This window comes from Cajanus cajan, chromosome 2 (assembly GCF_000230855.2).
Source record: "Cajanus cajan strain Asha chromosome 2, NIPB_CcT2T_4, whole genome shotgun sequence".
Taxonomy (NCBI): Eukaryota; Viridiplantae; Streptophyta; class Magnoliopsida; order Fabales; family Fabaceae; genus Cajanus; species Cajanus cajan.
In genome coordinates, this window is record NC_138518.1 from 53,731,245 (window position 1) to 53,875,423 (window position 144,179).

At 34.6% G+C, this 144,179-nt stretch overlaps 1 protein-coding gene and 1 pseudogene across 5 annotated transcripts in view; both read right to left on the reverse strand.

Moving 5' to 3' along the window:
• Positions 1-3,826: 3,826 nt before the first annotated feature.
• Positions 3,827-70,321, reverse strand: LOC109811248 (callose synthase 7). Of its 4 annotated transcripts, XM_020374930.3 has the most exons (43): positions 69,631-70,321; positions 68,903-69,003; positions 68,612-68,724; positions 68,439-68,526; positions 68,240-68,350; positions 67,959-68,120; positions 59,004-59,090; positions 58,771-58,862; positions 58,268-58,391; positions 56,737-56,868; positions 56,572-56,648; positions 56,345-56,438; positions 47,583-47,711; positions 47,344-47,461; positions 45,307-45,584; positions 45,121-45,173; positions 39,289-39,349; positions 38,455-38,539; positions 38,329-38,378; positions 38,127-38,213; positions 30,422-30,526; positions 30,059-30,153; positions 29,885-29,966; positions 29,629-29,789; positions 29,411-29,537; positions 29,209-29,303; positions 29,015-29,111; positions 28,770-28,921; positions 25,123-25,232; positions 23,896-24,003; positions 23,737-23,805; positions 23,451-23,637; positions 23,242-23,353; positions 21,634-21,756; positions 21,429-21,547; positions 21,246-21,317; positions 8,165-8,277; positions 7,792-8,021; positions 5,329-6,126; positions 5,183-5,233; positions 4,731-4,916; positions 4,267-4,523; positions 3,827-4,149 (listed from the first exon to the last, which is right to left on the reverse strand). In XM_020374930.3, exons 1-42 carry the CDS (start codon positions 69,839-69,841, stop codon positions 4,287-4,289), a joined length of 5,682 nt encoding a protein of 1,893 aa, XP_020230519.2. In that variant the 5' UTR covers positions 69,842-70,321; the 3' UTR covers positions 3,827-4,149; positions 4,267-4,286. The 4 variants fall into 4 exon arrangements, with proteins under 4 accessions (XP_020230519.2, XP_082924564.1, XP_020230520.2 ...); XM_083068438.1 differs by lacking the exon at positions 56,737-56,868; XM_020374931.3 differs by lacking the exon at positions 25,123-25,232 and having other exon boundaries at positions 23,896-23,984; positions 69,631-70,320.
• A 30,434-nt stretch (positions 70,322-100,755) lies between these two features.
• The window catches only part of LOC109811250 (callose synthase 7-like), a 51,893-nt pseudogene continuing 8,469 nt past the window's right edge, over positions 100,756-144,179 (reverse strand). The window contains exons 13-43 of the transcript XR_014431570.1: positions 138,667-138,795; positions 138,422-138,539; positions 126,844-127,175; positions 126,656-126,708; positions 123,107-123,167; positions 122,278-122,362; positions 122,146-122,195; positions 121,953-122,039; positions 120,255-120,359; positions 119,893-119,987; positions 119,719-119,800; positions 119,462-119,622; positions 119,245-119,368; positions 119,043-119,137; positions 118,849-118,945; positions 118,598-118,759; positions 117,692-117,794; positions 116,706-116,816; positions 116,546-116,614; positions 116,260-116,446; positions 116,051-116,162; positions 108,745-108,867; positions 108,534-108,652; positions 108,327-108,410; positions 107,729-107,841; positions 107,354-107,583; positions 101,990-102,787; positions 101,840-101,890; positions 101,574-101,759; positions 101,108-101,364; positions 100,756-100,989 (exon numbers count right to left, since the gene is read on the reverse strand). The product of XR_014431570.1 is annotated as a callose synthase 7-like (transcript). The remainder of the gene's footprint in view (positions 100,990-101,107; positions 101,365-101,573; positions 101,760-101,839; positions 101,891-101,989; positions 102,788-107,353; positions 107,584-107,728; positions 107,842-108,326; positions 108,411-108,533; positions 108,653-108,744; positions 108,868-116,050; positions 116,163-116,259; positions 116,447-116,545; positions 116,615-116,705; positions 116,817-117,691; positions 117,795-118,597; positions 118,760-118,848; positions 118,946-119,042; positions 119,138-119,244; positions 119,369-119,461; positions 119,623-119,718; positions 119,801-119,892; positions 119,988-120,254; positions 120,360-121,952; positions 122,040-122,145; positions 122,196-122,277; positions 122,363-123,106; positions 123,168-126,655; positions 126,709-126,843; positions 127,176-138,421; positions 138,540-138,666; positions 138,796-144,179) is intronic.

Sequence of the window (144,179 nt, forward strand, 5' to 3'; positions counted from 1 at the left end):
AAATTGAATATTTTAGAGTTAATATGATTTATTAATTTATAATAATATTAAATAACATCTTTTAAAAATTATTTGTTGATTAATTTTATTGAGCTACTTGTTACAATATCAAACTTACATAATTTGAATTTGCTATCGGCTACTCACAACTCTTGTTATTCCTTTTCTTTTCATATTTTTTTTCTAAGGTCTCCTCATCCCCAAACCACCAACTCATTCACCAAACTTCAAAGACTCTCTCGCATGCTCCACCACTGAGTTCCCCTCTTGCCGTCCAAATCTGTCGTCATAGAGGTTGAAATTGGTCAAGGTGACAAATTGTGCCTCCTTCACTCTCACCAAACACTTTACCTCACCATGAATCAACTTGTTGGGCATTAGAGGTTTCTGACACACACATATGCATATAAAGTTTATATCTATTCTTTTTTAAACGAAGTGAGACTTTGCTTATATCAAATAATCCTCTCCTCAAACAAAGGAGTATGATTTAGCCCCCTTGCTATGGTTTACCCATTGAACTTGATCATATATACTCTAACTACTTGCACCACTACTTTATTGTTAACTTATAATAAGACACACCTCCTAAATGTCTATATTATCATGAAGACTCTCCTCCACTTCATACATAAATCTACTATTAGGAAGACTTTTGATATAAGAGACTCTATATTCATATCCACTAGCCAACTCCATCACCCTCGTTGAGTCAATCACTTGATTGACCATTAACTCTGATATTACTTGTTATTACTAGAACTTTTCACAAACTTATGTCTTCAAAATAATAAGATATTATTTGCTTTGGACTTAAGTTCTCATAGTTTTATTTTTGGACATCATCCAAAAGATCTCTTATCAATAGAGACTTATGTGTGTATATATAAACCTATGTCATTCTTATATTTTAAGGATATAAGATTTTGATTGCATTGCAAGACAACTACTCAATTAGGTTTTTCCATTCATTCTATACATTTTTTTGATTCTCATTCTCATTTTCAAATCTAAATACTACAATTCATTTTCCTTCACCATAGGTCACCCGCATTCACAACTTCTAGAAAATTCACACTACTCCTAAGGTTCTAATCTCTATATCGCTAATCATTATTTCCTATTCTTACTATTTTTTCTTAATTTTTTTATTTGTTAAAAAATTCATCATTGATCAAGTAAAATTAGAAGATACAGATTGCTATAATAGTCAAGAATCTCTGTCTGGTTGAAACACTATGATGCTTAACAAGTGATGGTTCTCAAACAGATTTTTTATTCAAGAAATTGCAAAACCTATCTAGATTTCGTGTGCAAAAGGTGTTGGTAGACTCCATGGAGTCGTTGGATCTAGAGGATTTGCCACAATTGAATAGATTATGATGGAAACTTCAAGGAGAGGCTTGATTGTAGTCCCTCCTTCAAGCTTCTAGAACTAACTTTTGCTTGTTGATCTCCTTCTAACTTTGTCAATAGCTTCTTAGGGTGTTAGAAGCCATTCCAAACCACTTGTCTATGCAAGTGGACGTCCAAACCTATGGGCCATGGAAAAAGTTTGGGCCATCTAAGCCCAAATAAGTTTATGGTTCAAGTTAGTTGCACCTTCCCTGAATTACTAATTACACCCTTAAAGAAAAATTATACAAGAACAAAAATTCATATATTACTTGATCCAAAATATAAGATCAAAAATAACTTATACAATCACTACTAAGAAAAATGTTAAACAACAATAAAGATCTTTTAAGGTAGGATATGCCTTTAAAGGTAGGGTGCCCTACAAAATAAGAGTAGATGTCCTACAATTTTTCAAACTATCTTTATCATCTTTCACCGTTCTTGATCTTATTATCTCTTCCAAAAAGATCCTTAGGAAATAAGTTTCCATCAGATTCAATGTTGAAGCAATAAATCTATGTAACTACAACAACAATAACAATTAGTTTATAATTAAACATCATAAGAACTTGAACTACCAATCAATATCCACATTCGTGCTATTACATGAAAGATAACAGTTAGTTTTTTTAATTTTACATGTCTCCTCCAACCTTGGTTTCTTGCACGTCAACTCATTGGCTTTCTTTTTCATCACCATTTGAACATTGGCACTGTTTGTGAGAAAATTTTTTCCCTTACTTTAATTTTCTTTGAATGGTGATTACTTGTAGCCATAAGGTTGTTTCGTCAAGTCAAACCTTGTCACTTCCTCCACTTCTTGAGTATAAAGTGGAAAATTCAGTCACTCTGAATATAGTCCATCCTAAATGCTTCCTCCCGACCCTCTAATGGAAAATGCTAAGGTGAGTAACCCATGACGCCCAATACAATAGGAGAGCATTCATTCTTTTTAGATAGTGATATATATTCGTCATTGAAATGGTTACTATTCTTTAGCAACATCAAGAAAAGACAACTTAACATAAGGTGATAATTGTCAAACATGTCTATAATTTTTACCCAATTTAGACAATTATTAAATATATCTTATGCTTTATAGTCTTGTTTTATTACTACAAATACGTAGTTGAAGTTGATTTTATTTAAAGAATGAAATTGTTTTGATTATAGCTGTTTTTAATAGTTTTCTTTGATAAAGTTTTTGAGACATGAGGAGAAAGGAACTTGAAGCTGCAAAAGACTCAACCCAGGCTCATTCCAAGACAACCAATTAGGCGCTTTGAGCGAGTTTCTTCAAAGGAATTTGTTTAAAGCGGTGGAACTGCTCGCTTTGAGCAAGCTTACATAGAAACACCCTTGGAAGCATATACTGGCTCACTTAAGCAAATGAATTGCTTGCTTTGAGTCTAGCAAATGAAGAATTTGCTTAAAGCAACTAAGAAGAGCACTCTCAGCGAGACAAGTCAAAAGCAACCCTTGGAAGAAATTATTGGCTCGATTAAGTGGATAAACTGATCACTTTGAGCAAGCTAGCAAACAAAAGCGATCAAGAAGAACACTCTAAGTAAGGCAAGTCAAAGGCAATCCCCTATAGGAAATTTATGACTCACTTAAGTGTTAAAATCTTATGGTATTACATATAATTCTAAACCATGAGTCAACTCCAAAATGACATCGACTACAAGCATAACAATCCTTCTAACACTAAGCTACAAAATTTTGTTTAAGCTCTAACATGACATTGAACACCACCATATCGGTCTCAATTACACCAAGCTTCGCAATATTATGCCTAAAACATGGTGTCAATCACTAGTACAATGATCATAATGACATCGAACTTCAAATATTATGTTGCAACTCTAATATAGTGTTGATCACCAACATAACGATCTTAATGACATCGAACTTGAAATATTATGTCTTAGATCAAACATGGTGACCATCATTAACATAATGGTCATAATGACACCAAACTTAAAATATTATTATACATAAACTCTAACATGGTGTCAACCACCAACATAATGATTTTAATGACATTAAGCTTAAATATTTATACCTTTGCCCCAATATAGTGTTGACTACCGGCATAATGACACCTAATAACCAATGTAAAATCCTAACATAAAATATCATTTTTGTACTAGTGTGTAAATTAATATTAAACTTATAATATAAATATTTAAAAGTATTTGTAATTAAATTATTTATTATCAATAATTAATAAAGGTGATACTTTGATTTAGTCTATATTTGTTTATACATTTATGCCTTTCATTTAATTCTGAAACTACTCCACTACATTGAATATCACACATTATTTCCATTTTATTAACCCTTTCAAATAAAATATATTATTTTCCTACGCATTATAAACTTTTTAAAATCTATTTATTTTATTTTTAATAAGAAATTGTTAGTATTTAGCAAAGAATAAATTAAGAATAATAATAAAATATCAAATTTTACATATGACTAAGAAAAAAAAAGTAAAATTAGGATAGATGTTTCTGACTTCTAAATACCATTTATATTGTAAGAAATATATAGAGTTATGAAATTTGAAAACGTGAAAGTCCTGCTGTACTGCTTTAATTTAGTCAATGTCTTGACGTTGGATTCTCATTGGTCCTTTCTATTCTCAGTCAGTAAATTTAGTAAGAAAAGTAAAAGGAAATCGTACAAAGCTCCCAAAATATCTTGCAAGTTGGAGATCAATTTCTAATCAATCTGAACTTCAAATTCCTGCCAATGTTTGGAAAGATATGGAATAAGTGAGAAAAAAAGTATCACTTTCTTTAATGCATGTTACAAAATTAAAATAACCTTTAATTGATGTATGTATGGTACATGTCATATTACCTTGGTAATTCAATAATATGTCAATCAGATTTATAAGTGTCCTTTCCAGCAAGCATTGTTGAAATAGGGAGCCCTCTACTAAATGCTTGACTGAATAGCAAGCGGGTTTGGAACACTGACACAATCGTGAACCTTGACAAAACGAATATTGGCATGAAGATTATTAATCCCATTACATAGTCATAAGCTCTAGATAGATCTTTCACTGTGTCCCATAGTCTAACTCCTTTCAGCCATACCTTCCATGCTTGTGCAATCTTGAAAGCCAAGGAAAGAAGGAACATCAACATTTTTAATTTTTTTGATGAATGAAGTACTTACATAGAAATTTTTCTAGGTTGGTATGAAAGTAATATATATATGGCAATATTTCTTTAATCTGCCTAAAGACATGTCATACAATAACAAGTTAACCCAAATAATAAAGATTGTTTTTAACTTGTGTTTTAGAAGTTCTAACTTACCTGAATAATGGCCCATCCAGAAGGCATGAAGGCGATAATAGCAGCAAAGCAATCTGATATGGTAAGTCCAAATTCCACAAATAGTACTGTCATGAGTGACAAGAGGCAAAGAAAGCGAACTGCCTTGAAAATACGAAACATGAGCTGAATGTTACTGCCAAATCTTTGTCTTCTCACTGATTCCATCTGATATGCTCATACGGAATTCATACAATAAAAAGAAGACCAATTAATTAAAATTGCAGAAATTTGAACTAATTTTAACTGTACAATGCTCTAAAAGTTCCCCTTGTTTGATTGAAAATAAAAATATTTTACATCTAAAATTTAAACTACATGCAAAATTTCACTTAGTAAAACTTTTGTAGCAAACAATTAGTTAGGCTTAAATTGAAGAAATAATGGTTTTACGGGAAGTCACTAGTCTTGATCCCTAGCTAGCATTTATGTACCTTTAATACAATGAGTATTATTATTAAAACTGCCCAAGAAAGTCCAAATACCTACAAGGAAAAAGCAAATTGGTACTCGTAAGATGACATTATAAAACATGCAACCATTCATAAGATTTGAGAATACAAAAAATGAGTTACTTTACCAGCAAATCTTTGTTATGATGAGTAATATCCATGTGGTAGACAATTCCATATTGGTACATAAAGAAGCGAAATGCAAGAATTATCTCAATTATTTTCCCCCTGATATTTGAGTATTTCAAGTGTTGATTTTCTTCATCCCACCAAGATTCCCAGCTTTTATCAGATTCAATACCAATGCCACCAGGATTTTCCATCCACCGCTTCCAATCTGTCCAATCATCCACTGTTTTTTGCCAATCAAAGCCAGAAGGATTAAACAAGAAAGGAGCAAACAACCAGGAAGTGGCCAAAAACCACATTGAGATTGTGATGAATAAATAAAGATGGGAGCTGCGGTATGACTCCCCATAGACTTGATAAACAATCAGTAGTATGAGAATCTCTAGACCCTTCACAAAATGACTTCGTGAATACATCCTGTAGTTATCAGCAAACTTTGCATGGAAGACAACAAATCCCCGACCAGTTGGTCTATATCTAGCACCCCCATGCAAGAGTGTTCTCCCGTAATAATGAGCTCTTGTTCCAAGCTGGAAAGCAAAGAACACAAAGGCTAGCTGCAACTGCATGATGATAACATCACCCAAGGCAGTGCGAAATCCCTTCTCCAAGCCAATTTCCATAACCATTGGCAGCACAAACAGTAAGCCCAACTGAACAACAGACTGAGTTGCCAAGGCCTCTTCAAGGGCTTTGCTCCGATGTATCTTAGGACTTTGAAGAATTTCTCTCTCAACTCCACTCAAAACCATATATAAACGTCCATATAAGAAGACATACACAGTTAATACAGTTACCTGACAAATTCATAAAGTCCAAGCGTTACCATAAATATACTCTATAGAACAAAAGTGCAGTCACGTCTTTAATAGTTATTTGTCTAGTTATATCTATGGTTGTATTGTACGTTGTATATTTCAAATATTTCATTATATAGTCATATAAAACATCCCAATTAATAGAAATAACATAAATATCTTTTAGAGGTATATCAGTATCTTATCTTTTATAATTATTATTTCTTTCTTTATTTTTTTCCTCTTCTATCTTTAAGTCATTCCTCATTTTTGAGATAAGAGTTTTCTCTATAATAACATGATTACAGAATGTAATTTGTGTTACAAAATGATTGACAAATGTTCATTTTTCAAGTTGACATCAAAGCTTCCTGATCTAGGATCTCTGTTTCCACAGCAAACACAAACCACTGGTGCCTCTCTATAGCTCCTGTCATCGTTAATGTTGGTGGTGGGCCAAAAATGGTCGCCCCACCCTGTCATGAGATTGTTAGACAATTTAGAAACATGGAGGACATCATGTAATGACAGAGATGAATGTAGTTGGATGCTTCCGGTTCAAACAATAGAGACACTTTATCCATTGGCAACTTTAATGGGTTGAATAATGGAAATGCAGAGCTCCCCAGATTGGGAGCTCTCATACCAACTTGAAAACATTGATAAATTCGTCTCACAAAATACATTCACTAATCATGATTTTTATAGAGAAAACTACCATCTCTAAAATGACAAGATTATGACTAAAAGATAAAAAACAAAAGATAATGATAAATCCCTAAGATATTTTGTTTATAAACCCTTAAGATATTACGTTATTATCAACAATATATCCTAAATTTTTATCCTCAATATCTCCTACTATCTTTCTCCAATTATAACAAGAATTTTGTTTGAGTGTATTACTTATGTGGTTCTTTCTAGGGGTAGTGTTGCCACTATATTTCTATCGTGTTCTTTTCAAACTGTTAGAATAGTGGATTAAGCCTAACTCAACCCTACAAAACCGGCTTGTATGGTGAGGGTTGAGTTAGGCTTAATCCACTATTCTAACATGGTATCAGAGCCATTTAGATCCACTTTAAAAATGGGCCACCCACCATTGATGCATGCCTCATAGGCGTGAGGGGATGTATTGGGAAAAACCCAAGTCCCGCCAATCCTAGATCATTAAAAAGGGTCACCCACCATTTATCCACGTACCAAGCCCAATAGTGCTGGACGTGAGGGGATGTATTGGGAAAAACCCAAGTCCCACATCGACTAGAGATTAGGCAATTGAATAGTATATAAGTGGAAAAGCAACCCTCACCTTACAAGCCGGTTTTGTAGGGTTGAGTTAGGCTTAATCCACTATTCTAACATGGTATCAGAGCCATTTAGATCCACCCGCCAATCCTAGATCATTAAAAAGGGCCACCCACCATTTATCCACGTACCAAGCCCAATAGTGCTGGACGTGAAGGGGTGTATTGGGAAAAATCCAAGTCCCACATCAACTAGAGATTAGGCAATTAAATAGTATATAAGTGGAAAGCAACCCTTACCTTACAAGCCGGTTTTGTAAGGTTGAGTTAGGCTTAATCCACTATTCTAAGACAAACTATGGCACGACTTGTGCTCTCTATTAAGACAAGATCCCCATAATGAGATTTAATTAGTTACCATGCTACTGAAGTATAAGCCAACTGTTGTGAAGTAGAACGACAACATTCTATAAAAGTCAAATCGTTGGCCAAGTCGATAAACATCTCGACTAAGTGTTTGCTCTCCATTTCCATTTGCAACCCTAGCCTCAAAAGGCGATAATTGATTCATGCCAGCATCATTCCCTTTACCTACTTGTATGTATTCATGATGTGTGATAAATCCTTGACGTAGTGTTGAATTGAACCCTATGTATGTTAAGCACAATTAGTAGAACATTCCCACCCTAAAAAATCTACAATATGGATTCAAATTGAACTCTATGCATGTTAAGAATAATGAATAGAAAATTTGGATGTCAGATATCGTTTTCTACTCAACCATATAATACCTGCAAATATATCGTCACTTTGGTTTATAACTTTTGATGCTTTGCTTATGCCACCTCTTGTTATGTGGAAGATTCTATCAAATATATCAGGATGACCATAATGAAATCGGACCCTACAAATTCAAGAATTAAAGAAAAAAGGTTAGAGCATAGATAAAAAAAGGGTAAAAAGAGGCAAGATACATTCTATGGGAATTGTTACGGTACGCATAAAAATTGAAGAGTTTTGGTACCTTAAATTACAGGAACAAATAAACTTTTAAAAAATAAACTCTAAACAACATGAATTTTAGATTAAAAATTTATATAAGATGAATCAATAAAAAGATTAATTTAAAAAAAATATATCAAAAAGTCAATTTTCATAACAAATTTTGTTTATATGTGACAGAACTAAAAAATTTAAAATAAAAAGTTATAATAATAATACAAAAACATTAAAATAGAAAATAAAAATAATAAATAATACAACTGAAGAACTAATTTATACTATAAATTCAAAAAATTATCACAAAAGAAAAATTAAAACATATTAACAAAATATTAATATTAAACTATTTAATTATAATACATATATACTACATTAAGATAAAAATTTAAAAATATAAAAATAATATAAAGATATAGAAAATTTTATAAAAATAAATTATTAAAAATAGTAAATTAAAATAAAAATAAAAACAAGTAATTACAATAAAAAAAAAAAATTAGACAACTGTTCCGGTATCCTAGATTTTATAGTGGGTACCGTAGAATTTTCTATATTCTATTCTTATTTTAAATTCAATTGCAGCACAAGTTAGCTCTACTCATGCATCAAGCCCAATATTTATAAGGACTACACCATAATGAAATTAGACCCTACAAATTAAAAAAATATGGATTACTTAACTAAAGTGAAGAAAAAGGGTTAGAGCATAGATAATAATAAAAAAAAGTATATATCTTATTCTTGTTTTAAATTCAATTGCAGCACAAATTAGTGATGAGTTTGTGCTCTACTCATTCACCAAGCGCAATATTTATAAGGATTACACCATAATGAAATCGGACCTACAAATTTAAGAATATGGATTATTTAACTGAAGTGAATAAAAGAGGTTAGTGCATAGATTAAAAAGCAAGACATATCCTATTCTTGTATTTGATTCAATTGCAACACAAATTAGTGATCAGTTTATTCTCTACTCGTGCTTCAAGCCCAAGATTTATGAGGACTACATTGGCTTTATCTCTATTCAATTTCAGACCAAACAAACCTCTTCAGACCCAAAATAATGAAGGTAAGGGGCCTCAATTAGCGAGACTAGGGGATCATCAATCACTCAAAAAAGTCCATAACTTTCAAAAAGCATGGTAAGGCACGGTGAGAGCACTGCAGCAGGAAGAGTATCAACCTTCTTCTTCAAAAATTTTCCAGAGGTGTATGGTGAATCTGATTTATGGAAGGTCTTTCAAAGATGGGAGAGAGTATGGGAAGTTTTCACAGCAAGAAGAAGAAACAAGTGGGGACAATGTTATGGATTTGAGGTTCCTTAATATGCAAAGTGACAAACATCTTGAAGAACAACTGGATAAAATTTATTTTGGAGATATCAAAATGCATGCAAATATTCCCAAATACCGCAGAGGAGATTGGCAGAATCAATACAGAAGGAGACAAGTTGCTGAAGGCATGATCAACAACAAACAGTGCGGGTTGGACAAAGGAAATAACAAACAAATCTAAGTCATATGCTGAAGCAGTCCAACAAGGTAAACCGGGAACGTTACAAATTTGGAAGGCTAAACAAGTCCCCGAACAACGAAAGGAAAATGAATCTTGGAATGGTTTAACCTTATTGGTTAAGGAAGAAAACACTTAGTGGATAAGTAAAAGCTGGAATGGAAAACTCAAAGATCTAACAATGTTTAACAAGCTGCAAGAAGCAAGAATTCTAAACGAAATGCTAGATGCAAAGGTAAGATATATGGGAGACGACATGGTGCTCATCTCAGGTGTGGAAGAAAATAATCTCAGAGTGGGAGGCACAATCCACGGGTGTTTGGTCCTTTTTCCATTCTATTCAGAAGTAGGAACCTCATCTCATTCCAGGAAATAGATTAACATGGGTTAGGTGCAGTGAGATCCCAATTCAAACATTGGGGCAAGAGTGCTTCTCTAAAATTGTCGGTACGTTGGGCACACTAGTCTTCATAGATAATGACACAACCACACTCAGTAGATTGGACTTCGCGAGGCTGCTGATTAAAACCTCTTCTCTACACCTTATAAACACCCATTACAAAGCTAAAATCAATGGCGTGATCACACAAATTAGAATCTATGTGGAAGTGGTAGTGCCTATGAATCACTGTAAATGTTGGATGGAGTAAAAGTTCAATGCCATTATCCTCTAAGGATAGTGACTTGGTTTTCAACTATCTCTTCTCTTCTTAAGTATGTTCAGCAGATGACATAGGAGAAGAAGAAGAAGAAACAGTCATGGTGAACAAAAGGAAGGTATAGAGGGAACCCCATACAACAAATGAGTATGATTTGTTTGTCAAAACATATAAAGGGGAGGATTTGGTAAAAAGAAATGACAAGCAAGAGCAGGAGGATCAACATGTGCCATGCTTAAAGACATCAACGTCGGCGTAACGGGACTAGTTACACTTCCAACAACAGAGAGAAATCTCCTAAAGGCTTACGTGGGATTGATAATTCTAAGAATGGGCTAATTGGGCCCAACAAAGACGAATGTCAAAAGGCTAATGAGATATACACTTCCTTCTTTTTATAAGTACACTTCTTTTATTTTTTTTAAAAAATTCTAAAATATTTATAATTTTTTTAATTTTTAATTTTACATCTCTAACTTTTAATTTACTATTTTTTCTTTTTACACACTTCCTGCCTTCTCTTTTTTAGTTTTCACACGTACTATCTTGTTTTCTTCTAATTCATCACTTATTTTAGTGGATAATTTTAGTTCTCTTGATTTTTATATTACTTTCTTATTTTTTCACTTATTTCACTTTTTCATATGTACCCAAATCATAGAACTAGTAGGCGATAATATTGTAGGTACATGTAACTTCATCGACAGTTTCTATCAAACTAGACACGTATTTTTTCTTCTAATACTTCCTTTCCTTTCACTCCTCCAAAAACCTTAACATTAAGTTTAGTGTCATGAAAAAAATATTTTTACTATTTTAGAGTATTATGCAGATAGTAAAATGAGTGTAAGAAAACTAAAAGAAGAAGGAAAAAAGAATAATATAAAACTAAAAGAATTAAAATTACCTACTAAAATAAGTTGGAGTGAAAAAAATTAAAGAAGTACATGTAAAAATAAGAGAAAAAAGTATGTAAAAAAAATATTAAATTAAATATTAGGAATACAAAATTAAAAAATAATAAAAATTAAAGATATTTTAAAAATTTAATTATTTTTTTAAAAAAGAGGGCGTACTTAAAAAAAAAAAAAAAAAAAGAGGTGTATATAAAAAAGGTGTGTATTGGACTTAGCACCCCGTTCACACATGACCGGTGACCAAATTGGAAAAGGAGAAGAATCTCATAATCAAGGCAGAGAACAAGGTATACAACGATTGTGTACATAGTTGGAAACAAAAACCTCTTCAAACTCTCAAGAGTCAGAGCTTGAAGACCCAGAAGCTGAGTCGCCTTTGGAGAAAACAGCCATACACATATTTGCATCGTTTGTTGCTGAAACGCAACCGATGGTCATCCAATCAAGAACGAAAAATGATTCACAGGAGCCGAATAGCACTGATCAATGTTTTCTCCCAAATTCCAAACCTGGGGCTTGTGGGGATTGGGACACTTCCAGCAATGATGTGCTTAGAAAACAAGTAAGACACACCACTCACTCTCTAAGAGAAAATAAAATAATTCCTTTCTTTGTTCTTGTATGGTATTAGAGCTTTGGGCTCTAAACCTTGTCCTCTCTGCGAGGAAGAACACATGGAGACTATCCCACCAAAGAATGACAAGGCGGATTCCCAACCTGGTGCGATTGATAACCTATCCCAAGCTTTGAGCCTCTAACTCACGGTGCACAAACTGAATGGTAAAAAGTTACCTTGAGTAGGCACAGTTTGTGAAGCTAACAATGGAAGGAGATGAAGGTTGGGCTATTTAACTAGAGAAATTAAGCAACTAGAAAAAGATGACCCTACATGGAAGAAAGTGGAAGGCTGAGAACTCCCTCATCATGTCATGGATGATTAACTCCATGGAATGTTCTATTGGAAAACCTTACCTTTTCTTATCAACTGCACAAGAAGTTTGGGAAGCTGCGAAAGATTGCTACTCAGATTTTGAAAATTCTTCTCGGATATATGACCTTAAAAACTAAGTTGTGGCAGTCCAAGCAAGGAGGTCAGGATGTCACTACCTACTACCATCTGTTCCTAACCTTATGGCAAGAGTTAGATCAATGTTATGAAGAAGATTGGGAGAACCCCAAAGATGCTGAACGGTTCAAAAAAAGGGAGGAGAATGATCGAGTGTATTAGATTGAAAAGGCCAAATGAATGATGATGCTACATGCTCCGGAATCATCCTTTAAACCACCAGTGGAAGGATCAACCCTTGCTACCAAAGGGTTTGATGCTGATGGAGATAGAAGAAAAAAACCAAGGTGTGAACATTGTAAAAAAACCATGGCATACAAAAGAAACTTGTTGGAAACTTCATGGAAAACCAGAAAACTTCAAGAAGAAATCCAACAGAGAGAGCAACGCTTTTCAGACAGCCACTGAGGAGGTTAAGGGGCCTTTGTCTGTGTCTGCAATAACTCCTTTCACTAAGGAACAATTGGAACACCTACACAAGCTTCTCTCTCCCATATTGACAACTAACCTGTATTGCTCTTTGGCCCAAAAAAGTACTCACATTATTGCTTCCCTCTATCATAGTGACAATACCTTAAAACCCTTTGGATCGTAGATTCTGGGGCTACTAACCATATGATCGGCTGTTGGAAACTCTTTTCTTCCTGTAGTCCTTAGCATGTAACAAGAAAATTAAGGTTGTAGATGGTTCTTTTTCTGCAATTACTAGCATAGGATCCATCCCTTTGTCCTCCTCCTTAACTTTACATAATGTCCTTCATGTTCCTAATTTGTCTTGCAATTTGCTTTCTATGAGTAAAATCACTCCTGACTTAAATTTTGATGCCATTTTTTACTCTTCTAGATATAAATTTTCGAAATTTAATTCAGTGAGGATGATTGGCAATGCTAGAGAAATTGATGGACTCTATTTGTTTGAAGATGATAAGGACATGGGAAGACATAGTCAAAGCTCTTGCCCCTATTCTAGTCTTATTTCTAAAGAAAATGAAGTTATTTTATGGCATTATATGTTAGATCATCCTAGTTTCAACTATATGAAACATTTATTTCCCAATTGGTTCAATAAAAATAATTTGTCTTCTTTTACTTGTGAAACATGTCAATTGGCTAAGCATCACCGTTCTTCTTACCCTTCTCAACTATAAAATCATCCGGCCCCTTCTTAATCATCCATGTTTGGGGTCCTAGTAGGCATCCAACACCTTCGGGTAAATAGTGGTTTGTCATCATTATTGATGACCACACTAGGACTACATGGGTGTATTTGATGAAAGAAAAATCTGAAGTTAAGTCTATCGTGAAGGCTTTTTTTCAAACGGTGACAACAAAATTTCGAAAAGGGGTTTAAATATTTTGAGAGAACAGAAAGGAATTTTTCAACAAGAACATGAGCAATATTATTTTACTAGAAAATGGTAGTGTGCATCAAAGTTCTTTTGTAAACACACCCCAACAAAATGGGGTGGCTGAAAGAAAAAATAAACATTTGTCGGAAGTGGCTCAATCTCTTCTTTTCATAATCATGTGCCTAAATAACTTTGGGGAGAAGCTGTCGTTACAGTTGCCTGTTTAATTAATTGCATGCCAAGCAAAGCCTAAGGTTTTAAGACTCCAATAAAAGTTTTTTTTGAAGAATTTTCCTAAAAATAGGAGGCTGCCCACTATTCCCTTAAAGGTATTTGGGGGTACTGTTTTTGTTCATAAGAATGAACCCAACCAAAGCAAATTAAGTCCCTAAGCCAAGAAATGTGTTTTCATTGGGTATTCTCCCATACAAAAAGGAAACAAGTGTTTGGATCCAAGTTCTAACAAAATTTTTGTCATCATGGATGCAAGTTTTGTTTTGAATCACAACCTTTCTTTAAGACTCATCTTCAGGGGGGAATATAGGTGAAGATTCGGCTCACATATTTCAAACTTGTTCTCCAATTGATTGTATTTTATCTAAAAATGATTGCACCTTTGCTGGAAATGATTGTGAAAATAATCGTGAAAATGATTGTACCTTAGCTGAAAATGATTGTGAAAATAATTGTGAAGACAACATAGGGCAAGATGAAGGAAACAGTGAGTCTTTAGAATTAGACAGAATTAAGAAAGGAGCATCTTACAAAGACATAAAACCCTTTGATATTGCTTCTCAAGAAGAAAAAAGGACAAAAAACTGAGTCTAAAGAAAAACTCTTGCATGACCAAGAATCGAAAGACCCACAAGGTAAAACAATTCCTGAAATTATTGATAATGTTGAAATTTTTATGATTCTAATCTTCCCATTGTCGTTCAAAAAGGTGTAAGGTCATGTAAACAATATACCTGAGTGGAAGAGGGCTATTTTAGAAGAAATGAAGGCTCTTAAGAAAAATCAGACATGGGAGATGGTAAAGTGTTAGTTTATGAATTATCAAATAGTAAAAGCTTATTTGATTGGTAGAAAGAATGGGGAGACAAATTTATAATGATAGGCTTAGTTGAGAGGAAAACTAGTTTAGAAGAATAGTTGGAATAGATTTGAGTAGTGAAAATGGCTTACTAGTTGCTTGGTACAAATGTTGAGTACATGGCCTATTTATAGGCCTCAAGACATCATTCATGTTTTATGTAGAAAACTCAAGAGATATCTATTTCTAGAGTTTTCTATTTATATATATAATTATCTACATGATTCTAGAATTTGTATCTAGTAATTACTAGCATACCTATGTATTTTTCTATAAGAATCTAGATTATTCTAGAAGTTTGTATCATATTTTAACACTCCTCCTTGATACAAATTTCTCTAACTCCTATCATAGTGCGAAACTGTTCGAATCTTGCTCTTGGCAGTGCCTTTGTGAATATGTCAGCAACTTTCTCTTCGGTCTTGCAATACTCCATCTTGATTTCTCTAGTTGTTTCTGCTTCTCTGATGAAGTGATATTTAATTGCAATGTGTTTTGTCCTGCTGTGATGTATTGGATTTTTTGTCATTGCGATTGTTGATTTATTGTCGCAGTAGATTGTAGTAGGTCCATCTTGTTGTTCTCCCATTTTTGCAAGTATTCTTCGTAGCCAAATTGCTTGACTTGTAGCTTCAGCCGCTGCAACATATTCTGCCTCTGCAGTTGATTGTGCAACTGTTGCTTGCTTTTTTGATGCCCAAGAAAATATTCCTGATCCAAGTGAGAAGGCATAACCAGAGGTGCTCTTCATGTCATCTACCGATCCTGCCCAATCACTATCGGTGTATCCGAGCAAGCTTGAGTTGGTCATTATTTTGTACCAAATACCAAACTCCTTCGTGCCTTGTAGGTATCTTAGAATTCTTTTAGCTGCTCCAAAGTGAATTTGGCTTGGTTTTTGCATAAACCTTGATAAAAGGCTTACAGCATACATTATGTCTGGTCGTGTGGCTGTTAAATATAATAAGCTTCCAATCAAACTTCTGTAGCGAGATGCATCAGCATCTGGTGCTCCATCATCTTTCTGTAGCTTCTCCTTTGTCACAAGCGGAGTAGTGACAGTCTTGCAACCACTCATCTTGAACTTCTTCAAGAGAGCTTCAGTGTATTTCTTTTGACAAATGAATATCCCTTTCTTCTTCTGACTTACCTCAATACCAAGGAAGTAGTTCATCAAGCCAAGGTCCGTCATTTCAAATGTCTTCTTCATGTCTTCTTTGAATTCTGTCATCATCTTCATATTGTTCCCTGTGTAGATAAGATCATCTACATATAAGGAGACAATGAGAGTGTCATACTGTCCTTGGGTCTTGATGTATAGTGTTGGCTCACTCTTACTCCTCCTGAATCCATGATCGGTGAAGTATTGATCTATTCTGCTATACCATGCTCGAGGAGCTTGCTTCAAACCATATAAAGCTTTTCTGAGCCTTAGTACTTTGTCTTCATTGCCCTTGCTTATGAAACCTTGTGGTTGCTCTACATAGATCTCTTCTTGTAGTACTCCACTGAGAAAAGCGGACTTGACATCTAACTGGAAGATATTCCATCCTTTTTCTGCCGCAAGAGCTATTAGAGCTCTAATTGTATCTAGGCGTGCTACTGGGGCAAATGTCTCGTTGTAGTCGACTCCAGGTTGTTGTGAATAGCCCTTAGCTACCAACCTTGCCTTGTGTTTTTGTATGGTGCCGTCCAGATTGAGCTTTATCTTATAAACCCATTTTACCCCGATGATATCTTTGTCTTTTGGATAGTCTACTAGATCCCATGTGTTATTTTTCTCAATCATTTTTATCTCTTCTTCCATAGCCTTGACCCATACTTGTTGCTTTGATGCTGCTTCAAAGCTTTCAGGTTCAAGTATGGCCAAGTTGCAGGTTTCATATATATCCTCCAAGGATCTAACTCGTCTTAGAGTAGACTCTGGTGATGGAGTTTGTTGCTGTGGAGGAGAATGAGGCTCACCTGGGACTTCTATAGTTTTTTCTTCTAGTTGTTGAATTAAGATAGGAATGTTTTTCTCTACTTTCTCATCATTCCAATTCCAAGCTGCATTTTCATCAACTTCAACATTTCGACTAATAATCAACTTCTTGGTTTGCAAGTTGTAGACGCGGTAGCCTTTTGACTGTGTGCTATATCCAAGGAAGATGCCTCGTACTGTCTTGTCTTCTAGCTTGTGCCTTTTCTCTTCTGGAATGTGTATGTAGCAAATAGATCCAAATACCCTTAGGTGCTTTGCTGATGTTTTTTCCCGCTCCAAGCTTCAATTGGAGTCTTATCTTGGACTACCTTAGTTGGGCATCTATTAAGTATCTAGACAGCAGTATAAACTGATTCAGCCCAAAAAGTGTTTGGTAATCCTTTCTCCTTGAGCATCGATCTGGCCATCTCCATTACTGTGCGATTTTTCCTTTTAGATACTCCATTTTGTTGTGGAGAATATGCAACTGTAAGTTGTCTCTCAATGCCTTCATTTTCGCAGAATTTATCAAACTCATGGGAAGTGTATTCTTTGCCACGATCACTTCTAAGTACTTTTATTTGTTTGCCACTTTTCTTTTCGACAAGGGTCTTAAACTTCTTGAAAATACCAAAGACTTCTGATTTTGCTTTTATGAAGTAGACCCAAGTCATTCTAGAAAAATCATCTATGAAAAGAATGAAATACCTGTTGTTATGGAGTGATGACGTCCGCATTGGTCCACATATATCTGTATGGATCAGCTCCAATAAGTCCTTTGCTCTCCATGCTTTGCCTGTTGAAAACGACAGTCGATGTTGCTTGCCAAGGAGACATCCTTCACAAGCTTCACTATTCTCTTTTAGGCATGGGAGATCTCTCATCATATTTTTTTGATATAATAACTTAAAGGCATGTGTATTAAAGTGGCCAAATCTTCGATGCCAAAGCCATGAGTCGTCTACTTCTGCTTTCATGGCAATGTTAGGGCCTTGTCTCAGGCTTATAGGGAAACTTCTATTCCTCTTCTCCATTTTTACTTGGCCAATTTCTAGTTTTTTATTGTCATATATTTTACATGTGTCTCCTTCGAAATGGAGAGTATAACCTTTCTCCATCATTTGGCCAATGCTCAAGAGATTTTCTTTAAGATTGGGAACTAGTAGAACATCAGTAATAAGTCTCGTACCTTTCTTTATCTCCACCATAACTGTGCCTTTGCCTTTTGATTCAACGACAATGTCGTTCCCCATTCGGACTTTCACTTTGACGGATTTGTCAATATCCTTAAAGATGCTTGCATCTTTGGCCATATGATTGCTGCAGCCGCTATCCAAGTACCAACTTCCACTTGTTTCACTATTGGAATCTTGGCTAGCATAGAAAAGATGTTGCTCACCATCTTTCTCTTCAGCAAAGTTTGCTTGATGCTTATTTTTGTTGCGGCAATACTTCTCCACATGTCCAAATTTTTTGCAGTGGCGGCATTGTGGCTTTCGACGATATCGACAGTCTTTCTTGGCATGATTTGTCCTCTTGCAAATGCCGCATGAAGGATATTCATTTTGATAATTTCTAGAGAAATTTCTAGAATTCTCTTTATTTCTAGAAGTTTCTCCATTATTCCTTTTATCTTTATTTTGAGACCGTAATTTGAGCTTTGATTGAAAGGCATTTTCAGTTGAGTCTTCATCATGCCTATTCAACCTTTGCTCATAAGCTTCAAGTGACCCCATCAACTCTATTACTGATAAGGTAGCTAGATAGATCTTTTGTTTGCTTAATTGTTGTCACGATTGGATCATATTTACGAGGAACACTAATTAGAATTTTCTCCACAATTTTCTCGTCAAGAATATTTTCCCCGTACGCTCTCATTTGGTTAACTATTTCTTTTATCTTAGAATAGTAGTCCTTTACGGTCTCAGATTCCTTCATATTTAACAATTCAAAGTTACGCCGTAGAGTTTGTAATTTTACGGCACGTACCTTTTCACTTCCTTCGAACTCCTCTTGCAGCGTAGTCCATGCTTCTTTGGCTGTTGTTGCACCCATTATTCTCGAAAAAATTGTGTCGGTCACAGCTTGTTGCAAAATGAATAACACCTTTGAATTCTTTTGTTTTTTCTCTTTTAACTCCTTTTTTTGAGCCGTAGTAAGGGCTGAGGTGTCTTCTGGAGTAGAAAATCCTTCTTCTATCGTGTCCCATAAATCTTGGAAGGTGAAATATGTCTTCATTTTTGTACTCCAAAAATCATAATTTTCACCATTAAAAATGGGAATAGGGATAGATGATGGTTGAATGGTGTTAGCCATGGATTAGAATTTGTTTTTTGAAAGTGGGTAGAATATTGGGAAATTTTTTTTTTGGAAGTAGTGGGGTAATATTTCTACGCCTAGTAGATGACCGAACGTAGCTCTGGTACCACTGTTAGTTTATGAATTATCAAATAGTAAAAGCTTATTTGATTGGTAGAAAGAATGGGGAGGCAAATTTATAATGATAGGCTTAGTTGAGAGGAAAACTAGTTTAGAAGAATAGTTGGAATAGATTTGAGTAGTGAAAATGGCTTACTAGTTGCTTGGTACAAATGTTGAGTACATGGCCTATTTATAGGCCTCAAGACATCATTCATGTTTTATGTAGAAAACTCAAGAGATATCTATTTCTAGAGTTTTCTATCTATATATATAATTATCTACATGATTCTAGAATTTGTATCTAGTAATTACTAGCATACCTATGTATTTTTCTATAAGAATCTAGATTATTCCAGAAGTTTGTATCATATTTTAACATAAAGCTACCTAAAGGTAAAAAAACTTTGGGATGCAAGTGGGTGTTCACCATCAAGTATAACTTTAATGGCTCTCTTGAAAGAAATAAAGCTTGACTGGTTGCTAAACAACCAAACTCATGAGATTGACTACTTTGAAACCTTCACACCAATGGCAAAGCTCAGCACCATTAGAGTTTTCCTCTCTCTAGCTACAAACCTTGATTGGCCCTTACAACAGTTAGATGTGAAGGAAAAATTGTTGCTCGTTTGTCTATGTGGATGATATTATCCTTACATGACATGACTAGCAAAAGATGAAAAAGCTCAAAGAAACGCTCTGCAGAATTTGAAATAAAAGATTTGGGGTCATTAGGGTATTTCGTAGGAATGGAAGTAGCAAGGTCAAGAAAAGAATTGTCCTTTCACAAAGGAAATATATCATAGATCTTATGAAGGAGACCGGCATGAGTGGGTGTAGACCAGCTGAGACACCTATAGATCCAAATAAAAAACTTGGAGATGGCAAGGAATAGGATCCTGTGGACACTATTCGCTATCAAAGACTAGTTGGGAAACTTATGTACTTGTCTCACACAAGGCCACATATTACATTGTCAGTTAGTCTTGTAAGTCAAATTATTCACTCTCCCTATGAAGAACATCTTGATGATGTTTATAGAGTCCTAAGGTACTTGAAAAGTACTCTTGTGAAAAGGGTTGTTGTTCAGTAAAAATGCTCAGCAATCTATTGAAGGATACATCGATGTGGTACTACACCTTTGTATGGGGTAATCTTGTTACTTGGCAAAGCAAAGAGCAAAGTGTGGTTGCTAGGAGCAGTGCAAAAGTAGAGTACAGGTAAATGGCACAAGGTATTTGCGAGATGGTGTGGTTAAAAAGTGTCCTTGAAAAGCTAGGAATGACAATTACTCCTCGAATGAAGTTGTGCTATGATAACAAAGCTGCAATCGGCATTGCTCAAAAATCCAGTACAACATGATAAAACCAAGCATGTGGAGACAGATCCACATTTTATCTAAGAAAAGATAGAAAATGGAACAGTTTGCATGCCGATTATTCCCACTTCTCAACGAATAGAAGATATTCTTACTAAAGGGTTGTTTAGAAACAATTTTGAATTCCTCATAAGCAAGCTGGAAATGATAGATATTTATGCACCAACTTGAGGGGGTGGTCGCAATTGATATGGTTGAATTAGGCGCATTTAATGCTGTGATATTATTCCCTGTTTCTTATCTTACTCTTTTCCTATTTTACTTTCCTAGTTTTTTGTTTTTATTTTGCTTTAATTAGGATTGTAATAAATCTGCATCAGTATCATATTGATATCTGATCAGATATTGGGTAATATTTTCCCTGTAATCATGCATATTTGTTTCCCTAAATAGAATCAATTCTGCCTTTAAATTAAAAGTTGTACTACTCATTCAAAGTAAAAGAAAATAAAATAATTCCTTTCTATGTTGTATTTATAATGCAGTATCAAAGGAAAAACAATGGGACTAACCTTAAAGGATTTGCCAAAATTCGTTGGCCAATGGTCACGGAGCTGGTCCTAAACCAGGCAAGTGAAGAAACACTGCAAAACAAGAAACACATAAGAAAACTTATGCCAATTCAAGTTTCATGTATATTTATTTCATTGGTTATTCAAACAAGATTTAATACTAGATAGCATCACAAGGTAAACCTTCCAGTAAATATATGCTCTCTTATGCCCAAAATGGTGGGTTGTCGTTGCCCGCTATGTGCTTTTTGAAATTCTTCTAATACATTTCTCATTTTGAAAGATTCTTCGTAATAGTTTTCCTTAACAAAAAATATAATGAAGTTAGACCAGCATTGATTTATACAAAAAGTACTTCTTAATAAAATGAAGTCCAAGGAAAAGTTACTTGATTCATATCTCTGGTCTGCAAGGCTTCTCCACGAGTAAATATAATTGCGTGATTTAGGTTTTCAGGTCTCCCTTCACCAATTATTGTTGGAGGACCAGGTAGCTTGATGCGATATATTTCCTAGTAATGCAATTTATAATAATTTTAATTATAATTTAAGGCTATTTAAAACCCAAAACAAACTCAACATGAATTAAGCAACAATAACATCCTTTAGTTTGTCACATAAATAATCTTTTACGCTAGAATTATTCTAGTAGCATTCATATCAGCTCTTTCATAAATTTTTATTTGTTTCACCTCTTAGATGTCTACTCCCTAATGATTTATTCATTGTTAAGGAAGTGGTTATTTACGGTTGAATAAATAGGAGGTAAATAGCTAATTTTAGTTAAGTTTTGCTTACTTTGAATCTTTTTGTTATGATTTAGGAATTGCGTGTCAATCTTCAATACACATAACTCTTATTTATAATAAAAAAAATAAGAATTTACATGATATGATATGAAATAGCTAGAAGCAAGAAAGGTATTTTCATCTCACAAAGGAAGTACACTCTTGATTTGCTTCGAGAAACAAGGAAACTAGGGTGTAGACCTGCAACAACTCCCCTAGACCGAAATTGGAAGCACAAGATTATTGAAGATGATCCTTTAGTTGAGAAGGAGAATATCAACGCCTTGTAGAAAAACTAATCTACCTATCTCTCACTAGACCAGATATTGCCTACAGTGTTAGTGTGGTCAGTCAATTTATGCATTCTCCTAGGAAGAGGCATCTGGATGTTGTAAATTAGATTCTTCGTTATCTCAAAAGTACTCCTGGAAAGGGATTATTGTTCAGAAAAATGAACACAGAAGTGTGAAGTGTTTTGCAGATGCTGATTGGGCAGGTTCAGTTAAAGATTCAAAGTCTACCACAAGATACTATACAAAAGTATGGGGAAACTTAGTGACATGGAGAAGTAAAAAAAAATCAGTTGTTACAAGAAGCAGTAGAAGAAGCAGTGCAGTGCAGTGGAAATGAATAGTATCAACCTCAAGTAGAAAATTAATAATAATGTCATATACATGGTTTGAGTTGCTCCTCCTTTGAGTTAACTACCATTAATACTAGAAAATTGAATGCAGGAACATCGATGGTCACCAATGAATTTGTCATCAAAATTGTAGAAAAGGCCTTTGTCCCATACCTTTTGAATTTAAGAAACATTGAGACAATTAATTAATGGGTAAGTTTGGGGTTGTGTAGGTTGATGAGGGGTGATTGATGTCAAAGAAGGGTTGATAGGTGGGGAACAAAAAGGGTTTAGCTTGATGTCCTTGGTTTTCGCTTCAATGAGTCCAATTTCGGGTACGAGGCCAAGAATGAAATAGTTCAAAATAACATCAGAATATAGGTCATAATTTGCCAGCATTTTTTTCTCAAAATGTAAATAACTACCTAGTGAATTTTAGAGGTTGAATATCCAAATTAGACCACCCCAGATTAGTAGATTTTCAAAGAACAAGTATACACAACTAAAATTTAATTTATATAATTATAATAAATATGGAAAAAGCACAACTCACAATAAAACATTAAGCCATGATCTTTTGTTCATACCTCATCATATTTCTCCCTTCCCTTGACAAGAACAGAGTAATAAACTTTCTCAGGTTTTCCATCCTTTGTTTCTTCTATTTCATCTATGTAAGCAACACGAAGGGATGAATGCCTGCATGGAATGTTCGATTTTTTCCACTATCAATCCTATTATTATTTTACAATATACAATGAACTAGTAATGTTATGCAAGTGTTGGATTGACTCACGTAAACATCAGACGGAGAATGCTACTATAGCAACTTCTGTCTCTTGGATTTTTGGACTTTTTAAGATTAGCGTACACTTGACAAGAAAGAACATAGGTGAACTTTAAATCAGCCATAGCTTGTGCTATGTCGAGAAACTTCTTATTTTTATTGTAGTAATCCTTTATTCGAAAGCCTTCAGAGAGAGCTGCAACAGAAACAACGTATAGTTGACTTTGTATTTGAATGGCTTCTGACATATCTCAAAATTTGAACTCCGAACACAGTATGTAAATAGAGAAATAACCAGTGTCTCCAGCAAATTCTATGAAGCACTGAAGGATCAAAGCTTGCCAATAGTACATCATTCCTCTCACTAGCAAAAACAAATGGTTGCAAAATAATATTTAAAATTTAATATATATTCAAATCTAGAAATGAAAATATTGTTCATTCCGATCAAGACCTGTTCGATATAGTGTTTGCCCTCTACAAGATGCCCACAGACAAACTAACTCCTTATCATTTTCAAGATGATCACTTTTTAGTCGTTCACTGAAATTGGCCCATTCATCTACAATGCATTAATGCCTGTTAATTGTAATCCAAATTTTGAGAAAAGAAAAGAAAGTACAAGATTAATCATGAAAGAATGTCCTAGAAAATTACAAATTATATTATAATCAGTTCAGTAGAAAAGCTACGGGAATGTTAAAAAAGAATCTAGTAAATAATTAAATATTATTCCACTGACATGGTATGGGCATATGGCAGGTGATTAGATGCCTAAATATATGGCAACAAAATCTCACATTGTATACAATCACAAGCATTAGAGAGAAATAAAAGTTACATTCGATCAAACAAGTAGATTCAAGCCTAATTTAACTTTACAAAACCATCTTGTAAGGTGAGGGTTAATCCCTACTTATATACAATATTATGGGTTTACTACTAGTCGACGTGGAATTGCCAACACACCCACTAGTCGTGGGATCTCCAACACGCCCTCGCACGCGGAGAACTAGACTTCTCAAGCATGAAATTTGCAAAACTAGACATCTACAGCTGATCCAATAGCAACCCGATAGCGAGTGGCACAATAGGCCCAACAACAATAAATAATCACTAGGATATGAGCTTTGATACCATTTTAAGAAAATGAATTGGAGTCTAATTCAATCTTACAAAACTGACTTAAAAGATGAGGGTTGCTCTCAACTTATATACATTACTATAGCATTATCACTAGTTGATATGGGATCTTCAACACATCATAAATATGAGATGAAGAGATTTAAGGGAAAATACAAGTAACACCAAAACATAAAGTGGCCATACATCATAAAGTTCAAAATAGAGTACACGAGTACCATAGAAAATCATTTTGTATTTGGTTGATAAAAGATATAATAGAAGTATGTAGATACTCTATTTATAGAGCTTATATGTAGCAACACTCTAACAAACTAAATGATGTCTCTAACAAACTAATTATTCTCAACTGATTCTATCCTACATGAGAGCCCACTTAATAATCATGAACATAGAAAACTATCAGCCTTCAACATTGTTATCGCTACAAAAGCAACCTTTACTCATATTTTCTAAAACTATCAATGTTAGACTGTAAAATGAGTGCACATTTATTAAAGTGAGGCAGAAATGTAAGTAAGCATTTAAAAATACTCACCGGGATATATCTTGGTTAGGTATGATAAAATTGATAGTCCATCTTCATTTTCCTTATTAATTTCCTCATCAGAATATACAATATCTTCTTTAAAATACGGTGTTAGAACACTGAAGCAAAACTCAAATAAGTTTCATATCATGAAAGCATGAGGAAAATTATGAGAATATTAATATTTAATTTAGAAAATTAGCATTATAATAGAATATACAATGAAGTATATTTATGTTGATTATTGTAAAAGATATGGTTATATATCTAATTATATCTTTACAATTACATTAGAATGATTAAATACAAATAGTCAAGTTGGATATTAGTTATTTTGTAACCGAAGTATGCTTTAGTTCATAATCAAGCTTGGTTTAATGATAATGTTTGTTAGAAGTTAGGAATGGTGGGTTGGTGAGATTTTGGTATGATGTTTGGGTGGGTGGAGAGTGGTTGGCAAAAAAATGAGAGATTATAGTCAAATTCACTTCAAATGAACAAGGTTAGAGTAATATTGTCATTAGCAGCAAATCATGATTGGGACCTGCACTTGTTCGATGTGAAGAATGCATTCCTACAAGGAGACCTTGAAGAAGGAATATACATGGAGTTTCCCCCTCATTATGATGGACAGGTTGTTGTTGGAACTGTTTGCAAGCTAAAAAAAGCTCTATATGGGCTAAAACAATCCCCAAGAGCATGGTTTGGAAGATTCGCCAAAGTTATGACAAGTATAGGCTACAAATAAAGCCAAGGGGATCACACTTTATTTATCAAACATTTAATTTCTGGGGGAGCAACAATATTATTGGTTTATGTACATGATATTATAGTAATTGGGGATGACAAAAAGGAGCAGCAAGTTTTAAGTCAATGCCTTGCCACGGAATGAGATTAAGACATTAGGAAGACTAAAATATTTTTTGGAAATTGAAGTCGCCCATTCCAAGAAAGGAATCTTCATATCTCAAAAAAAGTATATTGTTGACTTGCTTAAAGAAACAAATAAGACAACTTGCAAACCAACAAGTACTCTAGTTGATCCAAATATAAAGTTGGGGAGTGTGGAGAAAGATATTGTCGTGGACAAGAAAATGTATCAAAGACTCGTGGGAAAGCTTATTTACTTATCTCACACTAGGCTAGACATTACTTTTGTTGTGAGTCTAGTCAGCTAGTTTATGCACCAACCTGTTAAGATATTCTATGATATTCTAAGATATAGTTTAGATATATTAGTTTATTTTCTCCTGATTTATAGTTTATCTTAATCCCTAAACTTTAGGGATTGGTTTCTGTTACAAGTCTATTAATTTGATTGTACCCATTAATTCAGATTCAATAAGAAATTATTCATATTCAAGTAACCAAAGGAAGCACATTTACAAGCTTCCCTTAGAATTGTCCAGTATTTAAAAGGAACTCAAGAAAATGGATTTTGTTCAAACGAAACAGGAGTGTAAGTCTTGAAGCATATACAGATGTAGATTATGCGAGGTCAGTTGTGGATAGGAGATCAACTACTGGATACTTCACCTTCCTTGGTGGAAACCTAGTGACTTGGAAGAGCAAAAAATAGAGTGTAGTAGCTAGATTGCTAAAGCAGAACATCAAGCAATGGCTCAAGGAATATGTGAACTTCTATTGCTAAAGGTTATATTGGAAGACCTAGATTAGGTGGGATGAACCTATGAGGTGATATTGTGACAATAAATCTGCAATTAGTATAGCCCATAGCCTGGTGCAACATGACAAAATTAAACATGTCAAGGTGCAAAGAAATTTTATCAAGGAAAAGCTAGATAGTAGCATGATTTGCACCCCATATGTGTCCACTTAGTTTCAACTTGCAAACATACCCACCAAGGGGCTGAACTACATTACCTTTGCAAGAATTATATCCAAGCTGGGAATGAAGAATACTCAGTCACTAGCTTGAGGGGGAGTGTTAAAACCGTGTTGCTCATTGTGTATTTTAGGAAGTCTTATATTTTATCCTTGCAGTAATTTTATTCTTTGTCACAATTGTATCTTGCTATTAATACTAGGTTTATGTATTTATAAACAATCCCATAATCACATGGATTTGTCTCCCTAGAATTAGTTGTCCATATTTCCTAAAATTGCCAGTAGGCTCATGTATATATAGGTCCATTGACCTCATTTTTATAAGAAAAGAAAAAGTGAGTATTATTCATTCTAAATTTGAAAGATTCAGTAGATATTCCAACTTCAGTCCAAAAGGCTATGAGAGAAGAACACTGGATTCTAGCCATGAAAGAAGAAATGAAGACATAGGAAATGAACTCAACATGGGAGATTGTAGACAGACCTAAAGACAAGAAAGTTGTAGGATACAGATGGATATTCACAGTAAAGCACAAAGTTGATGGGACAATAGAAAGATGCAAAGCAAGATTAGTAGCAAAAGGGTACACACAGACTTACAGAATAGACTATGAGGAGATATTTGCATAAGTTTGTGTGTACCCTTTTGCTACCAATCTTGCTTTGTATTTTATTAATTTGTATCATTTTCAAAGGAGGGCAACTTGATTTATATAGCACGGTTGAGAAAGTTAGGTACATAGCTTGGGTTTGGATCTCTTCTATATGGAAACGTGCTTCATTTTCCTTTTATGAGTGGTACTCAAATCCTAATTTGTGTGTCAAATTTCTTTGTTAACTTGGTGGGATGGAAGTACAAAGGAAGCACTGCAATTATAAGTCCTGGTTTTGTTGGAATCTACAACTAAACTGTTTGTTTGTTTGTTTGTTGGTGTTTCTAGTTTTGGGAAGGGAATGTATCTATGATTATTAATTAGGTGGAGGACTTGAATGTAGATACTATAGGCAGGTGGAAAGCTGTCAATTTGTTGATAGAGTATGGTTGGGGTGTTGTAGTGGTGGTTATTGGATATGTATACAACCTTGATGTATATAGCCTATAACCATTGGATGTCAACGTCATTTTGTAAACTTCGAGCACCACTGGTGCCTTACATAAATATATATTAATATTTTGTTGCTTCAAAAAAATATAAATCATGTGTTTAACATTATACAATATCTTTCCCCAATAATTCTCTCTCAACAAAAGTAAACAACCACCTATATATTTGAGAAAGTGAATAATTCATATGTAGATACATGCATGCAGGCACAATAAATGAGGTGGCAATTAATTCTTACCAACAACAAAGAGCAATAGTAATGAAAAACACATCTGCTTGGTATCTTAATCAATCTTCTTTTTTGAGTTAGTCAGAAAAAATGGTTTGGGTAGACCTTGGGTATGGAGCACATTTCATCCATGCATTTTAAAATTTCGTATTTGTTATATATTAAATTATTCATAAGCCTTGGCCCAACCACTTATGCTTTTATGGAAGTTGGCCGTGGATACGGGATTAGAATTATGAGCATGTGGTCAAGTGTTTGATTCTTGTTGCCCTCAGTCCTCTAATATAAAGTAGAATTTCACCACAAGATAGAGTATACCAATGTGTTTCAAGCTTAGAGGACTCTTGCATGAGGTGGTAGTCATGTAAAACCAACCATTCATAACCTTGCCCTTGTCCTTCACATTAATCAATACTCATTCAAATTTTTCCTTTCGATTCCAATCAATATAGCAGTCTAACACAATGACTAACCTGAACGACAACATCTCCCGAACTTTGGGAGCCGTTGGCATATTCATAAATAAGGAGTTTGCAAAGAATGTAATACGGCGTCGGGCTTCTAGATTTTGGGGCACAATTATGGCTGATTCCTTGACTGTCAAAAGCGAAAGAAGCCTAATAACCTACACAGAAGGAACAGAAACTTGTAAACAACAACACATTCAAAAAGAATAATGTAATGTAATGTGTTCACTCAAGTATAGCTGCATGAGTACCTTTCCCATCACTGATCTTTTGTGTGTAAGAGAAGTATCGATGTTGACAAACCTCTCCTTTCTCTCTGCATGATATTGCTGAGGTGTTTGCTGAAACCTAGAGAAAGAAGAACCAAGCCAATATTGCAAAGCCATACTTATTATAAGATTTAAAAAATCATGTACAAAATTTCTAGTCACCGTTTCAAACATACAAATGGCCATCAACCATAACATCGTGTGTGATGATTTCTACAATATCTTGCAGGACATTCACTATCTGGTACTTTTTTTTGCCATCTGCAGATTGCTGCCAGTGGGAAAAAAATTGATATTTATAAATATTTGCAGACGTCCTACAAGAAGGAACTGACATATACTAAGAAGAAAAAAGGAAGCACAATGGGAAAAACGTACCAAAAATAGACTTAAGAATTTCACTAACTTATCAATGAGTGAAGGCAATCCACTCATCTTGAATTCCTTGACAAATGTTTCTTCTCGTATGCACCGTTCTACTTTAGCGCATATACTGCTTACAAGCCTGTCTCCATGGAATAAACCTAATACTCATGAGGATTCCAATAAGAAAATTAAATGGATGAACAGAGGCTAAACAAGTATATTTCTCTTACAGCCTCTCTTCTTCATCTAGCAGAAGAATCAGTATGATGTCCTTGACAGTCTCATAGCATTCAACAACTGCTGAAGTCATATACGCATCGCTCCTAATCTTTCTACATAAATCATCATCAGTCTCCTTATGATCTTTTGCCATGTCAACAGCTATAGGAATCTATCACATATCGAAGTGATTTACAAACGAATCAAAAGACACGTCCATTCAATTATGAGAACATTTGGCCATGGGGAATCACTCATATGACACACCTTATTAGCAAGCAAGAATAGAGGCCACTGAATGACAGAAACATCAGTTGAACTGTATGGAATTAGAAGCAAATCTCTATCCCTAGAAAATTAGAATAGAAGAGATATAATCAGAAGCTTGAAAATCAGGCATCAAATACAAAATTTGTCATTAAGGCATGCATAAGTTTGGACCTGTAACTGATGAGGTCTTCCTCTCTCATAGAATTTATAAACTCATTCCAAAACTGAGAAAAGTATGAAATATTATTCCGTTCATATGTCTCATCCTGCCACAGAAACTTAAGTCATAAGACAGGATATTTAACTTCTATGAAGTTATAAAAGTTTTAAATATCAGTTGTGGTTGTGGTTGCAGTTTCATCATGTTTATTAATTGATATAACAGAAATCGCACACAAATGCAGCCAATGTAGCCAAAATTGCAGTCACGTTTCGGTCACCAAAGACTTGAAATACCTTGACTTTGCAGCCAAATCACAGTCGCTGACTGTGTTTTTCAAACATGGTAGTTATATAATTTGATTTTACACATACCAATTCCACCTGTTTAGTCTTTCTGTCTCTTCCAGTCCAAAATCGCTGACTGAAAGCTCTTGGTATAGATTGAAATCTGGAGTGAAGCATTCGAAGTGTCCTTATCTGAGAGATGCAAAATATTAGGAGAATATCACCAAAAGACTATAGCATGGGCATGTATTTGTCTAAGTATTAGGTTCTATTGGAGTATAGTTTTACTCTTTATTTACATGTACAACAGTAATGCAGGATTTATATAAAAGTTTCTGTTTTATTATTTTGCAGGATTTATATAGAAGTTTCTGTTTTATTATTTTCTATTGTATTGTTAGTCACATTTATTGTTTTCTATTATAGGCCAATAGCTGTTACAGTCCGACACCTTCTATTAGAAGCTGTTGTCTCTATATAAACAACTTGTACTTTATTTAGTTAGTGAAAAAACATTTTACATTTCAGAAATTTTCTTTCTTTCTCTCTCTCAACTTCTCTCTCTATATATTTCTATTATGATATCATAGAGTTCATCAATCCTTTCTTTCTTTCTTGATCCTCTCAACAACCTCCTTCATGGCTGATTTTTCTCCACCACCACTGCCTCCACCAATCAACATTACACCAACCAATATTGTTCATCAAAAGAATCCACCAGCTAATTCTTCTCCATCTCTCAGCTTTTCCCACACCAAATTAGAAAAGTTGGACACCAAGAACTACCTTCTTTGGTGCCAGCAGGTTGAACCAATGATCAGGGGCCACAAACTTCATCACTTTCTTGTCAACCCTCAAATTCCTCAAAAGTTTCTTTCAATTATTGATTGTGATGCTGGCGAAGTCTCTGGATCCTATCTTACTTGGGAATAGCAAGATCAACTCTTGTTGTCTTGGTTGAAATCTTCCATGTCTAAAGACATGCTTACTCGTGTTATAAGCCGCAAGACATCTTTTCAACTTTGGGATAAAATACATTCCTACTTTCTTTCTCACACAAATGCCAAAGCTCATCAACTTCACAATGAACTGCACAACACCAATTTTGAGAATCAAACCATTTCAGATTATGTTCTCCACATTCAAACCTTTGTTGATGCCCTCACAGCCATTAGTGACTTTGTTTCCTCAAAAGAACATCTTGATATCATTCTTGAAGGCTACCCATCAAGAACCTAGATCTCAGTTCGTCCAACGTTGTGGTGGTTGAACTAGTTCTCGTGGTGGTCATTACAACCATGGTGGCCATGGACGAGGCAGATTTGTTGGCTTTCAATGCCAAGTTTGCCATCGTTATGGGCATGTTATGTCTTCTTATCACTACAGATTTGAAGAGAATTTTGTCCCATCTTCTCTGCTGGATACACCTATCTCTACCTTTGCTAATCAAACTTCCAATCCCAATACTTGGTACACCACCCAATCTACTACTCCAGTCAGTACATTCCTTCATCTTCACAACAACCTTCTCATCCTACACTCCACCAAAATGGAATTCTTAGGTCTTGACGACCGCTCACCCCACAAGCGTACTTTGTTCCTGCAAACACAAAAGGAAATTTACAACTACAACCTCATGCCATGATTGACTCATCCTCTTCTTTTGGAAATGGATTCTGGTGCTTCAAATCATGTAACCAATGTTTCTCAAAATATTCAACAATTTACCCCTTTTGAAGGACCAGATCAAATCAATATTGGAAATGGTCAAGGCCTCAATATTAATTCAACAAGTGTTACTACCTTTTCCTCCCACAATAAATCCTAAATTTCATTTTGCTCTAAATAATCTTCTTTTTGTTCCATCCATTACCAAAAATCTAATTAGTGTTGGTCAATTTTCAAAAGATAATTTTGTATTTTTTGAGTTTCATCCCTCAATTTGTTTGGTAAAATCACAGGCTACTAAAGAAATTTTTTTTGGCCCTTATTATCTTGGCAAGTCCCATAAATTACATTATAGTTTGTCTTGAATTAATATTCAGCGATTTGTGAGGCCCTGCACCAGCCTCATCTACATGTGAGTATCAATATTGTGTTACCTTTGTTGATGCTCACACACGTTTCACATGGATTTATCTTCTTAAAAGCATAGCCTAAACTCTTGATACTTTTAAACAATTTCATGCTGTGGTTAAGAATCAATACCAATTACCTATTAAAGCCATTCAAATTGATTGGGGAAGAGAGTATCAATCCTTCGCAACATATCTCAATGGTGTTGGAATACAACATTGTATCATATGTTCACAAGCACATCACCAAAATGGGGTAGTAGAATGTAAACATAGGCATATTGTTGAACTCGGTCTCACCTTGTTAGCTTAAGCTAATCTGCTTATGTAATTTTAGGATCATGCTTTTATCACCAGTGTTTACTTAATCAATAGGCTTCCATCATCTTCTATCCAAAATGAAGTTCCATACCAAAACTTTTTCAACAACCTCCAGATTAGAACTTATTAGAGAATAGGATAATAAATACTTTTATTATCAGTTGTATTGATTAAGTCTAAGATAGTAAGTTTTTTGTTAAGATTTGCCAACTCATTAAGCTGGTTAGTTTGTTAGGATTGTTATCTACTTTACTCAGACTTGTTCTCTATATATGTAGCTGGTACCTCATGGATACTACTTACTCTTGATTTACATTAATAATACATTTTACTAAAATTCTCTAAACTCTATCTTTCTATACGGTATCATCGTGAGCACGGTGAGATCTGGGAATCGTGTTCTTTTCAGCTTTGGTTCTGCATTGTCTTCCACTGCGTCCGTGTTCTTTTTGGCTTTAGTTTTGCATCGTCTTCCGTTGCGTCTTTTGGTTGCACGACATTGTTCGACCCTGTTTTAGATCGAAATCTTCTTATGGTCTCTGTTGAGGCTCTGTTTTGTCTCACTCCTTTTTTCGATTCTTGAAAATTTTCTTGTAAATTTCTCCTTGTTTCTGCTTTCAATCTTGCTCTAATGGCTTCTGCTCCTAAAAATCCTAATCAAACTTCCTCAAGTGTTTCAAACAACTTCTCACAAATTGTCACATGCAAACTTGATGAGAACAATTTCATGACGTGGCAGCAACAAGTCACCGTTGTAATTCGTGCACGTGATCTTGAGAGATTTGTTGTCAATCCAAAGATTTCGATGAAAAACCTTACCGGTGAGAATCGCGATGCCAATAACGTCAACCCTGAGTATGCTTCATGGGATCGCAAGGATCACTCCTGTTTTCATGGCGCTTGACTACACTTTTTGAATGATTCAGGCACGCATTGTCTCCTGTCGTCACTCATATCAAATTTGGGATCTGGTGTTTCAACACTTTCATTCTCTCACCAAAATTAAGGCAACACAACTTCGACTTGAACTCCGCTCAATAAAGAAAAGTACAAGAACGTGTTCTGAATACTTGCTTCGAATCAATAGTATCATTGAGATTTTTTGCTTCGATTGGAAGTCCTGTGTCAACCCGCGAATATGCTGAATGTATCATTGGACGTCTCCCACCTGAATATGACTCGCTGATCTCTACAAGCACTACCTTTGTCAGTCGCGATGATGTTCTCTCTCCCGGAGAACTTGAAACCATGATTCTTGCTCAAGAAGTGAGACTGGAACAAGCAAAGGCAGCAGTGATTCAAAAAGCCTTAACGATTAATCTTGCCCAAACTGCTCCAATTGCAAATGGAGCTCCGAATGTGAATTTGGCGTTTCAGCAGCCACAAATGCCAAATTCTCAGCCAAATACGTTTCAAAATTCTTCGTTTGAATCTCAAGGTGGGTTCAGTGGCTTTTCCAGTCAGAATCGTGATGGAGGACGTGGTCGTGGTGGTGCACGTGGTGGCAGAAATCATGGTCCCCCTGTTCAATGCCAAATATGTCATAAATGAAGGCACAAGGCCTCCTCGTGTTATCAACGCTCCAGTGGATTGTCATTTGGTGGTTTTGGGCTGCCTTTTGGCCCAATGTTTTCTCCTTACCCTACCTTTGGTCTTGTGTCTCAGAATGGTTATGGGTCTCAGAATCTTGGACTTGGCTCAACTTTTCTGCATAACACCGGAGCTATTCCTTAATATGGATCTACCAACATGCTTGGACTCTCAGGCTTAGCACAGTGGCCTACTTATGCATTGGGTGGTTCTTTTGGGTCCACTTTCCCTAGTCTTGGCTTCACACCACCTGGGTTCACATTTCCAGCATCATCCTCTAACCAGCAAACTCATCCGAGTGTTGCATATTCTGCTCAACGTTCTGCTCCAACTTTAAACACTACCATAGCATGGATTCGTGATTCAGGTGCTTCCCACCATGCTACACCTGATCCACAACATCATCTACAAAGTGCTCAATTTACAGGAGTTGAGCACATTGTCATGGTCAATGGCCAAGGTACATCTATTGCCTCAATTGGTTCTAATGTGTTTAGGTCCCCTATTCATTCTTCCACTGTTCTGTCCCTAAAGGATCTCTTACTTGTCCCCACCTTAACCAAAAATTTAATCAGTGTCTCTAAGTTCACTAAAGACAATAATTTCTACTTTGTATTCTATCCTTATTCTTGTTTTGTCAAATCACAAGATTTGAACGAGACTCTTCTTGAAGGAAAACTTGGTGAAGATGGTCTCTATCGTTTTCATCCATCTTTAGCAAATAATCAATCAATTAAAGCTGACATCAAGAATAATTCAATTTCAGTTTCATCTGAACCTTGTATTTTTCTTTCTGAAAAATGTAAAAATACTGTTCCTAGTACCTACAAACAATGGCACTTGCGGTTAGGGCATCCACATCATGATGCTCTAATTAAAGCCTTAAAAATTTGTAATATTCATATTCCCACTGTTAATAAAATTTCTGATTTTGGTGACTCTTGTTGTATTGCAAAATCTCATAGAATTCCTTCTCAACCTTCAATTACAGTTTATTCTAAACCACTTGAATTCATTTTTCTAGATGTCTGGGGACCTGCATCATTAGAATCTAGTTGTGGTTATTTGTACTTCTTAACGTATGTTGATGCATGTACTCGATATATGTGGATTTATCTTCTTCGCAGAAAATCATATGTATTTTCTCATTTTCTGAATTTTAAAGCTCTAGCAGAAAAACAATTCCAGACTCCTCTAAAATCAGTTCAAACTGATGGTGGTGGTGAATTTCGTCCTTTAACTTCTTTTCTACAACATGGTATTATTCACAAACTTACCTATCCCTATGCTCATCATCAAAATGGCATGGTTGAAAAGAGACACAGGCACGTGGTTGAGCTTGGTTTAGCCATGATACATCATGCTTCATTACCATTGAAATTTTGGGATCATGCCTTCTTGATTGCCACCTACCTAATCAATATGTTACTCTCTTCATCAATTGGTTATCAATCACCCTACAGGTTGATCCACAATAAGGATCCTGATTATAAATTTCTAAAGATCTTTGGTTGTTCCTGTTTTCCACTACTTAGACCTTACAATCAACACAAAATACAACCCAGATCAAAGGAGTGTATATTCTGTGACAACTCAAGGTTCTTCATTCAAATCCAATTATATTCTGTGACAACTTAAGCATTATGGCCCTAGCTCACAACCCTGTTCTTCATGCACGAACTAAACATATGGAATTAGATCTTTTCTTTATTCGAGAGAAGGTAACTTGTAAGCATCTTCAAGTCATCCATGTTCCAACTATTGATCAATGTGTTGATGTTTTCACAAAATCTCTATCTCCCTCTAGGTTTTGTGCTCTTCAATCCAAGTAATTGAGTTGCCACATCCTTCTCACCTTACTTGAGGAAAGGGGGTATTGGAGTATAGTTTTACACTTTACTTACATGTACGACAGTAGTGCAGGATTTATAGAGAAATTTCTATTTTATTATTTTCTATTGTATTTTTAGTCACATTTATTGTTTTCTATTATAGGCCAATAGCTATTACAGCCCAACACCTTCTATTAGAAGTTGTTGTCTCTATATAAACAACTTGTACTCTCTATTCAGTTAGTGGAAAAACATATTTTACATTTCAGAAATTATACTCAACATCATGCTTATCAAGTTTCAAATGATTCCAAAATTATTTAGTAGTTCATCACATCGCATTATTTTAACGTATAATATGATATTTAAAATATGTAAAACTCCTTTTTTGGATAACATATCTAGAAAAGCTAAACTCATGTGAAATTTGATATGCATAATCTTCGGTATAACATCACATGATTCAATGGTCGAATTGGTTAAATTTGTGTTATACAAAAAATTATTAAAGATATAAGATTTGGTGTAAGTTTTGAGACTTACACATGGTGTCAACGGATTCTGACTCATTTATAAATTGCATATATGATGTGAATTTTTTTCTTTTTATTGATTTATTTATTTTTCTTAATATTTTCTGATATTCTTATTGGTTTGCTATGATCATCGAATTACTATTGGTCATTAATCTCTTGAAAAAATTATTAAAAAGTATAATTGTAATCAAATTAATATAAAAATATTATATTCCTAGTTAAAATAATTATCCAAAGAAAAAATCTAGGTTGCTAAAAGACGAGCAAATCATATGCTTTGATACGGAGGCTGTAACATAAAATTATATCTAATAATTTTATATCATCCGTAGGTTCTGTTAATAATTAGCGGTGTTTTAATTAAGGTTTAAATATGTTTTTAGTCCCTCAAATTTAAGATAAATTTATTTTTGGTCCCTCAAATTTAAAACTGTTGTTTTTAATCCTTGTAATTTTCAAAAATCTTATTTTAGTCCCTCAGATCACCAATAACATATTTGAAAGTAACAAATTAAGACGGTTATGCAATATCAATTGAATTTAATGTGATATTTTTAATAATAAGGACACTAATAAGTAGATTTTATGCAATAATATTTGATAAATTTCTTAACAAAATTTGAATATAAGGACTAAAATAAGATTTTTTGAAATTACAGGAACTAAAAACATTAATTTTAAATTTGAGGGAGCAAAAACAAATTTACCTTTTGAGAGACTAAAAACATATTTTTAAGCCTTTAATTAATAATATAACAGTGATTCTTATTTAAAAAAAAAACGGTCCATTTAAGGCCCAGTAAAAGTAACCTTATGCTAATTTTAGATTTAATAAATAATATTATAAGTTACAAAAAAATAAATAATATTATTTAAAAGATTTTAATTTAGGAGAATAAGATTAGTAATATGATAAAAAGACTTAAATATAAAAGAGATGGGCAATTAAATATATGATTCTCCGGGGCTCGATAAGATGACAAAAAGGGATAAAAGTATTTTCCAACACTAAAATACACACATTGCCATTAAAATCATAATTATAATCTAATTTAAATCAAAATAATAATTTTTAAAGTTAAGATAGTTGTTCCTTCATTATCCATAGAAAAAATCAAGTTGTTTAAAAACCAGCCAACCAAGCTGTGAATGGAGCTGTATAACATGAATATCAGTAAACTATATGTATACATTGCCAATTTTAAAGTATTCATGCACCATAGACAGAAAAGTATTTCATCTCCAATATCAATGTAGTACCATCATTATTATCCCAACCAAAAATTCAAATCTTTCAATAAAAATCATTTAAAGAAGGGTTTTATGCTAAGTATCAAATAACGCATTTTTTTTGTGGGATCAAAGAAGAAATAACAAAAGAAAAGGGGGAAATTACAAAAGGTTCAATATAAAATATTGCAATAAACATCCCACTAACCTCTCCCACATGGCTGAAGGCTCCAACAATGACACCAAATAGAGTGGCATACATAGCATACCATATTTGAGTATCCATAAAATAAACCTATATTTTAATATAAAAGAATATAAGAATGGAATGGATTAGTCCACAAAAATTGATAGTCGAAGTAATAGATAATGTATGTCACTCTATAAAATTCTGTTACTACTAAGCTCACCAGGATAATTGGAGCCCATATTGCAGTGACAACACATATATTATGAGTCTCTGTAACACAGAATGAGTTGAAGCAAGGCATACTGATTGAACAAGTAGTAAAGATAATAAAAGGATAAAACTTTACCATTTTCTGGCAATAACACATGCCACTGGTGGTTATCTATAGACATCCCCATGATTAATTTTGTTGGTCCAACAAGGGGCAAAATCTATTGAAAGATTAATTTAGTGAAAAAAGAAACAAATTTAATGAAGTACAAGTTAAAAAATATTAGGTGTGTTTCATATAATCTCAACACAGGAAAAAAGAAAATACACAAACATGTTTACAAGAATTCAATAGTTCATTTATCAAGAACATGATCTTTTATGTTTTAAACTATTAGAGTATAGATAGAATGGGTGTGCAGGCTCCTACAATGAGTGCAGCACTGCTGTACTGTATCATTTCTCTGTTCAGTTATAATTCTATTTAGGTTCTGTTACATTACTGTTAAGTATTCTGTTAAAACATAACTCTTCTATCTCTCCTTTATATACCTTTGCTTAGTGCATCAATAACACAAGTCAATATACACTTTCTTTCGATCATTCTCTTTAGCTTCTCTCTGAATATTAACATGAACAACCTTACAATTGACATAGAGAACAAATAGAGGCATTGAAATACTATAAACGTGTGTTTGATGATGTGCATGCAAAATAGTGAATGAGATGTATCACATTGGATAGAAATAGTTATGTTAAGTGACATTAACATATAAATGAGAAAAATCCATAAATCTAATACCTTAAAGTTTTGAGTTAAGATGTGGTGTCAAATTCACTTATATGATTGGCTTTTGGCCTATTGATTTAGTTCTCCCCGATGTTTAAAAATCAGTCAGATTTGTTTTAGTATCATTAGCTACTGATATTTGAATAAAAATCAAATCAAAACCAATTACATAAATAATACCTCCACATAGTAGCTGAATGCTAGCTTGCTAATTAGCACCATGATCCAAAAAAGGGTATACCTACCATAACACAACATATTTTAAAGCCAAAAATTAAGAATTTAATTAATAGTAGAAGAGACATATAGGTGCATGTCAGCAACAGTATTTTATTATTTCCTTATTTAGCAAATTACAATTAAAGCGTATAAGGGAAACATCCCTGAATCATAGGGATCGGATTGGCACATGTCCTATTAGTGTATTTCCTAAATTAACTTTTCAGCCTTGTATATATGACTGATGTATTCTCAGCATAAAAAATAATAATAAAAAAGGGGAATAACTTTTTCTACCCTAATTCTTGAGATGACATCAGAGCTCTCAAATTCTGGGATTCGCCTCTGATTGCGCAAACTAAAACCCTAGACGACAGCCTTCATTACTGTTGATTATCCCAAAACCCTAGACAGTAGCCTTCATTGCTGTTGGTCATTCCTTTGAAGGCAGCCTTCATTGTTGTCGTGATTTACAACACTAGTGCAGCCATGGTAGAACCAGTTAACACAACAACTGAAATACGGGATAATAAATTCCAAACCCATGGAGAGCTTTAGAGCCTCCACATTGCCTACAAATTGAATGGGAAGAATTACTTGAAATGGTCCCAACTTATTCGTACTATTTTGAAAGGAAAAGGAAAAGCTAGTCACTTGACTGGTGTTGTCCCTAAAGAGGAAGATCCCAAATATACACAATGGGATGAAGAGGACTCTATGATCATGGCATGGCTATGGAACTCAATGATCCTAGAAATCAGTGATACTTGAATGTTTCTTAATTTTGCCAAGGAGATTTGGAATGCCATAGTGCAGAATTACTCCAAAGCTAAAGATGTTGTTCAAATATATGACGTGAAGGTGAAGACTACGGCTGCAAAACAAAGAAACAAAACTTTTACAGAGTACGTCAATCAACTCAAATCATTGTGGATGGAGTTAGACCATTACAAGGTTATAAAAGCCAAGTGCTCAACAGATTCAGCAATGCTCAAATAGTATATTGAGCAAGATAGAGTCTATGACTTCTCGGTGGGGCTTAACTCTGATTTTGATTAGGTGAAAGTCCAGATACTTGGAAAAGAAAAAGTTCCAGGACTTAATGAAGAAAATGGAAGGGGATTATGCTAGAAACTCCACTTGTGGAAAATTCAGCCATGATGGTTAACCGAAAAAGGGGGGAATAATCAACATGGAGAACAAAGATGAAAGAGTGTGGTGTATATATTGCAACAAGCCTCGTCACACTTGTGAGAAATGTTGGAAGCTGCATGGAAAGCCATCTAGTAAAGATTGGGGCCCCCAAAACTGGGACAAAGAGTGGAGAAAAAGAAGAGACGACATAAGAAAGGGAGAAAGGGAGGACAAGCACACATAGCTACTGGAACTAGTGAAGCAAACAAAGGATAATTGATTCCACTCAATCAAAATGAAATAGAGAAGATGAGATCATTCCTCAACAAGTTGGATAAGCCATCAGGTACTTGTTCTATGGCATATTCAGGTATGTTTCCTTTCTCTTTTGGATTCAATGCTTCAAATACATCCTATAACCAATATTGGATATTGGAATCTGGGGCCACTGACCACATGACACCCTTATCTAAACATTTCTCCTCTTACTCCCCTTGCCCTAGTAATAAGAAAATATCCACAACAGATGGCACTATCATCACTACATCAAGACAAGTAGAAGTTTAAATAAGCCCATCCATAACCCTAAAAAATGTCCTTCATATTCGCAAACTGTTTGTCAATCTGATTTCCATAAAAAATCTCATAAAAGACCAATCATGTAATGTTATTTTTTATGACAATGTTTGTATACATAGGACAAGCACTCAGGGAGGATGATTGGACATGCTAGAGAATGAAATGACCTATATTATTTGGACAACCCAAATCTGCCCCCAAACCTACACAACAACAACAACCATTTTTTCTCTGATTCAATAAAGAACAATAGGGAGAAAGTCCTCCTACACCACTGTCGTCTAGGACATCCTTCCTTTAGAGTCATAAAATTGTTATTCCCTTCCCTTTTAAACAAATTAGATGTCGAGAATCTTCATTGTGAAGTTGGACATTAGGATTATAAGGAGAGTGAAAAAGAGTAGAACAAAAGGAAGATATGGAAAGACCTTGCCCATTTCCAATGAAGATCTAATCTAAACCTTCAAAAGGTTTAGTCTTTGTATGTTTTGGGAGTTGTTCATTACATGAAACGAAGCTCCCAAATTACGAAACTAGGCAGCGTACGGATTGGATTCAATGTTGGCAACCATAGCTTGAGGTTGCTTGGCACAAAGAGGTTGTTGCTAAGACTGATTCCACTATGATTGATTCATATTCTGATTCTGAGAGATTTTTTGATTCCATGCTGAGAAACTTGATTGATTCCAAGGTTGTAACCATTGGAAATTAGACGAAGGTTGAGCCTGATATTGTTGATTGAAAAATGATGATAATAGGTTAATATCGTGTGCCCATATCTGAAGCATACTTGGCATTGACTAGAGTATCGACCACCACAACCAAAGAAACCACTGGGATTACCAAAACCACGAAATTCAATGAAAGATTTTTGATTTTGATAGTTAGGGTTTTACTCAGAGAGATTTTCATCATCAATAATATTCACAGCAGCCTGAGGAGTGGTATGTATGAGATTTAGTGATGGAGTTGTAGTTGTATTGTATCAATTGAAACCTTTTTGTGATATTTTTGAAGACACAATTCTTAAGCAAGAAGCAAACCTTCAACTTCCTCAATTGTAGTATGTTCAATACAACTTTCAACTAGCACGATAACCGAATCAAATTCTTGAGGTAATCCTTCAAGAATTGCATCCAAATGCTCCTGCAATGATATAGGATCACCAACTAACAACAACCCATCAATCAAGGCTTTGATGCGAAGAAGATACTCATTAACTAGACGATCATCTAGGGTAGAGTGACGAAGTTTAGATTGCAATTTTCGAGTTCTTGTTTGAGTTAGATGATGAAAATATGCATGAATTTTCTCCCATACTTCGTACACATGAAGACAACTGTGTACTCGAGAGAGCATCAAACTTGAAAGAGATGACTCTAACCATACAAGTAGCATTTGATTTTGTTGTTCCCAAGCAATATATTGTGAACTAACTCGATCAAGATCATGATCTTCTTGAATGAGAAATTTTGAAGGAATTCGAGGAGAAACAACATAGTGATGAATTTTGTGTGCCTTGATTACAGACTCGATGTGCTGATGCCACAACATAAAATTCTTATCATCAAGTCTTTTTGTGATTTAATGTGAAGAAGATGAAGGATTGTCATTGTGCTAAAAATTCAACTACAATGGCAGCACATGAATCGGTTCTTATTATTTGTGGAAGCCATAGCTAAGGATTAAGAGGATCTAGATACCATATAAGAGTAAACTAAAAATGTAATTCATTAATAGAAATTGATGATACAAAAAATGTAATGAGTCTCTATTTACAATCATGTATATATAATAGAGACTCAAGGAGGAGAGATTATAACTGTCTAACAAAGACAGTTACATCTAACAGACTTATTAACCAAACATACCAACTAATTATGGTTACAAAATAATACTTTGCAAAGGAGTTTAACACTCATTGGCAAATCCCCTAGATTACCTTCTTACTTTTCTAAAATTGTTTACACTACACCTTTTGAAATAACAAATAGTGATTTATGCACCTTGCACTTGCCTCATCTATATGTGGGTATCAATATTATATTATCTTTGTTGATGCTCACACACGTTTCCCTAGATTTACCTTCTTAAAAGCAAAGTCCAAACTCGTAATATTTTTAAACAATTTCACGTTAAAGATAAGAATCAATACCAACTACCTATTAAAGTCATTCAAATTGATTAGGGAGCAGAGTATCGTTCCTTTGCAGCATATCTCGATGGTGCTGGAATACAGCATCGTATCATATGTCCACGAACACACCACCAAAATGAGGTAGTAGAACGTAACATAGGCTTATTATTGAACTCAGTCTCACTCTCACCCTATTACCTAAAACAAATCTGCCTATGCAGTTTTGGGATCATGTTTTTATCATTGGTGTTTACTTAATCAATAGGCTTCCATCATCTTATATAAAAAATGAAGTTCCATATCAAGAACTTTTTCATCAACATCCAAAATACAACTTTCTCAAAAATTTTGGTAGCTCTTTCTTTCCACATCTCTGACCTTACAACATAAACAAATTTCAAATTATATCCCAAGAATGTGTCCTTTTGGGGTATTCCACATATCACCAAGGCTACAAGTGTCTTGCAGTAGATGGACGCCTCTATATTTCTAAAGATGTTTTCAATGACACTAGGTTTCCCTAATTCCCTATAAGGATCCCTTCTCTTTATCAACTATTACTTCTTCCCACGAAACTATTCAGGTTCCTCTTACTACAACCAACACTCATACCTTTGCACCCTACACTTCATCAACTTCCTCAAGTAAACACTATTTAATTATCATCCCACATCTGAAACATCACCCATTATGGATATTGAACCTCACACATCAACAACTTCACCAAGCATTTCTCCTAAATCTCCTAACTCAAATAATATTACAATTGTTATGTCTCCCTCCAATTTATCCATCCCTACATCACCTAGGACCGCTTAGATATTTTTAAGGCATTGAGGTTACATAATCCACCTCTGGAGTAGCCATTTCCTAGAGGTTATATGTTCTAGATATTCTCAGCAAGATTGGTATGCTTGATTGTCACCCTAGTGGCAATTGTAGATCCAAAATGTGAACCTTTTTCTAGGTCAAAAGGAACCAATGGAAGACCTAGGAAGATATAATCGTCTAGTTGGTAGACACAATTACCTCACTATCACCTACCTAATGATCACATTTGTACTAAGCATGATAAGTAAATTCCTAAATGCCCCATGTGATAGCCATTGTGATGTTGTCATGCGCATCCTCAAATATGTCAAGAATGTACTAGGTTGTGGATAAACAAGGGCAATGCCAAAATTGTCTGTTATTTGATGTTGCTTAGGCAGGATCACCTTCAAATAGGAGGTCCACATCTAGCTATTATGTTCTTATTGGGGGGAATTTGATCTCGTGGAGAAGCAAGAATTAGAAAACAATTGCTAGGTCCAACGCTGAAGCTGAATCTTGCCATGGCAGCAGCTACATGCAAAATTACATAGTTTAGGCAGCTTCTACAATAGCTACAGTTTGGAGACACTCAAGATACTAAGCTTATTTGCAGAATTAAGTTGCTCTTCACATTGCATCTAATTTGTTCTTCCATGAACACATGAAACATAAAGATGGATTGTCATTTTGTGAGGGAAAAGGTGATCTCAAGGGAAATCACCACCAATTTTGTTAGCTCCAATGACCAACTGGTAGATATGTTGCCTAAATCTCTCAAAGGACCTCGTGTTGATTGCATCAATAACAAGCTTAGTTCATATGATATATATGCTCCAGCTTGAGGGGGAGTGTTAAAGATATGAAAATATGTAAAGCTAAAAGTTAGGGATTAGGGATCTTTTTCTTTATTGTCTTTCCTTATTTCCTTAATTGTAATTGATTATAAATTATAAATAAAATTGAATATGCATGGATCAACCACACATAATTCTTGCAATTCCTTTAGAGAGAAACGAAGGACTTTCACCTTGAAATTCCCTGCCGAACTCCCTTCCCCCCTCCCCCACAACAAATATATCACAAAAAAGAACTAGATTCGAAACAAAAATTGAAAAGAATTTCTCACTTACTTTAGCATTGATAACATACTCTCATTCATGCCTCTGCCTACGTACAATTTTGGCTACAATATAGTCAACATTAGATAGAGTACCCCCAAAAACATTTCAATTAGAAAGAGAGATGTAAAGGCTAACACAACAACCATCTATTACATATTATAAGAAAATAAACAAATAAATGTATGTGCTGCTTACCTGAGCCCACCACATAAAAAAGGTAATGATTCGCATATTTGAGCACTCTAATGTTCTCCGCACAGGAGGAAGGAAAAATAGTATTGTAGACACTATGTTTGGTAACATATATAGTACAACAGCATAGGTGTAAAGCGACTGATTCCCCCATTTAGAATAACAGATTGGCAAAACAACAACCCAAACAGCTGCTACCACAAATTTCAGAAAATATCGAAGCAATTGAGTGAATTTCATATTCCTCAATGCATTCCATGTGAGAATAATATCAAGACATGCTGCAAATAGAAGATATGAGAAAAAAAAAAAGTTAATAAAATGACAACAGTAATTGCTATTGAAACTACAGAAGAATAAAGCTACCTTCATTTTTTAAAAAATATATATATTTTCCATTTTGTTTAACAAAGAGCTGAACAACTTCCAATAGAAAGGAGTGGTTCTTTTGGCAAATCTTTCCATTTTGGAATTTGAATTTGCATGTAAACAATAATTGGTAAGTCAATATATAGAGGTTTACAAATACACAATGGAGATAGAATTAATAATGGTTGTTGATATGGGTTGTTGATATGGAGCGACAGTGCTATTAAAACTAGAATGGACAATATGCAAATTTAAGGGGTATACAATTTCCTGGAAAGCAAGAAACTATTAACTCCATTTTCCTATAGATATTTAATAGCCTTGATATCACCTATACTTTCCAAATAAGCCATAATAAGCCCACCAGGATGTGCCCCTGTGTTTTCCAAGCCACATACCCAATCCAAGTTGTGGGCCTTTTAAGTATATTGATACTTTCTCACTTAGGTAATTGAGGAATTATACAATTAGTTTAGTTAATTATTCAGTTACTCAATTTTGCATAAGTGTATCTTAAGAGTTTTTTTCATAGTTGTCAAAATCGGACCGGACCGGTTCGACTGGTATAATCGCGAACCAGCCTGGTGACCGATCCAGTAACTTCGATAAGACAGTAAATTTCATAAACAAAGTAACCCATCCTGGAACATATCAAACCAATCCAAAACTAGTGAAAACCGATCTAAGAATGATGTAGAAAACCGGGTTGAATCAATAGCATTTCAATACTGTTTTTTTTTTAATCTTAATATATTTTTTACAAATTTTTTTTATTTTAAAATATTTATAATGAATAAAAATATATTTGTTAAAGATTATAAATTGGAATAAATTATTTTATAATTTTTCTTAACAATTTTCATATAAAGAATAATTTAGTCATTTATATTAATTTACAACTTTTATATTTTGATATTTTTCAATTTATTGCACATTAATTTAACATTTTTTTAATTTATATGTAAATTTATTATTATTAATGGACATTATTATATTTTGTTAAATTAAAACTCAAATATTATATTTGGACTTTTATGTTTATTTTGATTGTTAATGTTTTTATTTTAATTTTTAGTGTTATTAAATCATGATATTTTATTTATTTAACATTATTTATATATAATTTTATTATTATTTTACTAATATTGGTTTAACTATAGTTGAACCATTGAACCTTAAACTAATGCCTCTATCAATTCAATAACCAGTCCGATTTTGAAAATGTTGGTTTTTTTTTAACTAATAGTCACCAACTGTTAGTATCATTGAGTAACGACACTTATATGCGTGTTATCTTATACAAAGCAATTTAATCAAACAAATTTTGTATCCTTTTTTCTTTTCATCATTTTCTCACTTTTACTTTTTTGCTCAACATTCTCAACATAGGCCAACTCATCATTTGTCTAACATTTTGAAATCACCCCATCATTACACTTCTTTTAGTATTTGATCCACAACTCTTAGGCAGGACTTGATTTTAGTAGACTATTTTATGAAGATGTAGGAAATAGTCTAATAGGGCATAACCTAATCAGCAATATATCCTAACATTGACTTTTTTGGGAGTGAGATGGTGGATATTTTATCCTTCCTTCTTTTCTATCCTTTCAATAAATCTTTTGATAAAGTACATGCAAAAAGAAGCTTAGACATATAGGAATCAAGTACCTTGAAGAAACCTGAGAAAAGCATATGTAATGAATATAGTCATAACATTTTCGAAGGCATTTGAATTCAAAAACACGCCAACAGGTCCCAAGGAACTCCATGCTATGATAATCATTGCCTGAAACAAATACTTTCATATTTGAAAAGAAAAAATGCATACTGAAGTTGCAATACTCGCTCTAGACATTCAGTTAAAATCAACATAAAGAACATTCCACAAAACCAAATACTATGATTACCTGTAGAGCCAATATAAAGAATATCCACATTCGATCAAAACTCCTATACAAATTCAAAAATGTACGAACTTCAACAAAATTTGTTTTGGATTTCCTCTTATAAACTCCAATGGTTGCTTGGCTATGTCCCTGTCATTGACCATGAGAGTATTTACTTATACAACAATTTTATTATTATGGAAGGAAAATACAAGTAGTCTGTATATATGTATATTGGACCTTTAAGAGCAAGGACAAAGAAGAACAAGAACAAGAAGAACGAATAAAAAAAAATAAACAACTATCAATTAAAGACCATTTAGCCTGAGCAATTCAACTTATGCTCAATCATATATACACATGACATGTCTATTATTCCATACAGGTCATTCACGACCTATCCAACAGAATATGTTGGGTACTAGAGTAACAAAATAATAACTCCACTAATATAAGAGATGAGAAAATAGGAATTAACATTATTTTTATGGGGAAAACCCTCAACTGATAAGGGAAAAACCACGGGCAAGACTAGAGAAATATTTTCACTAAGTGGAAGAGAAATTACAACCTCTCTCTAAATACAAGGAGAAATTACAACCCTCAACTCCTACTGCTTGCGTTTCTTATAGGCCAAAAGAGGATCGACAATATTGTATAGACTTGTCCATGTTAATTGGCTATCATCACATCTGCTAAGTTGTCTTTGGTGTGAATCTTTTGCATATCCACACTTCCTTCTTCTACTACTTCTCAAACAAAGTGGTATTGTATGTCTATGTGCTTTGTCCTAAAATGAAAGGTTGGATCCCTTGCAATGTGCAAGGCACTCTAACTATCACAATACACAATACTCTTTAGTTGCTTGTGCCCAAGTTCCTCTATTATCCTTTGAATCAAATTGCTTCCTTGCATGCCTGGGTAGTTGCCATGTATTCAGATTATCTAGTTGACAATGCTACAATAGTCTACAATTTGGATAACCAACTTACAAACCCTCCAGATAGTGTAAACACATAGCATATAGTAGACTTTCTTTCATCAAGATCTCCTGTAAAATCTGAATCAACATAGCATTGACAATAAATTTTGATCCTCTAAAACATAATGCAACACTTGAGGTTCCTTTAATGTATCTAAGGATCCTCTTAAGAGTATTCCAGTGTTCTCTACCAGGATCTTCCATGAACCTACTAACCGCTCCCACTACTTGTGCAATGTTTGGTCTTGTGCATATCATGGCATAGATAAGGCTTCCCACTACTAATGCATATAGTACTCAAGCCATTTTTATCCTCTGCGCTTCATTGCTAGGACTCACTTGAGTATAATTGCCAATTAACAAGAAGTGAGGTAGAAATTGTCATACAGTCTTGCATTTTGAAGCGCAGCAAGACTTTTAGCAAGTAATTTTTTTGAAAAAGCCAAATCTTCTTATTTTTTCTATATTGGTGAATTTTGCATCCCTAAAATCTTGTTTGCTAGTCCCAAGTCCTTCATAGTTCATATCAAACTCCCTATCCAACTATGCCTTCAATTCTTGGACCCTATCTTTGTTGAGGCATACCACCAACATGTCATCCACATACAACAACTAGACAATGAAATCATTATGTTTGAACTTATTGTAGTACGGACAATGGTCTGAACTTAGTCTATTATAACCAAGACTAATAATGAAGGAATCAAATCTCTTGTACCAACATCTTGATGCCTGCTTTAGGCTGTAGAGGTATTTGGTCAACTTGTAAAATATAAAACTTCATAAAATACACAAGCAATGCGGTTTTGGCACTCTCCCTCAAGCTGGTGAGTAAGTATTCTCCATTCCTAGCTTGGATATAATTCTTTAAAAGTTAATGCAGTTCAACCCCTTGGTGAGTATGTCTACAAGTTGACTCTGAATGGACATATATAGGGTGCAAATCATGCCACTGTCTATCATACTATTGGAGTATAATTTACTCCTTATCTATATGTATAATAATAATATAGGCTATTTAATAATTTCTAATTGTATTGTCGCATTTATTGTTGTTCTTTATAGACCAACGGCTATTACAGCTGTTGGCTCTATATAAACTCACCATATACTCCTTATGATAGTAGTGAAAATATATCGAATACATTCTCTCATCCTTTCTCTTCCAGTTTCTCTCTCTCTTTTCCTCCTATTCATAATTCTATTATGGTATCATAGAGCTCATCGATCCTTCCCCCTTCTTCCTTCCCCAATCATCTCGACAATTCCTCGTCATGGCTAACTTTACTCCATCGAGAGATTCTTCCCCACCACCACTGCCTCCACCACCCATCAACGCCACACCAATCAATATTGTTTCTTCAAAAACCCCTCCCACTCTTCTTACCCATCCCTCACCTTCTCCCACAATAGCCCCCCTCAAACTCAAGGTGGAGGTTTGTCACAAAAACTTCGCACATTGAGTTTGCCTCTAAGAACTTCAAAACGGGTAGTAGATAGAGGCTTAGTAAGTAAATCAGCCCATTGATCTAAAGCTGGTATGTGATAAACTAAAAGCTGCTTGGATAGAACTTTGTCACGAACAAAGAACACATCAATCTCCATGTGCTTTGTTTTGCTGTGAAAAACAGGATTGTGCGCAATAGCCACTGCACTTTGATTGTCACAGAGCAAAGTAGGTGTGGATAAGGGAACCTTAAGTTCTTGTAGAAGAGCTTGAATCCAAGTTAACTCAGTAGAAGCTTGAGCTATACTACGATATTTAGCTTCTGTGCTGGACCGAGCAATAACTCGTTGTTTTCTGGACCACCAAGATATCAAATTGGGTCCAAAAAAGATAGCAGATCCAGAGGTGGACCTCCTGTCATCAATATCAGAGGCCCAATCAGCATCACATAAAGCAGTAAGAGAGATGGGACTACCTACTGTAGTAGGCTGCATATGAAGACCATAAGAGAGTGTGCCTTTTAAATACTTTAGGATTCTTTTGACAGCCACCTAGTGAGAGTCAAGAGGATTAGCCATGAATTGACAAACTTTGTTAACAGCAAAACTGATTTTAGGTCTTGTGAGTATAGCATACTGTAAGGCACCAACAACAGATCTAAAAAGGGTTGGATCATGAAATAAGTCATTCCTAGACTTGGACAATTTGCAGGTAGAGAACGTAGGAGAAGGAACAGAATGAGCTTCAGCCATATTGGTTTTAAATAGAAGGTCCCAAATATACTTTCTCTTAGTCAAAACCAGAGATTTTTTAGGCAAATATTTAACCTCAATACCTAGAAAGTAATCCAAGCTTCCCAATTGCTTCAAAGAAAATATGGAGTCAAGTTGATTGGTTATTTGTTGAATAAGGGAAGAAGAGCTGCCAGTAATAATGATGTCATCCACATAAACCAGAATAAAGATGGTATGAGCTTGATGTTTGTACCAAAACAGAGATGGATCACATTTTCTAGGTTGAAAACCAAATTGAGTAAGAGCCAATTTCAGTTTGTCAAACCACTGTCTAGGGGCTTGTTTCAAGCCATATAGTGCCTTGTTGAGCTTGCAGACCAGATTTTTATTTTCAGCTTCAAAACCAGGGGGCTGAACCATGTAACTAGTTTCTTCTAAAGTGCCATTAAGAAAGGCATTATTCACATCTAGCTAAAATAATTCCGTTATAGGTAAGAGCAAGAGTGATAATGATTCTAATAGTTATGGGTTTAATTACAGGAGAAAATGTCTCATGAAAATCAAAGCCATGTACTTGATGAAAACCTTTTGCAACCAGCCGCGCTTTAAGCTTATCTATAGAGCCATCAGCATTTTCCTTGACTCTGAAAACCCATTTACATCCCACTACTTTTCTGTCAGATGGCAGGGAAACTAAATCCCAAGTATGATTGTGTATTAAGGCAGTGTATTCTTGTTGCATAGCAGAGAACCAATTAGGATCAGCTAGAGCTTGCTTAACATTTTTAGGTTCACTATGAGCCAAGAATAAGGATGGATGTAGCCGAGGATTATGAAATCTAGATTTAGAACGAATTTGCATAGGATGATTATTAATGGCTCTAGGAACATTATCTGTGTCGGTGGAAGAGGCAGGACAAGATACATTATGTGAGAAAGACTCATTAGATGAAGGAGACACATTATGTGAAGAGGACACTGTGGGACTATTTGAGACACCTGGATCACTGTCTTGAGAAGACAGAGGAGGCTACTGTGAGAAAACAGGAGAAGTAGTGCAAGGAGGAGACAAATAATGGCTACCACTTCATTAAGCCTTGGGACTTTCTCTTTTCCCGGGATTTGGATTCGGACCTAGTCATATTCAAGATTCAGGCATACCAAAAAATCAAAGACTCTATCTTGTTCAATACTCGTAAGGATTGTTGAGTCTTCTAAACACTATGCTTTTATAACTCGATAGTGATCCAATTCCATCCATAGAGACTTGAGTTGATTGGCATATTCTGTAACTAACATGTTTCCCACTTTGGCAATATGAGATCTTTCCATTTAATCAATAAGAAAAATGAACATCCTGCAATTCTCTGACAGTGTAGGATCTATCCCCAAGATTCATGATCTCAACCATCACAGGTGTGTACGATCAAGGTAGAGTGGATTGCACAGCAATGATGGCTGCAATAAGGCTCAAGGTTGCGTAGCAATGAAGGCTACGACTTAGGGTTTACGGGCACAGTCAAAGGCTCCAAAGATTAGGAGCTTTGATACCATCTCAAATTTAGAAGGAATAACATTCACCTTTTTCTTTTCTAATATTATAATTATGAGGTCATTGGACCTATATATACATGAGTCTGCTAGCAACTTTAGGAAATATAGACAACTAATTCTAGGGAGACATCCCTATGATTGGGATTGTTTCTAAATACATAAACCTAGTATTAATAGCAAGATACGATTATCATAAAGAATAAAATTATAGCAAGGATAAAATATAAAACTTCGTAAAATACACAATAAGCAACACGGTTTTGACAATTGTCATCTTGTTTGATCTTGTAGACCCTGATCTTGTAGACCCATTTACAACCAATGGCTTTTCAACCTTTTGGAAGCTCAACAAGTTTCCATGTCTTGTTTCTATGTACGACCTCCATTTCTTCCTGCATTATTGTCATCCATAAAGAAGCATCTAAACTCCTCAAAGCCTCTTGAAAGGTTGATGGTTCTCCTTCTTTAGTTAGAAGATATAGTATGTGTCGTGGCTTGACATGAAATAATCTGAGTGCAAAGATGGTCTTCTTATCTCACATCTTGTCTGTTGAGCTTCTCCATCAAAAGCCTCATCTGGTTCTCGTTCCATTTCAGAAGAGTCATCTTCTCTAGACTTCTTCTCTATCACCACTGTAGTAGTGTCTTTGGTAATGCTGTAATTTTTCAGCTCCTTTTGCAGTTCATTCTCTGTAGAGACTACATCCTTGCTATCAACAACCTTGCAGGCAATGGAACCCTACAAGCGATACCCCTTAACATTGTCAGCATAGTCCAAGAATATACACTTTCTGGATTTTAGATCCAGCATGGTTCTTTCTTGGGAATTTTACATTATGTAAATAGGACATATGAGCACGTGTTAGGAAGAAGAATCAGTTGGTTTGGCTCTTCACATCTCCATTAGTATTTTCAAACAAATTGCTATTAACGGTGATGGATTTACTACGTAACAGACGATTTTAACTACTTCTGCCCAAAAAGATTTGGCTACTCCCATTGTTCTCAACATACCTTTTGTTCTATCTAGGAGATTTTGTTCATCCGTTCTACTACACCATTCTGCTGAGGCATATGTTGCACTGTAAATTACATTGAAATACCCTCTAACTTGCAAAATGCCAAAAAGTCACCATCAACATATTCATTTCCATTGTCTACCCTCAAGCACTTAATTTTCTTCCCAAATTCAAGCTCAACTTGTGTTTTAAATCCCTTGAATACTGGAAACATACTTGACTTTTCATTGGGTACACCCACAATCTTTTGGAGTAATCATCAATAAATCATACAAAAGATTTTGCTTCCCCTATGGATAATTCCAGTGATTCCCAAACATTTGAATGCATCATGTCAAGTATGTATTTGCTTCTAGTAGTTACTTTGGCAAACTTCAATCTATTTTGCTTGTTTATCATACAATGCTCACAAAATGGTAAATTTACCATTTTGAGCCCTTACAAGAGCTGCAAGGACTTTTAGGCCTCACTTTGACATGTGACCAAGTCAACAATTTGACAGTACCGACTCCAACAATTTCTAAGATCATAAGTTCACGAGTGGAGTAAGTCTAAGATAGGTTGGATTGTTATTGAGTAGAGTAAGTCTATCAAAGACTTATTCTTGGAGTAAGTGGATCCCTCATCTATGTGTATATAAATCAAAATTTCTTATGTTTTTGCTGCTCAGCATTGATGACGTTGTTTGTTGCCCTTGCTGCCAACTACAAAACTGGTTGTCGGACTAGTAGATGCAACACCATTTCATCAGCCAAACGTCAAAGCATGGGGTTGATCTGACCATGGCAAAAGAAAAGGTCATCTCTTTGGGTCCTAATGATGTTAGTAAGATTTCCAACACTTGCTACTTGACTATGAAAGATAAGAGTTCTTTCAATATTTCGATTGTTGTTCACCAAGATATGGATCCTTGACTCTAGGCTATGGATCATATGACTCCTTTTTTTTTCGTACTATACATTGAATTGTTTATAAGGCAACTCCTTACTATTGCTAATGGAGATCATGTCCCCATTGTTTATGTTAGATAAAAGATTATTAGTTAGTTTCAGAATATGAACAACATTGTGCAAGAATATAGGTGGTTGAAATTGGATGTTATTTTCTACTTGAGCATGTAGGGTAAGAGTTCTTTCAATATTTCAAGTTTTTTTCTTCAAGATATTGTTAAAGTAAACTAAGAAAGAGAGCTATATCAGAAGTCAGAGCCACCACTCCATCATAAACCTGTACAAGTACTTATCTGCTTCATAACACCTCCCACAAATAGCACGCCTCAACTGGAGAGGCGGGTTGACATTAGACGTCAATGTTATTCTAGAAGGTTGTCACTGCCTTCAGTTTCTTTGCTGCCATCACTTTCTTCCACGCAATCAGCATCATGCAAATCATATTCAACAGGATGTATGATCTTACCAAATAGCAGAATTGAACCAGAACCAACTTTAGTGTTGCTGTTGTGGGTCCCAGTAAACTCTGTGCAAGAGGAATGTAAACTACTCTGGCTATGTGGTGAAAGGTCATCTGATTGAGAACTGCCAATGTTTAGCTCTGTTGACACAGTTTCCAACCTTTGCACCGTATTTTTCACCAAGGAACTACTACCCAAATACAGATAAGAGTTATCATTTAAAAAGTTGGAAAAATTCGTTGCAGAAAATAGATCATGCCTGGCTCCCTGCATGCCAGCAGGAAAAGTATGATAACAAAACATTTTTTTATTCAGGTGTCCCATTGTTGAGTTAGGGAACAACCCTGACATAGGAAAGGGGTCTCCCCTTCCGCCGCCTCCACCTTGACGGCCTCGCTCTTCATCGCAAACCACGCTGCGCGGCGGATCCCGACAGAGAATTTTTGAACAAAAATTAACTAGAAACATGAAATTGCAGGCATTGAAAAGAACAACACTTGGGAGTTGATGGACCGGACAAAAGACAATTGGTGTGAAGTGGGTTAGAAAGGCGTTTTGAGTGATATCTAAAAGCAAAACAGTGATGATTAAGCTCAAAACAGATAATATTTTATCAATATGAAATCATGTGTATATATGTAATAATCCCTAGTGCTCAACACATATTTAGGTCATTGACTCGGGCTACAAATTATATTCATTATTTTCATACTTTACATCACATTGTTTATTAAACAACTCATTACTTCTAGTAATAGAGATCATGTCTCTATTGTTGGATCTAACAACATCCAACTCCAACCACACCCGTATTATTGCCCAATGTCCTTCAATTTCCAATAATAATCTTTTCTCTATACATAATCATACATGAGAGAGAAAGAAAAAATTGATTATGTTATTATTGATAATCTAAACTCTTTCAATGAAATTATATAATTACAAAGAAAGAGTACAAAAGAAGCTAAATAGTTATTCTGATGTGGCAACAGCGAATCAGCTTACAGAAAGACTAACAAACAGTCTAACTAACTATGGTGACATGGCAACAACCACTCAGCTTAAAACCAAAGAAGAAGAACACTACTACTCTATTAAATCCTGTAGTATTTTTTTTCACTCTCATTGTGTCCTCAATACCTTATTTTTTTTGCGACGGATGAAGACTGATGTAGTACCATAAAAAAGGTGCTGCCTTCCAATCTACAAGTGTCTTAGACATCCACTTTTTAGTATGCTCAAGTCTTTACTCTCATTTGTTTACAAAAGAGTCGGTCTATTCTTTTCACTGTGAGGATGATTGTCAATTTTCAAAATACCATCGTGTAACATTTCCTCTTGATAACAATAATTTTAACCTTATTCATTTTGATGAATGGGATTTGTTATTGACTCTATATGTGGGGACCAGTGCTTGGAGATATTTATTCGTGATTGAAATCATGTGACATGGAAATTTTTCATTAAATATAAATCTGAAGCTTGTTAAATACTTGTCAATTTCTTCAATCATATTTAAAACTAATTTGGAAAATCTATTAAGAAATTCTGGTCGAACAATTGACAGTTGAAAAATAAGTATAACACATACAGACAGGACAGAACGAAAAAGAAAAGAGAGAAAATAGATACAGACCCGGCGTGCTGTCTCATGTGTCTCATCTGAATGCCTAAAAAAATCTGCTTTGAAATTCAATGGCCAGCTTAGATCATGAAAACATTTGTTTGACCTGAAAAGGCACATATTTGAGCTTCTTGTTATCCAAATGTATAAAAAAAATAATAATAAATAAATAAATAACTTTTTGCACTGTTTCAAGAGTTTTCATTATTTGATAACTAAAAGTTTAATGAAACACTGACCAAAAGTATTCATTGAGATCATCATAATTTCTCCAATTGGAATGACTGGCCTTGCCTCTGTTGTTTCTCCTTGCTTCCTTTTTCACCAAATACAGAAAAAAGTGTCAGGAAAACATTAGAAAACATGCAGCAAAATTAATTTGATTATAGCTTCATCATACTGACCTGCATTAAAACTCGATATATTGGACTTATAACTTCCCTCAGAAAATATTCATCATCATGTCCTTGGACTGGGTCTATGCTCATCATATGAATGGTAATATTTTCTAAAATCTTATAGACATCACGGGCCATCTTTGGGAGAAAAATGGAGAGTCATTAACATTGTACCTAACTATATATCTAGACCATGTTTGCTATGTTACTCTAAAAAAAATATAACTAAAATGTTAAACAAAATGGGATGAATAAAATACTTGATGAAGGCCATTTTCATTTTTCACAAAAGCGTAAACATTGCACAACTCGTGTGATAGCATGGGTCAACATACTAGTTACGTTTAAAGAGTTGATTCTTGCATGATATGTGGTGGTCTCAAAATTTACTGGAAAAATGTCTCCACTAAGAAAACTTTCTTTAACAACATGCAAACTTGTTGCACTTCATTAATTTGTGACTTTCACATGAAGGTATATATTTTGTTGAAATTTATATGTTTAGGAACTTCATGAGTGGGACGTGATGCCCCGGGGAAATCTTATATATTCAAAAGACATACTATTTGTTAGGAGGGAGTTGTCCTTTGTTTTCTTTGGAGATAGTCATTTTCTGTTTCTTTATATAAATTATGTTTATGTCAATGTTCGGCACTCCTTATGCCTTTTATTAGCTGGTTTAATACAGATATGTTTTGTTAAGTTTCTACATTTAGAAAGAAAAAAAAAAAAAAAAAAGGAAAATAATTGAAATAAGTTTCTCTATAAATTAAAATTATTTTATACATGATTTAAAAATAAGATTATAAAGGAACTAGTATGAATACAAATTACTTTATACATCAGCTAATTTCAGTTTATGGAGAATTTTATTTCAATTTTTCTTCCTATTTTTCTCTCCTAAAAATGTTTTTAGAAAAATTTATCAAAAAAGATTCATAATTATATCTTAATTTATGTCCAAACAAAAGGCTATAACATTAATACCTAATTAAAGAGGAAATTAAAGGTGAATCTTGTGGGGGTGTTTAAGTTTTATCTTAATAAAATGACTTTTGAAAAATAATTAGAATGATATTATTTGTTTAATATTTCATTAAAAGGAATGGTACCAGAGATTAAACATATTAATGGAGAAATAGATAAATATGGAAGCTATAACAAATGTAGTGGGGCTAGTAGAGGTGAAAATGGTGGTATAATGATAATTTATAAGAGGTATCGCAGAAAATATTTTGTTTAACAAAATGTTTGTTTTGATAAACTTTTCAATAAACATTTTTAAAAAATGAAAATAAATAATGAAATGATTGTTTTTCAAAAACTAATTAGTAAAGAAAATAATTTTGCTTTCTCAAAAACTTGTATTTAACTTATAACCTAGTTCATATCTTATATAAAATTTATCTAAACATACTCAAAAATGAGTTTGTCATTATAAATATTAAAGCATAAGATTAAGCTGATGGACTCACAACACAATCATGAATGCTATATGTTATTAATAATATTTGGCAGATAGCTAAAAGAAACTTACATGATGAAAAATATAGCAAAGACATTCAGGCATAAAGCGAATATTTGAAGCTTCTCCCCATATTAGAAGATAAAGTGCAATATAAATCAGCTCCATCTGTTGCTTGTCATAATCCTCTAGAAACCTATAAAGTGTTAAGAAAAAAAAATCATATACTATATTAATTAAAGATCACTTCTTAGTATATCAACATTATATGAAGCACAATATATTTAGAGTTCGCTTGAATGCAAGGATTCGGAGAAAAAGGGAAGAGGTTAATTAATTTTGTGGTTTTAAATTAAGAGTTACAAAACATTTCTATAAAAGAATAATGGATGATTGGAAAGTGCATGGTAATATTTCAATTTTTTCTTCCATTTAAAAAATATTAAAAAAATAAAATTTTAATTCAAATTGAAAACTCAATCTTCCCTTCTCTTTCTCAACTCTCCTCAATCCAAACTTACTATGATAGCTTAAAACCATTGGTCATATTGCTTCAAAATAAAACACTCAATTACCAAAGATTGGATTCACAACGTAGATAACCACACCATGACTTATAATTTTTGAAAATTGTAGCCATCAACTTTTCCACAGTTTCTGCATGGAGCTGCAACAAGATTCTTGTTAGCTTTTAATATGATAAGAGGAACAGTAATCACAACCATGAAATTTAGCATCACCCTGTTCATTAAATATGAAAAAACAAAAACTAGAAAACAAAAGCTTTTTGCAGGAAATAATAGTTCACCTGATTAGTTGATTCAGCGCTGTTCCTTATATTCATGTTGGCAAGTAATAATATAAGGTGCTCCCTTTGATTTGCTACATTTCCTTTCTTCATATCCCGAAACAGAAGGAGACATCAAATCAGATTATTCACCAGAAATGGCATTAAAAACATAAATAGTTGTATTCTTCATTGCTGCTAACAATAAAAATTGAAAAGTATAACTTTGGTACAAAAGAGACATTCCAATTCACTCTGAAACATACAAGAAGATAAATATAAAAGAAAACACTAGAAAAAGTTCTATACGCTCTCAACATAACTATGTATGCGGTACTGCTGTTAGCTAGAAGCCATTAATGTTATGAGAAGTAGTAATTTAAGCATAGTTTTTTTTTTTTAATTTTCAATTTCCCATCCCAATCCATTTATAAATTTACCAGTCGAATTGAGACAATTCATATCTATGCTGGATGGTCGACCAGGGCGAACATGTTTACTATGGCCAACCAGACCGAACAAGCCTAGCACATCCGGCTCAGCCGACTCGGTAAAATTGGGGTCGGTCGACTCGGCCAGTAGGATTTTCATACTTAAGGCCACGGAGTTAAGCTAGGTGGATTAGGATGAGATTAATCTACTTAATACACCAGCATACTCCCCTAATTTTTTGGGACTCATTCCCTAATCACAGCCCAACAACAACCAGTATAAATAGACCTTCAACGAGGTACGTAAACAACTCTAACTACCGCATTTATTGCGCCGATCACTTACTTGAGCGTCGAAGAGTCTTTTGCAGGCACCCCCCTACCCCGGACCGAGCAGAGCAAAGCGAGAAGACCGAGACCAAGGATCAAGATTGATATTCCTCGAGCCCGCTGGAATTATACTTAGCTGTCTTCGAGGAGGCAATCAGCTTGATTTTAGTTCAAGAGAGAGAGGCCAGGCAAATGCCCATCTACTTTGTCAGTCGACTATTACAAGACCCTGAGACTCGCTACCAACTGATAGAAAAGGTTGCACTTGGCCTAGTACATACGCCGCGGCGACTCCGTCATTATTTTCAAAGCCACAGGATCATTGTACACACGGATTGCCCAATTTCCAAAGTTTTGGGTAAGCCCGAGCTGGCCAGAAGAATGATGGCCTGGTCGGTCGAGTTATCTCAATTCGACATCATTTTCAAACCGAGAGGACCGATCAAAACCCAATGCCTTGCAGACTTCGTTAATGAGCTTCATCCGCACGGCAAATTCAAAGAGCATTAGTAGACCCTCCACGTAGACGGTTCTTCAAACGGCCAGGGAAGCAGAGCAGGAGTAATTTTAGAAGGGCCGAGAGGGGTAATTTTGGAACAATCCTTACAATTCAGGTTCAAGGCTTCGAACAATCAAGCCGAGTATGAAGCCTTACTGGCAAGCTTAAGACTAGCCGAGGATATGGGAGCAATGAGAGTCAAATGCCTTACTAACTCGAAAGTTGTGGCCGAACAGGTGGGCGACACGTTTCAAGTCAAAGATCACAACATGATGAGATATTACCACGTCTACCAAAAGATGAAGGCGAACTTCCTAGAGGTATCAGTTGCGCACATCCCGCGCGAGGACAATGCCTGAGCCGATCAGCTAGCTAGATTAGCCGCAAGCAAAAAGTCGGGCCAACTACGAACCATCATTCAACAAGAGATCGACCAACCAAGTGTAGAGGAAGAGATAGTCGAAAATGTGGACGTTGCCACATTCAATCACGCCGACCCCCCGGATTGGCGAGCAAAGATCAGATCATTCCTCACCCATGGGGTCATACCAGATGACCCGGTGGAGGCGAAACGACTAGGAACACAAGCCAGCAGGTATGTCATCATCGCCGACCAGTTGTATAGACGAGGATTCTCCACCCCATTACTCAAGTGCCTAGACCCCACAAAGGCCAATTATGTAATGCGCGAAATGCACGAGGGTATTTGTGAAATGCATTCCAGAGCACGAATGACCGTCTCCAAACTCCTGCGCGTTGGGTACTATTGGCCGACAATGAATACGGATTGTTTGTCGTTTGTGAAGAAATGTCAGCCGTGTCGGAAGTATAGCAACCTGATCCACCAGCCTGCCGAGCAACTGCATTACATTCTCCCAGCTTGGCCCTTTGCCACCTGGGGGCAGACATACTTGGACTGTTCCCCATGGCAAAAGGACAATGTAAGTTCCTCATTGTGGCCGTGGATTTGTTCACCAAATGGATCGAAGCCGAGCCCCTGGCAAACATCTCAACCTATCAAGTGCAGAAATTTCTCTAGAAGAACATCGTCACTCGGTTCGGCATCCCATCGGTTCTAGTGACCGACAATGGCCTCCAATTCACTGATCGGAAGTTGAACGAGTTCTTAGCTGGTTTGGGAATACAACATAAGGTCACTTTAGTCGAGCACCCGCAAACGAACAATCAAGCAGAATCCGCCAACAAAGTGATCTTGACCGAGTTGAAGAAGCGACTTGAGGAGGCAAACCACAAACCCGAGTGCTACGCACAACCGAGAATCTCCTCAACCATGAGGTATGCCGACCACCCCGTTCGGTCACGAAACCACGTGTCATAATCACGTCATATAATCCAATACAAATAAATGACAAAGAAAAGGAAGCTTCATTCAAGTAAGGGCGAATGGGTACGGCTAATTACAAAAAGTTCAAAAAATTGGCACTAACAGCCAAGGCAGTTCCCAAGTGGCACTACCGGCCCGATTACAATACCTAAGCGACCCCGACACCCTATTTAGCCCCCCATCCTACCCCTACATAGCAGATGAGTTGTCGGCATTGTCATTAACCAGTACCTCGATGTTAGCATTGTCATTTCAGACTATCAGCTCCTCGGCATGGGTCGAAATTCCCCAAGTAGGGGCCTATTCTCAGGCTTTGCCCTGCGAGGGAACTCGGGGTAACTTATGAACTTCCCTTCGTAGAAATCTCGGCCAACGTCAAATCGAAGTCCTCCGGAACTTCACAAAAATAGAGTGCCTGGCAGACAACATGTTGAAAGCCGACATCATGCTGTTCAAGAATCTTCTTGGTTGCTTCGGCTTTTAGCTTCACCACAACCTCCTTCAACCGGTCAATTTCCTCGACCGACGAGGTGGCCTCGGCCTGAAGCTTTTGAACGGAAAACTTCAAGTCTTCCGCTTCTCACCGGTGTGCATCAGCAACCCTCTTCAACTCCTTGACCGACGCAGAAATCTTCGCATTGGCAACAAGAGCTTCCTCCAAATTCCTCTCGGCCTCCTTTAGTCGGTCCTGGAGTCGACCTTCTCCAATGGTCGACCTCATCATGATGTGCTTCGCAACCAACGAAGTCCAAGTATCAAGCTCACAGAATAGCTTATACTCAGCCTCGATGAACATACCCTCCAAATACTGAAGTCTGCCACCGGAAGTTATGTCTAGGCCGACCAAGTTCTCGACCTTGGCGGTAGGTACTAGGAAGTTTAACCCCGCCACCACAGCGGGCACGCCAAAGGCACTGCACCTGGGCTGATCCAAGGTTTGCTGCTTCATCCGCTTCAAGAACGAGCTCGACGGTCCGTTTCAGTGATCGGTTCAGCAGACCTCACCCTGGACAAGCTAGTCTTCTTCTTCTTCTACTTGGCCAAAGGTATTATGACATCGGCCAGCTTTTCCCGTTGAATCTTTAAGGCAGACGGAAATTTCCCACTTGCTTTCGCCACCTTGGCTCGATTCACAAGCATTGCAGTCACATCCATGTCATCACCGGCACTGGCCATCAATCCTACAACAAAACCAAGTTTAACATCAATTTGAAACACTCTAGCATAACCGAAGCAGGAAAACATACCTAGCAAAGTTAACTCAAAATTTGAAGTATCAAAAATATCCAATAGGCTTCGGGTTAGCAAGCCCTTCGGCAATTTATCCAACAGATTTATGATCTCTTGATCCTTGGCAGGAAGTCTAGACATAGTCATGGCCTCGAAGCACGTCGGGGTCTTCGTCCAATAAAACGGGAACAAATTTGTTCCTTCCCAATCAAAGAAGCAATCAGCTATCTCCGACCCCCAACGAATCTTGAAAAAACCACTCTTGAAGCCCTTGTAAGAGGACGTGAATGCCCTCAAAAAACCTCATCGAGGTACCCGAGTCAAAGACACCCGTTTGATCGGCTTGCTCGGGCGACAAATGTAATAATACAGGAAGGAGAGGGGTCGAGGAACAATATTCAGACAAAGGCACAGGTTCCGGAAAGCTTGCATCGTCGCCCAAGCGTTCGGATGTAGCTGGGTCGGCGACACATTTAACACCTGGAGTAGCCCCATTTGGAAGTCGTCAAATGGAAATTGTATGCCCAAGTCCTCGAACCAACACATGTAAGCGTAGAAGAAGTCGGTCTCCTCGGCTTTCCGATCCAGAAACACGAAGTCCGTGTCTGGGCCCTCATCATTACAAGCCTCAGCGACCAATGGTAACTCCCCCTCCCCACTCCCGAAACATTTTGCCGATTTGACGAACTTGTCCAATAACCCTTGATCTGAAAGGGCAGAAAAGTAAATGTCGACCTCTCCATCCACCCATTCGTACTTAGCCATCTCAACAGTGTCGTAGTCGATCTTCCCAAGCTGGAGCACGAACCACCTTGTCATTCTTGGTGTGATCGTCCTGATACTCGGCTACGTCCTCATCCTCGATGTGGGCGACTATCTCGTCCTCTGTCAAGGTCACCCCAAACTCCTCTTCTCGGGGAACCGATACGGCTTTCGGTGGGGGTAACTCAACCATGTCCTCCTCACTTTCCGATTGGCCGACCAGATCTAAGGGAAAAACAACCTCATTGCAGAGATGGGAGGCTCGACACCTCGCTCCCATTAGCCCCCTTCCCTCTTGACGTAGACCCCGACGCGTTTGATGACGTCCAACTCCTTGCCGAGGAATAGCCACTCTCCATCTCTCACACATGAGCAAAACAGCCCTAATTCTCGCCTTGTTCAAAGAAGTCGGTCTCTCTCTCTGATGGAAGATAAATCTTGGAATTTCACAGGGTGTAAAAATCCACAACCCTAACCTACTATTTATAGGCAAGGTAAAAAAAAAGAGGGTGAAAAGCCACCCCTGAACACCAATCGTCAGATCTCAATCAATGAACGGACCAGATTTGATGACCGTTGGAATTTCAACCGCCCCAAGACGTGGGAGGCCCACCACGTGCGACGCGACACGTTCCCTATCAAATATCCGGCCATTTGTGCTCGTCACCCCTGACATAGCATCCTTCTCAACTAATGGTCGGTTCACCATGGTGGTCGGTGGTCTCGGCATTATCAACCCAATCAGTCTAACGCCTTCGTCCTTCTAGTCCTCGACGTTATGGGGGTTGTATACCGGATGGCCGACCAAGCCGAACACGTTTACTATGGCCGACCAAACCGAACAAGCCTAGCACATCCGGCTCGACCGACTCGGTAAAATTGGGGTCGGTCGACTCGGCCAGTAGGATTTTCATACTTAAGGCCACGGAGTAAAGCTAGGTGGATTAGGACGAGATTAATCTACTTAATACACCGCCTTACTCCCCTAATTTTCCGGGGCTCATTCCCTAATCACGGCCCAACAACAACCAGTATAAATAGACCCTCAACGAGGTACATAAACAACTCTAACTATCGCATTTATTACGCCGATCACTTACTTGAACGTCGGAGTGTCTTTTATAAGCATTCCCTACCCCATAACGAGCAAAGCAAAGCGAGAAGACCGAGACCAAAGATCAAGATTGATAACTTAGTGATAAGTAGTGTGTCTCCTAATACAGGAATAATATCTATTTATTTTTTATGAAAAAATAATAATTTAAGAAACAATTGAGTAGTTACTTTAAAAGAACAAATGATCTGAGACCAAAAAGACATTGGGGACAGAAATAACGATTTATATTTCTAAATAAAATAAAAAAGATAAAATGATTTGTATAAAAATAAAGAGCAAAGTGATTGCAGAAAACTTTTTCTTTTATATAATAGTGTAGATTTTAATGCAAAAACAACTACTAACCAGCATTGGTCAGTATTGGCCATGACCCGGACGCTAAATAGCATCAGCCAAGTGACACTAATATGTTTCCTATTAATTATTTTTTTTTATCCTTTTCTAGTTAGTGTTGGTCATGGCCAGCACTACTAAATTTTTGAGAAAAATAAAAATTATTAGCATTGGCAAAATTAATACTAATTAATAATTTTAAAAATAATTACTAAAGTCGGCTAGGTCAGCATTTATTAGGGTCCACATTAGCACTGACTTGGCCAACACTAAGATATTCAACTAAGCATGAAATTGAATCTTCTGTCCTACCACTCTTCACCTTCACCAATTCAAAGAATTTATTGTTAGAGTGGATGCTTATTAGCGTCGACTAATGTGGATGCCTGAGTGCAAAATTAATTTTTTTCTTCACCTTCATCAATTCAAAGAATTTATTGTTAGAGTGGATGCTTATTAGCGTCGACTAATGTGGATGCCTGAGTGCAAAATTAATTTTTTTCTTTACCTTCATCAATTCAAAGAATTATAAGTACTTCTCACCCCACACCCAAAAACAATTTTTTTTTCCTCTTGGGCTTTCTTTCATTGCTCACACCATTGTTGTTGCTCCCAAGAGGCGAGGTGGGGGCATGGTGGAAGGGCCTAATCACCGATCCCCAAACTTTAGTCATTTTTTGACCACTTTTTTGTGTTGCAAAGTGGCTGATGGATGGACGACAACAAGAGCAGGAGGATTAGGAGCAGCAGCAAGAGCACATGCAATAGGTTGAGGAATTTTGGTACAAAGTAAGTAGAGGGAAATGAGAAAATGGTAACATGCTTTTTTGTGGTCTTTATTTTTTAATGTTGACTTTGATGACTCTATTTAATGTTAACATAGAGTCAACTTATTCAACTCAAATAAAAGACTACTTCTAGTCGACGCACACACATTTATGTCCACCTTTTTTACCAATACAAAAATAATATTTAGCTTCGACTTTTATTGAAAAATCAATGCTATTTTATGCTTTTCTTCTAGTGTTAATAAAAAGAAAAAGCCCATCAAAGAAGCCAACCTTTGAATCGAACAACTACAATGAAGCTGAAAAGAAAAAGAATGATTTTAAATTGTTCATTTCTCATGTTTGTTGTGAAAAACCCTAATGTTGTAAAAGGTTCAAGGAAGATATCTCCACTGAAAAACACTGGCCATTTTGCTTCAGCTACGAATAAACAAACTGGAAAATGATTTGCTTTAAGCATTGCAAAGATCTATTATCATTACCAGCGATAACATTAAAAATTCTTTGTTCGAGAATCCTTCCTGAATTCCAACTTATTTGAAGGTTTGGATCATAGCTCTAAAACAACGCCATTTAATCATCATGTTGCTTCCAGATCAGCCTTATGTTCACATTTGTTAAATTGAGTACGTGTTTGATAACATTTTTCTAAAATATACTCATCATATATACACTTTCTATTCCATCTCATTTCTCTCTCTCTCTTCAGATTTTATTCAATCATCCATCACATCTATCATTTTTTTTTCTCTTTACTTTTTATCTTTTCTTCCTATCTCTCTTATTTCCACCTTAATCCATTCCATTTTGGGTAGACAAAAACCATTCTCTAAATTATGCTTACCAAACATAAAATTATTCTTTAAGAGCAAACACTCTTCCGAACACACTTTTTACTTTTCCTCAACATTAGAAATATTACTCTCTAAATCTCTCTTTTCTATTGATTTAAATTTATTGGAAATCACAAATTTTGGTGAGTTTCACTTCTTATTAGACAACTTTCTCCCCTAATTTTATAGTTATCAATCAATTCTAATAAAAAAAATAAAGCATGCATTGAAGAAAATGTGTTACTAACACTCATTTTTTTAAAAAGTAAAAAAACTAAAACCCTGATTCTAGAATTCTAACAATTTCAACTATCAAAATCCAATCATGAGGCAATCAAGGTCACTTCACTCACCATCAATGGAAAGTTTTCACTTTCCCACGAGTTGACATAAAAAATGTTAATTTTTCACGTTTGGTTTGTTATTTAAAATATAACATTCATATAAAACATTGTTTCCAGAAATGATTTGTACATAGGATTCCCATACAAAAAATGAGGCAATAACATTCTTGAATTAAAAATAAAGTTTTAATGCAAGAAAACGTTATATTACCTTTATTTACTTATTTAATATAGTGAAAAAAATTTAATTTCTAGATAACATTTATAAAAATTGAAGGAGATGGGAAATTAACATTTCCAAATTAAAAACAAAGTTTTAATACAGTAAAAACATTATAATATATATTTATCTATCTTATTTAATACAATAAAAAATTATTGATACCTAAATAATATTTATAAATATTTAAAAAAATATTTATGGGCAACCAGATTTTTCATATTCTAAAGATTTAGATTCCATGAATTATGATTTTTAGCATGGTTGTCAAAATCGAGTTTTAACTCAGAAACTTCTGAATTTACGACTTTGGGAAGTCACTCGTATGCAAACTCGTTTTCCACTAAATTCGTGAAACCTCAAGCGAAATTGCACAAACTCGGCCAAAATCGCGAGTATGTTGTGATTATGCATGTCTACGAGGTTCACATAGAAAAGCCCCAAAACAACATGGAGACCTACGTTTCTCCTTAGGTTTTCTTTTCTTCTCATGATTTGCACGTCTCTCTCGATTGTGACTACAAAATGAACCAAAAACCCGTAGACTCTCGATTTTGATAGCGTTGATTTTGAACCATAAAAAATCTTCTCATATACCAAACACCACCTCGAAAGCCCAAGTCCGATTGATTAATAATAAGTGTGGCACTTAGTTATCTCTCGCCTAAATTTGTAACCAAGACAATATCCGTTCAAAGTGAAATTAGGAAATAAAAGGGAAAAGGGGAGAATATTCATTATTACCTGAAACCCAAAAACTGAGGCAATCCAATCAAATATATCATTCGCTTTTTTAAGCTTCTCCGTAGGCATTGTAGAATCATCACCAGAAACATCAGGTCTTGCACGAATTACTGAAAATGGAAGATTATCCACCCTAAATATTGCATCCATTGCTGCTTGGATCTATAATTTTCAAGAAAAAAAAAACAAACAAACAAGCAGATTAAAAATTTAAAATATTAGGGTGATCATATCATTAGCAGATGCAAAACAAACAATGCATATATCCCAGATTCAAAAACCTCGGGAAGTTCCATGATTGCTGGTTTAACACCAAGAGCATATAATGGAAGGATGTTATAGCGCTCATATTGTTCCCTCGTCTTCTCAATATCCTCAGCATATGTTGTTAACTGGAAATTAAACAACATCCTTAGTCCATCTATGTTTAGAAGTATTTTACAAATTTTAGTCATGGTAGCCTAATCAAGCAAAACAAACCTTATCCCCAATACTTCGAGGAGCTACCATAGTCTTCAGCACTTCATACAATACAGCAGCAATCTGAACATTCTTAGCCATCTCCTCCCTTCAAGAGAAACATGAGAAGAATAAGAAATCATAACACAATTCACAAAACTTGCAAGCACAAGTTTAAGATCAAGCCTCACGACCTCTGGCTAAATTCTCCATCACGGATTTTCTTTTCATAGAATTGTAGGTAGTAGTCCTGCAGCTCCTTAGCATCACCCCTTCTCGTCCTAAATTTCACTGTAAGCTCCTCTTCCTGCAACCCGGAGATTTTAAAAATGAAAAAGAGAAAATCCTGTCATGTTGAGATTAATATTTATGTATTTAATCAACAGAACATATCATTATACCAGCTCATAGATACCAAAGACAAGTACAAAACAGCACCTTTAAAATCTTTAAGAACTGTAAGAAAAAAAAATTAGCCAGTGTACCTTTTCAAGTTTGGACAATAGGTAGGTCTTGAACTGACGAACACCATGCCCAATTGATGTAGGATCCATTTTATGGGCCAGCCCAAATGCATGGAAACGACCTAATTAAACAAGCAAAGAAACACCAGTATTCAGTACCATGTAATCTTCTGCAAATATAAGTTAAAAACACCTTTGACATACTGAATTTAGATGTTGAATCAGTGGCGAAACAAGTTCAGACAAGTGACAAGTATAGTCATAATCTTTCATAAACAAAGGCTTTTTATAGCATATAAATGCCAGATGCATGTTTGAAGTAAAACATATGACAACAATTTTGACAAAGTATTTATAACCATATGCTTAAAAGCTGCTGCGCCTCTTATGGTGGTCCTTCGGTTGGTGAATTCTGATGTAAAACTAGCCATGAGTTTTATATATATATATGAGGAGATGGATTGTAAGAAAAATATTATGAGAAACTTTAATAATATATAAAGGTAAAATTTCCAAAATTCGTTAAAATTTAATTGTCTTATTTGTGTAAGTGTTACTATTTCTATATGCCATATTTGGTATTTTTGTAGCTATGAACCTGGATGGAAAATTATTTATAAGAGGTGGGATACCCAACTTCACAAACCTTTGCATACGGCTGCGTATTATCTTACAAGTCTATGATTCTAGTCGAGTTTGACAACCTTAATGACAGGGGATTGTAACATGAATCATATAAAGATACTCACAGAGATAGGCAACTCTTGGATTCTCCTTTTCAATGGCGAGAGCTGCTCTGAGAACAGGCACAAGTCCAGAAAGTGAAGAAGGCACAATCTCAGTGTCCACAACACCTTCCTCGTCTCGGATGTCCTCGACATTTCTAGTATGAACCCCCGCAAGCCTCTTTCTCCAATCAGCAGTCTCAAAAGGACTCCATATGCCACTTGTGCTGGCCATGGTCCTGCTACCACCAATGCAACAAGGTGAATCACAACTATTGGGATTTGAGTGAAGAGCAGGGGAAGCTGAATTTTCAATTTTTTGTAGTTGGGTAGGAGAAGGAGCCAAAAAGATTGATACTTTGATTGAGAGTCATGTTTTGGAATTGGCATATTAGGAAGGGTGAAGCAGGGGAAAAAGTATAATAAAAATAAAGACGAAAAAAGAGGGAACAGAATGTGATGCAGATGCTACTTCTTTTTCGCTGAGTTCTTTCTCTTTTGGGGATAAACAATTGAACAAACCAGAGATGAAAATTCACTCTTAACAACCGGATTCCGATTGTTTATTTGTGAGAGAAATGAGAAGTGGGTCTTCGAAATTGAAACTGCGATTTGGCGAATATTAACATTCGTACATGCCAAGAAACGTAATTAAGGACTTCGGAGTTTGGAGATACCATTCAATTGTTGTGTTTTTAGAAGAAAGACCCTTCCTACCATTTTACGGACTATAGATAAAGAGTCCATAGTCATATATATTTTAAAATTATAAATATATATTAAAAATATAAATTCAAAATTTATATTATTAATAGAGATGATACATTTTTTGGGTATGTACATTTTTTTATTTCGTATTAATATTTTAAAATTTTGTTTTAGATTAAATTATCTCGGTCCAAAGATAAATTAAGTTTAATCAAAAATTTATATATATATATATATATATTATAAAGTATTATATAATTTTTTAATTTTTTAATTTATTAAAAATTTAATTTAATAATTAGATAGTAAAAATTTAACATAAAACATGAATTATTAAGTAAAATTATCACGACATATTTTTATAATAAATAAATTCCTCTCTCTTAAAATCACAAATTATTTATCATTAAACTAATCTATTATTTGAAATAATATATAATTTATTTAAAGTATAAACACATAAAATTAATTAATTTATACTAAATATCAATCTAGTAAAGTACTTCTCCAACAAATTTCTTAAATAATATCTAATTATTTATACTAATATACTAATTATGTAACTTTTGTTGATTTAGACTTTAATTTAAGTTATCTATATTATATTTTTTATTTCAAAAAAATATCTATCTTCCGCCCACGTATGATATAAATTTTATTTTTCAAAATATGATTTTTTTTTTTTAAAGTTTTATCATGTTGGATTGAGGGTGATATGAAACTTTTCATTATTTGAATTCTTAATTTTTTATTATATTAAATAAATATATTAAAATATATAACTTTTAATATTATTTCACTTCTCTTTTGTATTATATTTTATTATATAAATGATTTTCATCTTATATCGTTTTTTCATTCTTAGAAATGAATATATATCAATAAGAATCAAGAGAATAGAATAAACATGTAATAATTTAAAATTTAAAAATAAGATAAAGAAGAATATGAGGATCTTCCATATGCTCCTACCAATTTATAGCAAAATGTTCTTTTTCATTTCAGTTTCATTCGTAACGATCGAATAAACATCATAATAACGGTTTAAATGATATTGGTATAAATTTTATCAATTATTATATTATTTAATTATTTTTAATTAAATATAAATTTTTAAAATTTATCATTAGATTGAAAATGTCATACTCCTATATCATATATATATATATATAAATAATTTTATAGTAATTAGAGATAATTAGTATCTAATTCTTATAAAGTAAAATTGACATAATATTTTTATTTCAAAATATATTAAAATATGAACGTTTTGATTATTTTGAAATTGTTGTTTAATTTTAACAAAATTTGACATAAAAATATAAGGTGATATGAATTTATAATTCAATAGTTGGATCAATAAAATTCACATTTAATTGAAAGTTATTGAACAATGTAATAGTTGGTAAAAATTACAACAATGTCATTTGAACTCTCCTCTATATAGAGAGAGATGGGAGGAGGGATTCAACAACTCTTGTGTAACTTTTATAAACTATTACACCATTTAATAACTTTCAACTAAATGTGAATTTTTCAAAACTTACCGTTAGATTTAAAAATCTCTATTCCTAGATCATATGTGCAAAATTTTATATTAATCTTGATACCTCATTCTTATAAAATAAAGTTGACGTAATATATACATTTCAAAATATATTAAAATATGAATATTTTGACTACCATCAAATTGTTCAATTTTATAAACATACAAGGTGATATGAAGTTCTAATTCAATGGTTGAATCGACAAAAAATTATATTTAATATAAAGTTATTGAGTGATGTAATAGTTTGTAAAAATTACACTCGAAATCAAATTTATACCGTTGTTGAATTTATCGATGAAAGATTTATCATCTATATTTTATGGGATTAAATCCCTAATTTTTATTATTGGAAATCGAAGAGAAATAAAGCATATATAGAGATTATGGAAGTAAATATTCTCGCATTTATTGCTACTGCACTATTTATTCTAGTTCCTATTGCTTTTTTACTTATAATGTTATCACTTGAACTCTTCTCATATATATACTACCTCGATTTGTATTTAAAAGACTCAACTTACAAGAATTGTTTGTTCCTTTTATATAAGACATGATTCATAATTATATATATATATATATATATATATATATATTAATTATTTTTAGATTAAAATATCATTAATTAAAACATGTTTTATTAATTTATTGGGATACATTAATTATAGACTTTTTAAAAAGCATGCATTCTAATTTGTTAGAAAAACAAGTGTGGAGAAAAGATAAAACTAGAAATTAAGGAGGGTTGAATAGTGTGTATCAAAATTCACACAATTTTTTTTTATAGTGAAGTAGTAACTCTAGTCGGATGAAGTGCGCAGAGCAATCAGATGAAACATCGAGTATTTTTATATTAGTTCGTTTCAACCACCGAGACTACATCTAATTCTTAATTCAATTAAATTGAGTTACATTATCTTTCAATAAAGATATAAGTATTTTTTCAACAAGTCACTTCTGGCTCAATCTTAACTCCTAAGTATTCTTTAATTTGCTTCTTCAAGCAACTACCTTAATATTCTTTTAACAAAAAAACCTCTCCAAGTTTAACAACTAAGTATTCTGCTACAATCAAGTCACTCCAGACTCAAAACAACTATTCTTTCAGACAAGCTTCTTTAAGCTCAAAACAAGTATTTTTTTTCAAATAAAACTCTCTAGGCTCAAAATAAGTGTTCTTTTTCAGTCTCTCCAGACTCAAAACAAATATTCTTTTTCAGACAAGTCTATCTAGTCTCAACCTTATAACAATGATTATGAAGGTTACACAAGTATTGTGTTCGTCTCACTTAGATGTTATACAACCAATAAAGTAGTGGGTGTTTGCAAGAAATAATAAATTTACAGAGAATATGTTTCTATACAAATGTGTCTATATGTTTGTTATGTCTCTGTTATGTATATTTGTGTCCATGTCTTTCTTGATCTTTGAATCTTCTTATATAGTAGCTTGGAAGAGATGACCATCGTAACACTTTGAGTCCAACTCACAAGTTTGTTTTGTTTCTCTTCGTTATTCTTCGTTGTGATGACAAGTAAGTTTTCAAATCATTAATGTAAACATTAAATGCATTTCACCAAACGTACCTCTTATCTGATCAAGGAGGCTACTTATCAATTTTTTATACCGAAACTTGTAGAAGCAATGTTAGCGTAATGCAACAATTGTGACTTTATTTATTTTTCTCCATAATTTTAGGGATGATTATCTCACTTAGCTTGCCTTCTCTATCTATTATTCTTCCTTATCAAAAATTCAAAACAACCAAAAATTGGTATCATAACCCTCTTCTTAAGGGGCCTTTGAAATAGATGTTGAATCAAGTTTCTCATATGTTTCCCATCCTTTCTTTGATGGGAAGAACTACGACCTTTCAGTAGAGAAAATGGAGTCCTACCTAGAAGCTTTGTATACAAGGGAAACTGTAACATCCTAAATTTTGTAACTATTTATCTATATAATTTCTGTAAATTATATATATATATATATATATATTAAATATTACATAAGTTACTGTGAATAAAATTTATGTAGCATTATGTAACAAGATTTTCTAAATTGAATAACATTTATTTTATTGTCTAATTTGACTATTTCTCGAACAGTGTTGAGAGCACGTTGTAAAATCTAAGAAACACAATTTAAGAAAATTTAAGTAATTTTTAACTTAAATAATAATTTATTGAGTGTAGATTAAGAATAAATATAGTTAAGAGAAAACATATCTAAATTAAAATTTATAGAGATTATCTAAAGATTTAACATGAGAAAATTATTCTACTAAAACCTTAAGCTAGAAAATTATGGAAAAATGTTCAAAAGGTTATAAATAATTTTATCATCAATATAGTATACTTAGAACAATAAATAAAAATGTATAGTTAGGTGAAATTAAAATACAAAGTCTCAACCAATCAAATTATGACACATAAGCAAATTCTAATTTATTTAATTAATATTAATTAACACAATTAAGAGATGATCAAGAGAGAAAAAATTATACTTTTAATGGTGAAGATTCTGATGATGATATTAGTTTCTCAAAATTATAATTAATTTGTAAGATACTTTAATAATTCTACAATGTTCTAGAAAGTTCTACAAAACTCTCCAAAGTAGATACCTAATTACCAAATGATTAAATGGTTGAAAGCTTAACTATTAAGATATTCAAATAATTCTAGAAAGTTCTATAAAATTCTACAAGATAGAAATCTAGAATAGATTAGATGCTTAACCAGTAAGATATTTAAATAATTCTACAAAATTCTAGGATGACCTACAAAGTTCTACAAAAAAAAAAGGACACCTAATCACCATGTGATTAAAATGAATTGAATACTTAATCATTAAGATAACTAAATAACTCTACAAAATTCTAGAAAATGGACATCTCATCAACATATTATTAAATAAATTAGAAACTTAATCACTAAGATACTTAAATAATTCAAAGAAATTCTAGAAAGTCCTATAAATATCTACAAATTGGACACCTAATCACTAAGTTATTAAAATATCTTAGATAATATCAAGAAATATCTACAAATCTAGAAGATTGGAGAATGGAGGTGGAGACTAGTATAAATAGGAGAAATCACACCAAAAAGCTCACAAACAACCCTTTAAAACAAGACATAAACCAAGCCAAAGAAACACCCCCAAAAATACTCCATCTTTTCCACAACCAAGGAGTAAAACAAGGAGTAAAAAACTAAAATTTCAAGAAAAGGGGAAGAAAGGAAGAAGATAAGAGGAAGAAAAAGAAGTAGGAAAAGAAGAAATCAAGAAAATTAAGAGAAAACTAGCAAACTTGGAGAAATAGGTATGAGTTAGATGTTAAATTTTATTCATGTTTATATAGTTGTAGAATAAGTATTGATCTGTACTTATAAGTTTTGATGCATGAAACCTTAGGTTAGTTGATATGGTTTTTGATTGTACCTTTTGATAAATTTGATGTTTTAAGGTTGAAACTTGAAGTGGTTGATTGTTTATGATTGAATGTTGCTATTGAAATTGTTTGAATTGTATTTGAAAAGTTTGATTGAGATTAATTTTTGAAGTGATAGATTAATAGTGAAACATGTTGCATATTGCATAATATGGACTTTGAGTCAAAATATTTTCGGGGGGGGGGGAGGGGGGAAGAAGAGAATTTCAAAAAAAGAAATATTTGAGAAATGAATTTTGTATCAAGGATATTTGATAGAAAATGAATGAGTTTTGTAATTTTGAGATGATGTTTTTAACGTGAATTCTTTTCTTTATGTTTACTATCCGAGACATTGGTGGCAAGAGATTGCTTGTGATAGTGGGTACTGTCAAGGACAGTTGGCAATACGAGATGGATAAAAGAAAGGATAAAAGAAAGGATAAAGTGAGAGAAAGCTTGATATGGTTGTGAAAGTCTAATTGAGGTATTTGTTTTATGCTACCAATGTCAAAAGATAGTAAATGGTGTTTGAGTAGAATGGGTAAGACAGGACCTCCGATCTGGGGGAATAGACCTTTGGTCTAGGGAGTGTTTGAGCATAGGCAATCCCATAGATGGTCAGTCTTTATTTGATTATGTGTCGTGGTAGCCTGCCGGTTGCACTGACACTCTAACTACTGTCTACTTGTTCGCGTTTAGTAGGGCATTGCTGAATCACTAGATAGAGTAATGTTCAGCTTTAGCTTCACTAAACACTCAAAACGGAAAATCTCCATGGAGTATTGAGTCAAAATAATTTTTAAAAGTATATTTTTAGTCAAAATTTGCAACTCATAAGGATATTGCATTATTCGGACTATTATAAATGGAAAACCTTATCAATTTTTTGAGTGTATTAATAATTGTATGAACTTATTATGCACTTGTATGATTTGTTTGTGTGAGATTTGAATGAAATTAAATGTCTAACTCCGTAAATATTTTTAAACCCAGATATTGGAGATCTCATAATCCAAAAAAATTGGATGTGGAGTTAGAAGGTCACATTTTAAAAAAAAATCCAAAGCATAGGATAGTGGTTTTATTTAATTAAGTTGTGATATTTGCATAGGAACAAAAATGGTTTGTAATATCTAGTGACTTTTATTGAATAAAACTTTAATTAGATAAATGTCTTTATTTATTTTAGCATCTTTTCTACATATTATCCATAATAGTATAAATATTAGTAACCATAAATAATTAATTATGATTAGCATATGTAATCTGGAAAGGGGGTTACAATTAGTTTGTATTAGAGCTTTAGTTATGCATCTTTAGGGCTTGTGAGTGTAGGTCCATTAGGTTATAAGCTTCTTAACTTCTTTGTTGAATTGTTTAAGAATGATGGAATTTGTTTGAAAGTTTGTTTAATTCATTTGATATTTTATGTTTAGAAAATTGTATTATTAGTTATTCAATTAGTTTAACTAAGGATAGATAGCAAATCTAGGTAGAAATGTCACCTAGATGCAATATTGGAGAAATAGTTCATGGCACAAATTATGTAAGAACTAGTACAAGTTTGAGTCTAATAGTAAATTCTAATGGATGGAACCATATTAGTCAACTTTAAGAAAAGTGATCTACTTTTAAGTTATAGGAGAATTTGAATTTGAAAGAGATGAAGAGTGGATTTAGATATTGAAGGATATATTCATAGCTATGGAATGTATTGATAAATGAAGATTTTATCATACTAGGTTTTAGCTTTAAGGAGATGCTAAAGTTTGGTGGAAAGTTACCTAGAGGATGTTAGAGAAAAAGAGATAAATCATTGCCTAGGATATATTTAAACTTTATGGAGAAGTATTTTACTACTAGTGTTAGAAATTTAAAAGAGGTAAAATTCAACAAGCTTATGACAATTTGGAATTTGCTACTAAATTTGAGTCACTAGCAAAAATAATCTAGATATTTGCACCTCACCTTTGATGGAAAAAAAAAACGAGAAAAGACTTAGATATGAGATTAGAAAGGTTGTAACTTCATGGATAAATGCAAAATAGAGGAACATATGGATATGATTGCATAAAAGTAGAAATATTGGAAGTGTGGGAAAGGTCTTTTGACTAATAAATTGTATTTCTAAGACCTCAATTTTTTGGATGATATTCTTGGTCTACTTCTTGAAAAGGAAATAGAATTTAGTATATATTTAATGTCTTGTAACAAACCTATTTCAATGGAGCCTTTCAAAATATTACCCTTAGAATTAGTAGAACTTAAGAAACAATTAGAAAAGTTGTAGAAATAATTTATTAGACCAAGTGTATCAGTAAGGGGATCCTTAGATTTGTTAGAAAAATGGAGGTTCTACATTATGTATAAATTATAGACAATTAAATAAGGTAACAATAAATAATAAGTACCATTTTCCTAGAATAGATTATTTAATAGATCAAGTTAAAGGAGCTAATATATTTCTAAAATATATTTAAGATTGAGATATATATCATCAAATAAGAGTTAGGATAGAGGATATTCTAAAGATTGCATTAAGGGCAATATATGGACATTATTAATATCAAGTGATGGCTTTGGGGTGACTAATGATCTCATAGACTTTCTGAATTATATGAATAGTGTTTAGACCATACTTAAATAAATTTGTAGTTGTATTTATAGATCATTACTATATTATAAAGTTAAAGAAGAATAAGAAATTCATTTAAGGATAGTTTTGCAAGTGTCAAGGAATAAGCAATCATAAGCAAAATTGTGTAAGTGTGAATTTCGGTTGGAGGAAGTAAAATTTTTAGGATTTCAAAGGAAAGAATAAGTGTAAATCCTTCAAAAGTGGAAGTTGGTATGCAAGTGGAGGAACCTAAAATTGTAATTGAGATTATAAGTTTTGTAGGTTTAATCGGATACTTTAAGATCCATTGAAGGATTTTCAAGTATAGCAAGACCTTTAACATAATTGACTAGGAAATATCACCCTTTTATTTGGAGTCAAGAAAATGGGATTAGTTTTTCAGGTGTTATATTATACAAGATCCAAATTAACCTTATGAAGTATCAGGGGTTAGGTTGGGTAATAATGTAGAATAAGAAAATGGTAGCTTGTGTCCAATTAATTGAGACCACGTGATCATACCCATGATTTAGAATTAGCAACTATAAAGATTTGGAGACATTATTTATGGATCTAAATTTGATAGTGGCCGTAAGAGTTAAAATATTAATTTGATCAGAAGGAGTTGAATATGAGACAAAGAAGCTGGATGAAATTTATAAAGGATTATGATTTTCAATTATTATTTCATCGAGGAATGGCAAAGGTATTAGTCAATCCTTTGGATAGAAAAGTTATTCATGTTTTAGCTATGATGATAAAAGAAATGGAATTGATATTTGGATACTTGAATTAGTATACTATTAGGGAAAAAAAGGATAAAATAAAATGATATTAGAAATGATTCTATAAATAATGGGTTCTTAGAGGAAATTAAGGATATACAATAGAAGGGTGAATTTATACAAGGGAGGAAAATATTGCTAGGAATAGATAAGGTTGGAGATTTTAATTTAGAAATGAAAAATATAGTAATAAAATTTGTATCCCTAATGATATTGAATTAAAAGTTTTATTTTTGGAGGTAAGACATACAAGTAAATTATTTATCTAAGAGCTACTAAAGTCCATACAGACTTGAAAGAGATGTTTTGGTGTCCTAGAATGAAGATGGGGCGTTGTAGAATATGTGGCACATTGATGAATATGTTAGAAAGCTAAGATTGAGCATAAGAAACCATTTAACGTGTTGCAACCATTGAAGATCCTGGTATGGAAGTAGGATATTGTACCTATGGATTTTGTAGTAGGTTTATCTAAAACCTCTAGGAGTTGTGACACTATTTGGGAAATTATGGATAAATTAATTGAGATTGCACATTGTATAATGGCATATATTAGGCATTACCTAGAAAGATTAGCACAATTATACATAAAAGAAATTGTGATGTTACATAAAATACCTACTACCATTATATCAAATAAGGATCATAGGTTTTTATCCAAATTTTGGAGGGAATTCCAGGAATCTCTAGGAAGTAAATTACACAATAGTTCAACCTATCAACCTTAAATGGATGGACAAACAAAAATGACTATTCAATCATTCGAAGATATTTTGAGAGCTAGAGTTAGAAGAAAAATTAAATTGCATGGGAAGAAAATTTACCTTTAGTAGAAATTACATATAATAGTGTTATCATTGTAGTATAGGTTTAAGATCCTTATGAAGCATTCCATGGATGTAAATGTAGAACACCTTTAGTTTGGTATTAGGATGGTGATAATTTATAAGGTTAGATGTGATCCAACAAACCACAAATAAGGTAAGAATAATTTAGGAGAAAGTGAAAATTTGCAGACTAGATAGAAAAGTTATTATGTTGATGAAAGGAGAAAACCTTTAGAATTTTGGGAAAGAGATCATGTAATTTTGAAAGTCACACTTGTTATGGGAGTTGATAGGTCTATAAAATCTAAGAAATTTACCCTAAAATATACCTTACCAAATTCTGCGTTGAGTTGGAAATATCACCTACCAGGCAGTCTTATCACCTTTCATGAGATGTTCCATGAGTCACAATTTAGACAATATATCTTAGACTTGACACATGTCATAGAATCTAATCATATGTCAATAAAGGAAACCTAACATTTGAACCAAATCTTGTTAAGATTGACAATAAAAGGATTAGGCATCTAAGAATGGAAAGAAATATATATCACTAGTTAAGGTTATCTAGAATGACACAAGAGAAAACAACATTTGAAAATTCAAGGAGAAAATGAAAGTGGAGTACCCTCACTTATTTATATAGAATGTGGTAGAAATTTCGAGGACGAAATTTATTTAGTGAGAAAGAATTGTAACATCCTAAATTTTATAACTATTTATCTATATAATTTCTATAAATTATTATATATATATATATATATATATATATAAAATATTACGTAAGTTACTGTGAATGAAATTTATGTAGCATTATGTAACAAGATTTTCTAAATTCAATAACATTTATTTTATTGTCTAATTTGACTATTTCTCGAACAGTGTTGAAAGAACGTTGTAAAATCTAAGAAACACAATTTAAGTAATCTGTAACTTAAATAATAAATTATTGAGTGTAGATTAAGAATAAATATAGTTAAGAGAGAAAATATATGAATTAAAATTTATAGAAATTCTCTAAAGATTTAACTTGAGAAAATTATTCTGCTAAAACCTTAAGCTAGAAAATTATGGAAGAATGTTCAAAAATTTATAAATAATTTTATCATCAATATAGTATGTTTAGAATAATTAATAAAAATGTATAGTTAGGTAAGATTAAAATACAAAGTCTCAACCAATCGAATTATGACACAAACAAATTCTAATTTATTTAATTAATATTAATTAACATAATTAAGAGATGATCAAGAGACAAAATTTTATATTTTTAATGGTGTAGATTATGATGATGATATTAGTTTCTCAAAATTATAATTAATTTGTAAGATACTTTAATAATTCTACAATGTTCTAGAAAGTTCCACAAAACTCTCCAAAGTAGATACCTAATTACCAAATAATTAAATGGGTTGGAAGCTTAACTATTAAGATGTTCAAATAATTTTAAAAAGTTCTATAAAATTCTACAAGATAGAAATCTAGAATAGATTAGATGCTTAACCATTAAGATATTTAAATAATTCTACAAAATTCTAAGATGATCTACAAAATTCTACAAAAAAAGAAAGAACTAAGCATATTAATGTAAGGCTCCATAACATCATGGAGTTGATGATATATGGTCAAATATTACTTAAGAAGGTTCATACTTCTTAAGAATGTAGTTGATATATTAACCAAGCCAATAACTTTTGAGAATGCAATTGAGTGTTTATTTCTTTTCCTCATATATATATATAATATAATCCATTTATTTCTAAATATATATGTATATATATATATATATTTATATATAAAACAAACAAGTAAATATTATATACTATATTTAAAAATAATAAAATAAAATAAATTTATTTATAAAAAATAATTTTCATTTTATTTCTCTTTTATTCTCTTTTTACTAGACTATTTATTTTCTCTTTCTTTCATGTATACTTAATTTCTTACACTTTTTTTTTCTCTCATTTTTTTTTTCTTCTTTACCGTATAAATATTTTTGTTAAAAGTTTTTAGGGCATGCCCCGAGCCATTGGTCACCTAGAAGCTCCGCATCTACAATTCTGCATAGATATACCACGAGAAACTTTTCCCAGTGAACGTAGATTCCTACCAGTTAACAATTACTCACAACTGACCTCACATTATTCTTTCGCAATTATCTTTTGGACTTTGAGTTTTCCTCCACTCCAAAAATGAACCCATCTACGTAATAAGTAGGGGTAGGCATGATGAAGGTTGCTTCGAGTTTAAAAAGATATTTAGATCTAAATGCATATAAAGTTTAATTGGTTTTTATTGGTTTAAATTTTTCTTATATTTTTTTAAGAAAAAATTAAGTATAATTATATATATATATATATATATATATATATAATTAATATTATTTTCTGATTAAAATTGAAGTTTTTTTTTGATAATATATCTAAACGTATATTATATAATAAAATCTACATAAGTACATATTATAAAGATAAAATTATAATTTTAATTGAAAAATTCATCAATCACACTTAAGAAATTATATCTGAATTTTGTAGATTATTTTAGCCATATGACTACTCAATTTCCAACATTATTTTAAACATATTACTATTTGAGTACATTAATTCACCTTTCTCATTTTCGATGTTAATGTCCACAACACCTTCCTCATCGTCTCGTAAGTCCACATTTCTAGTATGAACCCTCACAAACCTCTTTGTCGGTTGCCAATCTGTCTCAAAAGGACCCTTTGTACTACTTGTGCTGGCCATGGTCCTCCAACCACCACCAATGAACCAATGTTTAAGCCTTTTTTCTCATTTTTCTTCTCCTTCTTCAACACCTCAAAAGCATCACAACTAATGGGATTTGCCATTTTTTTGTACTAGGGTAGAAGAAGGAACCAATAGGTTTGATACTTTGATTGGAAGACAAGTTTTGGAATGCTCATAGCAAGGGAAAAATATAATTAAAAAAAATAAAGAGAAAGAAGGAAATGAGTGTGATGCAGCTGCTATGAGTGCTTTTTCTTTTGGTGATAAACAAAGGAACAACCTAGAGATGAACGTTGACATTTCACAATTAGATTGCATTTGTTTATTTGTTTATTTTCTTGAGAAGTGGGAAGTGGGTCTTTGAAACTGTCATTTAACGAATATGTTAATTCTTAGATGCCAAGGAACCAATGGTTTTTGGAGTTTGGACACCCCATTCAATCATTGTGTTTCAAAAGACTATAGAAAACATGCAAAAGGGGAATGAGCGCCATGAAAATCTCTACTACGTTTCCACAAAATTAAAATGCTCGGTCAGATTGTTTTATTTTGTTTCTTCAAAATAAAATATAATACTACTTCCATTTTTATATATATTCTCATATATAACACTCAATTACCTAATTCATATAGATTAATAAAAAATAATTAATTAATTTAGTTAATAATAATAAATTTATCTTATATATATATAGAGAGGAGGGATCTCTTTATTTTAGGAGTAAGTCTATTTAAACTTACTTTATTTAATAATTCATGTTTTACATCAAATCTCAATAATCTAACCGTTGAATTTAAAGTTATTAATGCATAGATCAAATTTGCAAATTTTTAGAAAATTTGAAAATCATTTGGTACTTTATTTCATTAATTCAAATTGACGGATAATCATAAAATTATTTTATACTTTTATTTGAATTAATGAAACAAAGTATAAAATGATTTTCAATTGTTTTTTAAAATTTGCATATTTGATTAATGAATTAAAAATTTTAAATTCAATGGTTGAATCGTTAAAATTTGATGTATAATATGAGTTATTGAATGAAGTAAGTCTAGGTAGACATACTCTTAGAGTAAACAAATCACTTCTCATATATATATATATATATATATATATATATATATATATTCTAAAACTACTTTTATACTACTTTTTTTTCCTAATTAATAATCATATATTTTCTAATTAACTAGAGTGTATATATTATACTATTTTTCTCTCATAATTACTATTTATTTTTCTCCTAACCAATTAAAATTCAAGCTCTTTAAAAAATTTAGAATTAATGCATTTTATCAAACTATGAGAACACACTTTAATTAAAGTTATTTTAGTCTATAAATATTTAATATACACAACAATGTGAATTATCATTATCATTTAGTTATAATAACCTATTAGTTTCGATTATTGTTATCATTTATCATTCAATTGTGATAATTCTATTTATATACGGAGTGTGGACAAAAGATAGACACTAGAAGCGGATTGAATAATGTGTATTAAAAATTCACACTTTTTCATAGTGAAGTGGTAATGCTAGTTAAATGGATTGTGAAGAGAAGTCAGACGAAACACTGAATATTTTTATACTGGTTCGTCTCAACCACTCATACTATGTCCAGTTCTCAATTCAACTAGATTGAGTTCCACTATCTTTAAACAAAGATACAAGTATTATTTCAACAAGCCACTTCTAGCTCAACCCTGAGTATTCTTTCATTACTAAAAAGTGACTGTTCAACATCGTCAATTCTACATCGATTAAGGTAAAAACGATGTAAAAATCAAATGCGGTGGCATTTTTGTAAATAAGAGTATAATGTAAAGCATATTTACATTAGTTATGGCTGAGACTGATGTAAATATTGAGCATTTTACATCATTTTTTGTGGGACTGATATTGTTTTGAATATGCAGTGGCAATTTTGTAAATAATTACAAATGCATTTATATTGGTTCACTCAGTAACCGATCTAGTATTGAGATGCATATGTTTGCCCGCGTTGGAGCCTTTTCTCCACGAATAATAGTCTATTCATATTGTTCAACAAAGAAAATGCGCCCGTCGTCGCCGAAACCCTAAACCTAGCCTTGAATCGCCATTCTGTTTAGTTTTGGTTAGACCTAGCATTGTGGTGAAGCCTTCGTCGCGCACACCTGCCGCAACACCGAAACCCTAGCCAAGAACTCCGACTCCAGCGAGCCGCCACCGCACTCGAACGACGCTGTTCTCGAGGACCTCCTAAACCTGCTTTACTTCGGCTCGCTCTTCGATGACAAGTGCGACTTCGCCTCCACGATGCTAGGTCCATGCACTCCGGTTCTCTAGCTCCTCATTTGTCCGATCCATCACACAGTCTCGTGTCCGAGGTTCTTTGGCTTTAATTCATCTTTTTCTTCCTTTAACTAACTGTAAATTAGTTTTGCATTTATTTCTCACTCTTTTTTTTTTCTAGAGAATCGATCGATCCGGAACCGGGAGAAGCTAGAAAAGAACTCCCTTTATTTCTCACAAGCAGAGGATCACTGAACACCATCTTGGTTTTTTCAATTCTCTTAGCAATGTTAGTCTCATAGAGGTAAATTAATCTCTACTTCTAATACTAATGTAGACCTAAAACATTTTCAATCAATTTTCTCATATGAGATTTTCTTAAGGTTAGTCGAGAATTCTGGATTGTGTCTATCTCTCTTTATCAACATTAAATAGGTAGGCTCCCATTGAACCTTGGTGTTCATGAAAAAGAGGGGAATGGACCCTCTCGTTGAGATTCTCATATCAAAATGTTGATCATAATTTTTGTGTCTCTTTATGGATGATGAATGGTTCTTGTTATCTAATGTTTGTAAAGAGAGAGATAGACACAATTGTGGGGATCTATTCCTACAAAGAGAGAGAATTACCAATTTTTTGCATAACTAGAGTTTGTTTGAATATAAGTTCTAAGTGTTGTTGAGAGTTTCTCTACTAAAAAACACTCTTATTTTCAATGGAGAAACTCTTAGAGGTTCTTCTAAACCTGTATCTAAACAAACTACTAGTCTTGTGAAAATCTTAAATGAGGGGATCCATTCTCATTGAAGATATTTTATGCTTTGCTCTTACTTACTATGGATAGAGGTTTTCTATTTTAGTGTTGTTTTTAGGTGTTAAAATCTATTCCTCTGGCATCAAATGCCCTGTCATGTGTAGCACTAACTTTTGAAAAGTCAGTTGCATATATGTTTTTACTATATTTTGAACAAATTGCAAGCTTATTTCAATGTAAATGTTGTGTGGGTGCAAGCTGCAAAGGATTTGTATGCACAGTTGCAGTTGTTCTCAGATTGACTAATGGATCAATTCAACTACTAATTCCATTTTTCAAGCTTCTAAGCTGCATGTAGAAATTTGTAAGCATGGATTTGGTCAGCAGCAGCAACAGCTAGATCTTCTACTTCTTCTTCGGGTATAAAGGTAATACTTAAAAAGTTTTTGTTGTTTGTCTTTACCATGCAATTGTGTTGTATCTCATTTTTGTAGTTATTAATGTGTTTGTATAATTTTCTCTCAACTTATTTTTGTAGATATAGTATATATTTTAAGTGAAGTTGTTATACACATACAGTTGTAGACACCCAATTTCGTCCGAGCTCACAAAAACAATGAAATAGATGTCTATTATCAAGGAAAAGAGCTCCCGAAGCATGGAAACAATAGGACATGATATCAGAAGAACTAAAGCCTAAATAAGCTAGTTTTGGTAGCCCAGAACGGGCTGTTCCAAGATCGAAATTGGTTATTCCCAAAACGGAACGGCCCATTCAAAAACATGTTGTTATAAACAAGATTTGAACCCAGAACGGGTCATTTCACTTTAAGAATGGGCCGTTCTAGATTCTGATTTTACTCATAACAGACTTACCCAAAACGGGCTATTTTAAAACTGGAACAGGACGTTCAAAATCATCAAATGGGCCTAAAACCCTAGTTTGGAACGAGCCGTTCCGGAACAGCTTATTGTGAGTAAAATTCGAACCTAGAACGGGGCATTCCACTTTTGGAACGGCCCATTCTAGATTCTTATTTTATCCATAACGGACTAGCCTAGAACGGGCAGTTCCAAATCCGGAATAGGTTGTTCTGGCCCCCTTCTGATTCCTATAAATAGAAGACTCAGGCACAATTCTCAAGGCGGCCAAGGAAATTTTGAATAAGACTCCTTTGAGCACGAAAATTTTCTATTTCTCTCTCTCCTATTGTATTTCTTTCTTGAGATTCGGTGAGAAAATTGTAGTGTGAAAGGTTGCCACAAAACACCTTGATTTTTCATACGTGAAGATCTAACAAAGCTTGTTACGAGGTATTTCAATCAATCTTCTTCTCTATCTTTTATTTCTTATCTTTATCTTTTTCCCTGTCTTTTATTTTTCATCTCTAATAGACATTGTTATAACAAAAACAATCATGTAGATATTTCAGAGTCAATTGTTTAATTTAAATTTCAAGCATGTAAATAGTTATCAATAAAAGGGGATTTAATATTTATATTATTATTGTTTATAATATTAACTTCGTCATAGGGTACCAATTAAGGGCGTTGTAGGGGTGCTTAATACCTTCCTTACACGTAACTGACCCCCGAACCCAATTCTGTTTATCAAGGCCATTATCGGATTTTAAAAAAATCTTTTCTTTTTCCAATGTTTTGAGTAAAATTTGGTGCCGAATCCTAAGAACCTATTTCCAAAACCATTGATTAAGGATTAATATGATGTCCAGACATTCTTTAATTGATGAGGTTTTCAAAGGATGTCTAAACCATAGTTTGCAAAATCAGAAATTTTTGGGTTGCGACAGATGGCGACTCCACTGGGGACGTTTTAAGAGGGTCAGGCCCAAATAAATGATGAAGTTTATAAAATAAGAATAAATAATTTAAATATTTTTCCCCTTTACCTTGTTTGTTTTCTTTGTTTGACTTTGATATCTATTTGCTTGTTTAAATTCACATATGTTTGAAATAAAAATTACATACAAACCTTTGCACACAACAGTTCCCCCTACACTCGGGGGCATGAGGGTATTAAACACAGGGAGTGGTTGACGTACAACCGACCCAATTTTGGCCTTGGAGCCTGCGAGCCTTGTCGGAAATCACACTCAAGGTGATAACCTGTTACTCTAGCCCAAAATATTGCGACAAACCTTAGAGTTTGCCATGTGACGGCGACAGAGATACTTGGTTTAGGGAAAGGGAAAGGAATGCCAAATTTAACTATCAAGACGTTGGGCCTTTTCCCATACAACAAGGATGAAGCCGTGTCGGGGGTCCGTGAGAATCCAAGCATCATCATCAAAGGACCCATCCAGCATTACTAAGGAGGAGGACAAATCTCAAACGTGTAGGGCAAGTGGATAGAATTTTCTTATCAAGATAATTACAATATGGAAAAGGTGTATCATGTTTGAAGACATTATTTTTCAAAAGCCCGCTAGGACGAAAACTCGCAAAAGGTGTCCTAGGCAAAAAATTAGGGTTCAAAAAAAAAATAATAATAAAGAAAGTCAAAAGTCCCGATAGGATATATCCTATGCAAAAGTTAGGGATACAAAAAAGTAATGACTTCCAGAGTTGAAAGTCAAAGGACAACTCAGGTATCCTTGTCAAAAAAAAAAAAAGAGAGAGAAACAAGACTCCATGAAAATTCTATGCCAAAACTCTATTGTCGCTCCTACCTACAGTCACCTCCTATGAAAGGCTATAGATACATCAAACAAGAGGAGGACTAGCTCTATAGTCAAATTACCCAGGCCTCTCTAAGGGGAAACCTCCTTCTACTTCTCTGTGTATGAATCACGAACTCAGCGTATGCTCAGGCCTTTGAGCTACATTAAAAGGGCATATGTAAATTAAAAATATTATCTTTACTGCCATACATCTTTCTACTTCAATTCTTTTCCTCCTTCAACATTCTAAGCCTTGTCAACAAACCTTAAATGAACACGCATATTTAAAATAGGAACGTCATTAAAAACAATGGCTTAATATGCGATAAGGAACACATAAAGATCAATCAAATTTGGCATGACTTGTGGATAGAAGTCTAAACAAAATGAGTGCAAAGGGCATCCCCCTTTAATGAAGGAATGAAGAATGATCACAAATGTTGCAAAAAAAATAAAAGCCTGGAAGGAAACCCACTAAGGGGGTTGCGCAAAAGTTAGGGCAAGGTCTGCTAGGAGACTCACGAACAAAAAGGGTAACCTAGGTAAAAGCAAGGATCGAAAAAGAAATGTCTGCTAGGAAACACATCTCAAGTTACCTAGAAAAAAGTTAGGACAAAGCAGCATCCCGAACTGAAAATCGAGAGACAGTTCGGGAAGATCATTTAATCAATAAGCAGCCTCAAGTCATCGTTTAACTTTGAAAGGAATATTAAGCTAATGCGGAAAATGGTTTTCTTACTTTAAATATGCTTGTTCATCAGCCTAAACACTAGCCAACCTCGGCCAACCGTTCTTCTAGAATCAACAAAAAAAAATCCTTTTAAAACAAATCTTTTGAAAAATCAAAAATATCCCTTTCTTTCTCTTTTCTTAACCGATATGGCATTAAGACAGTATTAAGAGATACACGAAATATGCACAAAGGGAAAAGTTGGAGGTGTCCTAAAACAGAGTCTAGATATACCTGATCTAAGAGCTAACATATCATATCCAGTACAAACGAGAGGACTGAACTACACAAACCTTAAGTTCAAGAAGCAACACTTGGAATTCGACAGGACTAAAGGTTGACAATCCACATCATCAATTAATGCGCATAGATCAATTTCTTGAAAGCAAAAAAACAAATTTGCATTTTAAGCATTAGCGTAGAGACATCATTGCATAGCATGCATATGGCATAAGGATGCACAAAAAAGGTATATATATATAAATAAATAAAATTAAAAAAAATTAGAAAATTCAATCTATTCCTGCCATTCCTACCTTGCATTTTCATGTACATCCACGCATCCATGCTTTATACTTGCCATGGGGCATCCACAACCATCCATCGATAATCAAACAATCGGTCATCAACAAACTGAAAAGACCATGCATCATGCCTGGAGAGGCATCACAATACTCACACGATAGGGGCAACACCAGAATTCCCATTACCCATCCACCTCTTTGCCCACCAACACAGGGGCACATCAAACATCTCCTACCCATCTACCTAGGGGCAGTCTTTCATCCCACAACACCAACAAGAAAAGCCAAAAAGGAAGCACAAATTCCAATTGACAACATTTGAACAAAAGACAAAAGCAACCCAAATTAGAGGCATCACGACACACCTTCTACCCAACATCCTTGGGGCAATATCTACCACAAGTCAAGCAAACCAATGAGGGCAACGATAGTTTCCTCAAAATACAACAAAGGTCTGGAGAGACTGTTCTCACATCCCAATCTGGTATATGACAAAGCCATGAGGGAAAGGTCTAGAGAGACTGTACTCACCTCCCAATCCGGTATACGACGAAGCCGTGAGGGAAAGGTCCAGAGAGACTGTACACACCTCCTAATTCGGTATACGACAGCCATGAAGGAAAGGTCTGGAGAGACTGTACTCACATCCCAATCTGGTATACGACAAAGCCGTGAGGGAAAGGTCTGGAGAGACTATACTCACCTCCCAATCCGGTATACGACAAAGCTGTGAGGGAAAGATCTGGAGAGACTGTACTCACATCCCAATCCGGTATACGACAAAGCCATGAGGGAAAGGTCTGGAGAAACTGTACTCACCTCCCAATCCGGTATATGACAAAGTCGTGAGAGAAAGATCTGGAGAAACTATACTCACCTCCCAATCCTGTATACGACAAAGCCGTGAGGAAAAAGTCTGGAGAGACTATACTCACATCCCAATCCGGTATACGACAAGGCCGTGAGGGAAAGGTTTGGAGAGACTGTACTCACCTCTCAATCCGGTATATGACAGAGTCGTGAGGGAAAGGTCTAGAGAGACAGTAGTCACCTCCCAATCCGGTATACGACAAAGCCGTGAGGGAAGCTGAGCTACAAAAATACTCCCTCTTCAACAAGCTACAAGTAAAAGAACGCATTATCATAAGAGAAACAATGGAGCATCTACTTGAAGACCGAAGGTCAGGTGTACAGTTCATCAACCTTGTTACCCAATAGAGTACGCAACCAACACTCAACTGCTCTAAAGGGCGAGGATACGAGCAAATACACCTATCTAAGAAAAGTAACCTAGAAGCACCAACACAGAGATGGAGAGAATACCCGGAGGAAATGTCTACGTCTTTACTTGCCTTTGGAAAAACAACACATAGTTATTCCAAAAGAAAAGTAAAGAGGGGCAGCTGTAGACACCCAATTTCGTCCGGGCTCACAAAAACAATGAATTAGACGTCTATTATCAAGGAAAGGAGCTCTCGAAGCATGGAAACAATAAGACATGACATTAGAAGAACTAAAGCCTAAATAAGCTGGTTTTGGTAGCCCAGAACGGGCTATTCCAAGATCGGAACGAGCTGTTCCCAAAACGGAATGGCCCGTTCCAAAATAGGTTGTTATAAGCAAGATTTGAACCCAAAACGGGCCATTTCACTTTAGGAACGGGCCGTTCCAAATTCTTATTTTACTCATAACAAACTTGCTCAGAACGGGCCGTTTTAAAACTGGAACGGGACATTCCAAATCATCAAATGGGACTAAAACCCTAGTTTGGAACGGGCCATTCCGGAACAGCTTATTGTAAGTAAAATTCGAACCTAGAATGGGGCGTTCTACTTTTGGAACGGGCTGTTCCATATTCTTATTTTATCCATAACGGACTAGCCCAGAACGGGCCGTTTTGAATCCGGAACGGGCCGTTCTGGCCCCCTTCTAATTCCTATAAATAGAAGACTCAAGCACAATTCTTAGGGCGGCCAGGAAAATTTTGAATAAGACTCATATGAGCACGAAAATTTCCTATTTATCTCTCTCCTATTGTATTTCTTTCTTGAGATTCGGTGAGGCAATTGTAGTGTGAAAGGTTGCCACAAAGCACCTTGATTTTTCATATGTGAAGATCTAACAAAGCTTGTTACGAGGTATTTCAATCAATCTTCTTCTCTATCTTTTATGTCTTATCTTTATCTTCTTCCCTATCTTTTATTTTTCATGTCTAATAGACATTGTTATAACAAAAACAATCATGTATATATTTTATAGTCAATTATTTAATTTAAATTTCAAACATGTAATTAGTTATCAATAAAAGGGGATTTAATATTTATATTATTATTGTTTATAATGTTAACTTCGTCATAGGGGTGCTTAATACCTTCCTTACACGTAATCGACCCCCGAACCCAATTCTAGTTATCAAGGCCATTATTAGATTTAAAAAAAACCTTTTCTTTTTTCAATGTTTTGAGTAAAACATTGGTGGCGACTCCTAATAACCTATTTTCAAAACCATTGATTAAGGATTAGTCTGGTGTCTAGACATTCTTTAATTGATGAGATTTTCAAAAGAGGTCTAAACCATAGTTTGCAAAATTAGAAATTTTTGAGTTGCGACAACAGTATAGTAATTTTAAGTTCTAATCTTCCATATGCACATACAGTGTCGTTACATTTGAAAATGATGGCTTTTAAAGTTATTTTTTCAGTAAATTTGATTTTTGTTAAGTAGGAACTATGTGATTGAAGTGTGTGGAACACAAATTTTATAGGATGGGCTCAGGTTCTACCATGACTGCACCAAATTGACTTTTTATAGATCTTAATTCCCTACCTAGGGTATGCATGCTTTGAGATAAACTGTATTATCTTGGTGAATTTTTTCTTTGAAGGGAATAATATATGTATTTTATATTTTTGATAAAAAAATAGAGAACTAATATTTTGCCTGGTCTGGTCTAAAGATAAGTGCTGTTTGTCTATTTTGGGTTGGACTTGGCTCTTGGACTGTTAGTTATTTGTGATATTTGTATAGCATATTGTGCTAAAAAAATCTCATTGAACAAATGGGCTCTTTATAAGTTTAAAACAAATGGGCTCAATGTAAAATTTGTGATTGAGGAATTAATTTTAGGCAGATGATAAACACACCTCCACTCTTGTATAAGTATACCCCTTTTTTTAAAAAATATATATAAAATGTCTAAATTATCCTTAAGAAAATGAAATTCCTAAATTTACATCCCCTTCCCCGCGATCCCGGTACCCCACACCCCCCTTCCCGCACCCCACACCCCCCCTTCCCCGCAGCCCCAACACCCCACACCCCCCTGTATAAATTTGTGGTGACGTGTGCTTTTGTGTGGGTTAGCTTAGTGAAAGCAAAACATAGAGATGATGATAATGATGAGGAAGGAGAAGAGGTAAAAGAGGAGTACTTTCGTTTTGCAGCAGATTGTAGAGATCGCTTTGAGTACCCTGTACCGGCAACGTACTTCGGAAATTGCTTAACAAAATGTTATGCAGTGCTCAAGAGAAAGGAGCTCAAGGGAGAAGGTGGTTTTTTGAAGGCGGTGAAGGCTATTGCAAGAGCAATAACTGATATGAAAACTGAACCTCTTCAAGGTGCAGAAAATTGGAGGGCATTATTGAGGAAAATATCTATATTGGGAAATACGGTACTAGTTACAGGGTCACCTAACTTCACTGTTTGAGACTGATTTTGGGTTTGGAAAACCTACCAAAGTCGAGATGGTACATTCCCCTAAGTGCATGTCTCTTGCTGAAAATGGGCTGTGGGGTGTTGGGGGTGCGGGGAAGGGGGTGTGGGGTGCAGGATACGGGGAACGAAGTATAAATTTAGGAATTTTATTTTTTTTAAGGATAATTTAGATATTTTATATATCTTTTTTAAAAAAGGGGGTGTGCTTATACAAGAGTGGAGGTGTGTTTATCATCTGCCTTAATTTTATTCAACTTTAAAACAAATGGGCTCTTTAAGTTTAAAGGGAGACCATGTTTTTAACGATCTTTTTATTAGAATAATTTAGTTCAAGTATTTTACATGATCCTTTATAGGACCGTAATTGAGATGAAAACTAAATTTATTCTTTTAAGAATCGGAGTCCTGGTATGATTTTGCATTGTGTTTTATACCTCGTGATTGCATACTTTTTATGTTTGGTTTTTTGGTTAATCAATATGATTTGGGCTAAAATACCTTGAAATATGTTTTTGCTTACTATTTTCATACGCGAAACCAAATATCATAGTGTTATTTCCCTTTAATTTATTTTTAACTCCTCACAAGTGTAATTAAAGTGAATTCTTAGTGTTGCTGGATAAATTTGAACAATTCTAAGGTGGTTAAATATATGTAATTTTCCATGTACCACTAGTAATAGCCTTTAGATTAATCTAAGTCTAGTTATCAATGCTCCAGCAAACCCCTCCTAGTCACACTGCAACGCAACTATTATAATTTGTTTGTGTGATTTTTGTTATTGTAATTTGGTGGTCAAGTTAATCTTGGTGAACAATATTTGTCTATTATATTTATATATGAAAAATATGTCCAAGATTTATATATATGTTCATTACAGGTAATTAGAAATAATCTAAAAACAATAATAATTTTCTTTTTTTTAAAAAAATACAATTTACATCTATTTTTTATAGAACAGATGTAAATTTATACATAAATTTACATCGATTCTCAGGAAAACCGATGTAATTTGTGTATATTTCTACATTGGTTTTCAGGAAAACCGATGTAGATTTATGCATAATCTACATCGGTTTTAAAACCGATGTAGAAGAGTATAAATTTTCTCTCTTTATTCTACATCGATTTTAGAACCGATGTAAATGACTTCACAGAACCGATGTAGAATATGCATCCTATAGTAGTGTTTGACTTACCTCTTCAAACAATTACTCAAGTATTCTTTTCACAACAAGTATATCCAAACTTAACAACCAAATATTCTTTTGCAAACATGACTTTTCAAACTTAAAAACCAAATATTGTTTTTCAAACAAGCCTTTTCAAGCTCAACATTACAACAATGGTTATAAAGGTTGCAAAGATGTTGTTTCTTCTTACTTAGATGTTATACAACCAATATAGTGCAATAAGCTTTGTACAAGAAAGAATGAAGTTTATGCACACATAATTTACAGAATGTGTTTATTCTTCTTTTTGAACTTCAAATCTTTTTATATAGTAGCTTTGGAGAGGATGATTGTTGCAACACCATGAGTCCAACTCACAAGTTTGTTTCATCTATCTTCAACATCTTTCCTTGTAATGAGAGGTAATTGTTGACTCATTTAATGCAAACATTAAATGCATTTTACCAAATGATACATCTTATATGATCAAGGTGGATATTTATCATCTTTCAATACCAAATGGAGCTTGTAGAAGCAATGTCAACATAAAGAAACAACAACAACACCTTTGTTTGTAACGCCCGATTTATATTATAAAAATTATATATTTTCTTATATAATATATATATATTTTTAATTATATCATTAACAATATATATTTTTATTTTATTAAAAATGAAGGTAAAGAAAAGAATATTTTGTGAATTTAATACATAACATATTGTTATAAAATATTTAGAATAATGTATTACTTTACACAATATTTCTTTCTTTCACTTCTATTATAATAATAAATAAAATTATAACAGATCCATCAAATAGCCTCCACATTCTCATTTCCTTCCAAGGAAGACAACAACTATAACAACTGCAAGATGATCTGGAATCCCAAGTAGATTCATCTATTTTATAATATATTTAATTTTAAAAACAAAGAAAAGAAAGGAGTAAGAACAATATCCAATAAATACAATAATTCAAAAGAATAAACAGAATTATTTATAATCAAAATTAAACATATATATATATATATATATATAAATATATATATATATATATATAAATATATATACAGATCATATATTAGATTTTTATGATACAATAAAATTTGAATTATACTTATAGTGACTAGTCAGGATAAATGAGCATCATCATAATATCAACCAATAAAATGATATTTCACCTTAATCAACAATAGGATATTTCACCTTAATTTATTACTCATTTAAATCCCCAAGGTTAAACCTCCAGCTACAAATAATTCAAACTTTATCGTCTATGGCCATAAAGTATTATTTATCTTTAAAATGAGTCAAAGACATTTTAACAAAATTATATTAATCATAAAAAAACAATCACACTAAATAAATTTAAGAATTTATCATTATTTAAGCTTTAATTAAATAACACAAATTTTAAATAAAATATATTAAGAGCACCAATTAATTAAATGACAATGACAATTATTATAAAATAATTAAACAATATAAAATGTGAATATATTAATAATTATTATGGATAAGAATAATCATAGAATAAGCAATAGTAATTAGAGGTTAAACAAATAGATGAGGTTAGGAACACCTCACTGAATAAATATAACAATAACATAAATAAATAAACAGTAATTAAAAGTTAAGTAGTTAGATGAGGTTAGAAACACCTCACTAAATAAATATACATAAAAAAATAATATAAATAAATAAACATAATAATTAAAAGTTAAACAAATAGATGAGGTTAGAGACACTTTACTAAATAAATATACATAAAAACAATATAAATAAATAAATATAGTAGTATATAAAATTTTAAAGAGATAAATCTTTCCTACGCTCTCTTCAATTTTTCGTTGCTGCATGCCTTAATGGAACCTATTTATAGGAAATGAAATCTCACTTACTGCACAGTTGTATCTTATCCCGGTAATGATTGTTATGTAACTGTGCAAATCTTACGTAATTGCTTACGTTAAAGCTATATAATTGCTATATGATTGCTTTGCTACTGCACCTATTCACGTTCACTTTCTGTACATTCCGCTGCACCTATTTTTTTTTAATAAAAAAACATAAGAGATCATGGTAGGATTTGATCCAGGACCCAACATATATTGTCTCTAAGCTCAACCAGTTCAACCACTAAACTATTTTATTTTATATGTTTATATCATCATACAAATTTATAATAAGTTATTATTAGTAGGTAATATTTATAATATAATTGATTAACACATACATATATATATACATATATATATATATATATATATATAAATATATTTATTTATTTTACTGAACATAAAATTTAATAAAATAAAACACTATATACCCTTTTATTAATATTGTATAAAATTTGGGATGTTACATTGTTTGCTTTTCTCGGTGATTTTAGGGATCTTCACTCTTGGTTTTGACGGAAAGCATGACTTTGTTCTCTTTAACAGATTTATGCTTTCCAAGATAACTTTTTAGTTCATCAATTTGTTAAGGAATAAAACATTCAAATGAGATTTGTCATTAGTCTCAATAAATAATGAACATTTAATGTATATGAGACAGACTGTATGTTTCATATGATTCACATTATCTTATAGACATTCTGTATCTTACACTTTGTCTAATAATCATTTTTTAAGACATTTTTTCTAGTAAAAATGTTTCATTTGTTATAACATTAAAATTCCAAATCTTGAGGAGTCTAAGATTTCCTTTTGACTTATCAATCTCCTGTTTTTTGATGGTGACAAACAAGTTTTTGAAATGTCTATTTTTCTTTGTCTTAGAAAATATTTTTGTTTTAGTAAGACTAAATGATTTTTAAATTTTAGCAAAGACTTTTGACTTTTTGAAATGCTTTTATCTTTCAAAAGATATTTTTCTTAAAAAGAGAAAAAGAGATTTGGGATCGTTTTATCATAGTGATGTAAGGCTCACATCTAAGACATTGTAAAATCATTCAAGCAAATTGATTTTTATGAGTATGTTCTTTAAAGACATGTATTTTCTCACCTTCTTTTAGTTCTATCACCAGTCGATATGACGTTTGAGACAAACTAAGGGATCACAATAAAGCAACAAGAATGAAATTCAATTTTTATTCTTAAAGCATATCAGATTAAGTGTGCATACATATGAAATCTAGTCTTAGCATCTGAGAGATTTAAGACATAAAGTAGAGCATACAAAAAGGATTTTATATATGGTAGAATATGCTTGTTTTATCTCTTTCTTATCATGCATATCAAATTATATGAGTAATATAGCATGTATATCTAACTTAGGTGCTATATCCAATGCATAGGGGACTCCCCTTGAAAACATCCATGATCTTTTACACACAAGCCTCTTCATGCTCAACCCCAAGTATTTTTTTTACAAACAAGTCTCTCTAGGTTCAAATCTAAGTATTCTTTTATAGTTAAACTTATCTAGGCTCAAAACCAAGTATTCTTTTACAGATAAGTCTCTCTAGACTAAAAACCAAGTATTCTTTTACAGTCAAGCCCCTCCAAACTCAAAACCAAGTATTCTTTTAGAGTTAAGTCTCTCCATGCTCTACCTTATAACAAAGGTTATGAAGGTATTACAAGGTTGCAATTGTCATCTCTTTTAGACATGATTACAAAGAATCGTTTGACTATAAGAAAACTTTTAAAAACGATTTTCTAAGAGATGAGTAAAAATCATTTTTCTATATTTACACTTATATTTTCTATTATTACTTATTCTTGTTTTTGAGTTCCAAAGCTTCTTATATAGTAGCTTTGAAAGAGATGACCATCGTAACTTCTTGAATCTGATTCATTGAACTGGTTCATCTTACTCCTTTGTCTGATCTTTAAAGAAAAGAAGTATTTGTTAGTGCATTAAATGCTTCAATTAATTGTACTAGTATTATCATAAAATACATGTATATTATTTTCAAGACTAGAATAGTCTTCTAATTGATACTTAGCCTATAAGAGCTGTGAGAAAGATTCAACTGCTAAGATATACTATATCTTTGCAGTTAGAGTTTTGTTTCTTACTTGCCCATGAAATGAGACAATTTCCAAAGAAGTGACAACATCTATATGTGAACTCTTTCTTTCAATCCTATCTCCAACATAGTCTACATCACAAAATCTTACTAAAATGAAATCATTATTTTTCTCATAGAACAAACTAAGGTTACTAGGACCTACAAGATGTCTAAATATGTGTTTAACAACCTTTAGATGAGACTCTCTACAACCAGATTGAAATCTAGCATAGAAATAGATGCTGAACATGATGTTAGATTAGCATGCAGTTAGGAAGTAAGGATCCAATCATACCCCTATAGATCATTTGATATACTGGTTTACTTGATTCTTCTTTTGATAGATATATAGATGGATGCATAGGTGTAGGTATCGACTTGCAATTATTCATCCTAAATTTCTAAAGAAGTTCTTTAGTGCATTTTTTGTTGATGAATGAAGATGCATTTGTCTGTTTGTTTGATCCGAAATCCTAAGAAGAATGTCAACTCACTCATCAAGGTCATTTTGAATTTAATTTGCATTAACTTAAAAAATCCTCACAAAATGATTCATTAGTAGCAACAAAGATTATGTCATCAACATTAATTTGAACTACAATAAAATTTGTTCTAGACTTTTTTCTAAAGAGGGTTGTGTTAACTTTGCCTCTCACAAAACCATTGCTAAGTAGAAAATTACTTAGTCTTTCATATCAATCTCTAGGAGCTTGTTTCAGACTATAAAGAGCCTTTTTGAGTTTGAAAACATGTTCTTTAAATTTTGTGTTTTCAAAGCCAAGAGGTTGTTTAACATAAATTTTCTCTTCAATAACTCCATTATAAAAAAACTCTTTACATCCATTTGAACACAGTTTAATATTTTTGTGAGCTGGAAAAGTTAACATCATCTTGATAACTTCAAGTCTAGTAATAGGTGCAAAGGTTTTAGTAAAATTTATACCTTCTTGTTGATTGTAACCTTGTGTTACTAATCTAGCCTTATTTCTTACCACTTTACCTTGGTCGTCCAACTTGTTTCTAAACACCTATCTTGTTCCAATAATGCTCTGGTGTTCTGGCTTTGGGACAAGGGTCCAGACGTTATTCCTTTCAAATTGATGAAGCTCTTGTTCCATAACAATGATCTAATCATTGTCTCCTAGTGCTTCGTATATGTTATTTGGTTCAACTTTAGACAGTAAAGCATATGAAACATTGTCTCTGAGTTCAGACCTTATCCGAACACTAAAAGTCTTATCACCAAAGGTTTGAGCTTAAGGATGATAGTTGATGAACTTCTGGTTTTTGTGATGTTTGGTGGCTTTGTCTAACTAATTCATTTGACCTTTAGGAGAGTCCATTAACTGATTGGTTATGTCTGGCTCGTTCATTTGATCTCTTTCAATCTACAAATCTACAAATTCCTTTTCTAGATCTAATAGTTTCCTATCAGCCGCTAATGCATCATTAAACTTTACATAGATAGATTCTTATACCATAGAGGTTTTAGAGTTGAAAACTCTATAAACCTTTAAAGTATCTGATTATCCAAGGAAGATATGCTCGCTCACTTTGGAATCAAACTTACCTAGTTGATCCTTCGTATTCAGGATATAATATTTACATTCAAAATGATGGAAGTATGAAATGTTGGGTCTCCTTCCTCTCCATAATTCATAAGGTGTCTTATTTAATTGTGGTCTTATCAATATTGCATTTTGAATCTAAGAAATTGTGTTCTTTAATTATCTCTACCCAAAAGTATTTTGTTTAAGCATAACAATCCTTCTAACTAAGCTAACAAATTTTGTTTAAGCTCCAGCATGACATTGATCGACCACCAACATTACGGTCTCAATGACACCAAACTTCACAATATTATGCCTAAAACATGGTGTCAACCACTAGTATAGTGATCGTAACGACACCAAACTTCAAATATTATATGTCAACTCCAATATGGTGTAAATCACCAACATATCAATCTTAATGACATTGAACTTAAAATATTATGTCTTAGATCAAAAATGGTGACCATCACTAGCATAATGGTCATAATGACACCGAACTTAAAATATTGTTATACATAAACGCTAACATGATATCAATCACCAACATAATGATTCTAATGACATAAACTTATATATTTATACCTTTGCTCTAACACAGTGTCGATTACTAGCATAATGGTCAAACTGACCACCTAATAACCAATGTAAAATCCTAACATAAAATATCATTTTTGTACTAGTATGTAAATTAACATTAAACTTATAATATAAATATTTAAAAGTATTTGTAATTAAATTATTTATTATCAATAATTAATAAAGGTGATACTTTGATTTAGTTTATATTTGCTTATACACTTATGCCTTTCATTTAATTATGAAACTACTTCACTACATTGAATATCACGTTATTTCCATTTTATTAACCCTTTCAAATAAAATATATAATTTCCCACGCATTATAAACTTTTTTTTAAATCTATTAATATTATTTTTAATAAGAAATTTAGTATTTAGCAAATAATTTGTTAAAAATAATAATAAAATATCAAATTTTACATATGACTAAGAAAAAACGTAAAATTAGGATAGATGATTCTGACTTCTAAATACCGTTTATATTGTAAGAAATATACAGTTATGAAATTTCAAAACATGAAAGTCTTGCTATATTGCTTTAATTTAGTCAATGTCTTGATGTTGGATTCTCATTGGTCATTTCTATTCTCAGTCAACAAATTTAGTAAGAAAAGTAAAAGGGAATCGTAAGAGCTCCCAAAATATCTTGCAAGTTGGAGATCAATTTGTAATCAATCTGAACTTCATATTCCTGCCAATGTTTGGAAAGATATGGAATAAGTGAGAAAAAAAAGTATCATTTTCTTTAATGCATGTTACAAAATTAAAATAACCTTTAATTGATGTATGTATAGTACATGTCAGATTACCTTGGTAATTCAATAATATGTCAATCAGATTTATAAGTGTCCTTTCCAGCAAGCATTGTTGAAATAGGGAGCCCTCTACTAAATGCTTGACCGAATAGCAAGCGGGTTTGGAAAACTGACACAAACGTGAACCTTGACAAAATTAATATTGGCATGAAGATTATTAATCCCATTACGTAGTCATAAGCTCTGGATAGCTCTTTCACTGTGCCCCATACTCTAACTCCTTTCAGCCATACCTTCCATGCTTGTGCAATCTTCATGAAAGAGAAGGAAAGAAGGAACATCAACATTTTTAATGAATGAAGTACTTACATAGAAAATTTTCTAGGTTGGTGTGAAAGTAAAACATATGGTAGTATTTCTTTAATCTGCCTAAAGACATGTCATACAATAACAAGTTAACCCAAATAATAAAGATTCTCTTTAACTTGTGTTTTTTTAGGATGCAGAAGTTCTAACTTACCTGAATAATGGCCCATCCAGAAGGCATGAAGGCGATAATAGCAGCAAAGAAATCTGATATGGTAAGTCCAAATACCACAAATAGTACTGTCATGAGTGACAATAGGCAAAGAAAGCGAACTGCCTTGAAAATACGAAACCTGAGCTGAATGTCACTGCCAAATCTTTGTCTTCTCACTGATTCCATCTGATTTGCTCATATGGAATTCATACAATCAACATAAGACCAATTAATTAAAATTGCAGAAATCTGAACTAATTACGTACCTTGAATACAATGAGTATTATTATTAAAATTACCCAAGAAAGTCCAAATACCTACAGGGAAAAAGCAAATGGTACTCGTAAGATAGCATAATAAAACATGCAATGCAACCATAAATTGAATTGGAGAATACAGACAATGGGTTACTTTACCAACAAATCTTTGTTATGATGAGTAATATCCATGTGGTAGACAATTCCATATTGGTACACAAAGAAGCGAAATGCAAGAATTATCTCAAATAATTTTCCTCTCATATTTGAGTATTTCAGGTATTCATTTTCTTCATGCCACCAAGATTCCCAGCTTTTATCAGGTGAAATACCAAGACCACCACTTTTTCCAATCCACTGCTTCCAATCTTTCCAATCATCAAATGTTTTTTTCCAATCAAAGCCAGAAGGATTAAATAAGAAAGGAGCAAACAACCAAGAAGTGACCAAAAACCACATTGATATTGTTATAAATAAATTAAGATGTGAGCTACGATATGACTCCCCATAGACTTCATAAACAATCAATAGTATGAGAATCTCCAAGGCCTTCACAAAATGACTTCGCGAGTATCGTCTGTAGTTATCAGCAAATTTTGCATGGAAGACAACAAATCCACGACTAGTTGGTCTATACTTAGCGCCTCCATGCAAGAGTGTTCTTCCATAATAATGAACTTTTGTTCCAAGCTGGAAAGTAAAGAACACAGAGCCTAGCTGCAGCTGCATAAAGATAAAATCACCGAAGGCAGTGCGAAATCCCTTCTCCAAGCCAATTTCCATAACCATTGGCAGCACAAGTAGTAATCCCAACTGAACAACAAACTGAGTTGCCAAGACCTCTTCAAAGGCTTTGCTCTTCTGTATGTTTGAACTTTGAAGAATTTCTCTCTCAACTCCACTCAAAACCATATATAAACGACCATATAAGAACACATACACAATTAACACAGTTACCTGACAAATTCATAAAGTCCAAATATGGGCGTTAATATAAATATATTCTATAGAACGAAATTACATTCACGTACTTTAATAGTTATTTGTCTAGTTATATCTATGGTTGTATTGTACGTTGTATATTTCAAATATTTCATTATATAGTCATATAAAACATCCCAATTGTTGGAAATAACATAAATATCTTTAGGGGTTTATCAGTATCTTATCTTTTATTATTATTTTTTTAAATATTTTTCCTCTTCTATCTTTAAGTCATAGTTTCCTCATTTTAGAGATAAGAGTTTTCTCTATAAAAGCATGATTAATGTCTAAGGGTCAAGCATAATCTGATAGACCACTACAAACACACTCACAATTGTCTGAAAATGTCTAAGGGTCAAGCATAAGCTTATAGACTACACTCACACCATAGGCAATGTCGAGCATATTGTGAGATAAATATATCAAATTTCCCTACCAATCGTTGATATTGGGACTTCTTGATAGGTGAACTTTTTCCACCTCCAAGCCTACGATTTTGTTCAATGGGAACTCCTCAGATCTTGCATCCCAACTTTCCTATTTCTTTGAGATGATCGAGAACATACTTCCATTGGAATATAAAGATGCCTTTATAGACAACCTCTACGTCAAGGAAATACTTTAATTTACCCAAATCCTTCATTTCAAATTGAACTACTAATTTTCCTTTGAGGACCAATTTCTTCGATTCATCATCACCTATAGTATGTTGTCTGCATAGACTAAAAAAAGAGTAAGTCTACCATTAGGGGAATGCTTTATGAAGAGAATATGATCACCTTGACTTTGTTTGTACCGGTGGATATCATAGCTCAAGTAAACCTCACAAACCATGCTCAAGGAGATTGCTTGATATCATATAGGACATTCCCCAGTTTGCACAACTTATTCTTTTCCCCATAAGTTTCAAATCCATATGGGGTCTCCATATAGACTTCTTCTAGATCTCCATGGAGGACAACATTTTTTATATCCAACTTAATGGAGTAGCAACAATTGTTGCTACTCTATTACAATTGTTGTTGGAGAAAAAGTCTCCTCATAATCTATACCAAAGATCCAAGTCTATCCCTTTGCCACTAGTCTTGCATTATATCGTTCTAGGGTCCCATCAGGTTTACACTTCACTATGTATACCCATTTGCATAGAACAACTCTCTTATCCTCTGGCCTATCAACAATTTCCCATGTTAAGTTTCTCTCAAATGCCTTCATCTCCTCATTCATGACTTGATTTGAATTCTCATCTTTCAATGCTACTTGAATTGATATGGGTATTTTGATTGCAACAAAAGCTACAATAAAGTTTTCATCTTGAACAAAGAGATGGTCAACACATACAAACTAGGAGATAGGATACCTGGCACGTTCTTTTTCCTTTTCTCAAAGCAATAGGTAAGTCATCAATTAAATCATCATTACCTTTCCCAACCTCATTATTATCCTCAAGAATACTTACCTTTAGTTCAAGCGATTTGAACTACGATGGGACCAGACTGGGTTTCTCTCACTTTTGATATTTCTTTCCAAAGAACCTGTTTTATTATGATATTCCACGCCAACTTATAAATTGGCTTCTTGAGCATCCTACAAGTTAGGAAAAAATAATGATCCTTAGGCAGACTCGAATTCTAGAACATTCTCCCCTTGAAGTTAAGGGTTAACAAAAAAAGATTACGTTACATGAAAGGTAACACCCATTAAGATAAATTCACGACTTTGAGAATGATAAAACTTGTACCTTTTTTCATTTGAGGAGTAATTGATGAAGACACACTAGACAACTCTTGGGTCTAACTTACCACGATGAGGACTGAGAGTGGACAAAGGCAACACACCCAAATACATAACATGGTAGACTTGACATTAATGGAGAGTAGGAAGGAAGAATGATAACATTCTTTTCAACTAGACTACTATAACCTAACACACCAAAAAGTAAATTATTCATGAGGTAGCTGACAATTAAGACAGATTCTTCTTAGTAGACATTAGGAACAAATATGTGGATATGGAGAGCTCTGACAACTAAAAGGAGATGAGGGTTTTTTCTGCAAGTATTCACGAATAATGCCATTTTCAGTAACAACTTTGAGAATTCAATAATAACATATTATGTACCATTATCTAACTGTGAACGTTTGATATACTTACCAAATTGGTTTTTGACAATAAGGAAAAACTTGAAAAATATTTGACAAACCTCGAATTTTTGTTTAATAAGATATGTCCACGTTGTGTAGGTACAATCATCAATAAATGTTACAAACTAACTAGCTCCAAAATTAGAGTAAATAATTGATCCTCACATATTAGAATGAATAGGATCAAAGGGATTAATACATTTATTATTATTGGGAGAAAAAGTTGCATGATGGTGCTTTGATACTTGACACACATCACAATGAAAGGACTCAACAGACTCTTTTGTAAAAAAAAAAAGGAGAAATAAAATCTTAAATAAACTAAATGATGGATGCTCAAGTTGCCTATGATGAAATTTATGTATAGAGATGAGATTTTTAGACAATTTAGAAACATGGAGATCATCATGTAATGAGAAAGATGACTATAGTTGGATGCTGCTAGTTCAAACAATAGAGACATTGTCTCCATTGGCAACTGTAATAAGTTGCTTGCTAGATATTTTTTTAGTACAATGTAAAGTGGGTGGAAAAAGAAGTCATATGATCTGTTGGCCTAGAGTCAAGAATCCAAGTTCCTTGAGAAACAAAACTCGAGATGTTAAAGGAACTCTTACCCTTCATAGTCAAGGTACACAAACTAGAGGTCTTACTCAAAGAACTAATAAAGATTTGAAGCTCACCAAGCTCTTCTTTGCTAGGACCTCAAATGTTCTTTACAAGGACCTTTGCTTTGTCTACCTGGTCAAAAGTAGTTTGATTTGCCTACTTTGATATAGAGTCCTTGTCTACACCTATACACTCGAGAACTTTCTCTCTTCCATGAAGCTTATAGTTAGTATCTTTGGTGTGACCAGACCGCTTGTAGTATAAACAATATTCCCCATGGTTGCCCTTTGGTGGAGGCATTCCACTTGCAATTGAAACTTTGTTGGAACTCTTTCCTGTTGTTAAAGAAAATTCTGTGCTAGATTATCCTCCACTAAACATAACAGATCGTCGGGTCTCCTCACCACGTACAATATGAAAGATCTTTGATGATGAGGGAAGCTTTTCCTTACCTAGAATTTGTACGTGTATGGTATTGTATTTAGGATCAAGCCATGGAGGAACTTAAAGTTTTTCCCCTCTTAATAACCTTTGAGTGCGCAATAAAGTCAGCTTTAGACATCTTCAAGCTTTGGTATTGATCCAATTCAATCCATAAGCCATTTAGGGTTCCATAATATTCGATGATAGAAAGGGTTCCTACCTTGTAGTAAAAATCTTGCTCTTTGTATCATAGTAAGTAGCAAAATCCCTTTTCATAGAGTATGTTTCTCTAAGGACATCCCACATCTCACGTACTAAAGCGTAGAACATACAATTCCCACTTACCTCAGAAGTCAAAATGATCCATAGCAAAGTCATAATGAGAGAATCCTCATTATCCCAAGCCTTAAACATTGGGTCATCATGATTTCGGCTCGCTCCATCAATATGACTCACCTTCAACCATCCTTTGAGGGTGGTGCAGATGTATTGTGACCATTCCAAATAGGTACACCGATCGAGACATAATGGAACCACCACATTTGAAAGGTCATTAGGACCTAAGGTGATACCTTTTCCTTCAGCCATCACTAAAAAAACGCAGCCAAGTAACAACTAGAATGACCCCTACTAGAAAAATGTAACCAATCAGCCAAAAATCACAACCAGACGATGTAGATTTAGAGCAAACCACAATTTATCAAGCAAAACTGACCCTTGAAACCGTATCTATCCAATCACCAACAAGTGTATCACATCAGAGAGGGTTGCGTGGCTTACCCGCACTGTAAGGAAGGTGGCCCGTGGGGTGGAGATCAGCTGCGAAAGCTTTAGGATTTTGCAAGCAATAGAGAGGGGTTCCTTTTGGTCCAACCACCAGTCCTTAAGGCGGCGGAGGTGGTGGCTTATGGCTATAGGCATGGGCACGCCAAAGCAGAATAGCGGAAACACAGGGCTCCCCAAATTGGGAGCTTTGATACCAAATTTAAAAAGAACTTCTATTAATAAGTTTTACAAAATATTTTCACTAATCATGAATTTTATAGAGAAAACTACCATCTCTAAAATGTGAAAACTATGACTTAAAGATAAAAGAGAAAAGATAAAAAATAAAGGATAATGATAAATCACTAAGATATTTTGTTGATAAGCCCCTAAGATATTATGTTATTATCAAGTATATCATAATATCTTTCTCAAATTACAACAAAAATTTTGTTAAGGTGTATTACTTGTGCGGTTCTTTTTAGGGGTTGTATTGCCACTATATTTCTATTGTGTTTTTTCTCTTTCTTTTCAAACTATGGCACGACTTGTGCTCTCTATTAAGACAAGATCCCCAGAATGAGATTTGATTAGTTACCATGCTACTGAAGTATAAGCCAACTGTTGTGAAGTAAAATGACAACATTCTATAGAAGTCAAATTGTTGGCCAAGGCGATAAACATCACGACTAAGTGTTTGCTCTCCATTTCCACATGCAACAGTAGCCTCAAAATGTGATATTTGATTCATACTCGTGTAATTTCCTTTACCTACTTGTATGTATTCATGATGTGTGATAAATCCTTGACGTAGTGTTGAATTGAACCCTATGTATGTTAAGCACAATTAGTAAAACATTCCCACCCACAAAAAATTACAATATAGATTCAAATTGAACTCTATGGATGTTAAGAAAAATCAATAGAAAATTTGGATCTGTCAGATATCATTTTCTACTCAACCATATAATACCTGCAAATATATCCTCACTTCGGTTTATAACTCTTGAAGCTTTGCTTATGCCACCTCTAGTTATGTGGAAGATTCTGTCAAATATATCAGGATGACCATAATGAAATCGGACCCTACAAAGTCAAGAATATGGATTACTTAACTGAAGTGAAAAAGTTAGAGCATAGATAAAAAAACAAGATTTATCCTATTCTTGTTTCAAATTCAATTGCAGCACAAATTAGTGATGAGTTTGTGTTTTACTCATGCATCAAGCCCAATATTTATAAGGACTAAACCATAATTAAATAGGACCATATGAATTCAAGAATATGGATTACTTAACTGAAGCGAAGAAAAAAGGTTAGTGCATAGATTAAAAACAAGACATATTTTATTCTTGTATTTGATTCAATTGCAACACAAATTAGTGACGAGTTTGTGCTCTACTCATGCTTCAAACCAAAGATTTATAAGGCTAAATTGGCTTTATAAGGAGGCCACGATTAAGGTGTGATAAGGGTGATTGCAATTAAGGATGATTTTCCATAGAAAATAAAGTAAAATTGAAAAAAAAAATTTGTGAAATAGGATAAAAATCTTAATGGATGAAACTAACATTAATGGATTTGCCAAAACTCGTTGACCAATGGTCACGGAGCTGGTCTCCTGGTTTGCCCTAAACCAGGCAAGTGAAGAAACACTGCAAAACAAGAAACACATAAGAAAACTTGTGCCAATTCAAGTTTCATGTGTATTTATTTTATTGGTCAAGAAATAACTTATTCAAACAAGATTTAATACTAGATATTGTCACAACGTAAACCTTCCAGTAAATAAATGCTCTCTTATGCCCAAAATGGTGGGTTTTCGTTGCCCACTATGAGCTTTTCGAAATTCTTCCAATACATTTCTCATTTTGAAAGATTCTTCATAATAATTTTCCTTCAAGAAAAATAAAATGAAATTAGTGCAACATTGATTTATACAAAAGATAATTCTTAACTTGTATTAAATGAAGTCCAAGGAAAAGTTACCTGATTCATATCTCTGGTCTGCAAGGCTTCTCCACGAGTAAATATAATCGCATGATTTTGGCTTTCAACTTTCCCTTCACCAATTATTGTTGGAGGCCCAGGTAGCTTGATGCGATATATTTCCTAGTAATACAATTTATAATCATTTTAATTATAATTTAAGGCTACCAAACCAAGTCAACATGAATTGGGCGGCAACCACAACATCCTTTAGTTTGTCACATGAATAATCTTTTACACTAGAATTATTGTAGTAGCTCTTTCATAAATTTCTATTAGTTTCACCTCTTAGATGTCTACTCCCTATTGATTTCTTCATTGTTAAATAATTCGTTATTTACAGTTGGATAAATAAGAGGTAAATTGCTACTTTTAGTTAGGTTTTGCTTACTTTGAATATTTTCTTTTTAATAATAGAAATAGACAACAACAAGAAAGTAGAATTAATTGAAAAAGAAAAAGATTCCGTTCTCCATCTATTTGAATTATTTGAAAATTTGCAGTTTTAAGTGATAACAAAGAATGGAACACTAAATTGATATTGTTTGAGTGATGAACTTGGAGTAGACTAAAGATTGGAGATCCTGATGAAGCAACATTGGCTGAAGGGATAAAGTGGTGGTGCAAACGCTCTTGTTGGATTAAGCGCTTACCACTGGGCTAAAAGCTATAAGTCATAGCCTAATAGTCAGGGCATAACCTTTTCTACTTAACCATTCTCAAGTGTGGATATGGAGAAGATTCACACTTAACACAACCTAGCATATATCATGACAAAGCTAATCGACATTGACAAGGTTTTATGGTGTGATATGAACCCAAAGATTCACATCATGGTGTCAATCCTCTTTTCGCCTATAAAAAATGTAAGCAACATTATCTTATTATTTGCTCAATCATATATTCTCTTTGTCTATTTTGAGAGAGTTTCTCTAATTAGTGGTATTCTCCTATTTTCTAGATAGTGTCCTTGTGCTCTCCTAGAGTTTAGAGAGAAGTTTTGTAATTTCTTCCACTTAATGAAGTTACTTTTTTGTCCATTGTCTCTTTTGTCCTTCTTTTTTATCTCTTATTTTGGTGCAAGATATTATTTTGTTACTTTTTAGTACCTGACAGAAAGTTAACAAATTGGAGGTTGAGATGGAAATTAGAGCATATCCATCTACATTGAATAAGGTGGTCCTTCTTTATCATAGATGAAAATGGGAAAGTTGGAGTAACAAGTAGGTGTAAGTGAGTGGCAAAGCCAGGTTGTAATATATTATGGAAGTTGCTTATGTCTATCAAAGCCATGACATTGAGGCATGTAACAAAACACTTAAACTTAAGTGTTGGAGGTGATGGTTGGCTTATGAAAGCTTGGGCAAAAAGTTGGAAATGAATAGTATCAACCTCAAGTACAAATTCGATAATAATGTAATGTACATGGTTTGAGTTGGTCATCCTTTGAGTTAACTACCATTAATACTAGAAAATTGAGTGCAAGAATATTGATGGTCACATAGTGGAGGGAAGGTTAATGCACCAATTTGAATTTCAAATTCAAATTGGTGTGCCAACCCACTTTAGTTAGCTAATCTTGGTTCATTTTGAACCTTTGGTTAAGCTAGCTTCTCCTATAAGCCACCTAGATCTATTTAAGGTCTTTATTGGAGTATATCTTTACTCCTTCGCATTGTATTAGTTTTATTCTTGTATTAGTTTTTTATCTGTTCGTTATTTTCTGTTTTCTGGTTTGGTTACCTGTTCAACAGGTCAATGTGTCTATAGCTTCCTTTGAAGCTATTGATACATATAAATAGACAAGTTGTAATGTTGATCACCTACTGAAAATATAATTCCTTTCTCTACTAAATTGCTTCCGCTCTATCTCTCTTCTTTATTCTCAAGACTCTCTCATCTCAATTCTTTCTGTTACTTGATATGGTATCATAGAGCTCATCGATCCTTTCCTTCTTTATCCCTTCAATCCCTCCTCCCCTCTCTCTCAGCCCTTTTCTTTCTCGCTGTCGATCTCTCCTCATGGCCAAAGAACCACCATCGTCTTCCTCAACTGCACCACCACACTTCATGCTGCCCCGGCAAAACCCTCCTCGTCTCCCTCTCTCACATTCGCTCATACTATTTCTGAGAAACTTGACACCAAGAATTATCTTCTTTGGTGCCAACAAGTTGAACCGGTCATCAAAGGCCATCGTCTTCATCACTTTCTGGTCAATCCTCAAATTCCTCCAAAATTTCTCACGATTTCTGACAAAGATGAAAATTGTGTCTCTGAAGAGTATCTTGCTTGGGAACAACAAGATCAGTTACTTCTTTCCTGGTTGCAATCCTCCATGTCCAAGGACATGCTCACCCACGTCATCGGTTGCAAGTCCTCATTCCAGATTTGGGACAAGATTCATGAGTACTTTCATGCCCACACAAACGCTAAAGCCCGACAACTTCGTAGTGATCTTCGCAGCACCACCCTTGACAACGGCACCATCTCCGATTACCTTCTTCGCATCCAATCCCTAGTTGATTCTCTCACAGCCATTGGTGATTCTGTCTCCTCTAAAGAACATTTGGGCATTGTTCTTGATGGCCTACCGGAGGAATACGAGTCCACCGTCTCCCTAATAAGCAGCCGCTTTGATGTTTTGTCCATCGAAGAGGTTGAAACCCTCCTCCTTGCCCATGAATCTCGCCTTAAGAAATTCAAGAAGAAGAACCTCATCTCCGTCAATCTTGAATCCTCCTCGGGCTCTAACACCCCTGCCTTGCAACCCCAAGCCAACCTTGCCCATCAAGATTCCCAATTTCCTTCCTTCCGCGATGGTCGACCTGGTGCACGCAATGGGTGTGGTGGCCGATCCAACCAGCGCTATGGCCGCGGCCGTGGCAGGTTTTCTAGTACCCAATGTCAGGTTTGTCATCGTTATGGTCACATTGCTTCCACTTGTTATTATCGGTTTGATAGCAACTTCGTTCCCACCCTACCCCTTGATAACTCCTTCTCAACTAGCACCTCCACCACCCACCCTGTTTTTGGCTACACTACCTCCCCCTTTCAATCTCAGTCTGCACCGCGCCCTGCTAGCTTCTCTAATGGCATTTTGAGGCCTCGACCACCCAACCCTAACGCATCCCAAGCATACCTTGTCTCTCCTGAGAACCTTCACGCCCCACTTTTAGCTTTGGCAATGTCTTCCTCCTCGCCCGACGCCAATATATGGTATCCTGACTTCGGCGCCTCCAATCATGTTACCAACGTATCTCACAATATACAACAATTCACCCCTTTTGAAGGGTCGGATCAGATTGTCATTGGCAATGGCCAGGGTCTCCCCATAAATTCCTCAAGTGTTACTCATTTCCCTTCTCCTCTCAAACCTCACATTTCTCTTACTCTTCATAATCTCCTTTATGTTCCTACTATCACCAAAAACCTGATCAGTGTGAGTCAATTCTGTAAGGATAACTTTGTTTTCTTTGAATTTCACTCAACTTTTTGTTTGGTTAAATCACAGGACACTAACGAAACTCTCCTCTTCGAAGTTGTCGGTCCTGATGGCCTATATCAGTTTCCGTCCCTGCTTTTGCCAAGACAACCTTCTACAGTTACACCCTCTGCTCACACTGTCTCTTCTAACCCTGTTTCCTATGCCACTTGGCATTCTAGACTGCGACATCCCCATAATGATGTACTCAAATATGTATTCAAACTGTGTAACTTTCCCATCATCAATAAAAGTGTTTTTGATTTTTGCACCTCGTGTTGTCTTGGCAAATCTCACAAATTACCTTCTCAATTATCTAAAACTGTTTATCATACTCCTTTTGAATTAATATACAGTGATCTATGGGGCCTTGCACCTTTTCTATCTGATAATGGTTACCAATATTACGTTACCTTTGTTGATGCTCATACTCGGTTTACTTGGATCTTTCTGCTCAAAAGTAAAGCTCATACGCTTGATGTTTTTAAACAATTTCACGCTATGGTTCAAAATCAATTTCAATTACCTGTTAAAGAAATTCAAATTGATTGGGGTGGCAAATTCCGTTCTTTCACCTCTTACCTGGCCCAACATGGCATTCATCATTGCCTCATTTGTCCCAACACTCACCATCAAAATGGTGTTGTGGAATGCAAACATCGTCATATTGTTGAGTTAGGTCTTACCTTGCTAGCCCAAGCTCACTTTCCTATGCACTTTTGGGATTATGCCTTCCTCACCAGTGTCTATCTCATAAATAGACTACCCTCTTCTTCCATCCAGCAGGATGTTCCTTTTAGAAAGTTGTTTCATCAGCTCCCTGACTACAGCTTTCTCTGCATCTTTGGCTGCTCATGTTTTCCTTGCCTTCGGCCCTACAACAAAACCAAACTACAATTTCGCTCTCAAGAATGTGTGTTCTTGGGTTACTCCACTTCTCATAAGGGTTACAAGTGTCTTGCTTCGTCTGGCAGGACTTTCATTTCCAAAGATGTCATATTTTGTGAAAGTTGTTTTCCCTACCCAAGCCTGTTCCCACCATCCACTCCCAGTTCACCCCCTTCATCCATATTTGTTCCTCTTGTTATCACCAATCCACAGGCTTCTGTGACATCTACCTCTCCTTCTCCACCCTTGCCACCAATTTCTCCTGCATCTTCTACGCCTAGTCCTTCTTCCTCCACCTCTTTATCCACTCATGTTGAGGTTCCTGCTTTCAATCTTTATCCCATGACTACTCGGGCTAAAGCGGGTATTGTCAAACCCCAACTTCAACCCACTCTTTTACTCACTCATTTTGAACCCAAAAGTACCAAACAAGCCCTGGCTAGTGACACCTAGCTTGCTGCCATGAAGCAGGAATATGATGCTTTAATGGCCAATGGCACCTGGACCCTAGTATCACTTCCCTCCCACAGAACAACCATTGGTTGTAAGTGGGTTTTTCGTATTAAAGAGAATCCTGATGGAACTGTTCACAAACATAAAGCTCGCCTGGTTGCTAAGGGTTTTCATTAGCAATTTGGGTTTGATTATACTGAGACCTTCTCTCCGGTAGTGAAGCCTGTTACCATCCGTCTTATCCTCACTCTTGTTCTCACCCATCACTGGTCCATTCAGCAGCTGGATGTCAACAATGCCTTTCTCAATGGCAATCTTGAAGAAGAAGTTTACATGTCTCAGCCTCCTGGTTTTGAGTCCTCGGACAAATCCCTGGTCTGCAAACTTCACAAGGCCATTTATGGTCTCAAACAAGCCCCGCGTGCCTGGTTTGACAAACTAAAAGCCACTTTGTTTCACCTCAACTTTCATATTAGCAAGTGTGATCCCTCTCTCTTTGTTTATTCTCATGACAATAATGTCATCTACATTCTTGTTTATGTAGATGACATTATCATCACTGGTAATAATATTGCTTTCCTAAGAAATATTGTTTCCCAACTCAATTTCGCCTTCTCACTCAAGGACCTTGGTCGATTGGATTACTTTCTTGGTATTGAAATCAAATCCAATTCTGATGGCTCGCTCACTCTGACTCAAAGCAAATATGTTCATGATCTCCTCCATTGCACCAACATGGAAAACTCTAATTCCATCACTTCACCCATGGTCTCTGGGTGCAAACTATCTAAGTCTGGTTCTGACAAATTTCTAGATGTGTCCTTATATAGGTCTGTAGTTGGCACCCTACAGTAATGCCACAATCACTCGTCCTAAAATTAGTTTCTCGATCAACAAGGTTTGTCAGTTCATGTCTAATCCCTTGGAGCAACATTGGTCTGCTGTTAAGCGCATCCTTCGCTACTTAAAGGGCACTATGTCCCTGGGTCTCCACCTCCAACCCGCTCCTCCTAACTCTCCCTTGTCCATTCATGCCTACTATGATGCTAATTGGGCCTCTGACCCTGATGATCGCTGCTCTAGCTCAGGTGCCTCCATCTTCGTTGGACCCAATCTCATCTCTTGGTGGTCCAAGAAGCAAACTGTTGTTGCCCGCTCCAGCACTGAAGCTGAATACCGCAGTCCTGCCCTTGCCACTGCTGAAGTTCTATGGATTCAAACCTTACTCTCTGAATTACATGTCTCTCATCATTCTCCTGTAATTCACTGTGATAATATGAGCACCGTTGCTCTTGTGCATAATCCTGTTCTTCATGCTCGAACCAAACATATGGAGCTGGATCTCTTCTTCGTTCGGGAAAAGGTAGCTGCCAATCTTCTTCACGTGGTTCATGTTCCGACCATTCATCAATATGCTGATATTCTTACCAAGTCTTTATCTCCATCTCGGTTTTGTGAGCTTCGATTCAAGCTCAAGTTGGTTGATTCTTCACATCACCCTACTTGATCTTGCGAGGGGATATTGGAGTATATCTTTACTCCTTCACATTGTATTAGTTTTATTCTTGTATTAGTTTGTTATCTGTTCATTATTTTCTATTTTCTGGTTTGGTTACCTGTTCAACAGGTCAATGTGTCTATGACTTCCTTTGAAGCTATTGATACATATAAATAGACAAGTTGTAATGTTGATCACTTACTGAAAATATAATTCCTTTCTCTACTAAATTGCTTCCGCTCTATCTCTCTTCTCTATTCTCAAGACTCTCTCATCTCAATTCTTTCTGTTACTTGATAGTCTTTCTCTACATTTTGAGCGTCACTTTTGAGTATATGAGCATTCTATTTTTCAGAATTCTCTCATTTCTCTCTCAAAGGTCTCATTGGAGAATCGTTCTCCTTAAGCACTTCCAACAAGGAAATCTTCCTTGTGGAGTGGTGCACTTGCTTGTTTCTCCTTCTCTAGGAGACTTGACATGCCAATTCAATCTTCTTCTTCTCATTTCATTTGGTCAAAATCCATTACAGAACATCAAGGAAGGATCAAGAGGATACAAGGAGCTACACTAAGGAATATGGTCATCATTTTTCATTGGAGGTTCCATCATGGGTGGTTGGGGTCGTGTAGGTTGATGAGGGGAGATTGATGCCAAGGAAGGGTTGATAGGTGGGGAACTAAAGGGCTTTGGTTTGATGTCCTTGGTTTCGGCTTCAGTGAGTCCTATCTCAGGTAAGAGGCCAAGAAGAAAATAGTTCAAAATAACATCAGAATATAGGTCCATAATTTGCCAGCATTTTTTTCTCAAAATGTAAAAAACTACCTAGTGAATTTTAGAGGTTGAATATCCAAATTAGACCACCCCAGATTAGTAGATTTTCAAAGAACAAGTATACACAACTAAAATTTAATTTATAAAATTATAATAAATATGGAAAAAGCACAACTCACAATAAAACATTAAGCCATGATCTTTTGTTCATACCTCATCATATTTCTCCCTTCCCTTGACAAGAACAGAGTAATAAACTTTCTTAGGTTTTCCATCCTTTGTTTCTTCTATTTCATCTATGTAAGCAACACGAAGGGATGAATGCCTGCATGGAATGTTCGATTTTTACACTATCAATCCTTTTATTATTTTACAATATACAATGAACTAATAATGTTATGCAAGTGGTTGTATTGACTCACGTTAACATCAGACTAAGAATGCTAATATAGCAACTTTTATCTCTTTCATTTTTGGATTTTTTCAGATAACCGTATATTTGACAAGAAAGAACATAAGTGAACTTTAAATCGGCCATAGCTTGTGCATTGTCGAGAAACTGCTTATTTTTATTGTAGAAATCCTCTGTCCGAAAGCCTTCAGAAAGAGCTGCAACAGAAACAACACATAGTTGACTTTGTATTTGAATGGCTTCTGTCATATCTCAAAATTTGAACTCAGAACACGGTATGTAAATAGAGAAATAACCAGTGTCTCCAGCAAATTCTATGAAGCACTGAAGGATCAAAGCTTGCCAATAATACATCATTCCTCTCACTAGCAAAAACAAAGGGTTTCAAAATAACATTTAAATTGGAATTATATATTCAAATCTAGAAATGAAAATATTGTTCATTATGATCAAGACCTGTTCGATAGAGTGTTTGTCCTCTATAAGATGCCCACCGACAAATTAATTCCTCCTTATCTTTCTCAAGATGATCACTTTTTAGTCGTTCATTGAAATTGGCCCATTCATCTATAGTGCATTAATGTTTGTTAATTGTGATCCAAATTTTGAGAAAAGAAAAGAAAGTACTAGATTAATCATAAAAGAATGTCCTAGAAAATTACAAGTTATATCATAATTAGTTTAGTAGAAAAGCTACGAGAATCTTAAAAAAGAATGTAGTAAATAATTAAATATTACTCCACTAACATGGTACTGGCATATGGCGGGTGATTAGATGCCTAAATATATGGCAACAAAAAACTCACATTGCATACAATTACAAGCAATAGAGAGAAATAAAAGTCACATTCTGTTAAGAAAGTAAATTGAAATCTAATTTAACTTTACAAAACCATCTTGTAAGGTTAGGATTGATCTCCACTTATATACACTACTATGGGCTTATTACAAGTCAATGTGCAATTCCTAACACACCCATTAGTCGTGGGATCTCCAACACACCGCCTCACACTGAAGACTGGACTTCTCAAGCTTGAAATTTGAATAACTCAACATCTACAAGTGATCCAATAGCGACCCGATAACAAGTGACACGATAGGCCCAACAATAATAAATAATCACTAGGATATGAACTTTGACATGCTTTGATACCATTTTAAGAAAGATAGAATAGAAGTATGTAAGTGCTCTATTTATAGAGCTCATATGTAGCAACACTCTAACAAACTAAATGACATCTCTAACAAACTAATTATTCTTAACTGATTCTATCCTACACAAGAGACCACTTAATAACCATGAACATAGAAAACTATCAGCCTTCAACATTGTTACTGCTACAAAATCAACCTTTACTCATATTTTCTAAAACTATCAATGTCAGATTGTAAAATGAGTGCACATATACTAAAGCAGGGCAGAAACGTAAGTAAGTACTCACCGGGATATATCTTGGTTAGGTACGATAAAATTGATATTCCATCTTCATTTTCCTTATTAAGGTCCTCATCAGAAAATAGAATATTAATTGTTAGAAATTAACACTGAAGCAAAACTCAAATAAGTTTCATATCATGAAAGCATGAGGAAAATTGTTAGAAATTAGAATATTAATATTTATGTTAAAAAATTAGCATTAAAATAGAATTTACAGTGAAGTATATTTTTGTTGATTACTGTAAGAGATAGGATTAAATATCTAATCCTATCTTTACAATTACATTAGAATGATCAAATACAAGTAATCAAGCTGGATATTAGTTATTTGTAACTTAAGTATGCTTTATAATTCATAGTAAATCAATCAATAAATAATAAATCATGTGTTTAACATTATAACTTTTCCCAATAATTCTCTCTCAAAAAAAGTAAAGTACCATCCATAAATTTGAGAAAGTGAATAACTAATGTGTAGATACATGCATGCAGGCACAATAAATGAGGTGGCAATTAATTCTTACCAACAACAAAGAGCAATAGTAATGAAAAACACATCTTCTTGGTATCTTAATCAATCTTCTTTTTTTAATTAGTCAGTAAAAATGGTTTAGTAGAGCTTGGGTACGGAGCACATTTCATTCATCCATTTTAAAATTTCATATTTGTTTGATATAAAATTATTTATAAGCCTTGGCCCAACCACTTATCCTTTTATGGAAGTTGGCTGTGGATGTGGCATTAAAATTATGAGGATTTGGTCAAGTGTTTGATTCTTGTAGCCCTCAGTCTTCTTACATGAGGTGGTGGGTCATGTAAAACCATTCATAAGTTTGTCCTTGTCCTTCACATTAATCAATACTCATTCATTTTTTTCCTTTTAATTAGAATCAATATAGAAGTCTATCACAATGACTAACCTGAATGACAACATCTCCCGAACTTTGGGAGCCGTTGGCATATTCATAAATAAGGAGTTTGCAAAGAATGTAATACGGCGTCGGGCTTCTAGATTTTGGGGCACATTTATGGCTGATTCCTTGACTGTCAAAAGCAAAAGAAGCCTAGTAACCTACATCGAAGAAACAGAAACTATTAAGCAACAACACATTCAAAAAGAATGCGGTAATGTGTTCATTTATGTATAGCTGACAGGACTACCTTTCCCGTCACTGATCTTTTGCGTCTGAGAGAAGTATCGATGTTGACAAACATCTCCTTTCTCGCTGCACAATATTGCTGAGGTGTTTGCTGAAACCTAGAGACAGAAGAACCAAGCCAATATCATAAAGCCATACTTATTATAAGGTTTAAAAAATCGTATACAAAATTTCAAGTCACCGTTTCAAACATACAAATGGCCATCAACCATAACATCGTGTGTGATAATTGCTGCAATATCTTGCACCAGATTCACTATCTGGGACTTTTGTTTGCCATCCGCAGATTGCTGCCAGTGGGAAAAAAATTGATATTTGTATAGATTTGCAGAAGTCTTATGAAAAGGAACTGACATTACTGAGAAGAAAAAAAGGAAACACGATGGGAAAAACCTACCAATAGAGTTAAGAATTTCACTAACTTATCAATGAGTGAAGGCAATCCACTCATCTTGAATTCCTTGACAAATGTTTCTTCTCGTATGCACCGTTCTACTTTAGCACATATACTGCTTACAAGCCTGTCTCCATGGAATAAACCTAATAAATTCTCGAGGATTCCAATAAGAAAATTAAATGGGTGGACAGAGGCTAAACAAGTATATTTCTCTTACAGCTTGTCTTCTTCATCCAGCAGAAGATTCAGTATGATGTCCTTGACAGTCTCATAGCATTCAACAACTGCTGAAGACATATATGCATCACTCCTAATCTTTCTGTATAAATCATCATCAGTCTCCTTATGATCTTTTGCCATGTGAACAGCTATATGAATCTATCACATATTGAAGCGATTTAGAAACGAATCAAAAGACACATCCATTCAATTATGATAAACATTTGGCCATGGGGAATCACTCATATGACACACCTTATTAGCAACCAAGAATAGAGGCCACTGAATGACAGAAACATCAGTTGCACTGTATGGAATTAGAAGCAAATCTCTATCCCTAGAAAATTAGAATAGAAGAGATATAATTAGAAGCTTGAAAATCAGGCATCAAATGCAAAATTTGTCATGAAGGCCCGCATAAGTTTGGACCTGTCACTGATGAGGTCTTCCTCTCTCATAGAATTTATAAACTCATTCCAAAACTGGGAAAAGTATGAAATATTATTCCGTTCATATGTTTCATCCTGCCACAGAAACTTAAGTCATAAGACTGGATATTTAACTTCTATGAAGTTATAAAGGTTTTAAATATCAGTTGTGGTTGCGGTTGGAATTTTGTCATGTCTATTAATAGATATAATAGAAATCCCACACAAATGCGGCAATGTGGCCAAAATTGCAATCACATTTCGGTCACCAAAAACTTGAAAAACTTTGACTTTGTGGCTAAATCACAGTTGTCGACTGTGTTTTTAAAACATGGTAGTTATATAATTTCGTTTTACACATACCAATTCCACCTGTTTAGTCTTTCTGTCTCTTCCAGTCCAAAATCGCTCACTGAAAGCTCTTGGTACAGATTGAAATCTGGAGTGAAGCATTCCAAGTGTCCTTATCTAAGAGATGCAAAATGTTAGGATAATATCACCAAAATACTGTAGCATGGGCTTGTTTGTGTCTAAGTATTGGGTACCATAAAATACAAGACATAAAATAGGATAATTTAAAAAAATAAGGATACCAGAACTACATATTTTAAGTAAAATATAATCATATTTATAAATGCATATATTTATACAGTTAGGATCCGTAGCCACTAGGTGAAAGTCTAAACACTTACACCAAATATTATACCTTCAATAACATTTTGTATAATAAAAATTTAAGTCGATTCAACCGTTGAATTATGTGATATTATACTCAAGATCATATATATCAAATTTCAAATGATTCCAAAATTATTTAGCAGGTGATTTCATTGTTTTATTTTAATGTATACTATGATATTTAAAATGTGTAAATATCCATTTTTGGATAACATATCTAAAAAAGGTCAAATCAAGTAAACTTTGATATACATAATCTTAAGTATGACATCGTGAGATTCAATAGTCGAATTGGTTAAATTTGTATTATACAAAAAGTTATTAAAGATATAAGATTTAGTGTAAGTGTTTAAGCTTACACTATCAACAGGTTCTTACTAATTTATAAATTGCATATATGATATTAATTTATTTCTTTTATTGATTTTGTTTATTTTTCTTAATATTGCTGATATTCTTATTGGTTTGCTATGATCATTGAATTAATGTTGTTCATTAATCTATTGAAAAAATTATTAAAAAGCATAATTGCAATCAAATTTATATAAAAATATTATATTCCAAGTTAAGATAATTATCCAAAGAAAAAATCTACATTGTTAAAAGACGAGGAAATCATATGCTTTGATACGAAGGCTGTAACATCACATAAAATTAGATATAATAATTTAATACTATCTATAGGTTCTGTTAATAATTAGCAGTGTTTTAATTAATAATATAACAGTGAATCTTATTTTTAAAAAATGGTCCATTAAGGCCCAGTAAAGATAACCTTATGCTAATTTTATATTTAATAAATAATATTAATTAGAAGATTTTAATTAAGGAGAATAAGATTAGTAATATGATACAAAGACTTAAATATAAAAGAGAAGGGCTATTAAATAAAATTATTCTTGGGGGATCGATAAGACGACAAAAACGTTTAAAAGTATTTTTAAACACTAAAATACACACATTGCCATTAAAGTCATAATTATAATCTAATTTAAATAAAAATAATAATTTCTAAAGTTTAGATGATTGTCCCAAAATTATCCATAGAAAAAATCTAAGTTGTTTAAAGACCCGCCAATCATGCTGTGAATGGAGCTGTATAACATGCTTATCAGTATCTTATATGTATACATTGCCAATTTTGAAGTATTCATGTACCATAGCCAGAAAAGTATTTCATCTCCAATATCAATGTAGTACTATCATCATAATCCCAACCAAAAATTCAAATCTTTCAATAAAAATCTTTTAAAGATGGGTTTTATGCTAAGTATCAAATAATGAAATTTTTTTCTTGTGGGATCAAAGAAGAAATCACAAAACAAAAGGGGGAAATTACAAAAGGTTCAATATAAAATATTGCAATAAACATATCCCACTAACCTCTCCCACATGGCTGAAGGCTCCAACAATGACACCAAATAGAGTGGCATAAATAGCATACCATATTTGAGTATCCATAAAATAAACCTATATTTTAATATATAAAAAATATAAGAATGAAATGGATTGGTCCACAAAAATTGAAAGTCGAAATAATAGATAATGTATAAAATTCCTTTACTACTAAGCTCACCAGGATAATTGGAGCCCATATTGCAATGACAACACATATATTATGAGTCTCTGTAACACTAACAAAATGAGAGTTGAAGCGAGCTATACTGATAGAACTCGTAGTAAAGATAGTAAAAGGACAAAACGTTACCATTTTCTGGAAATAACACATGCCACTGGTGGTTATCTACAGACATCCCCATGATTAATTTTGTCGGTCCAACAAGGGGCAAAATCTATTGAAAGATTAATTTAGTGAAAAGAGAAACAAATTTAATAAAGTACAAGTTAAAAAATATTAGGCGTGTTTCATACAATCTCAACACAGGAAAAAATGAAATACACAAAACATGTTTACAAGAATTCAATAGTTCATTTATCGAGAAAACGATCTTTTATGTTTTGAACTATTAGAGTATAGTTAGAATGGGTGTGCAGGCTCCTACTATGAGCACTGCTTTACTGTATCATTTCTCTGTTCAGTTATATTTCTATTTATGTTCTGTTACATTACCGTTACGTATTCTGTTAAAACAGAACTCTTGTATCTCTCCTTTATATACCTTTGCTCAGTGCATCAATAACACAAGTCAATATACAGTTTCTTTCGATCATTCTCTTTAGCTTCTCTCTAAACATTAACATGAACAACCTTACAATTGACACAGAAAAATAGAGGCATTGATATACTATAAACATGTGTGTTTGGTAATGTGCAAGGAAAATAGTGAATGAGAAGTATCACATTGGATAGAAATAGTTATGTTCGGTAACATTAACATATAAGTGAAAAACACCCATAAACCTAATACCTTAAAGCTTTGGGTTAAGATATGGTGTCAAGTTCATTTGTATGGTTGGCTTCTGGCCTATTGATTTAGTTTTCCCTAATGTTTAAAAATCATTTAAATGTGTTTTAGTATCACTAGCTACTGATATTTGAATAAAAATCAAATCAAAACCAATTAGATAAATAATACCTCCACATAGTAGCTAAATGCTAGCTTGCTACTTAGCACCATGATCCAGAAAAGGGTATACCTACCATATCACAACATATTTTAAAGCCAAAAATTAAGAATTCAATTAATAGTAGAAGCGACATATAGGTGCACATATGATTCAATGCAATACCCTATCATTTGTAAGATAGAATTGAAAAAAATAAATCCAAAAATTGAATTGTTGCTACTAAAATTTATGATCATGGGTCCAAATAATTTCATAAATAATAAGACGAAAACATTAAAAGGCAATTGATATAGATTTATTCTTCCGTATGTTTGTAGTATATAGTAAATATCGTTGATATTATTTGGACTTCGGGCCAAACTCTTAGAATTTGAGCTTAGGGCCAAATTCAATCTCATAAAATTAACTTCTAATGTAAAAATTGTCCAAATTTTATAAGTAATATTTAAGTCATATTTGTAGTTGATTTGAAACTAAACACTCCGCTTCAATGTTACAATTAAACCACCAAAAGAACTTGCAATTAAAGTGACCAAGCCCAATTAATGCAACTTCCAAATAGGATCTTTGATATTTTTCCTATTCTTTTTTATTTTAGTTTCCCTATTTCCCTTAACTGGATTAACCATTTAGCCTATAAATAGTGGACTAGACCTTAGATTTAGAAAACACAAATATATTTAGTAGGGGTGCTCGTTGGTTCAGCCAATTCGATAAAACCAATAATCCGAACCAAGGTTTTTTCAGTGATCATCAACAAAAATGGCATTTTGGGGTCTCGACCACCTCGCACCCCACAACCATACTTTGTCTCTATTGGCACACAGACCAATTTATGGCTGCAACCTCAAGACACTACAAGAAAATGGTGAATAAGCGGCAAAAAATAAGCGTCGGTTAATAGCCGACGTAAATAGTGTCGGAAAAGCCGACGCTAAACTTAAAATACTTAATTTAAATTTATTTTAAGTTTAGCGTTAGAAGAATAGTGTCGGCTTTTCCAACACTAATTTAATTTTAATTTAAATTAAATTAGTGTCGAAAAAGCCGACGCTATATTTAAAGAATAGTGTCAGCTTTTCCGACACTAAATTTAAATTTAGTGTCGAAAAGCCAACGCTACATCTTAAAATAGCGTCGACTTTTTCGACAGTATAGGTGCTTTAAGAGAGATAAAGATAATTTTTTCAATGTTATATACGCGTAATGTGTTCTAGTACACTTGGTTATCAAGTTCATTTAAGACCTCAAGGTTCACAGATCGAGTCCCAGGAATGTTAAAAATACGAACGAATAAATGATAAGCTAGAAAAAGAAGATAAAGAAAAAAATAAAATAAATTTTGTGTCAACATAGTGTCGGCTTAACCGACAATAAAAAATTAAAATAAATAAATTTGTTAGTGACGGCTTAGCTGACACAAAAAAAATTGTGTTGACTTATTTAGTGCCAAAAACCGACGAATAACTGACAATATTACGTCGGTTTTTATGATTTAAAATCGGATTTTGGCCGACTCTAAATCAAAACATTCTTGTAGTGAGAAATGATTGCCCCATCCTCTTTTTCTAGACATTAAACTTAGTATTTAGATTATGGTGCTTCAAATCATGTAACCAATGTCTCTCAAAATATTAAACAATTTATCCCTTTTGAAGGACCAGATCAAATTAACATTGGAAATGGTCAGAGCATCAATATTAATTCTACAAGTATTACCACCTTTTCTTGCCTAATAAACCATAAATTTCATTATGCTCTAAATAATCTTCTTTTTGTTCCATCCATTGCCAAGAATCTAATCAGTATCAGTCAATTTTTAAAAGAGAATTTTGTATTTCTTGAGTTTCATTCCTCTGTTTGTTTGGTAAAAGCATAGGCCACTAAAGAAATTCTTCTTCAAGGCTTTGTTGGTCCAAATGATCTTTACCAGTTTCCTGCCTTGCTTCACACTTCCAGCAATCAGCCCTTCAAGTCTTCTTAAACTGTCAGTCATCCTATTTTTCATACAACAACTCAAAATTCTATTTCTTTCTTCACTTGGCACTCTAGATTAGGTCATCCAAATAATGATGTAATGAAAATTTTCTGTCAAAATTGCAATTTCTCATTCATGAATAAAATTGATCCAGATTTTTGTGCTCCTTGTTCTCTAGGAGACGTAGATTCAATCACTGAACTGGAGGATAGGAGATATCCGGTGTATGAGATGAAATAGTGGGTGAAGAAGATTCATGAGTAAGCTAACTCGTGGAAGAAGCGGAATTGGATATAGTGACTTGTGAGGAAGAAGGCACCTCTGTAGGTATGGTGGGAATGACTGCACTAATAGATGAAGAAGGCAAAGACTGAGTACAACTAGTGATTGAAGGAAATAAAATAGGATAAGGAAACCTATTTTCATTGAAGAGTACATCCTTTGATATGTATAAACGTCCTGTAGATGAGAGGCTATTGTAACCTTTTTAAGGCATTGAGGATACTTAATCCAACCCTGAAGTAGCCATTTCCTAGAGGTAATATGCTCTAGATATCCTCAGCAAAACTAGCATGCTTGATTTTCGCCCTAGTGACACCTGTGGATCCTAGACGTGAAGGTTTTTCTGGGTCAAAGGGAACCAATGGAAGACCCAAGAAGATACAATCGTCTTGTTGGTAGATACAATTACCTCATTATCACCTACCTAAATATCACATTTGTAGTAAGCATGATAAGTCAATTCCTAAACGTCCCATGTGATCGTCATTGTGATGTTGTCATGTGCATCCTCAGATATGTCAAGAATCTACTAGGTTGTGGATAGTTATATGAAGACAACGACAATGCCAAAATTGTCTTTTATTTGATGCGGCTTGTACAGGGTCACCATCAAATAGGAGGTTCACACCTAGCTATTGTGTTCTTATTAGGGGGAATTTGATCTCGTGGAGAAGCAAGAATTAGATAACAGTTGCTAGATCCAACACTGAAGCTGAATCATGCCATGGCAGCATCTGCATGCAAAATTGCATAGCTTAGGCAACTTCTACAATAGCTACAGTTTGGAGACACTTAAGATACTAAGCTTATTTGCATAATCTAATTTGTTCTTCCATGAACGGACAAAACATAGATAAATTTTCATTTTGTGAGGGAGGAAGTGATCTCAAGCGAAATCCACCAATTTTGTCAGCTCCAATGACCAATTGACAGATATTTTGATTAAATCTCTCAAAGGGTCTAATGTTGACGACATCAATAACAAGATTAGTTCATATGAGATATCTGCTCCAACTTGAGGAGGAGTGTTAAAGATATGAAAATATGTAAAGCTAAAAGTTAGGGATTAGGGATCCTTTTCTTTATTGTCTTTCCTTATTTCCTTAATTGTAATTGATTATAAATAAAATTGAATGTGCATGGATCAACCACACACAATTCTTGCAATTCCTTTAGAGAGAAACAAAGGAATTTCACCTTGAAATACCCTACCGAAGTCCCTCCCCCCACCCCCAACAAATATATCACAAAAAAGAACTAAATTCGAAACAGAAAATGGAAAGAATTTCTCACTTACTTCATCACTGATAACATATTCTCATGCATGCCCCTGCCTACATACAACTTTGGCTACAATATAGTCAACATTAGATAGAGCACCTCCAAAAACATTTCAATTAGAAAGAAAGATGCAAAAAGGCTAACATAAGAAGCATCTGCTACATGTTCTAAGAAAATAAACAAATAAATGCAAGTGTTGCTTACTTGAGCCCACCACATAAAAAAGGTAATGATTCGCATATTTGAGCACTCCAATGTTCTCCGCACAAGAGGAAGGAAAAATAGTATTGCAGGCACTATGTTTGGTAACATATATAGTACAACAACATAGGTGTAAAGTGACTGATTACCCCATTCCCCAACCCATTTGGTGAAAAATTTTATAATTCCTGATGGATTCTGTGGCGACTTGGAATAACAGATTGGCAAAACAACAACCCAAATAGCTGCTACCACAAATTTCAGAAAATATCGAAGCAATTGAGTGAACTTCATATTCGTCAATGCATTCCAAGTGAGAATAATATCAAGAGTTGCTGCAAATAGAAGATATGAGAAAAAAAGTTCATAAAATGACAACAGTAATTGCTATTGAAACTACAGAAGAATGAAGCTAGCTTTATGTAAAAAAAATACATATATTTTCCATTTTGTTTACCAAAGCTCTGAACAACTTCTAATAGAAAGGAGTGACAGAGCTATTACAACTATAATGGACAATATGCAAATTTAGGGGGTATACAGTTTCTTGGAAAGCAAGAAACTATTAACCCTATTTTGCTGTAGATATTTAATAGCCTTGATATCACCTATACTTTCTGTTAGATATAATTTTATCTTATAGTTTTTATCTTATAGTCTTTTTATCTTATGGGCCTAGGCCCACTACTTTGTATTTAAACACATCTTTTGCTTTGTAATACACAAGGAATATGTTCTCTTCATTCACCATCACTCTCAACATGGTATCTAGAGCCTAATCCTTGACCTCCCGGTGGACCCACTGTTCATCAGTGCCCGGAAAACGTGTCTCATTCTGTTTTCCGGCTACCCACTCTGTCGTGTCTCTTTCCGGTAATTTTTTCCAAATTTTTTAGGGTTTCTTCTTCGCTGCCGCCGCCGTCGACTTTCCGGCCGGCGACCCACCCACCCAGGTTGCCTTGCTCAGGCGACTCAAACGCCACCAGTCGCGCGACGAATGGAGATCGCACGCTCCCTCACGCGCCGATCTCCTTCTCGCGCCTTTCTCTCTCCTCCACGCCGGCCGCCGCGCGTGGCGGCGCGTCCGGCCACCTTTCCGGAAGCGACCACCGGCGCCGGACTCGCCCCGCCCTCCTCTACCCCGATCTGCTATTTGTTTTGTGATCGGACCTCGTTTATCACGGACCTCTTCCTTCTCGGGCCGTTTGTTTCTCTCTCCTGTTGTTGTTTCTCTCTCCTGTTACAGCATCTATGGCTTCCTCTTCCGCTGATCGGCCTGACTCTGCTATTTTCACTAATTATGTCAATGTCCCTCTTTCCATTGACAAGTTAGATGGCACCAATTATGATACTTGGGCTTCGGATATCAAACTTTGGCTTAAGGGACAGGATTATGTTGCTCACCTTAGCCAGACAGCTGCTTCCATTGATGAGAAGGATCTTCCTCGTTGGTTGAAAATTGATGCTCAAATTTGTAGTGTCCTTAAGTCGACCATTCATCCCTCTCTAAAGCAAATTTTTCGTGCCCATGAGACATGTGTTGATTTATGGGAACAAGCCCGCGTGTTATACACCAATGATACTCAACGTCTCTATGGTGTGTGTCAAAATCTCCAGAATATCATTTCCCACGACGTCTTGATGGCTCCATGGCTGAGTATTTGGGCAAAGTTCATGGCCTCCTACATGACTTCAATGAACTTTTGCCGCCTGCTAACACTCCTGCCAAGGAGTTAGAGCAACGCCAAACATTCTTTATGTTGATGGCATTGTATGGTCTTCCTGATGAGTACTCTTCCATTCGTGATCAGGTTTTGGGATCTCCAACCGTGCCTACCTTGAACTCGGCTTGGTCCACTCTGTTGCGTGTGCCTTGTAAGTTTTCCCCTGACATACCTTCTTCAGCTCCCACTGGCAACTCCTCTGCTTTGGTCTCTCAACGTGATGATCGTCAGCGCCCTCGCAAACTGGGCAAAGGTCGTCCCAAGTGTGATCACTGTCACAAACTAGGCCACACAATTGACCGTTGCTACATCTTACATGGTCGTCCTCCTCGCCCTACTACTGCTGTTGCCCACACTGCCTCTCCTGTCCCTACTGCATCTGGTGCTACCCCCCTCTGATAGTTCTGGCTCTAGGCCTCCAGCTCTCTTCAATGACTTCCTTAAATGGTATGAGGAACGTCAAGCTTCCAATTCCACTGTTTCTGTTGCGCACACAGGTTCTTCGTTTGCTGGTCTCACTCACTCCACCTCTCCTGGCCCTTGGGTCCTAGATTCTGGTGCTACAAATCATATTTATGGTAATCGGTCTCTTTTCTTATCTTTTTCTACCTCTGCTTATTTACCTTCTATCACTATGGCTAATGGTTCTCACGCCACATCTCATGGTGTTGGTACCATCCACCTTTCTCCTTCTCTCTCCATTGACAATGTTCTTTATGTCCCAGAGTCTCCCTTTAATTTATTATCCCTTAGTCGTCTTACTCGCTCTCTTGATTGTCTTATCTCTTTTACTAAAGATTCTGTTTTCTTACAGGACCGGAGTTCGGGACGGATGATTGGCACCGAATGTGAGTCTCATGGCCTTTATCACCTACGCACCTCTGTTCCTGTTGGTTTGGTGGCAGATTCCCCTTCCCTCATCCATGCTCAATTAGGTCATCCTAGCCTTGCCAAGCTTCAACAACTTGTACCACGTCTGTCTAAGTTGTCTCATTTGTCGTGTGAGTCGTGTCAGTTAGGCAAACATAGTCGTAGTTCTTTTTCTCCGAGTGTCCCCAACCGAGCGTTGTCTCCTTTTGCTTTAGTTCATTCTGATATTTGGGGGCCGAGTCGGGTCACGTCCACTTTAGGATTTCAGTATTTTGTCACTTTTATTGATGATTACTCTCGATGTACTTGGTTATTTTTAATGAAATCTCGTTCCGAATTACTTTCCATATTTCAATCTTTTTATAATGAAATTCAAACTCAATTTGGTGTTTCTATTCGTACTTTTCGTAGTGATAATGCTCGTGAATACCTCTCTCACTCCTTTAAAGCCTTCATGGCTTCCCATGGCATTCTTCATCAGACTTCTTGTGCATATACCCCTCAACAAAATGGGGTGGCTGAGCGTAAAAATAGACACCTAATTGAGACCACTCGCACCCTCTTACTTCATGGTAACGTTCCTCAACCTTTTTGGGGTGATGCTGTCCTCACTGCTTGCTACCTCATCAATCGAATGCCATCTTCTGCTCTCAACAACCAAATACCTCACTCTATTTTATTTCCCACTCAACCTCTCCACCCTCTACCTCCTCGCGTCTTTGGATCTACATGTTTTGTCCATAATCACAGTCCGGTCTTGACAAACTATCCGCTCGGTCTCACAAATGTGTCTTTTTAGGGTATCCTAGGTCTCAAAAAGGGTATAAATGTTTTTCACCCTCCCTTCGTCGCTACTTAATTTCAGTTGATGTCACCTTTCTTGAGTCTTCTCTCTACTTTTCATCTTCTTCCTCCTCTCCTACACCTGTCATTGCCCCTTCACCCTTACCTCTTGTTTTTGATACTCCTCCTGTGTCTGCTATATCACCTGACCCACCACCTCCGCCTCCGCCTCCACTTCAAGTTTATCATCGTCGGCAACGCTCCAGCCTTCCCATTGGACCCCCACCCGACTCTACTTCGGTGCCACCTCCTTCGTCTCTTCCGGTCCCACCACTCGAGTCTGACCTCCCTATTGCCCTCCGGAAAGGTAATCGTTCTACTCGTAATCCTTCCCCTCATTATATTACTCTGAGTTATCACCGATTATCCCCCTCCCAGTATACTTGTCTCTCTTCTCTTTCCTCTGTGTCTATTCCTAAAAATGTAGGTGATGCCTTGGCCCACCCTGGTTGGAGACAAGCCATGCTTGATGAACTGTGTGCTCTTCAGAACAATGGTACTTGGGATCTTGTTTCTTTGCCTCCTGGGAAGTCTGTGATTGGATGTCGATGGATCTTCACAGTCAAGGTTGGTCCTAATGGCACCATTGATCGACTCAAAGCTCGTTTGGTCGCCAAAGGTTATACTCAAATTTTTGGATTAGACTATGGTGACACTTTCTCCCCTGTTGCCAAAATGACCTCTGTCAGATTATTCTTAGCCATGGCTGCTCTTCGTCGTTGGCCTCTCTATCAACTGGATGTTAAAAATGCCTTTCTTCATGGGGATTTGCTTGAGGAAATTTATATGGAGCAACCTCCTGGGTTTGTTGCTCAGGGGGAGTCTTCCGGTTTGGTATGTCGTCTCCGCAAATCACTTTATGGTCTTAAGCAGTCTCCAAGGGCATGGTTTGGTAGATTCAGTATTTTATCATTCGGTATTTTATCAACATTCCCCTGCTGGGTGCATCTACTTGATAGTGTATGTTGATGATATTGTTCTTACCGGTAGTGATCATCATGGCATTTCTCAGATAAAACAACATCTTTGCCATCACTTTCAGACAAAAGACCTTGGTAAACTTCGGTATTTCTTGGGGATTGAGGTAGCGCAATCTACAGATGGAATTGTAATATCTCAAAGAAAGTATGCATTGGATATTTTAGAGGAAACTGGGCTAATGAATTCCAAGCCCGTTGATACACCTATGGATCCTAATACTAAACTTCTACCGAGTCAGGGGGAGCCTTTCTCAGATCCTGAAAGATACAGAAGACTGGTTGGGAAATTGAATTATCTCACGGTAACTCGTCCTGACATCTCTTTTGCAGTTAGTGTGGTGAGTCAATTTCTCAATTCTCCATGTGCAGGACATTGGAATGCAGTCATCCGCATTCTGAAGTATATCAAAGGTGCTCCAGGAAAAGGTTTATTATATGGCTACAACAATCATACCCAAGTTGTGGGATACTCAGATGCAGATTGGGCAGGCTCTCCCTCTGACAGGAGATCCACCTCAGGTTATTGTGTCTTTATTGGCGATAACTTGATTTCGTGGAAAAGTAAGAAGTAGAATGTAGTGGCAAGATCTAGTGCAGAAGCAGAATACCGTGCCATGGCCTCTGCTACGTGTGAGCTTATTTGGCTCAAACAGTTGCTTAAAGAACTGAGATTTGGCGAAGTTACACAGATGACTCTCATATGTGATAACCAAGTTGCCCTTCATATTGCCTCAAATCCAGTATTTCACGAGAGGACCAAACACATTGAAATAGATTGTCACTTCATTCGTGAGAAGATTTTATCTGGGGACATCACTACTCAGTTTGTTAACTCTACTGATCAGTTGGCAGATGTCTTCACCAAATCATTATGGGGTCCTAGGATTGATTATATTTGTAACAAGCTTGGTGCATATGATCTATATACACCAGCTTGAGGGGGAGTGTTAGATATAATTTTATCTTATAGTTTTTATCTTATAGTTTTTATCTTATAGTCTTTTTATCTTATGGGCCTAGGCCCACTACTTTGTATTTAAACACATCTTTTGCTTTGCAATACACAAGGAATATGTTCTCTTCATTCACCATCACTCTCAACACTTTCCAAATAAACCATAATAGGCCCACCAGGGGTGTGCCCGTGTTTTCCAAGCCTGATACCCAATCCAAGTTGCGGGCCTTTAAAGTATATTGATACTTTCTCACTTGGGTAATTGAGGTATTACACAATTAGTTTAGTTATTCAATTAATCAATTTTTCGTAAGTGTATCTTAAGAGTTTTTTTCATAGTTGTCAAAATCAAACCGGACGAGATCGACTGGTCTAACTGGGAACCGACCTGCTGATTGGCCCAGTATTGGAGTATATAACTTTACTGCTTAATATTGTATTAGATATAATATTGTATAGGGTTGTTCTTTTTGTCATTTTTCTGTTTTAGCTTTGGTTACCTGTTCAACAGATTACTGTTTCTATAACTTCTTCTAGAAGCTATTGAAACATATATATATAGGAGTAATAGGACTATTGTATTACAGATTCAACTACTGAAATAATACAAGATTTTCTTCCCTGTTAATTTGTCTCTGTCTCTCTCATTCTTTCCCTCTCTAATTTCAATATGGTATCATAGAGTTGTCGATCCCTACTGCCTCTCTCTTACTCTCTTCTCTTCTCCTTCTGGTCTTGCAATTGAGTCCTGCCACCCCTTCTTCCTTTTCTCCCTGTCTACACTATTAGTCTCTTCTCATGGCTGAAGAAACGCCATCGTCTTCCCCATCACTGCCTTCCCCACCACCGCCCCATTTTCATGTTGAATCTGTCAAACCCTCCTAATCCCCTTCTCTTACCTTCTCGCACACTATTTCTGAGAAATTAGATACCAAGAACTATCTTCTTTGGTGTCAAAAAGTTGAACCTATCATCAAAGGCCACCACCGTCTTCATCATTTCTTGGTTAATTCCCAAATCCCACAGAAATTTCTTTCGGTTTCTGACAGAGATGCTAATACTAAAGAATATCTTGCTTGGGAATAGCAAGATCAATTGCTTATCTCTTGGTTACAATCATCGATGTCCAAGGACATGCTCACTCGAGTCATTGGGTGCAAATCTTCCTTCCAAATTTGGGACAAGATCCATGCATATTTTCATGCTCACACTAATGCCAAAGCACGTCAACTCTGAAGTGATCTTCATAGCACGAATCTTAAAAATCGTCCCATTTCTGATTATCTTCTTCAAATTCAATCCCTGGTTGATGCTAACTACCATTGGTGATTCCGTCTCCTCCAAAAAACATCTTGATATTGTTCTTGAAGGCCTTCCGGAGGAATATGAGTCCACTGTTTCTCTTATCAGCAGCCGCTTTGATGAACTTTCTATAGATGAAGTCAAAACCCTTCTTCTTGCTCATGAATCGCGTCTTGAGAAATTCAAGAAAAAGAACCTCATCTTTGTCAACATTCTTAAAACCTCCTTAAGCTCCAATTCTCCTATCTTGCAACCTCAAGCCAATCTTGCTCATCAAGATTCCCAGTTTGCTTCTTTTCGTGGTGGAAGAGCTGGTGCACGGTATGGTCGTGGTGGACGACCCAACAACCGTTATGGACGTGGGCGTGGCAGGTTTGCAGGCATTCAATGTCAAGTCTGTCACCGATACGGTCACATTGCCTCCTCTTGCTATTACAGGTTTGATGGCAATTTTGTCCCAGTTTTACCTCTTGACACTTTATTTTTCTCTACCAGCTCAACTGTCACCCTAGGCTTTGGGAATAATCCTCATCCCTTCCACTCACAACCAGCCACTCGTCCCACTTGATTTTCCAATGGCATTTTAGGTTCTCAACCACCTAGCCCAAATTCATCTCAGGCATACCTTGTTTCTAATGTCAGCCTTCAGACTCAACCATTAGCTATGGCCATGACTTCTTTTTCTCCTGGTTCAAATATGTGGTATCCAGACTCAGGAGCATCCAATCATGTCACCAACATGTCTTAAAATATCTAGCAATTCACTCCCTTTGAAGGACCAGATCAAATTACCATTGGCAATGGTTAGGGTCTTCCCATAAATTCTTCAGGTGTTACTGCTTTTTCTTCCCCTTTAAAACCTCACATTTCCCTTACTCTCAATAATCTTCTTTATGTTCCCAATATTACCAAAAATCTCATCGGTGTGAGTCGATTTTGTAAAGATAATTTTGTCTTCTTTAAATTTCACTCAAGCTTCTGTTTGGTTAAATCACAGGACACTAAAGAGACTCTTCTCATGGGAGTTGATGGCCCTGATGGCCTGTATCAATTTCCCTCTTTGCTTCAGCCAAGACAACAAACAACACTTACACCCTCTGCTCACACAGCTTCTTGTAATTTCGTTTCTTATGCCACTTGGCATTCTAGACTAGGACATCCACACAATGATGTACTGAAATCTGTATTCAGACTTTGTAACTTTCCTATTATCAATAAAACTGTCTATGATTTTTGTACTCCTTGTTGTCTTGGCAAATCTCACAAATTACCATCTACATTATCCAAAACAGTATATAATACACCTTTTGAACTAATATATAGTGATTTATGGGGCCTTGCACCATTTATATCTGATAATGGTTATCAATATTATGTTACTTTTGTTGATGCGCATACTCGGTTTACTTGGATTTTCCTTCTCAAACGCAAACACCGACACATTGTTGAATTAGGTCTTACAATGCTGGCTCAAGCTCAACTACCTATGCATTTTTGGGATCATGCCTTTCTAACCGGTGTCTATCTCATTAATAGACTACTTTCATCTTCCATTTAGAATGATGTTCCATTTAGAAAATTATTTCATCAGCTACCAGATTATAATTTTCTAAGAATTTTTGATTGTTCTTGCTTTCCTCATTTTTGGCCTTACAACAAGAACAAACTTCAACTACGCTCACAAGAATATGTGTTTTTGGGATACTCTACTTCTCATAAAGGCTACGAGTGTCTAGCTTCTACTGGTAGAAATTTTCTCTAAAGATGTTACTTTTTGTGAAAATCGATTCCCTTATCCCAATTTGTTTCCTGCATCATCCAATAATCCACCTCCTTCTTCTATTTCTGTTCCTCTTGTCATTACCAGTCCGCAGCCTGCTATGCCTACTGATTCTCCTCACATCATCTCTGAAAACACAACTCCTGCATCTTCTACCTCTATTCCTCCATCTAGCCCCATTGCCACCTCACATAGTTCATCCTCTACCCTTCCTCAACCTCCATCCACTTCTTCACCCCCTCACCATAATGCTCCAATTGCTAATATTCATCCCATGACTACCCGAGCCAAAGCTGGTATTGTCAAACCCAGACTTCAACCTACTCTTTTACTCATTGATGTTGAACCCAAAAACACCAAACAAGCCTTAGCTAATGATACATGGCTTGCTGCCATGAAGCAGGAATATAATGCTTTACTAGATAATGGCACCTGGACTCTAGTTTCACTTCCCTCCAATAGAACAGTCATTGGTTGTAAGTGGATTTTTCGTGTTAAAGAAAATCCTGATGGTACTATTCATAAATATAAGGCCAGACTGGTTGCAAAAGGATTTCATCAACAATATGGGTATGATTATAATGAAACCTTTTCACCAGTTGTTAAACCTGTTACCATCCGTATAATTCTCACCTTAGCCTTAACTCATCATTGGCCTATTCAGCAATTGGATGTCAATAATGCGTTTCTAAATGGAAATCTTGAAGAAGAGGTATATATGTCTCAACCTCTTGGTTTTGAATCATCCGATAAGAATTTGGTTTGCAAACTTCATAAGGAAATTTATGGTCTTAAACAAGCACCACGTGCTTGGTTTGATAAGCTTAAAGCTACATTGTTTCAACTTAACTTTCAAATCAGCAAGTGTGATCCTTCCTTGTTTGTTTATTCCCATGATAACAATGTAATCTACATTCTTGTTTATGTAGATGACATTATTATCACTGGCAATAATTCTTCTATCCTACAGAATATTATTTCCCAACTCAATTCAGCCTTTTCCCTCTAAGACCTTGGTCGCTTGGATTATTTTCTTGGCATTGAGGTCAAATCTAATTCTGATGGCTCACTTACATTAACCCAAAGCAAGTATATTCGTGACCTCCTCAATCACACTAACATGGAAGATTCTAATCCTATTTCTTCACCCATGATTAGTGGGTGTAAATTGTCTAAAACAAGTTCTGAAAAATTCCTAGATGTATCCTTATACAGATCTGTGGTTGGTGCATTACAATATGCAACCATCACTAGACCTGAAATCAGTTTTTCTGTTAATAAAGTCTGTCAATTCATGTCTAATCCACTTGAACAACACTTGTCTGCTATCAAACGCATCCTTCGCTATTTAAAAGGAACTATGTTCTTGGGATTACATCTGCAACCAGCTCCATCCAACTCTCCTTTGTCTATTCAAGCATATTGTGATGCTGACTGGGCTTCTGATCTTGATGACCGAAGATCCACCTCTGGTGCTTCTATTTTTGTTGGACCCAATCTCATCTCTTGGTGGTCCAAGAAGCAAACAGTTGTTGCTCACTCAAGCACCGAAGCAGAATATAGGAGTCTTGCCCTTGCCACTGTTGAAGTCATGTGGATTCAAACTCTACTGTCTGAACTGCATGTGTCTCATCATACACCTATTGCCTATTGTGACAATATGAGCACTGTTGCATTAGCCCAAAATCTTGTTCTTCATGCTCGGACCAAGCATATGGAGCTGGATCTCTTCTTTTTTCATGAAAAAGTTGCTGCCAATCTTCTTCAAGTTGTTCATGTTCCAGCTATTGACCAATATGCTGACATTCTTACTAAAGCATTGTCTCCAACTCGTTTCTGTGGACTTCGGACCAAGCTCAAGTTGCTTGACTCTGCACATCACCATACTTGATCTTGCGGGGGGATGTTGGAGTATATAACTTTACTACTTAATATTGTATTAGATATAATATTGTATAGGGTTATTCTTTCTGTCATTTTTCTGCTTTAGCTTTGGTTAATCTGTCTCTATCCCCCTCATTCTTTCTCTCTCTAATTTCAATACCCAGTAACTTGGGAAAACCAGTAGATTTCAAAACCCATGCAAACCTGCCTGGAACCGATCAAACCGGTCCAAAACTAATGAAAACTGATCTAGGAATGGTGTAGAAAACCATGTTGAATCAGCACTATTTCAACAATATTTTTTAAAAAAAATCTTAATATATTTTTGACAGATTTTTTTTTATCTTAAAATATTTATAATGAATAAAAATATATTTATTAAAGATTATAAATTGGAATAAATTATTTTATAATTTTTTTTTAATAATTTTCATACAAAGAATAATTTAGTCATTTATATTAATTTACAATTTTTTATATTTTTGATATTTTTCCATTTATTGTACAATAATTTGACATTTTTTTTAATCTATATGTAAATTTGTTATTATTAATGGACATTATTATATTTTATTAAATTAAAACTCAAATATTATATTTGGACTTTTATATTTACTTTAATTATTAAAGTTTTATTTTAATTTTAAGTGTTATTAAATCATGATATTTTATTTATTTAACATTATTTATATATAACTTAATTATTATTTTATTAATATTGATTTAACTATGGTTGAACTAATGAACCTTGAACCAATGCCTCGATCAATTCAATAACCTGTCGGATTTTGAAAACATTGGTTTTTTTTTTAACTAATAGTCACCAACAGTTAGTATCATTGAGTAACAACACCTATATGCGTGTTTGTCTTGTACAAAGCAATTTAATCAAACTAGTTCAGTATCCTTTTTTCTTTTCATCATTTTCTCAGTTTTACTTTTCAGATCAGCATTCTCAACACAGGCCAACTCATCATTTGTCTAACATTTTGAAATCACCCCATCATTACACTTCTTTTAGTATTTGATCCACAACTTAGTCATGTCTAGATTTCCATAGACTACTTTATGAAGATGTAGGAAATAGTCTGTTAGGGCATAGCCTAATCAACAATATATCCTAACATTAACTTTTTGGGAGTGAGATGGTGGATATTTTATCCTATCTCCTTTTCTATCCTTTAAATAAATCTTTTGATAAAGTACATACAACAAGAAGCTCAGACATATAGGAATCAAGTACCTTGAAGAAACCTGAGAAAAGCATATGTAATGAATATAGTCATAACATTTTCAAAGGCATCTGAATTAAAAAACAGGCCAACAGGTCCCAAGGAACTCCATGCTATGATAATCATTACCTGAAACAAATACTTTCATATTTGAAAAAAAAAACTGCATACTGAAGTTTCAAGACTTAACCATAGCTCTAGACATTCAGTTAAAATCAACATAAAGAACATTCCAGAGATCCAATACTATGATTACCTGTAGTGCCAATATAAAGAATATCCACATTCGATCAAAACTCCTATACAAATGCAAAAATGTTCGAACTTCAACAAAATTTGTTTTGGACTTCCTCTTATAAACTCCAATGGTTGCTTGGCTACGTCCCTGTCATTGACCATGAGAATATTTACAAATAGTATTGCTTATAATCAATGCAACAATTTTATTAGTCTAGAAGGAAAATACAAATAGATTGTATATATGTATATTCGACCTTTAAGAGTAGGGAAAAAGAAGAACAAGAACAACAAGAATGAATAAAAAATAAATAAACACCTATCCATTAAAGACCATTTAGCTTGAGCAATAGATCTTATGTTCAATCATATACACACATGACATGTCTCTAGTTCAATAAAGGTCATTCACGACCTATCCAGCAGAATATGTTGGATACCATAATAACAAAATAATAACTTTCAACTAAAATAAGAGATGAGAAAATAGGAATTAACACGATTTTTATGTGGAAAACCCTCAACTGACCAGGGAAAAACCACAAGCAAGACTAGAAAAATGTTTTCACTAAGTGAGAGAGAAATTACAACCCCTCTCTAAATACAAGGAGAGAACAATAACACGTTCTCTCTTATAATAGGAGAATACACTCACTTAGAGACACTCTTGCTTCTAACTCTCTAATGAGGAGTTACAATTTGGGATGCTAAAAATGAAGCATGGGAGGTGCTATTTGTAGGGAAAGGATGAAGCATGGCTATTAATGCATGATAGAATTTTTCTACCGCCCAACCAGCTACTGGGTGAAGTAAGTCTATCAAGTTGAGCCTAAGTTGGAACATAGGAGATAATCAAGGACTTGTTAAGAACTCTTTCTCTGACAAAGATACCAAGCTATATATGCTTGGTTCTGGAATGAAGAACTAGATTTATGGCTAAGGGCAATGGTACTCTAATTGACGCAGTACATAATTGGTGTCGAAACTTCAACTTGTAATTCATTGAGCAAAGATTGAACCCATAAAACTTCAGATGTAGCCAATGCTAGACTTCAATATTCAGCTTCAGCAATGGCTCTTGTTACCAGAGTTTGTTTTCTAGACCACCAAGAAATAAGATTGGGTCCAAAAAATGTGCAAGCACTTGAGGTAGACCTACGATCATCTATATCAAATGCCCAATCAGAATTTGAGAAACCTTATAGAGTTAGAGGAGTAGTAGCAGTTGTTGGTTGAAGACAAAGACCAAAATTAATATTCCCTCTAAGATATCTTAAGATGCACTCATTGGCAGTCCAATGAGATTTTAAAGGTTGTGCCATAAATTGGCACACCTTATTTATTGCATATCCAATTTCAGGGCAAGTAATAGTCTTAAGAAAGTGGGTTTGTACCTAATTCAACCCTACAAAACCGGCTTGTAAGACGAGGCTTTCCCTCTATTTATTGTGGATAAATTATAGGTGGCACTTTTGAATGATCTATAATAGGTGGGACTTGAATTTTTTCTCAATACACCCCTTCGCACCCAACATTATTGGACTTGGTACATGTATCAATGGTAGATGGCCCTTTTTATGGTGGATCTAGATAGTTTTGATACCATCTTAGAACGTGGGTTATGGACCTAACTCAACCTTACAAAATCGGCTTGTAAAGTGAGAGTTTCCCTCTACTTATATACTTTTTAATTGTCTTATCTCTAATCGATGTGGGACTTGAGTTTTTCCAAATCAATAGTGACATATTGAAGAGCCCTAACTATGAATATGTAACTGATAGGATCATCAAAATAGACATACCCGAATCAAGACAACTTGATATTAGATTGAAGAGGAGTTGATATGCCTTTTACAGAGTCCATATCAGCCCTTTTTAAAAGATCTCTAATATACTTAGCTTGAGTAAGAACAATAAATCCTAAATCTGTGTTTTTCACTTTGATGCCTGGAAAATAATTCGAGCCACCAAGTTGTTTAAGAGAAAAATCATCATTCAACTTTGAGATAAATTCTTGAACTAGAGAGAAAGAGTTCATGTAATTATGATATCTTTAACATAGATGAGTGTGTAGATACAATCTTTTGACTATTTGTAGATAATTAGAGAAGGATCACATCTACTCTGAACAAAGCCGAAACCAATTAATGTTCTTGACAAACGATCATACCAGGCTCGCGGAGCCTGTTTTAAGCCATAAATGGCTTTATGAAGTTTGTAGACAAGGGTTTTATCTGAAACTTCAAATCCAGGAGATTGCATAATATAAACATCTTCCTTCAATAACCAATTAATAAAAGCATTGTTAACGTCAACTTGCTTAATTGACCAATGATGTGTGAGAGCAAGACTTAAGACAACCCAAATAGTAATTGGTTTAACGATAAGGGGGAAAGTATCAGTGTAGTCACTGCCAATTGTTTTATGAAACGCTTTGGCAACCAAGTGAGCTTTATCCTTGTTGATTGTACCATCCAAATTTTCTTTCATACGATAGACTCATTTACAACCAACAGCTAAGCAATTTGGAGGCAAAGGAACAAATGTCCAGGTCTGATTATTCATCAAAGCATCATACTCAAGCTTCATAGCAACTTTCAATGGTGGGGATGATGAGGCTTGTTTATGAGTTAGAAGTGGTAAGGAAAAATGTTGGATTAAGTCCAGGTTGAACTATTCTAGACTTGGACCTGGTTTGAATGGGATGAATATTTGGAGGTGGCGATAATAGGGTGATGTGGGTATATGGGTTAGGTAAGGTTTGAGTAGTGTTTGAGGATGATTTTGATGGTGAGATAGAGCTAGAAGAATGATGGAGTCATGCCAAGGAAGGCAAGAGGTGACACATTGAAGGACCCAAAAGGAATGAGCTAGACATGAAGATTTGTGCTAGTTCAGAGCCCGATGGGCCTGGTGGGCTTGGTGGACCCAACTTGCTCCTCACATGGGCCACATCCTAAGATCTCAATTTTTCCTCTAATTGTATATTTTATATTAGTATAGGTTTCATATATTTTGGTCTTATATTTTGGACCACATAAATTATGATTTTTAGGCCATAAGCTTATTGGGCCTATTTTCGCACTTAATGGGCCTTGGGTATTTTAGTACCCAATATTGGGCTCATTTTGGTTCTTTAATTATTTTTTAGTGTTTGGGATAGTTTGGCCATTGTATTTAGGCCATTAGAGTAGGATTTGAGAGTAAAAGATTAATTAGGAAAAATTAGCAAATTTAAGTTACATTTAGGAGTAATTTGAGATGCATTTGGTGCACATGTGTTAAGTTAAGGTTGGAAGCACATGATCAGCCCCAAATACATCTAAATTAACCCTAAATGCTACTTAAATGAAATGGTGCTGCACATGGGACGAAAATTGGCTGCCAAAGAATTTGAATTTCAAATTCTTGGAGCCAATTTAAGGCTACATGGAAGGTGGCACCAATTTCACTCTAATCATGCCTATAAATAGAACTCTCTTCATTCACCTGTATTCACTTTTGAGATTGATATTAAGAGCATTTTCTTCAGCCAAATTCTCTCCTCTTAAAAGTACCAAATAGCTTAGGAAATTCTAGAGTTCCTAGAACACTTCTAGGAATTAGCACCTTTGTGAGCAATCCTTTGCTCCCTTGGCTTAGGTGCTTCTAAACTCCAGAGTTTGCTGCGCCTTAACCTCTGTTTCTACTCCATTTTCACGTTCAAATTCACTCAAGGAAGGTCCAAGGGACTTGGATGCTGAGGCATAAAATTCTGGTGAACAGGTGCATAGGCAGGATTGAACCTGAGATAATAGTAAGAAGTTTCATGACCAAACATATAGAAAACTTGGCATTGAATATTTCCTCGACCTGAACGGCCACTTCTACCACCTCCTCGGCCAAATCAACCACCATGATATACTTGAAAACCAGAAGAATGAGAATTATCAACTGTAAACTGAGGTGCAGTACCAGCAAGATTAACTTGAGGTGCAAGCGAACGGTTGAAGCCTATAAAGGAACAGATTCAACTAGTTTGGATTGCGTCAAATTCAGAGTAGAAACAGAACCAACAACATTTTTTGGTTTATTAACATGACTTTCTTGAGCTAACAAAAAAGATTCAACATCATCAAAGTCAAACCAATCAGGTTTGCTATTCACCAAAGTAACTAGGGATTCATATTCCAGAGGCAATCTTTCAAGAAAAGCATCAAGTTTCTCTTTTAAAGAAACAGTTCCAATGGATAACTGTGAATTGGTGATCGATTTATTTGAGTTAGAATCTATGACATAGATCAGACACCTTTTCTGGTGCTACGAAGCTCTAAACGGAGATGACGAGCGTGTGCTTTGGTCTTTGAATGGAAGTGATGATGAATTTTCTCCCATAATTGCCAGGAGTAGAGACAACCAATAACTTGGTAAAACTGATGATGATAATGACAATTTAAACCATGTGAGGAGTTGATCAAGTAACTCCGAAGCTATGAATGCTAGATTCTCTTTATCAGTAAGATGATCTTCCTCAGGGAGATAGACTCAGAATTTCAGGTGAAGCACAACACCTATGAAGTTTGTGCGCATGATACACTAGTTCAACTTGCTAGATCCAAACAAGGTAATTATCATCAGATAATTTCTCTGTAATTAAAAATGAAAACAAAGAGAAATGCAGCAAAATCCATGTTGAAAATGTCAAGTTGTGCAGCGGAGAAGGATCGGAAGCCATGTGAGACTTCAAAAAGCTCTGGATACCATGTAGAAGTTCGGAGAAAAGAGAGAGAAAGAGAAAACTGATTCTGTTAATATTAATATTGTGGAACTCTTCAATGAAAGAGATCAGGTTATATAGTTACAAGGAAAGAGTACAGAAGAAGCTAAGCAGTTATGCAGATGTGGCAACAGCCAATACAGAAAGACTAACAAACACTCTAACTAACTATGCTGACAATGGAAAACAAGTAACAACCACTCAGCTTACAACCAAACGAGAAGAACTCTAGTACTCTATTAAGTCCTGTAGTATTCTTTTTCCACTCTCATTGTGTCCTCAATACCTTATACCATGGGGAGGATAGTTGGACTTGCGAAAGATTATGGCATGTCATATTGTTTTTTGCGACCCATGAAGACTGATGGTAGTACCATAAAAAAGGTGTTGCCTTCCAACCAACAAGTGTCTTAGACATCCACTTTTTAGTATGCTTAAGTCTTTACTCTCATTTGTTTACAGAAGAGTCGGTCTATTTTTTTTACTGTGAGGATGGTTGTCAATTTTCAAAATACCATCGTGCAACGTTTCCTCTTAATAACAATAATTTTAACCTTAATTCATTTTGATGAATGGGATTTGTTATTGACTCTATATGTGGGAACCAGTGTTTGGTGATATTCATTCATGATTGAAATCATGTGACATGGAAGTTTTTCATTAAATATAAATCTGAAGCTTGTTAAATATTTGTCAATTTCTTCAATCATATTAAAAACTAATTTGGAAAATATATTAAGAAATTCTGGTCTAACAATTGACAGTTGAAAAATAAG

Excerpts from the sequence above, each read along its gene's own strand:
- LOC109811248 (XM_020374930.3), bottom strand. The coding sequence starts at position 69,841 with ATGGCCAGCACAAGTGGCATATGGAGTCCTTTTGAGACTGCTGATTGG. Across the intron at positions 68,121-68,239 it reads CAATCATGGAACTTCCCGAG|ATCCAAGCAGCAATGGATGC; the intron begins GTTTTTGAATCT and ends TGAAAATTATAG. Across the intron at positions 45,585-47,343 it reads TTTTCTCAGGTTTCTTCAAG|CATGTCTTGATATTATTCTC; the intron begins GTACTTGATTCC and ends TTCTATTTGCAG.